Here is a 144,179-nt window from a genome sequence, read left to right on the forward strand (position 1 = left end):
GCTGTATTTACCCTCCCTTTACACATAACTAATCCATTCAATTATATGCTTTGAAAACAGTAAACTGCCTAAAACTATTTATGTCAAAACCAATTTGGATGAAACAACATAAAAACAGAGGCAAATTTTTTCTTTAAAGGTCAGAAGATTTCTGTATTCCTATTCATAAGTATCCTTGATTTCTTGCTTCATTAAAAAAAAAACCTGAAAAGTATAGTGATGCAAGATGCAAGATATAGTTTATGCAAGAAAGATGGCAGCAAAGAGGTAAACAAATCAAAGCCTTTGGCTCTAAATCAACAGAAGGAAGTTACAATACATATATACACTTCAAGTTTATATAAAATTAAAAAAAAATTTTGTGCTTCCTACTTCAATTGGCTTTTTAAATTAACCAATGATTTTCTAGCCTGATGTTGTCAAATAATTTGGTCGATAGAACTCATTGCTGGCCCAAACTGAAGTGAGGCAGTCTCATACACTAGTGGGAGAGTATAAATTGCGGAAGACTTACAGAAAACAAATTAATCTTACAAATGCTACTATTTTAAACACTTCTAGGAATCTCTCCTATGGAAATAATTCATTAAAATTTAGGGAAAAGACTTTATGTAAAAATGCTTGAAACTAATCTTTTATATATATAAAAATTACTGGAATAAATGATGGTAGTGGAGTTCACACACACACATACACAAACACACACACAATGGTATATCCACATGATAAAATTTTATGCATCTGTTGAACATTTAAAGCCATAGAAACATTTAAACATATAGAAAAAACTTTCCTAAAATAATGTTAAAATGATGGAGTAAATTACAACTCTGTATATAGAAAATGATTTCAATAGTGCTTCCTTCTGAGATGGCTGGGGGACTCAGTCAGTTAAGTGTCAGACTCTTGGTTTCAGCTCAGGTCATGATCTCAGGGTTCTGTGTTCGAGTCCCACATCAGGCTATGCGCTCAGCGTGGAGTCTGCTTGAGAGATTCTCTCTCCCAATCCCTCCTCATCTGCCCCTCCCCCCACTCATGCTCTCCCTCTTTCTTTCTCTGTGTCAAATAAAGAAAGAAAGAAAGAAAGAAAGAAAGAAAGAAAGTCTTTAATAGTGCTCCAATAACAGCACATATACTAAAACTGGAACAATACAGAGAAGATTAGCATGACCCCTGTGCAAAGATGTCACCTAAATTCATGAAGCATTCCATATTAAAAAAAAAGAAAAATTATTTCAATAAACATAAGAATAAATGGGAGAAACTGTATCAAAATGTACTATTGGATATCTGATTATTTTCTTGTACTTCTCTTCATAGCCTTTTGTCTTTTGAAAATTATATATGTATATATATATGATACCTTTGAATTAGAAAAAAACTAAAATTTTAAAATTGTTTCATAATAAAATAGTCTGGAAAACCAGATTTATAGCTTTATCGAAATGAATAATTGGATTTCTTTTTCTTTTGAGAGAGAGAGAGCACATGTGCACAAGGAGGGAAGAGACCCTCCTCTCTCTGAGGGAGAGAGAGAATCTTGAGCATGCTCCATGTCCAGTGTGGAGCCCAGTGCAGGGCTTAATCTCAGGGCCCTGAGATCATAATCTGGGCTGAAATCAAGAGTCGGATGCTTAACCAACTAGCCACCTAGCCACCCCCAATTAGATATATCTCTAAATTAATTTTTTTTCTCAATTTGGGAAATTTTACATTGAGAAGTTTGGGAGGGAGGCAGAGTTTCTGAAGTCATTCTTATTCTCTGTAGGACCTTGTCTTTGTAAGCATAGTTTACATGTTCTAGAACAAAAAAAAAATGTATATCAAAATATTGTGCCAAATAGTAAAGGTTAAAAACAGAAAAAGTAGAAATAAGAGATATTCTATGAGAGTTATTCTTTCAATAATGAATATCTCATCGTTCTCTTTTGTAAGATTAAAGTATTTGACTGGCCTTTGTTCTTTCAGTACCAATAGGTTATGCTTTTACAATTTTCTCTCCAAAAATCGTAATTTGTATCCAAATCTACCTTTGCACAAATAATCTCTCTTGATTTATTGCTGGGAAGGAGGTAAAAATGTTGGTGCCTTATATATGCTCTGAGTACCACAACATTTTCCCCTGCCGTCCACAGTTTGCTTCCAAATTTCTTGGTGTCAGCTTTCAGAGGTTTTCACTTTTAAGGGAAGTGGAATTATCCTTTACACATCACTTGTTTAAGCTTTGAAAAATTATCCTTTGGCTTCAAACCACATAATCTTAACTTGCTGCTTTATTTTGTTTTGTTTTCCTTTAGACACTGGAGCATATTTCCCTCCTTGTTTAAATTGCTTTGCATCCCAGTCATTAATTGGTGAATTTTGGGGGCTCAACATGTGTTTCACATAAAGTTGCTAGCTTCCTCTGGGGTTATATGACAGCCTTCTTGAAAGTTGAAGAACAAGGTGCTTGCACTTCTTCTAAAAAAAAAAAGACATAATTTGAACTAATGTAAACTTACAGTAGCCAAGATTACGTCATAATAGAGAAGTCTGCAATAGTGGATGTAGGAAGAGTCACAAAGGACAACTTGCAAGGGTGAAATATATTAATGTTGGTATCAAGATGTGAGCACACGCCATGTACACATCTGGGAAGCTTCAGGAGCAACAGAGGGAAAGGATCAGGAAGCAGAGGCTGGTTAAATATTGCACTGCTCTCAATAGGCAAATCAGATTTAAAATAATCTTGAAGTTTTGAGTAAAGTAAATGGAATCACACTCTATAAAGCAAGAAGTGATTCCGTAGCTGAGAGAAGCTTCCTGTAGCTGTGCAAGTTTTATGTGACGTCCCTCAATACTCTTTAAACAAACAGGTTTTGTTTTGTTTTTGTTTTTGTTTCTCTTTTTCCTGGACTGTTTTCAAGGTCTTTTTTTTTTTTCTTAATAAGCACATGAACCCCAAAGGATAGGATTCACAAGGAGGATTACAAACCGAAAAGAGGTTTAAAATAAAATTACATATACCTAAAAATGAAGTGCTTTTACTTCCTTTCCTTTCTATTAAAAAAAAATTCTTCAATGAAAGAGTGAAAGTGTGGAGGAGAAAGATAATACAACTGTATATGGGCATGAAGAGATAAATCAAAGATGAAAAGCTAGAGAAGAAATCAAGATAGAGAGATGAATATTCCAAAGTAAAAGAAGAAATCTAAGGACCATCTGGGAAATAATAAATGGTCCCTGATTACACATAATAATTTTACTGATGTTTTTCTACTAAATCCAAGAGAATAGTAGCATAAATCTTTATAAAAATAACTCCTATTGCCTGGTTTGTTAAAAAACTTTCATTTCCAAATAAAAAGAAACAATTTCAAGAGCTTGAATATAAGACATAATGAACTTTTGCAACACTTTTATGTTTTTGTGTTGATGATCAAGATAAAGCCCCACAACCCTGAATTAACATACAGTATGCATTGGGTTGTTGAATCACGGGTGATTGCGCTTTAGGGTAGGGAAAGGACAATGATAGTCTTATGTGTATGTTTTGATAGCTCCTTGAACATTCAGGGAAATTTTTTATCTTTACATGAATTTGGAAGTTTTGACTATGTGGGACTAGACATTTTATTTATTTATTTTTATTTTATTTTATTATGTTATGTTAATCACCATACATCACATCATTAGTTTTTGATGTAGTGATCCACAATTCATTGTTTTCGTGTAACACCCAGTGCTCCATGCAGTACGTGCCCTCCTTAATACCCATCACCGGGCTAACCCATCCCCCCAAACCCCTCCCCTATAAAACCCTCAGTTTGTTTCTCAGAGTCCATAGTCTCTCATGGCTCATCTCTCCCTCCGATTTCCGCCCTTCATTTGTCCCTTCCTTCTCCTAATGTCCTCCACGCTATTCCTTATGTTCCACAAATAAATGAAACCCTATGATAATTGACTTTCTCTGCTTGACTTATTTCACTTAGCATAATCTCCTCCAGTCCCATCCATGTTGATGTAAAAGTTGGGTATTCATCCTTTCTGATGGCTGAGTAATATTCCATTGTATATATGGACCACATCTTCTTTATCCATTCATCTGTCGAAGGGCAGCATCTCAGCTCTTTCCACAGTTTGGATATTGTGGACATCGCCGCTATGAACGTTGGGGTGCATGTGGCCCTTCTTTTCACTACATCTGTGTCTTTGGGGTAAATACCCAGGAGTGCAATTGCTGGGTCATAGGGTAGCTCTATTTTTTATTTTTTTGAGGCACCTCCACACTGTTTTCCAAAGTGGCTGTACCAACTTGCTAAGAGGGTTCCCCTTTCTCCACAACCTCTCCAACACTTGTTTCTTGCCTTGTCAATTTTTGCCATTCTAACTGGTGTAAGGTGGTATCTCAATGTGGTTTTGATTCGAATTTCCCTGATGGTTAATGATAATGAACATTTTTTCATGTGTCTGTTAGCTATTTGTATGTCTTCTTTGGAGAAGTATCTGTTCACATCTTCTGCCCATTTTTTGACTTGATTATTTGTTTTTTTGGGTGTTGAATTTGAGAAGTTCTTTATAGATCTTGGATACCAGCCCTTTATCTGTAGTGTCATTTGCAAATATCTTCTCCCATTCTGTGGGTTGCCTCTTTGTTTTGTTGACTGTTTCCTTTGCTGTTTAGAAGCTTTTTATCTTGATGAAGACCCAAAAGTTCATTTTTGCTTTTGTTTCACTAGCCTTTGGAGATGTATCTTGAAAGAAGTTGCTGTGGCCTATGTCAAAGAGGTTACTGCCTATGTTCTCCTCTAGGATTTTGATGGATTCCTGTCTCACACTGAGGTCTTTCATCCATTTTGAGTTTATCTTTGTGTATGGTGTTAGAGAATGGTCGAGTTTCATTCTTCTGCATGTGGCTGTCCAATTTTCCCAGCATCATTTATTGAAGAGACTGTCTTTTTTCCGTTGCATATTTTTTCCTGCTTTGTCGAAGATTATTTGACCATAGAGTTGAGGATCTATATCTGGGCTCTCTATTCTGTTCCATTGGTCTATATGTCTGTTTTTGTGCCAGTACCATGCTGTCTTGGTGATCACTCCTTTGTAATATAGCTTGAAATCGGGCAACGTGATGCCCCCAGCTTTGTTTTTCTTTTTCAACATTTCCTTGGCAATTTGGGATTTTCCTGATTCCATACAAATTAAGGATTGTTTGTTCCAACACTTTGAAAATGTCATTGGAATTTTGATCGGGATAGCATTGAAGGTATAGATTGCTCTGGGTAGCATAGACATTTTAACAATGTTTATTCTTCTGATCCATGAGCATGGAATGTTTTTCCATCTTTTTTTGTCTTCTTCAATTTCTTTCATGAGTGTTCTGCAGTTCCTCGAGTATGGATCCTTTACCTCTTTGGTTAGGTTTATTCCAAGGTATCTTATGGCTTTTGGTTCTGTTGTAAATGGAATCATTTCTCTAATTTCTCTTTCTACAGTTGCATTGGTAGTGTATAAGAAAGCAATTGATTTCTGTGTACTGACTAGACATTTTAATTCCCAAGCTGAGATTTGGGTAAGGACCAAAGACAACGGAAAATTTTAGAAAAGTTATGGTAACCCTATATTTTACCTAAGGAGAAAGAAAAACTAGAAGAGGTTCGAACAGGTAGAAAGACAGAAGAACTACATTTGCTGATGACATCATACAGGATATTTATTTGTTCAATGTAACAATTACACCTGAGTAAATTTCAAAGCAAATTAATGATATCACATTTTTTTAACATAATGCAGTAACAATGGTCATGAATAATAATCAAATGCAAACAGTGAAATTAACAAATATTCTCCAATTGAGGTCAAACGAATCCACTATTGCATTTGGAAATTAAAATATAATGAGCTTGACAGGATAAAGTTCTAGGTTTGGTGAAGAGATAAAAGTTCTCTTACTAATGAGCTATATGATTTCACAATGGAATATTAGGCAGTAACTTGGAAATATGGTTAGATATAAATAAGTAAAATTTCCACGTGTTTCTTGGGCAATTTTTAAAGCTTTCAAAATGTTGATATAAGCTTTTAGGTGAAAGGCCATTTTATTGATAGATGGTTTGCTAATACTAGTAATTAAAATACTTGGGAACTACATAAAAATCTTTTACAAATATCTTTTGGCAACACAAACTACCTCACATACAGCTCTCAAAAATGAAAATGTTTTGGCAGAGGTTGCTGGGAAGATGGCAGAGTAGGAGGACCCTGGACTCACCTCTTGCCTCGTGGCCTCCTAGGGAGTACCCACAGCAGCATGAATAACCCAGAAAGCAGCCCAAAAACTGGCAGAACAGACTCTCTGCAGCCCAGCATAGACAAGAGGCCACAGCGAAGCAGATCTACCCCCTCCGATTGTTCTTGGCAAGATCCCATCAAAGTGGTGCCACAATCCTCGTAGTGTGTGCACAGCCCAGACAAGGGCCAACACCACTCCAAAGTGAGTCCTTCTCCAGGGAGAGAGGAAGATAACCACACATCAGTCTGACTGTGACCCCAGCAGTGGGCTGGGGGTAGGTAGTTTGTCTGACTGCAGTCCCCAGCCACCAACAAAAGCTTCTCAGGGGACAACACAGGGAAAGAGCCTACAGTTTGGTGCTACTTCATCTCTGGCAAACACCTGGTCTGACTCAACTCAAGCCCAAGGCAGCCCTGGACCAGCCCACTAACACCACAGGCACCAGACTCTGCCCACAACAGGCAGAAAGCCATTGCAGACAACAGGACTGAAGGCAAACACATCCCAGTCACAATAGTAGGACACCCCTGTAGCAACACACATGAGAAACACCCTGTGAAGCACCATTTCCTGGTGAAAAGGAGACATTGCACTGCAGGACCTCTTCTTCATAAAGCCACTACTTTCAAGTGTGGGAGACGTAGCTAACTTTCCTAACACAGAGAAACAGAAACAGCAATAGACAGAATGAGGAGACAGAGGAATATGTCACAAATGAAAGAGTGGAACAAAATCAGAGCAGGAGACCTAAGCAAAACACAGATAAGTAATATGTTTGATGGAGAATTTAAAGTAATGCTCATAAAGATACTCATTGGACTTGAAAAAAAGAGTGCAGAACCTCCATGAGACCCTCCACCAAGAGATAAGAAACATAAAAAAGAATCAAATAGAGCTATTGGATTCACTAAATGGAAATAAAAATAGATCACCTGGAATAAGTAGCAAACAAGAGGAAGTAGAAGAACGGATCAGCCACCTGGAGGACAGAGTCATGGAAAGTAATCAAACTGAGCAGATGAGAGGGGAATAATATGCAAAATGAGAATAGACTCAGGGAACTCAGCAACACTGTCAAGCATAACAGTCACATGATAGGGATCCCAGAAGGAGAAGAGCGAGAAAAGAGAGTAGAAGATTTGTCTGAAGAAATAATAGCTAAAAACTTCCCAAATCTGGAGAAGTAAAGAGAAATCCAGAGCCAGGAGGCACAGAGAGCCCCCCGGAAAACCAACCCAAAGATGTCTGCACTAAGACACAAAGTAAATAAGATAGCCAAAAGTAGTGATAGAGAGAGAATTTTAAAAGCAGCAAGAGAAAAGAAAGCAATGACATACAATGGAAACCCCATATGGCTATCAGTGGGTTTTTCAGCAGAAACTCTACAGAACAGAAGAGTGCAGCATAATCAATTCTAATTAAGAGGAAAAAATCTACAGCCAAGAATACTCTATCCAGCAAGGCTTTCATTTAGAATAGAAGGAGAGATAGAGTTTCCCAGAAAAACAAAAGTTAAAAGCAAAACCAGCCACGTCTCCATCACACAAAATGCCATCAGCCTGTGGGTCCCAAATTCACAGTCCAGATACCTTCCTGCCCAAGTCAGCATGCACGGCCTGCCACCTCCTCAATGCCAAGTCAACACCCCTTCACCTCAGATTCCCAAGGGTTCAAACTGGCACTCTTCCCCTCAAATTCCAACCCCTGTGCTCAAGTTTGTGCACAAAAGTGGGCATAATTATAACAGCAGAATGAAGCAACCCAAACAGTGACACTAATTCTGTGGAATATAGAATGGATAAAAGGAGTGTGCTAGGCTGAGAATATCTCCAACAAGCACAACAAAGAACAATACATACAGCATGATTCTGGTTAGTAAAGCAAACAAACAAACAAACCTGGGAAGAATAAAACAAGATGAAATCAGAAAGGGAGACAAACCATAAGAGACTCTTAAGCATAGGAAATAAACTGAAGGTTGCTGGAGGGGAGGTGGGTGGGGGATGGGTAACCAGGTGATGGGCATGGAGGAGGGCACGTGATGAAATGAGCACTGGATGTTCTGTGCAACTGATGAATCACTACCTCTGAAACTAATAATACACTATATTAATTAATTGAATTTAAACATAAAAAGGAACCCCTCTGCAAAAAGAAAATGTTTCAGTCCAAGGAGAAGACAATTTAAAGTCTGAAATACTGAGAAAACATGTTACTGTAATTTTCAATCTCAAGTTCCTACTAAGAGATTTATGTAATATAAAGACTTTTTGTTCTTTCTTCAATTATAATAATTATATATCAATCACATCATTTTATTTGTAGTTGGGCAATATATGTTACTTTTATTTGCTGTGTTATGTTGTTACAAAGTCCATGCAAGATTTTATCTCATTTACTAGAGAAAATGACTCATGGTGTGGAGTAAAGATACCCAATTCATTTGTTAATGAATGAATGAATGGTGAATAAATTCATTAAAAAGAAATCAAGGAAGAAAGGAAAAGAAGAAGAAAAAACAGAGGGAAGAAGGAAGGAAGACATGGAGGAGGAAAGGAAGAAAGGAAGCGGGGAAGAGAAAAGAATAAAAGAGTTGAAGGTAGAGAAAGAGAAAGGATAATAAACAGCAAAGACTGAAGTTTCCTGAAGAAGGAATTCTCCTCAAGCCTGCAACATTACCTAAATTTCCAGCATGTTGGCCTGCCCAGATTTTGGTCACCAGAGCCCACATCACATGAGTCAATTCCTTAAAACAAATCTTTCTCTCTGCATATATAAATGATGATGAAAGAGGATAGATGATAGATAGATGATAGATAGATAGATAATAGAGATATATAGATAGAAAAAAAGAAGAGATGATAGAAGATGATAGATCACTCGCTCAATCTCCCATTGGTTTTATTACTCTAGAGATCTTGACAATAAATATTTTTATATTTAAACTAATAATTTAATAATTACCATGGAACTGCACATTATAAACTCAAAACTCTTATAGGACAAGGCAATCCTTACAGAGTCTTAAACCAGTCAAAGTTTTCCAATAGTCAACATTGCTCTTTTAATCTTGTTTTAGTGCATTACACAAACCAACTCCCACCACCAAAATGTTTATTTCTAGGGATCCTCAGGTATCATAAAACAATAAGAAATGGATTGTGTAGGCAGAAAAATGACCAAATCAATCTGTTGTAAGTAGGAAAAAAATCAGAAAAACATAGGAAAATAAAGGAGAATTTCCTTTTAGTATAAGTAATCAGATTAGTTTCCTCATTTGTAATTAATAATCTCTGAGACCTTTGTAAAGAAGGATTTGTTTTGAAATAAGAACAATGAACAAAGATAGCATCCTTCTGAAGTAGTCTTGTTTAAGAAAGAAATCTCTTTTATTAGTGTAATTATACCTACTGGAAAAAGTCTTCTTTGTTTCTTGATATCATATCATCCTAATCCTATAAGAGTATTAGAAGTCTTAAAATCTTGCATGAATTTTCCACAGCAAGATTTTTTTTAGTATTGGTAATGACATGTTCCTCATCATAAATTCCCTGTAGATTAGCTAACATATTAGAAATTATTCTTGTCATAATACAATGTTAAAAGATGTTTATATCAGAAACACAATATAATGGTAATTTGCACAATAAGTAAAAAGACTGCATATAGATATTTAGGGTTCCTGGAAGGCTTACCCTGAAGATCATTGAACTCTTCAATAACCCCTAAGCAAGCAATGTTTAAACATTCATAGCTATAATCCTAATTTCAGTACCCCAGAAAACAGAAAACTAAACTGATCTAAACTCAGAGGACTGCCATAGTCTAGTGTGGGAAGGATTTTGAATTGAGAGAATGAAGGCTTTTAAATTAACTCTATGTTTTGAGTTACCTTCCCAATCTAGCTTTCTTAGCAATGAAAATGAAGAGGGCATCTGTGGTTTGAACATTTCCTCCAGGTAATCTGTGATCCAATAAATCTGTGAACCACCAGAATAGAAGCAGAAACAGTACTCAGAAATATTGCAGTAGTCTAAATGAAAAGTGTAAGTCTGAAATAAGTCACATGGCAATAGGAATATACAAAAAATAGATATGATAGAGAGTAAAGCTAAGTGAGTTAGGAATATGAGATAGTAAACAATTGGATTTGGAGGCTGAGAAATGGGAGGCTGGATGTCTATGGTGAGACTAACAAAAATAGGGAAAACAGAAGGTGGAGAAGGTAAGTATGGAAGGTAATACATTCAGCTTCCATTGTTCATCTAGGAACTCTGTGAAAGATTAGAGGAAAATGTCTATTAAGCAGCTAGAAATGTGGGTTAGGAATAAAGAAGGAGAGATCTAAACCTGAAATACAGATGAAGGTTACCACTCTGGTAGTAGTTGAAGGAGGAAGAAGAGAAGGAAGAAGTAGCAATAAAGGAACTTATAGAAAATATGTAGTATAGGGGCACCTGGGTGGCTCAGTCATTAACAGTCTGTCTTCGGCTCGGGTCATGATCCCGGGATCCTGGGATTGGGCCCCGCATCCCCCCGGGCTCTCTGCTTAGCTGGGAGCTTGCTTCTTCCTCTCCCGCTCCCCCTGCTTGTGTTCCCTCTCTCGCTGCCTCTCTCTCTGTCAAATAAATAAATAAAATCTTAAAAAAAAAGAAAATATGTAGTATTGTTTTCAACGTGTATGTTTATTTTTATATAAATGTTTTATAATGCATGTATTAGTATGCAATCTGGTCTTTTTTCAGTCAATAAAAGATTTTGAAGATTGTTGCATGTTAGTACATATAGATTGACCTCAACATGAGTAAATATGTAAATGACAAAGAAATTTCCAGAAGCATATACAACAAACTGAAAAAGATGATTACCTCTAGATAAAGGGAGGTGAATAAGCTTTGTGGTCAAAGAGACACTTAAATATTCTTATAAAGTTTATTTATTTATTATGGAGACTGAATTTATGTATTGCCTATAAAATCAAGAATTCAGGGTTTTTTTGAGTGAGGTTAGACTACTTCATTCAGATTTATCATTCTCTGCTTGCACAATTCACTGAATTCTCATGATGCCTTGGGAAATTAAATTATGTGCTGAACTCTCTTAGAAATCCTAGAAAATGCCAATGTTTTGTCATAAAACAGTAATTTAATAAGGCATATTTCTCCTGAATTGGTACTGAAACTGCTAGTGCATATGTATTAAAACCTTAGAGTAGTTAATAATGCAGCTGCAAATTTCTACACTTATAAATCATCTATCATTTTTATCAGGATATTTCTATCAGTCATTTTGACAAAAAAAAGCATAAATTTTTAAAATAGCAAATCATTTAAAATATGTGAAAGTGCTTTCTCAAAATTCACCATCAGAGTACTTATAAATCCCTCAACAAAGTGAAAAAAATGAAACAATTATGATCCATTTTCCTCCTTTTTCTTTCTGGAAGATTGACTCATTTATTCTCTACATCTTCCTTTCAGTAGTATCTAGCCAAACTCCCCCCGACATTTAACTATGGCTCAGTCAGAAACCCTTTTTCTTCTTTGTCCATTATAACACTTGCAGAGAATTAACTCACTCCCATGACATTCTTTCCGCTAAATGAATGCCTCTCAGGTGTGATATCTCAAGGCCAAGTGTAGCTGTCCTCTCACTCTCTCTCATACTTGACACATTGTAACCTCACATAAACTCCCCAAACCCATTTCATTATCTTTCCTTCCTCCTCCCACCTTGCAAAGCAGGGTCACTTCCAAAAGGACTTTCTCTTTTGGCATCCTTATTTATTGCTAGTTACCCAAGGTCACTAAAGGTGAGAATGTCAAAGCACAAGCTCCAAATTCAAATATTTGCTATAACTAGGCAGGAAACAGGAAGCAGATTGGATTCAGACAACACAAAGTGATACTGGTAGTATTTGAAGTTACACAGCCTAGTAGACGCAGGAGCCTCTTTTAACCTAGCATCAGCCTATTGCCAATTTATGTTTACAAATGCTTAATGCTGCCAGTTAAAAAAAATATACGGGGTGCCCTGCTTCTGTCTCCTCACTGGGTGTGAATCCTGCTTAAGATTCTCTCTACCTCTCCGTCTGCCCCTCCCCCATTCTCTCATGCATGCACGCACATGTGCTCTCTCTAAAACTAAATAAATACATTTTTAAAAATCTTATATTAAATGCTGGTAACAAATTTTATGTTAAAACAACAGCAAAATAACAATAACAATAATAATAAATCCAGCACAGTTTACAGCCCTTTATTATAGACAATTTTGTTTGATATCTAAGGAAGCAAAGCTGTCCTCCCATTTTTGGTAATTGGTTTATTATAGCCAGTAATTAGAACACACACACATATGTGAACAAACAAAAGAACAAAAAAAAAACAGGTTCTACCTGGCTTTAAAACAAGTGAAATCTTGAATATTTCCTGTAAGTCCCTGCCTCCCTAAAAACAAATAACTCTATCACTGATTTTTTACAGTACTGATGTCTGAAAGTATGTCAAAGCCTTTGGGATCTGGAAATATCATCTGAGAAAATTGCTATTTTTTTCCTACCTAGAATAGAATAACTGCAAGGTCAATAATTCTGGTATTTGTGTTTGTGAGTGTGTGTGTGTGTGTGTGTGTGTGTGTGTGTGTGTGTTGTATTTTTTATCTGGTAACCCCCTGCTGCTAACACTTGGACTCTCTTACAAATGTTCTGTCTGAGTAAACTACACTCTTTTCTAAGTATCATTATTTCTAACCTAACCTTAATTATTAAACCACTATTCCTGCATCAAAATTTTGATGTTTCTTCTCTCAAATCGTTTCTTAAACAAGTTTCAATCTTTAATTGTGGTAGGTACTATTACAACTCAGGTTTTAAGCCCCTTGCAGCGCATGCACAATTTCCGGCATCGGGTGAATCCTTCCAACACATCATACGTGCTGCGAAGTATAATTAAATTTATTTCCCTAACAAATCCCTTTCAACAAATCCCTATGCTAAAGGAGTGTTTCAAATTCCTCAGACGGTTAGTCAGAGAATTTTAAAAATGGGTATATCTTTTACTATCTCAGGTGGAATATTTTAGAACACAGACTACCGATTCAAGCCAGACCAGCTCTTCTCTCTCCTACACAGAATAAAAGTCCGCTCTCAGTTCTTTCGCTCACACTCCTGTTTCTTGAATAAGCTTTGCTCTACATTCCCTTCCTCTGTGCCTATGCATTTTAAATAAATTATGATTCTTGTTTTCAAATATTTATTGGCATGGGAAAAAGCACATGTATATTGTCGAGTAAAAAAGTTATTAAGTAGTATAAATAATTGGATATTATTTTTTAATTATGGAAATTGCAAAAGAACAAGAACACAGGGATAGTGTTTTTCAGATCATCAGACATTTAGGCAAATTACATTTTATTTTCATTGCTCTTTTTGCATTTATCACAATTTTTACTTTGTACATGAGTTATTTTATACTAGAAAAAGTAATATGAGTTTATAAATATGCTACACAAACTTCAGTACTCAGCTCTAATAAATACTTTGCTTAGTCATCTCAGAATTCATCCATTCACAGTGATCTCTCTTAGAAATTCTTCATTGCATTTTCTATAAGAAATATCGATTCATCTTGTAGATGATGCATCAAAAACTCACTTTTTTTTCAGTTCTTTGACCACTAACTTCCAATCATCCTTCTCCATCCCATCTTATTTGGAGCCAAGTTTAAATGTTCCTTACCCAGAAAAGACTAGGGTGCCTAACCCTTATGTAATTAAAAATGAAAGAAATTAATCATAAAACCAACAAAAATTCCAATAAAATTAGGATTTTTATTAGTCTTTTGAAATAAATATTTAAAAATAAAATTATTTAAAATGTATTTGTTAGCTTACATGTTTTTGCCCATGAGTGAATGAGCGTTTGTGTGTGGTATACATATATGCACACTAAGCATGTTTTTAAACTACTAGATATTCCAATACCAGCTTCCACCACATATTCTCTTGGTCAGATCCATGACATTGTCACAGCCATGATACCTCAGTAGTCTCAATTTCAAGCGTATTTCTCACTGACCATCACTTTAGTTTTTCAACTTAATTATTCTATCATCCCCAAATCAACAATTCTTCAGCCAAATTGGAAACTCCAAGCTATTATCTTTACAGGGTTTTCACTAGCCATCACCCACTTCACTACTTTTATTCCTTAACCAGTGAAAATTCCATGGTCAATCACCATAATCTCTGAAAGCCAACACTATTTATCCCTTACCTTTTTCACTCTCCAATATAATTACCTGGAAAATCCATAATCTTGGTTTACCCGCATATCCTCCTTATGCCCATCTGTACTTGACCAGCTAAATATTGTTACAGAAATATAACAAAGCAGGTTAACTAACTAGTCTTGTTACTGATTTATGACCACAGTTCTCTAGGGGGTTTGACTGGGCCAGTAACATATATACCATATATACCCAGTAACATCTCATGTTAGTTCTCTATGAAAAACATTTCAGACAGTCCACTCAGTCTTCAAATTGAACATTTCTATTTCTGATAACTTTAATTTACAAACCTGCTTTGTATTTCTTTGAAAAAAAAATAGATGCATGATACAGAAATTCCTTCATCCCTCTGCTGTCAAATTTCCTCACTTATTTCACACATTTTTAATAAAGTCCTGCTAAAGTTAAAAAAAATATATATATATATATATTCCATCTGGGCTCTGAATCCTATATCTTCTCACCTGGCCATTGACTCATACATGTAATGTATCATACCATAAATTTCTCCTTCCCTAATGGATAATTTTTACCAGCATAGGAAAATAGTAGCTCTTTTAAAAAGGCCCTCTTTTGATCTTATACACTCTGTGGTGGATTGACTGGCATTCTCCAAAAAGATATGTTCATTTCCAAATCTTTGGAAACCGTGATTGTGACTTTATTTGAAAAAAGTGTCTTTGCAGTTGTAATTAACTTAATGATCAAGAGGAGATCATTCCGATTATCCAGGCAGGCCTTAAATCCAATGACAAGCATACTTATAGAGACAAACAGAGGAGAGAAACTGAGAAATCCATGTAGAGTCAGAGGCAGAAATTGGAATTATACAACCACAAACCAAGAAATGCCTGAAGTCCCCAAAAGTTGGAAGAAGCAAGGAAAGATTCCAGTATAGAACCTTTGGAAAGAGCACAGCAGTCTCCCTCATTTCAGACTTCTGCCTTCCAGAAGTGTGAAGAAATTTTTTTTTCTTTTTCTTAAGCCATAAAGTTTGTGATAATTTGATATGGCAGCACTAGAAAATTAATACGGACCCAGTTGCCCAACCCCAAGCAACACCATGGCTCTACTTCCCTCCCAAGGAACACAATTCCTCAAGTTTTCTGCCATCACTGTCTGAGCTCCTTATACCCCATATTTTTCTTCATCGCATTTCAATTGAGCTCTTGTTCCCAAAACTAAAACTTTCCTGGCAAAGGTTTCCGATAACTTCTATTTTGCCAAACCCAATAGTCACTGTCTCTTACCACCTGTCTCAGCATCTCACAGCATTCAATAAAGCTGACTCCTTGAACTTCTGGAATCACAGAGTCTCAGGTTTTCCCCCATCTCACTGGTTCTCCAGCTGTATCTCCCTTACTTGTTCCTCCTTCTGTAACTAACTAACTTATATGTATTTGGTGTTCTGGATTCAGTCATGGAACATCTTCTCTTTTCTATTTACTTAGTCTGTATTTTTAACAACTCTAAATTTATTTCCTATCTCTTCTCTGAGTTCCATGCTTGCAACAAATTTGCCAAATTTTACTTTTTACCCCCCCCCTTTTTTTAAACAGAAAGGGATAACTTAGTGGTACAGAAGTAAGGCCTTTAGAGCTAGACTGACTGAGTAATCATCCTGTCTCTAACGTATGCTGTGTGAATCTAGCCAAGTTATTGAACTCTGTGCCTTTTCCCTCATCTGTATGATAGAGGTATGAGCAATATCCACTTCACTGGATTATACTGAAAATGAATTCATCTATGGAAAATATCTAAAACAGTGTCTGGCATATAATAAGCGCTTAATGATGATAATCATTGTTAGATTATGACTTCCGATCAAACATTGTCTTTCCCATAGAAAGAATTCTATCATTTTTCTATCAATTCTATCTGGCTTATTTTCTTCACTGCATTCCTCAGTGTCCAATATCATCTTTCTTTCATTGTTTTGTTGTTTGTTTCTCATTGCTTGACTCTACCAATAAAATGTAGCATTGGGAAGTCAAGTATCTTATTTGTTTTGTTCATTGTTACAGGCATACCTCAGAGATATTGCGGGTTCATTCCCAGACCACCACAAGAAAGTGAATGTCACAATAAAGGGGGTCACATGAAATTTTTGATTTCCTCGTGCATGTAAAAGTTATGTTTACACTATCCTGGAGTCTATTAAGTGTACAGTAGCAATATGTCCAAAAAAACCCACTTTATGTCTAATAATAACTTTAATTTTTAAAAAATGCTAACCATCATCTCAGCTTTCAGTGAGCTGTAATCTTTTTGATGGTGGAAGATCTTGCCTCAGTGGTGATAGGTGGTGGTTACTGGAGGCTGGGGTTGGTTCTCTTAAAATAAGATAACAATGAAGTTTGCCACTTCCGTTGACTCTTCCTTTCACAAATGATTTCTTTACAGCATGTGATGCTGTTTGATGGCATTTTACTCACAGTAGAATTTCTTTCAATCTTGGAATCTATCCTCTCAAACCCTGCTGCTGCTTCATCGACTAAGTTTATGTAATATTCTAAATTTTTTGTTGTCATTTCAATAATCTTCACATCTTCACCAGATTTAGCAGATTCCACCTTAAGAAACAACTTTCTTTGTTTATCCATAAGAAACAACTCCTCATCTGTTAGTGTGATCATGTGGTTGCAGAAATTCAGGCACATCTCCAGGCTTCACTTCTAATTCTAGTTTTCTCGCTAGTCCCACAAATTCTGCAGTTACTTCCTCCCCCGAAGTCTTGAGCCCCATAAAGCCCTTTCCAGAAGCTTTTCAATTTATTTTGCACAGGTTCATCAGAAGAATCACTATGTATGGCAGCTATAGCCTTACAATATGTATTTCTTAACAATAACTCTTGAAATGGCTCCTTGATTCATGGGCTACAGAATGGATGTTGTGTTATCAGGCATGAAAACAACATTTATTTCATTGTCCATTTCCATCAGAGCTCTCGGGTGACCAGGTGCATTGTCAATGAGCAGCCACATTTTGAGGGAAATCTCTCTCTCTCTCTCTCTCTCTCTGAGAAATAGGTCTCAACAGTAGGCTTAAAATATTCAGTTTACCATAAACAAATATGCTGTCATCCAGGCTTTGTTGCTCCATTTGTAGAGCATAGGCAGAGTAGATTCAGAGTAATTCTTAAGGGCCCTAGGATTTTCAGAATGGCATTGGCTTCAACTTAAAGTCATCAGCTGCATTAGTCTCTAACAAGAGAGTCAGTCTGTTCTTTGAAGCTTTGAAACCAGGCACTGACTTCTCTCTAGCTATAAAAGTCATTGATGACATCTTCTTCCAATAGGATGTTCTTTTGTCTACATTGAAAATCTGTTGTTTCCTGTAGCCCCCTTCTTAATAATCTTAGCTGGATCTTCTGGAGAACTTGCTGCAGCTTCTCCATCAGCACTTGCTGCTTCATCCTGCATTTTAATATTATGGAGACAGCTTCTTTCCTTAAACCTCATGAACCAACCTCTGCTAGCTCCTGACTCTTTTTCTGCAACTTGCTCACCTCTCCCAGGCTTCAGAGATTGAAGAGAGTTAGGGCCTTGCTCTGGATTAGGCTTTGGCTTAAGGGAAGGTTGTGGCTGGTTTGATCTTCTATCCAGACCACTCCAACTTTCTCCAACAGCAATAAGACTGTTTCACTGTCTTATCATTCATGTGTTCACTAGAGTAATACCTGTCATGGCCTTCAAGAACTTTTCCTTTGCCTTCACAGCTTGACTATCTGGAGCAAGAGGCCTAGTTTTGGTCTATCTCAGGTTTCAACATGCCTTCCTCACTTAATCTCTTCTAGGTTTTGATTGAAAGTGATAAACACTGGACTTTTCCTTTCCCTTGAACACTTAGAGGCTATGATAGATTTTTAATTGGCCTGATTTCAATATTGTTGTGTCTCAGGGAATAAGGAGGTCTAAGGAGGACAGAGATGAGGGTGGAGTTAGAACACACACAGCATTTGCTGATTCAGTTTGTTGTCTTATATGGGCACGGTTCATAGTGCCCTAACAACAATGATCACTGATCACAGATCACAATAAAAAATACAATAATAGTGAAAAGATTTAAAATATTGCAAGAATTACTGAAATGTGACACAGAGACATGAGGTGAGCAAATACTGTTGAAAAACGGCACCAATAGACCTGCCCAACAGGGGTTGCCACAAACCTTCAATTTGTAAAAATCACAGGGTGAAGCACAATAAAGCAAAGTGCCATAAGATGGGGTACACCTGTGTAGTCCAGAGCCAGCAATGAATGACAGAAAACAAATAGTACCCAAAACAAAATACTAATGTTTTCTATGAATTTGTCTTGTTCTTTCAGTTACACGCATGTATAGCTTGCCACTTTAGGGGATTTCTTCTTCTCATTAATTTATTCACTCTTTCAACAAATATTTATTAAGTACATACTTTTATCTCAGAACATCATTGGATTTTTCTAATTCAAAGACAATTAAAACAAATTCTTTGCTCAATGAATTAATGTAAACTAGTCTAACTTTACTAGTGGACTTAATAAAGCCCTGTATACAGGGCTAAATATCCAATAATATTTAGATTAATTATTCAATTAAAAAGTAAAGAAAATCTGTCATAAGCCTCTAAGTGGATAATTTCAACTTTAAAAATATTAAAATGGAAGCAAATAAGAGATTTAACTTAGCAATTAAGAACTTATTTTTCTTATTTATTTTTGTGTGTGTGTGTGTGTGTGTGTGTGTGCACACATGAGAATAATTTTTGACTACTATCATTAAAGAAGTTCCTGAGTATGGTAATATTTTTATAACATTTTCAGTAATTTACTTAAAAGAAAAATAAAATACTTTGCTACTGAATACAGCCAGGAAATAGAATATTCTGGATAAGTAAATGTCCTTCAGAACTATATGTAATATATTTTTAGTATTATAAAAAAATAAACCTCAGAAATTGTGTCTTTCAACCTTCCATGTTTATTGATGCAGAAGGAAACTACTCAGAGAATCTTTAACAAGTTTATCTGGTGTCCAATAGCAACATTGCTGAGAAAAGAAATTGTCCACTATAAATTCATTGGCTTTAGTTAAAACTTTCGGTGTGAAATACTCCAGATGTTTTTTAAAGTTCTTATTTTATTAAGTGGCCTCATGTTGTCCTGAAAATAGCATGAACTTTGGCAACAGGTAGATGGGGCTTGTGACCCCAGTTTAGTTATTTACTAGCTATGTAACCTCAAACAATTCAGGCAAATATTTATTTTGACTTTTAACTTCCTTATTCTTGAAATGAGAGCAAAACTATCTTATGAGGTTATTGTCAGAGTTGAGTAAAATGCATATAAACACTTAGCACATCAAGCATGAATTTAATATTGCTTTTTAGGAGAACATTTCTAAATTAGTAGTAGCATGCATTTACCTCCTCCTAAATAAACTATGAAGTGTAATAATCTCATAATACCTGTATTGTAAGGTAGACATTAGCTGGTTAAATAAATATAAATATGAGTCTGAGTCTCACTGTGCATGAATTCACCATGTTGTACCGTCCTTGTCATTTCTTCCCCCGGCACAGAATTTCTGTCAGCTCTAGAGATTGGGTTAAATGATTTGTAAGATCTCTTCAAGCTCTAATATGCAAATATTCTAGTCAGCTAATGATGATTTGGTGACACAACACTGTGTTACTCTGAGTTCCTCTTTGGATTGAATCGTGTCCCCCAAAAGGTATGTGAAAGTCCTAACCCCTGGTACCTGTGAATGTGACCTTATTTGGAAATAGGATCTTTGCAGATGTAATCAAATTAAGATGAGGCCATTGGGATGGCCCCTAGTTCCATATGGCTGGTGTCTTTATTAGACAGAAATGCCATGTATGGACAGAAACACACAGTGAAACTGTTATGTGCTGACTAAGGCCGAGATTGAAGTGATGCAGCTACCAGCCAAGGAAGGTCAGAGATCACTGCCACCACCGGCAGCTCGCAACAGGCAAGGGAGAACCGTACCCAGATTCTCAGAGAGAACGTGGTCTTGCTGGCACTTTGATTTTGGACTTCTGGCCTCCAGAACCATGGGAGAATACACTTCTGTTGTTTCAGCCACTTGGTTTATGGTAGTCTTATGGCAGCCTTAGGAAACTAAGCAAGGGTCTTGAAGCTGTGAAAACCTGTTGGTTCCTTCCACCCAATGGTCCCAGTTCATTGATTTAAGGATTAGGGCATCTTACATTTCTTCCCCAAATATTTTGCGAACTACCTGGCATGACATATATATCACATTGCCATGGACACATTTTATAATTTTCTCTGCATAGTTTCTAGAAAAGATAAAAATTAGGTTTTCCAAAAACAACAAAATTGTTTTTAAAGATGAACTTTAAGGATAATACTATTATTATTTTAGTTTCTTCTTGCAAGCTTTGTTTTTATACCCTACGAGTAGATAATAGACCTCTCTCTGGCAATAGCTCCTAACATTTGAATTCCTTTAAGTATTTTCATAGTATTTTTTTCATGATGGAGAGCCCAATCGAGTGTTATGAGACAATGAGTTGCTATCTGCTTCTGTCATCAGTTTGGTGGCAAGTACATTTCTTTTCAAAGGTTTTTTATTCTGCGATTGAAGGGGCATCATGAAGAGCCTTTCTCTTGGAGTGTCTCAATCAGCGATGCTAAGTATTCTCTGTGGAATTGGAAGAAATATATAGTCACTTTCATGAGAAAAAGTATAGAAATAAATCTGCATTTGGAAATGCATTTGGAACTAGAAGCAAGTACCAACAGACTTTGTCCCTGCACTAGGCACATGCATCTACATCTGCAAAATAAATAATATGGATCAGAATTTTTCCAGAGAAAGAAAGCTAAAATCATCAATGGGATGGGATGGCAATGTTTTAAATAACCATGAGTTTAATATAAAAAGTTAGAACAAAATTCTGACCCTTATATCCATTAAAACAAACAAACACATCTCCAACATATAAAAAATACTAACACATTCTTTTTAGTTCAGAGGGACCAAGTCTATTTTTAAAAGCACCTGTACTGGCGGAGCAAGATGGCAGAGGAGTAGGAGACCTGGATTTCATCTGGTCTCAGGAATTCAGCTGAATAGGGATCAAACCCTTCTGAACACCTACAAACTCAACAGGAGATCGAAGAGGAGAGTAGCAACAACTCTCTGAACAGAAAAGCGACCACTTTCTGGAAGATAGGACGTGCAGAGAAGCGAATCCGAGGCGATATTTGGGAGGATAGACGGCGGGGGAGGGGGCCTCCGTTGGCCGCTTCTGGCAAGTGATAGAGCCGCGGAGCACAAAATCGGAACTTTTAGAAGTCGGCTCCGCTGAGGGACGTTGCTCCAGTGGCTAAGCGGGGGGTGGAACCCTCGTGGGACAGTGTGGTCTCAGGACCCTCGGGGTCACACAAAGACCGGGGGTGCCTGAGTGCAGCAGAGCTCCCAGGTGTCCGAGTGGGGAAGCCGGCTGCAGAGACGGAGCCGAGGCATAGGCTCTCAGCTCAGGGTGGCCATAAACTGTGATCTGCGGCCCAGTCGGGCCACTGCTCCTCCAGCAGGGACCCAACAAGCGGCAGATCCGGGGAGACCCCCCTTCCTCCACAGGGAGGGGCGGTGCGGGAGCGCACCGCAGGGATCTGCTGGGTTTGGAGACTCCACACGGGGTCGGGTGCCAGAGATAGCAACGCTCGGTCACAGGCCGGGTGAGCACGGAGTGTGGCCGGAGACGGGGGACATGGGAGTGACTGACTGCTTTTCTCTGGGGGCGCACTGAGGAGCGGAGCCCCGAGTTCTTGCCTCCTCTGGGGCGGAGATTGGGAGGCCGTCATTTTCACTGTCGTCCTCCAAAGCCGTAGGGAAAGCTTGCAGGGAAAAAAAGCTCCTGAGAGCAAACCTGAGCAGCTTGCGAAGCCCGGACCGACAAGGGCGGGGCAATTCCGCCTCTGGCAAAGACATTTGGGAACCATGGTAACAGGCCCCTCCCCCAGAAGATCAGCACGAACAGCCAGCAAGCCAAGACCAAGTTTACCAACCAAGGAGAATGGGAGAACTCCAGCACTAGGGGAATACTGCACATAGAATTCATGGCTTTTTTTACCATGATTCATTAGTTTTTCAAAGTTAATTTTTTTAACTGTTTTTGTAATTTCTCTTTTTCCCTTTTTCAACCAACATCTTATCAATCCCTTTTTTTAAAAAAACATTTTTTATTTTTCATTTTTAGAGTCATATTTTATCCCTTCATAATAGTTACCCTTATTTTTGGCATATATATATAAGTTCTCTCTTTAAAATTTTGAGATACAGTTTCTTCTAACAGATCAAAATATACCCTAAATCACTAGTGTATGGCTTTGTTCTAGTCTCCTGCCTGATCACATTCTCTCCCTTTTTTTTCTTAAATCTTCTTCTTTCTTTTTTCAAACAACTTCTTATCGTATCAATTCCTTTTACAAAATCTTTTATAATTTTCATCTTTACATTCATCTTCAATCCCTTCACTGTATCAACCCTTATTTTGTACATATATAAGTCTTTCTTCCTTTAAAATTTTAGGAGGCGCTTTTTTCTAACAGACCAAAATACGCCCAAAATCTAGTGTATGGCACTGATCTATGCACTAGCCTGATCATATTTGATCATATTCGGTTTTTTTTCTATTGTTCTGTTTTTGTTTTTAATCTTTTTCTTTTTCTTTCTTTCTTTTCTCTTTCTTTTTTCTTTCTTTCCCTTTCTTTTCCCCTGGTTTCAGGTCTTTTCTGATTTGTATAGAGTATATTTGCTGGGGACGTTGTAAACCTGTTAGCATTTTGTTCTCTCATTCATCTATTCTCCTCTGGACAAAATGACAAGACAAAAAAAATCACCTCAGCAAAAAGAACAAGAGATAGTACCGTCAGCCAGGGACCTCCTCAATACGGACATTAGTACGATGTCGGACCTAGAGTTCAGAATCATGACTTTAAAGATACTAGCTGGGCTTGAAAAAAGCGTGGAAGTAATTAGAGAAACGCTTTTTGGAGAAATAAAAGAACTAAAATCTAACCAAGTCGAAATCAAAAAGGTTATTAATGAGGTGCAATAAAAAATGGGATCACTAACTGCTAGGATAAATAAGGCAGAAGAGAGAATCAGCGATATAGAAAACCAAATGATGGAAAATAAAGAGGCTGAGAAAAAGAGACAGAAACAACTACAGGATCACGAGGGCAGAATTCGAGAGATAAGCAATACGATAAGAAGAAACAACATTAGAATAATTGGATCCCAGAAGAAGAAGAAAGAGAGAGTGGGGCAGAAGGTATATTGGAGCAAATTATAGCAGAGAACTTCCGTAATGTGAGGATGGAAACAGGCATCAAAATCCAGGAGGCACAGAGAACCCCTCTCAAAATCAATAAAAATAGGTCAACACCCCGACATCTAATAGTAAAACTTACAAGTCTCAGAGACAAAGAGAAAATCTTGAAAGCAGCTCAGGAGAAGAGATATGTACCCTACAATGGTAGAAACATTAGATTGGCAACAGACCTATCCACAGAGACCTGGCAGGCCAGAAAAGAATGGCATGATATCTTCAGAGCACTAAACGAGAAAACTATGCAGCCAAGAACACTATATCCAGCTAAGCTCTCATTGAAAATTGAAGGAGAGATAAAAAGTTTCCAGGACAAACAAAAACTAAAGGAATTTGCAAACACGAAACCAGCCCTCCAAGAAATAGTGAAAGGGGTCCTCTAAGCAAAGAGAGAGACAAAAAGCAGCACAGATCAGAAAGGAACAGAGACAATATACAGTCACAGTCACCGTACAGGCAATACAATGGCACTAAATTCATACCTTTCAATAGTTACCCTGAATGTAAATGGGCTCAATGCCCCAATCAAAAGACACAGGCTATCAGATTGGATTAAAAAACAAGACCCATCAAAATGCTGTCTGCAACAGACCCATTTTAGACCCAAAGACACCCCCAGATTGAAAGTGAGGGGGTGGAAAACCATTTACCATGCTATGGACACCAAAAGAAAGATGGGGTGGCAATCCTTATATCAGACAAATTAGATTTTAAACCAAAGACTGTAATAAGAGATGAGGAAGGACACTACATTCTACTTAAAGGGTCTATCCAACAAGAAGATCTAACAATTGTAAATATCTATGCCCCAAACATGGGAGCAGCCAATTATATAAGGAAATTAATAACTAAAGCGAAGAAACACATTGACAGCAATACAATAATAGTGGGGGACTTTAACACCTCTCTGACTGAAAGGGACAGATCATCTAAGCAAAAGATCAACAAGGAAATAAAGACTTTAAATGAAACACTGGACCAATTGGACTTCACAGACATATTCAGAACATTCCATCCCAAAGCAATGGAATACACATTCTTCTCTAGTGCCCATGGAACATTCTCCAGAATAGATCACATCCTAGGTCACAAATCAGGTCTCAACTGGTACAAAAAGATTGGGATTATTCCCTGCATATTTTCAGACCACAATGCTTTGAAACTAGAACTCAATCACAAGAGGAAAGTTGGAAAGAACTCAAATACATGGAGGCTAAAGAGCATCCTACTAAGGAATGAATGGGTCAACCAGGAAATTAAAGAAGAATTAAAAAAATTCGTGGAAACCAATGAAAATGAAAACACAACTGTTCAAAATCTTTGGGATACAGCAAAGGCAGTCCTGAGAGGAAAGTATATAGCAATACAAGCCTTTCTCAAGAAACAAGAAAGGTCTCAAATACACAACCTAACCCTACACCTTAAGGAGCTGGAGAAAGAACAGCAAATAAAGCCTAAACCCAGCAAGAGAAGAGAAATAATAAAGATCAGAGCAGAAATCAATGAAACAGAAACCAAAAGAACAGTAGAACAGATCAACGAAACTAGGAGCTGGTTCTTTGAAAGAATTAACAAGATTGATAAACCCCTGGCCAGACTTACCCAGAAGAAACGAGAAATGACCCAAATCCACAAAATCATGAATGAAAGAGGAGAGATCACAACCAACACCAAAGAAATACAAACAATTATAAGAACATATTATGAGCAACTCTATGCCAGCAAATTAGATAACCTGGAAGAAATGGGTGCATTCCTAGAGATGTATCAACTACCAAAACTGAACCAGGAAGAAATAGAAAACCTGAACAGACCTATAACCACTAAGGAAATTCAAGCAGTCATCAAAAATCTCCCAACAAACAAAAGCCCAGGGCCAGATGGCTTCCCAGGGGAATTCTATCAAACATTTAAAGAAGAATTAATACCTATTCTCCTGAAACTGTTCCAAAAAATAGAAATGGAAGGAAAACTTCCAAACTCGTTTTATGAGGCCACCATTACCTTGATTTCCAAACCAGACAAAAACCCCATCAAGAAGGAGAACCACAGACCAATATCCTTGATGAACATGGATGCCAAAATTCTCACCAAAATACTAGCCAATAGGATCCAACAGTACATTAAAAGGATTATTCACCATGACCAAGTGGGATTTATCCCTGGGCTGCAAGGCTGGTTCAACATCTGCAAATCAATCAACATGATACAATACATTAACAACAGAAAGAACAAGAATCATATGATCCTCTCAATAGATGCAGAAAAAGCATTTGACAAAGTACAGCATCCTTTCTTGATCAAAACTCTTCAGAGTAGAGGGATAGAAGGTACATACCTCAATATCATAAAAGCCATCTCTGAAAAACCCACAGCCAATATCATTCTCAATGGGGAAAGGCTGAGAGCTTTTCCCCTAAGGTCAGGAACACGGCAGGGATGTCCACTATCACCACTGCTATTGAACATAGTATTAGAAGTCCTAGCCACAGCAATCAGACAACAAAAAGAAATCAAAGGCATCCCAATCGGCAAAGAGGAAGTCAAACTCTCACTCTTTGCAGATGATATGATACTGTATGTGGAAAACCCAAAATTCCACCCCAAAACTGCTAGAACTCATACAGGAATTCAGTAAAGTAGCAGGATATAAAATCAATGCACAGAAATCAGTGGCATTCCTATACACCAACAACAAGACAGAAGAGAGAGAAATTAAGGAGTCTATCCCATTTCCAATTGCACCCAAAACCATAAGATACCTAGGAATAAATCTAACCAAAGAGGCAAAGAATCTGTACTCAGAAAACTATAAAATACTCATGAAAGAAATTGAAGAAGACACAAAGAAATGGAAAAACATTTCATGCTCGTGGATTGGGAGAACAAACATTGTGAAGATGTCAATGCTACCTAGAGCAATCTACACATTCAATGCAATCCTCATCAAAATACCATCCACTTTTTTCAAGGAAATGGAACAAATAATCCTAAAATTTGTATGGAACCAGAAAAAACCCGGAATAGCCAGAGGAATGTTGAAAAAGAAAAGCAAAGCTGGCGGCATCACAATTCCAGACTTCCAGCTCTATTACAAAGCTGTCATCATCAAGACAGTATGGTACTGGCACAAAAACAGACACATAGATCAATGGAACAGAATAGAGAGCACAGAAATGGACCCTCAACTCTATGGTCAACTCATCTTTGACAAAGCAGGAAAGAATGTCCAATGGAACAAAGACAGTCTCTTCAACAAATGGTTTTGGGAAAATTGGACAGCCACATGCAGAAGAATGAAACTGGACCATTTCCTGACACCACACACAAAAATAGACTCCAAATGGTTGAAAGACCTAAACGTGAGACAGGAGTCCATCAAAATCCTAAAGGAGAACACACGCAGCAACCTCTTCCACCTCAGCCGCAGCAACTTCTTCCTAGAAACATCGCCAAAGGCAAGGGAAGCCAGGGCAAAAATGAACTATTGGAATTTCATCAAGATAAAAAGCTTTTGCACAGCAAAAGAAACAGTCCACAAAACCAAAAGACAACCGACTGAATGGGAGAAAATATTTGCAAATGACACATCAGATAAAGGGCTAGTATCCAAAATCTATAAAGAACTTATCAAACTCAACACCCAAAGAACAAATAATCCAATCAAGAAATGGGCAGAAGACATGAACAGACATTTTTTCCAAAAAAGACATCCAAATGGCCAACAGACACATGAAAAAGTGCTCAGCATCACTCGGCATCAGGGAAATCCAAATCAAAACTTCAATGAGATACCACCTCACACCAGTCAGAATGGCTAAAATGAACAAGTCAGGAAAGGACAGATGTTGGTGGGGATGTGGAGAAAGGGGAACCCTCCTACACTGTTGGTGGGAATGCAAGCTGGTGCAGCCACTCTGGAAAACAGCATGGAGGTTCCTCAAACAGTTGAAAATAGAGCTACCATACGATCCAGCAATTGCTCTACTGGGTATTTACCCCAAAGATACAAATGTAGGGATCCGAAGGGGTACGTGCACCCCAATGTTTATAGCAGCAATGTCCACAATAGCCAAACTGTGGAAAGAGCCAAGATGTTCATCGACAGATGAATGGATAAAGAAGAAGTGGTATATATACACGATGGAATATTATGCAGCCCATCAAAAGGAATGAGATCTTGCCATTTGCAACGACGTGGATGGAACTGGAAGGTGTCATGCTCAGTGAAATAAGTCAATCAGAGAAAGACATGTATCATATGACCTCACTGATATGAGGAATTCTTAATCTCAGGAAACAAACTGAGTGTTGCTGAGTGGTGGGGGGTGGGAGGGATGGGGTGGCTGGGTGATAGACATTGGGTAGGGTATGTGCTATGGTGAGCACTGTGAATTGTGCAAGACTGTTGAATCACAGATCTGTACTTTTGAAACAAATAATGCAAGATATGTTAGGAAAAAAGAAAAAGAAGAAGATAGCAGGAGGGGAAGATTGAAGGGGAGTAAGTCGGAGGGGGAGATGAACCATGAGAGACGATGGACTCTGAAAAACAAACTGAGGGTTCTAGAGAGGAGGGGGTTGGGGGGATGGGTTAGCCTGGTGATGGGTATTAAGGATGGCACGTTCTGCGTGGAGCACTGGGTGTTATGCACAAACAATGAATCATGGAACACTATATCAAGAACTAATGATGTAATGTATGGTGATTAACATAACAATGAAAATTTTAAAAAATAAATAAATAAAAGCACCTGTACTGGGCAGATTCTCAGTTGGAAACAACCGAAGGCTTTCTGACCACCTTAAACATAAAGATTTTTCAGAACATGTTGGGAAACTCACAGTCTTAGGAAAGGATGCAGAGGTGGACATCAGATTCAGCTTTTAGGAAAAACACCGAGACCATGCCAAGGACTGATCTGATGAGAAGACTGACCCTGGTGCCACCGAATGCTTCATGTTGAGATCTGGAGTTCAGTCCAACTGCCAGGACCATTACTATTGCTGGACCCAGAAATTGCCCTGGCATCCCTGGAATCCAAAAGATCTGCAACCCCATGCCAACAAAAAAGGAAGCACCATCAAAATTACTTTTCCTTTCATTGCTTATTTCCGAATCCAAATCTCATATGGAGAAAACTGGTGGAGCATATGCCTGTCTCATAACTGGAATGAGGCAAGAAAAATTGGGTTGTGCCTTCCATATTGAGGAGGCTTTGTTCATACAAAGTGTCATTTTTTTTTCCAAATATAGGAAAGCTTTTCAAAAGAACATGTACTCTCACCGATACAATAATTATCAATGCAGGATGGAATCTAAAAATTGGTAAATATTTTAGAGGATTTTTGTCTGTCACATCTCCTGTGATTTATTCCTTTAACAGTTATTGCATTTTGTTCAATGATTTGGAGAAAGTTACTTAAACTCCCCTGAGCCTCACTTACCTTAAATATAAAATAGGAAAAATGATATTTATAAAATGGCACATCAGTTGTGTGAATTAAATGATATAATATTTATAAAGTGCTTAGGACAAATATGGATTTGGTAAGCACTCACTAAATTCCATTTGCTATTATTAAATATCAGGTCCTGAGTAAAAATATTCCTTTTACGGAATCCCTAACCTGCAGGTATCCAGTCTCTTGAGAACTTTTAAAGCTATGCAGCTTGCATTCCTCTACATCAGCTCATTCCAAACTACAGAATTTATTTTTATTTATACTACATGTATTATTACACTCATGCCATTACAATTTCCTGATTTGGGAGCCATAGACATAAAATAAGCACCACGAGAAAAATTACTTGTGTTAAATTCAACAGTTTCTCAGAACAGCAAGCAGTATTAGAAAAGATGGCTGAATTTCCACACCTCCACAAAAATATTTCAACCCATAATAATTCACCTATATTACTCTAGTACTAAAAATAGCTATTACCACAGGTTATTAGCCTCAAGTCTAATAACACTGAAGGTGTACCCTCAAGTATCAGGATCATGCATCAACACTGATATAATGTAATCTGGGGGTTAAGAGCATAGGCTCTAGATCTAGGTCACCAGCCTTTAAATCCTAGTTCTGCTGCTTACAAGCCATGTGACCTCAGGCAGGGTATGCAAGCTTCCTGGGTCATTTGTAAAGCTGGTGAGTACTAGGACTTACCTCTTGGAGATTTTGTGAGAAATGAACATCAGCATATAAAGTGATTAGAACAGGGGCTGGCCCAGAGTTAGTACCGTGTGTTTGTAAACTATTACTAATATTACATATTAGGGTCTATTCAAAGTATAGTATACCAACATAAGAGTGAGATAATATTCCTATCCCTCAACTTTCACATCAATTGATCATTATAATGCACTTTAGCAAATACACGTCCATGGGTGCAGAAAAGGAGCATCTAACCCAATGTGGGGACTAGGTGGAAATGAAGCTTTTAGAGATTTCTAGAGATGATAGGAGGGCTAAGCACAAATGATAAGCAAAGAGTATCTATGTTGATCTGAAGTAGAAATCCAATTGTCTGACAAGAATGGTAATGAGGAATGAGAATAAGAGGTTTGAATACAGTGGTAATAAAATGGGGATTACTTACCAAGTTTACCAAAATTTATCAAATTCAAGGGATAAAAGACAAAGCTGCCCAAGAACAACAACTAAGCATGAAGGTGTATCTTTTTGCTCAAAGAACATGTCATTATTTGTGGATTATCTCCAATTAGAGCTAAGTGCTATGGTATCAAGATCTAATGAGTGTGTTCATGTAAATGTCCAAATTTCACTTCAAAGGGCACTGCTTCCACTGTTGATGGAATTAAATAATAATACTATTATGATTACTAACTGATTGCCCATAATTTTTAGTTAATTGAAGAAATAAAGACATGAAGCAAACAGAATATGAGAAACATGAGGGAACAGAGTAAAGACAGTGGCAGAAAAGGAAGGAAGAAAAGAAGGAAAAACAATAGAGAAGGAAAATTTTTTGTGATAACTGGAAAAAAATTGATAGAAAGAGGAAAAATAAGATGAAGGTTAAAGGGGAAATGTAAGTAGACGACCAAACATGTTTGGCAGTTCAAGATGACTAACCAAAACTTCAGAACACTACTAGTGATTTCAACCTTAAAGAAGAAGAAACTAGTTAATCACATCAAAACACATTTGAAAATCACCAATACCTCACAGGGGACTGCAAGAAAGGTATTCCTTGATGACACAAGTAACTGATGGTCATTGTGCATATCCCTCCTTCAGACTTACTGGACCACTCCCTGCCATGACAGCTCGCAAGGAGAGATGTGGAGACTCAGGCAGAAGGCGGATGAGGCTAAGTGATGTGGACTGAGACAATAATCATGTGTATCCTAAACTGGACAGGTCTCCTGCCTTCAATCTTGTCTTCAACAGCAAACTCATGTTTGAGCAGGATTATTTGTCTGTGAGAAAGCCATGCTTTTTGTTGGGTTTTCCTCCCCTAATGTTTCTAATATGCCCAGTGAATGCTAACCAGTTCTTCAGACTACTTCTAATCACTCTTTGTCCACACCACCCAGCCAGATAAGTTTGGGGAAAGAAACAAGGGGACGTGGAAATAAATTATGTGGCCTAAAGGTGAAGGAAGAGTCAAATATGGTGTCCAGGTGATCTGGGCTACTAGGTAAACCATTTGGCTGAGACAGCTCATAGATTGAAAGTAGGACTTGAGATGGGGAAGATGACACATTAAGTTCTAGACATGAGGATTTTAAGATGCTTGAAAGACATAGTGAACTTGAAATATTTGCAAGATAACCAAGCAGAGGGGCACCTGGTTGGCTCATTCTGTTAAGTGGCCTACTCTTGATTTCAGCTTTGGTCATGATCTCAGGTTCCTGGGATCGAGCACCGAGGTGGGCTCTGTGCTCAGAGGGGAGTCTGCTTGAGGATTCTCTCTCTCCCTCTCCCTCTGCCCACCCCCATTCACTCACCCACACACTCTCTCTCTCTAAAATAAATAAACAAAAATCTTTAAAGATATCCAAGTAGAAATATCAATAGGCAATGTGTCTGAAGGAGAAGAGTATAAATTTGAGATCTTGAAACATCAGGCTATAAATTACAGGCAAAGCAATAGGGTATTTATACATATTGGATAAATTATTGCTTCACTAATATTACAAAGAACACCTCAAATCATCACAGCCAATATTAGAGTCACTGAAGAAATAATACTTAATACATTCCTATGAGAAAAACCATTACCATGATTTTTAAAATCATTTTTTAATAAATCGTCTGAAATAATAATAGCTAAGTTTAAATAAGAAGAGTAAACATTAAAAATAATTCAAATTGGGGCGCCTGGGTGGCTCAGTAGTTAAGCGTCTGCCTTCGGCTCAGGTCATGTTCCCGGGGTCCTGGGATCGAGCCCCGCATCGGGCTCCCTGCTCCGCGGGAAACCTGCTTCTCCCTCTCCCACTCCCCCTGCTTGTGTTCCCTCTCTCGCTCTGTCTCTCTCTGTCAAATAAATAAATAAAATCTTTAAAAAAAATAATTTAAATTTATCATTATTTACATTACCATTATTTTCAAGAATGAACTGTAATTTTATCAGAAATACAACCAACTTAAAAACATTGCCTTAGTCTGTTTGGTTTGTCATAATAAAATAACATAGCCTGGGTGGCTTAAACAACAGAAATTTATTTTCTCAGAATTCTGGAGGCTAGATATCCAAGATCAAGGTTGCAACTAAATCTGTTTCTGGTAAGAACTCTCTTCCTGACTTCTAGATAACTTGCTTTCTATTTCTTCATATGGTCTTTCCATGTTGCATGCATGCAGGGAGAGAGAAAACAGAGAGAACACTTCCTCTTCTTATAAGGATATCAGTTCTATCAGATAAGGACCCCACATTTATGACCTCATTTAACCTTAATTTTCTCCTTAAAGGTCCTATATCCAAATACTGTCACAATGGGGATTGAGGCTTCAACATGAATTTCGGGTGGAACACAATTCAGTGCATAACAAACACTCTCTTGAACTATTGTAGAATATAAAATGAGACATAAATAAATGGAATCACATATCTTGTTTCTGGCAATAAATCAGTTTTTCAAATATCTCAATTCTCCTCAAACTATGATATACATACAACTCCCATCAAAAGTCCAACTGAATATTATTTTACAGTGTATCTTTTCCTTTGTTAGGTGAGGTTTTTGGTGAGACTAAAAACAAAAACAAAGCAAAATTGATTAATCATTTTCTTTACAAAATTCATGCCTGGTAATTTATGTAACATTATAATCTTTTCATAATACCTTACAATTTGTACAGTTCTTTTCACATTCATATCTCACACATCTGGAAAGTAATCCTGTTAAAACACTGTCCCAAAAGAAAAGTACTCCCCAGTGAAATTATAAGAGAAACCAGTTATTAAATAGAACACTTAAGTAACTCCCATATGATAAACAGGAGCAAAAATTAGGCAGAAGGAAATTAACCTGTTGGATATGTAAAAGCTATAAGTCAATTACCCTTAGCATTAGCATAGCTTTTTTAAATGTGTGTGAAAATTCCAGATACAAATATGTTTCCTGTTCTCATTCTGGCCAATAACAAATATAATAATAATATGTTAAATGAATTATTATATTAAGTTTGTTGATGGGCTCACTAAATACCTCATAAGATATGAATAAATGAAAAGTAACAGCTTAGTCTTGTGAAATAAAAGGAAAAAATACAGAGAATGAAAAGCCTCAAGTCTTATGAGGTCAGTGGCAGCCCCTCCCTTTGGCACTGAAGAACCAAAAATTTCCTGACATTTATTTCAATCTTTTTCCAACTTACTTGTCCTTCCACTCACCCTCCTCCAGAGTACCTCATATCACCCACCCAACAGGCCTACAGGCAACTCATTGCAGCCCAATTCATGATCATGTTCCTGTTCAAAAATCTACCAGGAAAAATTCTGGATTAATGTAGCAAGGATACCAAGTGAAGTAAAGAGTTCTATGGAGCCCACCAGTACTGTAACTACATTGAGCACATCAAAACTCCTTCCACTTTGCAAACATCTCTGAATAAATTCCCACCGACAGCTTTATATAAGAAATAAAGAAAGCTTTATTCTTTATATATAAGAATATATATATTCTCCTGAAACTATATTGGCTGTACTTGGTGGTAGTGGGGGGGGGGGGGAGGGGGTTGTTGAGGAGAGTTTCAGTTTTAGTTCTTGGTGGTAATTCTGAAGAATGCCATGCATATATTAGCTGCTGGAGCACTGTTTAAGCTAAGCCAAAATAGTTTTTCTTTGAAGTAGCAAGTTAAAAATCTATGCCTATGACAGCCCAGTGGGGAGGAACATGGAGAGGAAACCAGCATTCAGGCTCAGTAACTGAGGATGCCAAGAGTTCCACTATGAAATTCTCCTAGTGTCTAACTATTTCTAACTCTGAACCATTTTCTAGGTCATTTTAAATGGCAGCAAATTATTTTGTCAAACCTATTAGAAATTCCCTTTCACTGCGAATCATACAGTGAGTAGAAGAGAAAAGAAAGGAAGCATTTTGAGTCAAATTATCTACTAGATTTTAAAAATACAGTATGTAAATATACCCAAAAAGTACAAAAAAAGATCTTAGAGGGAAGTTGGAGTAAAAGAACATGGTTATTTAAAACAGTTTAGGCAGATTTCTCTAACTCTATAATTCCTAATCTGTGTAACTGATCCAAAAGTTCTTTTTTTCCAGACATACCCTTTTCTTTCTACTTCCTTCTCTAATAGATCTGGCTCAAATGTCATCACTTCCACCAAGCTTTCCTGACTTGTCACCATGTCACCTCCAAAAGAAAAATTAACTCTTTTTGTTTTTGTGTTCCCATACACTCTCAGACTTCTTGTTCCATGGATGCACTTAAGCATCTTTAAGTACCTTCTAGGGTCAGGTTAAGTTGAGGATACACAAAGAAATGTTAAGACCCCCCCATTAAAAAAATTTAGTCCAGTGGTAGGACAAATACACAATAAAACTAATTTGAGTAGTGCTATGTTATGTAACAACAAGATGCTGTAGGAGCACTCTCCTTTTTTACCTTTACTTTCATAAAAGCTGCCTAATGGAAATTTCATCTGAGCAGAATTTCAAAGGATGAGTTAGAGTGAGTATAATGATGAATGATGGCAAAGAACATTTCAAAGAGTTGAAAGAGGATGTGTGAACTGAAAGACAGTGAGAGAAAATGAAGACATCAAGCCTCTCATTATATGTGTTTTGACCATGTATTTTACTCAAGGTTGGTGTTCTGTTTCCAGACTTGGTTATGAGGTCTTTGCACTCACATTTGTTTTTTAATCTCAGTACTCAGTTCAGTGTTCTCCATCCAAGAACTCTTCAATCAGTTTTGTTTGAATGAATAAACCAATAGCAGCAGTAACTGCAAAAAATATTGAAAATGAGTGATTTCAATACATTTATTAGATAAGGGGTTTACTTAAAAAGGATAAGTTAATTTAGCTTGTATGGTATTACGTACACATTAGGCATATTTATTTTTTATTTCTTTATTTTTTTAAGTGAAGAATAATTAACCTACAATGTAACATTAGTTCCAGGTGTGCAACATAATGATTCAATTAATTCTGTATATTACTTAGTGATCATCATGATAAATATAGTCACCATCTGTCCCCAAACAATATCATTACAATCTCATTGACTATCTTCATACCTGTGCTCTATTTTTCATCTCCATGACTTATTGATTTTATAACTGGGAATTGTATCTTTTAATTCCCTTTATCTATTTCATCCACCCCACCCCAACTCATCTCCTTTCTGGCTACATCAATTTGTTCTCTGTATTTAAGATTCTGTTTTTGTTGCTGTTGGTCTCCTTTTTTGTTTGCTTTGTTTTTTTAAATTCCATGTATTAGTGAGATCATATGGTATGTCGTTCTCTGTCTGATTTATTTCACTTAGCATTATACCATCTCACCCCATCCATATGGTTGCAAATGGTCAAATTTCATTCTTTCTTGTGGCTGGGTAATATTCCATTGTGTATATATACCACATCTTCTTTATCTATTCATCTAAATGGTAATGTACACTTGGTTGCTCCCATATCTTGACTATTGTAAATAATGCTGCAGTAAACACAGAGGTGCATTTATCTTTTCAAAATAGTGTTTTCAGAGTTGTCTGGGTGGCTCAGTTGGTTAAGCATCTGCCTTTGGCTCAGATCATGATCTCGGGGTACTGGGATAGAGCTCAGGCTCCCTGCTCAGCCGGGAGTCTGCTTCTCCTTCTCCCTCTGCTCTTCCCCCCATGCTTGTGCTCACTCGCTCTCTTGCTAATAAATAAATAAATAATCTTAAAAAAAAGAAATAGCATTTTCATTTTCTTTGGGTACATACCCAGGATTTATTGAATCATATGGTATTTCTATTTTTATTTTTTTGAGGCACCTCCATACTGTTTTTTACAGTGGTTGCACCAATTTGCATTCCCATCAAATGCAGGAGGGTTCCTTTTTCTTCACATTCTTTCCAACACTTGTTATTTCTTGGCTTTTTGATTCTAGCCATTGTGACAGGTGTAAGGTGATACCTTGCTGTGGTTTTAATTTTCATCTCCCTGGTGATGAATGATGTTGAGTATCTTTTCATGTGTCCATTGGTCATCTGTATGTCTTCTTTGGGAAAATGTCTATTCAAGTCCTCTGCCCATTTTTTAATCAGTTTATTTGTTTAAGGTTTTTTTTTTTTTTTGGTATTGAGTTGTATAAGTTCTTTATATGTGTTGGATATTAACACCTTATTAGACATATCATTTGCAAATATCTTCTTCCAATCACTAGGTTGCCTTTCTTTTGCTGTGCAAAAGCTTTAATTTTGTTTGGTCCCAGTTGTTTACTTTGCTTTTGTTTCCCTTGCCTCAGGAGACATATCCAGAAAAATGTTCCTATGGCTGATGTCAAAGAAATTACTGCAAATCTGGCATTTTAAATCATCTTAAATGGACAGATCTATATGGAGGAGGAAAAAAAACCAACAACAACATCCAAACCTGCAAGAATTTCATTGCATGTCAAGCCAGATCTGATGAACTATGATGAAAAGTAAAAAAAAATGTTTCCAGTAACAAAAACTATATTTCTCTTTGCTGGATTGTCTAACAAGGTCACTCTATCATGGAACGTTATTCTATAATTTTTATGTGATAGATGCATATTGAACATGAGAGCTATGGGATATTCAAGAACTTTGCATTCACAGTTAATCTGAAATATGACTTTAACAAAGATCTTTCCCAAACTGGATTTATAAAAATTTCTCGGGGATAAAGTTACAGTTAATCTCATAGCTTTTTGTTTTTATATTTGCAGAAGATAAGTAAGTTTTCTATTTTACATTTTATTGTCCATTTTTAACAAAAGCAGAAGTCTTGCTAATTGCTTTGGCACAATTATTTTCAGTCAGTTATAGAAACACAAAAAACAGGAATACTCCAGTTTTGAAAAGTCAGGTCACTGAGAAAAGTGAAATTACATAAAAAGTGGTAATGCATGAAATAAAAATAGTAAATTAATAATATTCTTATCTTTAGACACAAAGGGATCTGGTTAGTTTGTCACTGATCGGTGACTATGAATCCCTCAAAGTGGAAAAGTAACTCAAAGTTCATACCCACTAGCAGGTGAGAGTAATATTATCATTCTGTAACAAAAGAATATTAACTGCTCTTCAAAGTTCTAAACTTGTGCTAGAAGTGCTAGCTTAAGTAAATAGACAAGAAAAAGAAATGGAAAACATCCAGTTTGGAAAGGAAGAAGTAAAGTTATCTCCTCACAGATGACATAATTTTATATTTGGAAAACCCTGAAGATTCCACACACACACAAAAAAAACCCTTAGACCTAATAAACAAATTAAGCAGAATTGTAGGATACAAAAATCAACACACAAAGATCAATTATATTTTTATTCATTAACAGTGAACAACATGAAAAGGAAATTAAGAAAATATTCCCATTTACAATAGCATCAAAAAGGGTAGAATACTTAAGAATAAACTTAAACAGGAAGGTGAAACACTTGTACACTGAAAACTACAAAACACTGCTGAAAGTTATTAAAGACACGAATAAAGAAAAAAGCATCTTGTGTTCATATTTAATATTGTTAAAAGTGCCCATATTACTCAAAGCAATCTACAGATACAATGCAAGCCCTCCCAAAATCCCAATAGCATTTTTTGAACAAACAAAAAACCCCCTAAAATTCATATAGAATTGGAAAGTACCTCAAATAGCCAAAATAATCTTGAGAAAGAAAAACAAAGTGGGAGGCCCTACATCCCCTGATTTTAAAACATCTTACAAAGCTACAGTAATAAAAACAGTATTGTAATGGCATAAAGCCAAGCATATAGAACAATGAAACATGATAGAAAGCCCAGACATAAACCCTCATATATGTGGTCAACTGAACTTCACAAGTGTGTCAACGCTATGCAAAGGAGGAAAGGATAGTCTTCAATAAATGGTGTTGGGAAAACTGGATATCCACATGCAAAAGCATGAAGTTGGACCTTACATTACACTATATATAAAAAATAAGTCAAAATGGATTAAAGACCTAAACATGAAGACCTCAAATTACAAAACTCCTAGAAGAAAACTTAGGTGAAAATTTCACACATTAGATTTGACAATGCTTTCTTGGATATGACTCCAAATACACAAGCAATAAAAGCAAAAATAGGTAAATTGGACTCCATCAAACTAAAAAGCTTCTGCACAGTAAAAGAAACTTTCAACAGAGTGAAAAGGTAGCCTACAGAATGGGAAGAAATATTTGCAAATGATATATCTGATAAGGGGTTAGTATCCAAAATGTACACAGAACTCCTACAATTCAATAGCAATAAAACAAATAACTTAATTAAAACATAGGCAAAAGATCTGAGTAAATATTTTTCCAAAGATGATATACAAATGGCTAACAAGCATCTGAGAACATGTTCAACATCATTCATGATCAAAGATATGCAAATCAAAAGAACAATGAGATATCACCTCACACCCATTAGGATGGTCACTATAAAAATTAAAAATAAAAATAAATTAAAAAAATAACAAGTATTGATGTGTATGTGGAGAAATTGGAAACGTTGGTGAGAATGTAAAATGGTGCAGCCTATTACGTAAAACAGTAAATGCTTCCTCAAAAAAATTAAAAATAGAACTAACATGTTTCAGCAATACCACTTCCAGATATTTAACAAAATAATTGAAATAGCATCTTGAAGAAATATTTGTATTCCCATGTTCATTGCAGCATTTTTTATAGCTAAGAGGTGGAACTATCCTAAATATCCTTGATAGATGAATAGATTTTTTAAAAATGATATATATTACATATTTCACATTAATTATATGCTATATATAATGTGTGCATATGTATATGTATCTGCTATATGTGTATATGTATATATGTTATAATTATGTAATTTTTATATGTGTATATATATTATATATTACATACATATATAGTGGAATATTATATTGTTCATCTTTAAAAAAAAGAAATTCTGTCATTTACTGCAACATTCATGAATCAAGGATATGATGCCAAGCAAATACTGCATGATTCCATTTATGTAAGGTATCTAAGGTAGTCAAACTCTTAGAAAGAGAAAGTATAATGGTGGTTGCGAGGGGCAGGGAAGAAGGAAAAAGGGGAATTTTTGTTTAGTGGGTGTAGGGTTTTTGTTTTGAAAGATTTCAAAATAAACTACTGGGACTACATCTGATAGATAGGCTACATATCAATGTGCATATAGTTAACACTATTGTACTGTAATCTTAAAAAAGGCTAAGATGGTCAGTTTTGTTATTTTTTTACCACAATAAAAAATGTTTTAAACGTGCATTTTGGAAGAAAAACTGAAATTCTATATAAAATACTTTAGCTATAGTAAAAAACACAAAATGACTCATGTGAATTTTTTACTTCAGCCTGTCTTTCAAGTACATAACATTTCCTGAAATATTAATGAAAGCCAGTGGGGAAGAATTATACAGAGAAAAACAAATGTTCGCCTTTCTCTTCAAAACTGTGGGGAAAAGTTGGTTAGGAAAAAAAACCCAAGGCCCATGGAGGAAAAAGATATATATTAGCATAGAGGAATACCTCAGAGATATTGTGGGTTCATTTCCAGACCACAACAATAAAGTGAATGTCACAATGAGGGGTCACATGAGATTTTTAGTTTCCCAGGGCATATAAAAGGTATGTTTACACTATGCTGTAGTCTACTAAGTGTGCCATAGCATTATGCCTAAAAAAAAAAAAAAAAAAAAAAAAAAGACTTTATGTCTAAAAATTACTTTATTGCTAAAAAATGCTAACCATCATCTCAACATTCAGTGAGTTGTAATCTTTTTGTTTGTGGAAAGTCTTGCCTCAATGCTGATAAGTGGTGGTTACTGAAGGTTGGGGTGGCTGTAGCAATTTCTTAAAATGAAACAATGAGTTTTGCCACATCCATTGACTCTTCCTTCCACAAATGACTTCTCAGTGGCATGTGATGCTGTTTGGTGGCCATTTACTCACAGGAGAAGTTCCTTCAGAATTGAAGTCAATCTTCTCAAACCCTGCCCCTCCTTCATCAACTAAGTTTATGTAAAATTCTAAACCTTTTGTTATCATTTCAACAATTTTCACCAGCAGTAGATTCCATCCAAAGAAACTACTTTCTTTGCTCATCCATGAGAAGCAACTCCTCATCTGTTAATGTTTGATCGTGAGATTACAGCCATTCAGTCCCCTTTTCGGGCTCCACTTCTAATTCTGGTTCTTTTGCTATTCCACCACATGTGCAGTTATTTCCTCCACTGAAGTCTTGAACCCCTCAAGGTCATCCATGGGGGTTAAGTTCAACTTCTTCCAAACTTCTGCTAATGTTGATATTTCACCTCTTCCCATGAGTCACAAATGTTTTTCATGGCATCTAATGGTGAATCCTTTACAGAAGCTTTTCAATTTACTTTGCCCAGCTTCATCAGAGGGATCACTACCTATGGCAGCTACAGCATTACAAAATGTATTTCTTGAATAATAAGACTTGAAACTCAAAATTACTCCTTGATCCATAGACTATATAATGGAAGTTGTGTTAGCAGGCATGAAAACAACATTCATATCATTGCCCATCTCCATCAGAGCTCTTGGTGACCAGTGCATTGTCAATGAACAGTCATAGTTTGAATGGAATCTTTTCTTCTGAGCAGTAGTTTGCAGCAGTGGGCTTAAAATTCAGCAAACCCTATTGTAAACAGAGGTACTGTCATCCAGGCCTTGTTGTTCCATTGATAGAGCACAAGTAGAGTAGATTCATAAAGGCCCTAGGATTTTCAGAATAGCCAATGAACATTGACTTCAACTTAAATAAATGGTGTTGGAAAAACAAGACGGTATTTTTCAAGATATGTCTCACCAGGCAAAGGAAACTAAAACAAAATAAACTACTGGGACTACATCAAACTGAAAACCTTTTGCACATGAAGAAAACCATTAATAAAATGAAAAGGCAACCTACTGATTGGGAGAAGGCAGTTGCAAATGATATATCCAATAAAAGGCTAATAACCAAAATATAAAAAGAACTTATATAACTTTGCACCAGAAAAATGAATAATACAATTAAAAATGTGCAGAAGACATGAATAGACATTTCTCAAAGACATGCAGATGGCCAACAGACACATTTAAAGATACTCAACATCATTAATCATCAGGGAAATGCAAATCAAAGCCAAAATTAAATATCACCTTATACCTGTCAGAATGGCTAGAATCAAAAAGACAAGAAATAACAAGTGTTGGCAAGGGTGTGGAGGAAAGGAAACTCTTGTGCACCATTGGTAGGGATGTAAATTGGTGAAGCCACTATGGAAAATAGTATGAAAATTCCTCAAATAATTAAAAATAGAAATACCATATGACCCAAAATTCCATTTCTGGGTATTTATTTCTGAAGAAAATGAAAACACTAGTTCAAAAAAATATTTGTGCTCCTATTTTTATTGCAGCATTTTTTATAATATCCAAGATGTAGAAACAACCTAAGTATTCGTTGATAGATGAATGGATAAAGAAGATGTGGCATGTGTATACACACACATACATATACATATATAGCATATTCATATATATATATATTAGAATATTAATCAGCCCTAAAAAATGAAATCTTGCCATTCACAACAAATGGATACACCTAGAGGGTATCATGTTAAGTGAAATAAGTCAGACATAGAAAGACAAATATCATACGATTGCACTTATATGTAGAATCTGAAAAACAAAAGAAATGAACAAATAAACAACAAAAGCAAAAACAAACTCACAGAGTACAAAATGATGGTTGCCAGAGGGGAGGTGGGTGGGGGAACAGGCGAAATAAGTAAAAAGGATTAAGAGGTATAAAGTTTCTATTGTAAAATAAGTAAGATACAGGGGATGAAGAGTACAGCATAGAGAACTTTATATGGTGACAAATGGTGACTGCACTGACAGTGTATATAACCATCAAGTCACTGTTGTACACTTGAGATGAAAATAATATTAGATGTCAACTATAATTAAAAACAAAAAGATAAAAAATAAAAAGAAGGAAAGGGAGAGGGCAAGAGACTCGTGGGGAAGAGGTAGATCAGAAAGGGGGCTTACATATCTAGATGATGCCCTCAACAGCAAGATGTGACATCTGTGGGTCAGAGAGCTCCGAATGCAATGAGGATTCGGGGTTTTTATAGCTCAGGTTTACCTTTTCTATGGCTAGCGGATAGTTAGCACATAGTTTTGTGAAGTAGAGCAGACAGGCTATATTGTATTGGGGCTATATTTAAACCAATTGGTTGTGTAAAATTTTGAGTTTGATTACCAGGGAGCTTTGAGCTAATGGCTCCCAGCTTGCTGTGAAGAAGTAAACAACACAGAACAATACATAAGGGGTCATCTTCAGCCCATCTATATAACAAATATGTCACAAGGCATGCTCGCTTAACAATAGAGAACAGGAATATAAATCAGTTAAAGGAATTCATTCTCTTAGGAAAATAATTGTTTCCCTCAAGTGTTTTTAAATGAAGCCATGTTATTTTCAAAGGAAGAAAATATGTTAGTCAACTTTGGGGAACAAAAATATTTTTTGTGACATAAAAAAAACTTCATGTTTATGGTAATGTGAGTGGTCTATCTTTATGGGCTTGGGTTTGTTTTATATGCTTGATTTTATTGAAGCCAAACATTTTTTTATTATCATTTTTGAGACTTTTGAAAAAATTTTGGAAGACAAATCTGCAGACTGTGGAAACAGATAAATATATGATTTGTTTTGCAGTTTTGGTTTTAACTGAAAAGGTGTAGCTGAATTAATTCATTCCTTAAGATTTCTTCAATAAGACCATACCTAAGGTTAGTCTGTCATAAAATCAAAACACCTGTGATTTTATACATGTGATTTAATACATATATAAGTTTATACTCAAAGAGCAACTAAGCACACTTTAAAAATTTGCTGTCTTTTCTATGTAATGAGGAAATTCTCAGTAAGTAGCTTTTTACTTTTACCTTTATTTGCTTGTTTGCTAGTCTCTGAACTCAGAGAGTATGACGTGTTGTGGTGGTGAAAAGAAGAATTGTAGTGATCTGTACCGAATTTATGACTATTTCAGAAATTTGTTACATCTATTATATTTAAGACATGTAAGAGCTATATTAAAACTTTGTGATAGGGTGTTTTTTAAATAATAATAATGTCATCTTATCTGGGCTACCCATCAAAATGCAGGGGAAGCCATTACATTACATTCTGTAACTGATAATATAGTTTAAAAATACAGGAAATCTATTGCCTTTACGTAAGCACAGATATATATATTGGGAACAAATGAGAAGAAGGACTTCAAATATAAATTTAAGGGAATCCCATATGTTGATATACTGGAAAGGATGATTCTATCTAATAAAACACCTTGAGTTTTTCTAGAGTCATATTTAGCACATCGCATCATTTCTATTAAGTATTTAGAGCCCTGAATCATGGAGACAGCTGAAATGAGAGAATTCTGAAACCTTCAGCAAAAGCAGTTAACCTCAATCAAGTCCGAATAATTAATATCAGTAGCTGGCAGCTGAGCCACGATGTCATCATATATTACAGATGACGAGGCTACAGTGAATTAAATCTTGTAGTTGACAAGATTATTTTCCCCATGGTTAGGAAACATATTTCATACCTTACTTTACCTTATTTTGTGTGGCTTTCACCTCTACAGCAATTGGGCCACAATTGGGATTCATATAATTAGTATAAGCATGAGTCAGGGTAGTTGACAATTTAAACGTTAGTCATTCCAAACCAAAATGAACTCCAACGGTTGTCAGCAGCTGCCATGGTCAAGTTTAAAATCCTCTCTTCTGCCTAACAGTGCTATCTTTGGTCTGGCTCCTCTACTTGGTGAGAATGAATCATGTGCCTACACCTAGTCTCATAGTTTGGCTCATCTCTTGGCAGCCTTCGCTTTTCAACATAAGACTTTTCAAAAGGTCATGCTTTCTGTTGCTAGGCTCTTTATTTGGAATTGATTGTGAGACTACCTTGACTGTTAGGTTATTTTGTGTAAAATTTAGCTGTCACCGAAGACCTCGATGCGCAGGTTGAAACCCTGAAGACTGAATCATGTAATGTGGCTGAATGTATTTTTCCAGTTTCCATATGGACCGCCTGCTCCATTTTTCACTTTGTAAACTATAATGAGAGAGCAAAATGTTCAATGACAATATGAGGGCTAATTGGGCAGCTACATAACTTACATATCTTATTACCTTCTTTCTTTACAATGATTTTTTTGTTGGTGATGGTTGTTTTATCATTTTTTCAAAAGCCTTATCAGTACTGTGGACAAGGCGTGTCACTTGTAAAAATTAAACATTTAACCAACTATGAAGGTACACAGGTTATGGAAGCCCTTTAGACTGGCACTCAGTCAGCATTCGAAGTGTGATTTGAGAGAATTGTGTTAAACTTTAAAGCAAATACATGAATAACTTTTCAAGGTCTCTAACATCTGGATAATATAACCCAGTGATTGGATTAAAATGTTTGCTTTAGAGGAGAAAGGGTGAAGTTCTAGCTTTGAATGCACAAGGAACTCAAGATAATTAAGAAGACAGCTTGCTTACAGTTTGAAGTTTGAGAGGCACACCACTCCCTCACCCCTTTGATCTCCTCTGTTCCTCCCACGGTCTCACGTCCATGCCCCCTCATCCTCCACACCACTCCCGGGCAGTAGCAGATTCTAGCACAGCAGGGCAGTGGAAGTCATAGAGATTTCCTTCTTTAAGAGGCTCCTTCAACTGACGCGAGCTAAGCACTCAGGATCCATGAGGAATGAAAGAAGTGTGGGTTTTCTTATATCCAAACTTAAAAGAATGCAGTGATGGAAAGCATGGGACAGTAAAGAATGATTTCTAACAGAGCGTATTTTCCTCTTTCTAGCTTAATACATTAAAATGCATTAAAGTCCATGTATATTCTTTCTGTAACATGCATAAAATGTGCGTAAAATACATAAAATACATTCATATTAGGCTAGAAAACAAACAAAAATTTTACCCTGCTTTGTTATCATATTGAAATGTACATTTAAATTATAAGGAGATTATATATTCAGAATCAAAAAACAAGTTGTATCTTAAACATATGGATGTTAAATATGAGAGCATAGGTAAACAGCTAGGTGATAATTATTTCAGTTCTCCTTTCTGAATATTTTAGGATCAAATTAACAGAGCACATCTACGCACAGAGTATTGTTTTGAGTCCTGTGACTAGCCAGCAAACAAAGTGGTGTCCTTCTTAAGGTATTCACTTAGAAGATGAACAGGTGGAAATTTAAATGACAGGAAATATTTAAGTGTGTTCAAGAAAAACATGATATTGTTTGACATCACAATGACTCAGTGACAAATAAGCTTCATGGAGAGTAATTCAGTAAATGTTCAAAAGGTCAGAGGTTCACAAGAGTTTACAATGGATGAAGGCACAGGGCAGGTAGGTGTTGACCGGCCTTAAAGGCCAGGAAGATTTATACAGACAGATAGGAAAGGGAGAAAATACTAGAAAACGCTAGTAATCCAATATCCCATCTCTGGCAGCAGAACGTTTTGTTCTGTTTTAAACAGAAGAGATACTGCAAATGATAAATCTTCAAAGCTGGAATGTGTAAATACTAGTTGATTTCATTACAGCAGGGTTCCCTGAGAAAAGTAATACATTTTAAATCCAAAAGACCTCAACACGGAGCTTATTACTGCCATTTTACTAGCCAGAAGACTTGAAAAATTCTTTTAACCCTTAGAAACAGAAGGTTTCTATAATTGTAAAATAGAGATACTAACACAGCTACTGGACATGACCCACCGCTGTTCTGAGTCTCCAGTGAGATGTCAGAGATAAGCGTGCACTTGAGTTGTAAACACAATGAAATGTTATGCCCTATTTTTAAGAGAAATATTTCTACTTTCTTGACCGGCGAATTGCGGCTATATGTCGTGATCTACAAAAATTAAGATCTAAATTCTGAAATATTTTCTTTATCCTTACTAACACCACTCAATCTCTTTTAAGCTGCGAAGTGATTTTGTCTGTTGGTTGTACATAAACTGCATTTTATAATGACTAATTTTTCAAAAAGAAAGAGAGAATGACAAGTGAGCATTCTGCTATTGATATGTCTAGCCACAGGGTGTCATTCTAGTAGTACAGATTAGCCTGTCTAGAAGCAATACTCTGGCAGTAGGTACCAAACACCCAAGCATATTCATTATATTGAATAAATGGTAAGAACTCCCAACTCTTACCCAAATTTAATGCTTAATTGTTATACTCAGCAAAGTACAACATTAGATATTTTCGCAGCTCTTCTTTTTAATTTCAAATTATTTTATCTATAGAATAAAATATGAGAAACTCAAACTGAAATTTCTGGAGTTGACTCAACCACAGTGAATTAGTCATTCCTTGCCTTAGGAATATAGTGAGAGAGATACACAACAGCTTATATTCAGAGAGTTATAAGGAAAAGCAAGAAAGCTGACTAAGAACTACATTTACAACAGCATTTTTCCTTTAAAATTTTTTCCATTTATTTTATCAAACCATTAGATTTTGTCGCACCAGTTCCTGATTCAAGTAAAATCCTTGTATAGTTAACGTAGCTAATTTATGCTGAATCTGTAAACCCTTTCAGACCACATTTAACACAGATTCTGAAATGACTGTCTTTCCCGAATCAGTTTAAACCTGGCACCGAGGGGCCCATGTTGTCTTCTCCCTTATTTGACGCAATTCATTAGTCTGAAAAAGGGTAGCTTTAACCATCATAGGGAAGCATGGTAAAAAATGGCTTAGAAAGACCCCTGGGATCATTAAAACAGTGACAGATTAGGGTTAATAGGAGGTAATATTAGCCTGATACTTTGATCTCCCTTCTCTGGTCACTGGTACTTTGGGGAGACTTAAGTCTTTATCAGAAACTTGAGATGGAAACTCCGTCATGCTCACTTGTATTGCTTACCCAGCCGTTCACTTTGTGTAGAAAACAGATAAATGTTTTCTTCATCCATTCAGAAAGCTTTTTTGAGATCCCTTGCCATCACGGAGAGAAAACTAGACATGATTCTTGTAGGTATTCTGCTGTCCTTTAGTGAGTGAGAGAGACATGAATCAAATAACCACACAAGACATAACGTTACAGCGTGGTTAGAACTCAGAAGGAGAAGTACACCACAGTGTCACAAATACTCATGTAACTGGGGATTTTACCTAGTCACAGAGCTCAGAAAAGGATATCCTGAGTAAGCCAGGCAGAGTGAGAGTGTGATCAGTGAGTAAGAGTTACCAGTCAAAGAAAGGTCAGATCTGAAACCCTGCCAAGAACACAGCCCGGTGAGCTCCAGAAACTGAGGGAGGTTTGGGTCGTTGAACCTGGGTTGTGCAGCAAATGTGGTACAGGAGGCCTGAGCCAGTGCTCAGTAAGTCATGTCAAGGATTTGCTCTTTCATATCTGGTCTTCATCTTCAAAGCAAGAGGAAACCAATGAAACGCTCTAAGCAAGAGCAAGTGGAGGGAAGGGGAAAGAGGTGACTATTTTAGGATCAGAGTTGCACTTTGGAAAAGATGAGGCAAAAGTGATTCTAGGGAAACTAGTCTGGAGCCAGATGATGGAAGCTTAGATTAGAAAGTAAAAGTTAAAAATTGAAAGAAAAGGTTGGACTTGAGACATGAAGAAAGAAATCGCTTTTCTGTGTAGAGATTCCACGTGGAGACACATCTTTGATTTCATCTCCTTAATGGTTGGTGAGACATCGTCCTACAAAGGAACTTGACTCAAGGGCCTAAACCCTCTAAACCCTTCAATCACCACCCTAAGGAAAGTGAAAGAAAATTTCCTGACATTACCATCCCATATTTTAATGATTCATGCATATGTTTAGGTATGTATCACCACACACTTCTCTGCAAATTATTATACCAATGGAGACTTTCACAAAAAGTGTGTGGAAGTCTCAATTTCTCCACATTCCTGATAACTTTGAGTACTGCCAATCTTTTTTCTCTGTGCTTATAAAACTTGCTTAAAAAACTCATTGTGCTGCTATTTCTTCAATTACCAAGGCAACTGAATGTATTTTTCATGTGGTTATGGGTTATTTCTATGAATTGTCTGTGATGTCAGTTGTCCAGTGCTACTGTAGTGGTGTCTCTTCTGAAGGATTTGTAAGAGCTCTTGTCTTTCTGTGTTTTGCAATTCACCTTCCTGTTTGTTTAATATGGAGAAATTAAGGACTTCTGCTTACCTTCACACTGTATTCTATCTCACAGCTTTTGCTTCCTCAAAATTGTCAATTTCCTCATAACTTCAGCTAGTTCATGGCCACTTAGGACCCATTATACTCTCTCTGTAAGATTGCCAGTTTAGCAAATAAAATTATAAGGCACCTAATTAAATTTAAATTTCAGGCAAGCAATACACAATTTTTAGTAAAAGAATGTTTCATGCAATAGTCAGGACATACAATACTAGGAAATGAAATTATTTATCTGAAATTCAAATTTAATCGACTATACTGCCCTTTTTTTTTCCTGTCAACCTTATCTCCATTTTAATTTCACTTGTCATTACAAGCTACCTAATTTGCTTTCTATTTGTCTATGCAAATTCTAAAGAGCAAGAATAATATTATTCTAGACTATCTAACTTTGGACAGAGAACTTTTGTAAGGTTAGCGTATAAGCTGCAGGCCTTCTAATGGATTGATTATTTTTGAGTGAGTTGTCTATGACAGCTCTGAGACTGAGGGGAATAGGGAGGAATAGGGATTTGTGTATCCCACAAATCAAATGAGGAGTTTCTCTCAGAAAGAAATGGAAAACTTACAGGACCCGTGATTATTAAGTTAAAAAAAATCACCCTCTCATTTGGAGTTTTTGATAAATTTATGAGAATACTTTTATTTCTTTTAAGATTTTATTTATTTATTTGAGAGAGAGAGAGAATGAGAGACAAAGAGCATGAGAGGGAGGAGCATCAGAGGGAGAAGCAGACTCCCCGCTGAGCAGGGAGCCTGATGTAGGACTCAATCCCGGGACTCTGGGATCATGACCTGAGCCGAAGGCCGTCCCTCAATCAACTGAGCTGCCCAGGTGCCCCAATGAGAATAGTTTTAAAATTTCAATCACATTTATTTTGAATTTTTGAGTTTTAAAATATAATCATATTTAACTGATAAAAGCCCACTTCTTCACATATCTAGATTTTTCAGAAAAGTCAAGCATAGCTGTGGTAGACTGAATAATGCTCCCAAAAGACTTCCATCCCCTAATCTTTAAAACCCGTGAAAGTGTTGCTGTAGATGGCAAAGGGACTTTGCAGATGTGGTTAAATAAAAGATCTTGAGATGGGAAGATTATTCTGGACTATCCAGATGGGTCCAATGTACTCACAAGGATACCTATAAGAGGGAGGCTGTAGAATTAGAATCAGAGAAGGTAATGTGATAATGGAAGCAAAGTTAGAGATAAAGGTTGGATGATTCTGTGCTTCTGGCTTTGAGGATGGAGGGGTAAAGTCAAAAGCCAAGGAAAGCAGGCAGCCAATAAAACCTAAACAGCAAGGAAATAATTCTGCTCTAGAGCCTCCAGAAGAATGAACCTCTTTTAACACCCTGGTTTTAGCTCGTGAGACTTTTTTTTTGCGGGAGGTGGGAGAGAGGGATTGCACATGTATGCTCTCACAACCCTGAGATCATGACCTGAGCTGAAATCAAGTCAGATACTTAACAGACTGAGCCACTCAGGTGCCCCTTATGAGACATATTTTTGGTTTCTGATTTCTGGAATTGTGAGATTATACATGTGTGTTGTTTTAAGGCACCAGATTTATGGTCCTTTGTTACAGCAGCAACAGAAACCTAATACAATGATTGCACTCAGAATATTTTTCAGGTTTTTTGAATATCAATACATTTCTTTAAATATAAACAAAAAAAGACAAAATGAAATCTTTATATTATTCATTTCATTGCTTATATTATTTTAACTACTACATTTTTGCCTATTTAAAGATAACATGTATAAAAATATAACTGTCCCCCCAAAAAGTCTCTAATGTTGTGTGTTTTCCCATTATATATCAACTGAAAATTGGCAAACCAATACATTTTGTTTTGGAGATGGACTTTTAATTTTTGATTTTCACTACTAAATATTATCCAAGGGTAAACGATTTTGAAATTTTATGAAATTTGGATTGTATTTCCAGAATAGGTACCCATAAATTTATATAAATAAATTTACATATATATATATCACATTACTCTTCTAAAGATGAATGCATATAGAATACAATTTAGTTAGTTTGAACATATACAAGATTTTTTTGAAAATTAAGAAGGGAAAATAATAAAATATGTTAAAAAGAACAGGTCTTGTTTCTGACATACAAAGACACTTACACTTGAATATTCTATTTTTGGAAATGGTTGGATCTTTTTTTCTGTTTTGTATTCATTTACGGTAACATGCTTTAAAAACAGTTTCAGAGAAAAAAATTATATGTGACTTAACTATACTGTTGTGTTCCTAATAAAACAGAAAAATGACATGTTACAAAGAGCCATAATTATAGGGAGTTTCAAAAGATATATCTGAAAAGTTCTAGTGGATTAGTCTTTAAAATGGTCCAGCTGCTGTTGAGTTTTCTTCTAATGTTAGGTTGGATATATTTTCAAGCATAACACATTTGGTTACCAAGCATATTGTACATTCCTTGTTTACAATATTATATACCTTGGAACTCTGAAATTAAAAGGAAAAAAAAAACCTATTTTTTCTTAACAGCACTCTCTCTCTTTAGATTGAACTTTATTTTATTAGATTTCAAGAACTGCATATATGGTGAGAATGTTTTTTTTTTCCACTCAAGTATGTGTTTCTATTACAAAAAAACTGAAGGATTTCTAAGATATTTATTTGGTTTGTGAGTTGGTACATTTTTTGAAGAATATCAACTGATTTCTTATGTAATAAATGCTATGATAACCCATATTAATTCTTGCAGTAATAAATGCTATGATAACCCATATTAATTCTTGCAGTGAGTTTATAAAATACATCTTCATTATACATATAAGGAAAATGAGGCTGACAGAACTTAACTTGCTCCAAAGGCTGTGATTTTAGCAAATATATCTTTTTATCTCAGCTGTCAATAATATTCTGAATTGCACTTTGTATGAATAATTTACCCATGGTCCTTAAACTGATATAGGTGATTATTATGTATAGGTTAAGCTATTATTTTTTTCATTTAGCATATTATTATGTACCTTCAACAGGAGTATGTTTGTATCAGATATTAGATCATGCTGGGTAACAAATAATTCCAAAAATCTCAGGGGGATTGTTCATTGCTTATTTGTGTGCAGTCTACCTTGGATTTGTATATTTCTACAGGGCAACTCTCCTCTGTTTAGCATTCCAGTCTGCTCTATGTATGATTTTATGGGGTTTTTTCCTATTATGAATACACACACACACACAAACACACACACGCACACACACACAGACACCTAAACTAAACTACAAGGAAGGAAATGAAACACAAAGGGACAGGAGAGATTGATATAAAAAGAAATTTTTTAAAAATATTTTATTTATTTTTGCTAGAGAGAGAGAGAGATTGAGCTGAGGGAGAGGCAGAGGCAGACTCACCACTGAGCAGGGAGCCTGATGTGAGGCTTGATCCCAGGACCCTGAGATCATGACCTGAGCTGAAGGCAGACACTTAACTGAATGAGGCACCCAGGTGTCCCTATAAAAGAGATTTAATGATAGGGTTTTGTTTTTTGTTTTTTGTTTTTTGTTTTTTGTTTTACAGCTTTAAAAGTAAAGGTCAGGATATTACGACAAAAATCTATAGAAGTAAAAATAGTGAACATAAATAGAGATGTGCTGCATAAATAATGAAATGCCCCTTAAGTTAAACAAGATATTAAAATAAGCAATATAGAGGCTTCTGGGTGGCTTGGTCAGTTAAGCATCTGCCTTCAGCTCAGGTCATGATCTCGGGTCCTGGGATCAAGCCCCAAGTAGGGCTCCCTGCTCAGTAGGGCGTCTCCTTCTTCCTCTCCCTCTGCCGCTCCCCCTGCTTGTGTTCTCTCACTCTCTCACTCTCTCTCTCTCTGTCAAATAAATAAATAAAATCTTTAAAAAATAAAATAAGCAATATAAAAGGTGGTTTTGAAAAGAATCCTACTCTCCTAAAAGGTTGCTACTGATCAAAAATATGAAGGAGTGAAATCAGTTTGAATAGACTTTTGAATAACAAAGTCTTGAATAACTTCTGAAATATACTAGAATATATTAAGCTTGAAAACTGATTTCAGTCAGAATAATCAGGCCATCAGGAGCATGTCCCATGAAGTTTCTTTTGGCTAAGAAATGTAGGCTTGATAGTGTCTGTGTCTGACCCAATGTAATTCTTCATTCCTATATAATTAGCTTTGAGAATGCTGATCTCACTCTTTTTTGCATTAAAACTTCTTTTTTTCCCTTAGATGTAAGTTTAATAGAAAAATCTGTAGACTGTACAATATGTTGTTCATATTTACAAGTCTGTCTTACTCCCACGTACATACACATATTAGCTAAATAGTCTCAGAAAGAAATTAGGAATTTAAAGTTTTAACTCTAGCACTTCCATAGATTTTGGATATCATTCACTCTCTTTTCCTTGTTGTTTTCATCCTTTCTCTTGTATTTGAAAGACTTCATTTGAAATTTTAAAAAAATAGTGTATAATATCTTGTCATGATTTCTTATCTCCATTAATTTCATTCACCTAAATGAACTTACAGAAGATATTTACATCAGAACAAAATGTCTAAGTAGAGAAAAATAATATTTTACCTCTTATTGAGGTATCTATATTTCATTAAATAATATATAAATAACATTTATATAATACTATATATATATATATATATATATATATATTATTTAAAACCCCACATTCTTCCCTGCTTGGGTTAGGGTCTCAATATATAGGACCACAATTTTTGCCAATTTGTAGTATCTGGTAAAGCAGACAGAAAAAAGATACAGTGTACATATGCTTTTAATACTATATTTTATCTTAAAACATCAAAGTCAATTCATTCAAAATCTTTTATTGATATGCCAAGGTTTTATTCAGGTACAAGTTTCTGACTGGATAACCAGCAATTTCTAGCTTTTTTTTCCTTATATTGGAATAAGAACATAAGATATTTTTAAAGCAATGTGAGTATACGCTTTTATATTTCCCCCCAATCTTTTTGGTTGTCTTGTCCACACTTAATTCAGGAGCCTATGAGTTTTGTTGATACTGTTGTTGTTTACCAATTAACCTATATATAGTTAAGCAAAATTCTTTAGGTAACCCAACTCCTAAAATCCTATGTTTTCCATTATGTAACAAAATTTAATTCAGTATTATCCTTATTAAGAAAGTTTCTTTAAAACTGTATGTAGGCAAAGGGCACCTGGGTGGCTCAGTCGTTAAGCATCTGCCTTCGGCTCAGGTCATGGTCCCAAGGTCCTGGGATCAAGCCCCACATCAGGCTCCCTGCTCCACGGGGAGCCTGCTTCTCCCTCTCCCACTCCCCCTGCTTGTGTTCCTTCTCTCGCTGTGTCTCTCTCTGTCAAATAAATAAATAAAATCTTTTAAAAAAAACCCGTATGTAGGCTCTATTATTGTTAAGTCAGGAACAAATATGCAACTCTTTATTCAAGCCTATTCACTTATTGTTCCTTTACCTGGAATGTTTTTCCCTCACTTCCTTATCTCTGCTGAAAGACTGCACAGAAAGCCTTCTTTGCCTAGCTTGTCTAAAAGAACCCCCACATAACGATTTCTCCCTTATTCTGATTCATTCCTCATAGCACTTACTACCTGACTTGTTCTATCTTTATTTGTGTATTTTCTTTGTTTCTCTTCCCACTCTAGAGTCAAAGCTCCACGAGCACTGGTTTTGACTTTATTTCTTGTCCACTACTACATCCCAATGCCTAGACAAATCACTGGTTCACAGGTGACCAAATATCTCTGTTGAATTACTGCATGAAATAATCTTGAGCCCCCGTTTCTCCTTAATAACAGAATAAGTCATCTAGATACTTCCAAGTAAATGCAGACGAATTCAGTATTTTATCATTCTGATTTAAACTTAGTCTCATTCATGGTTCCTCCCTCCTGTCACTTGTCGCCAGGATGCCATCTCAATTTTGGTAATGTGTAAGAGGACGCGGGCTTACATGCTATCGCAGCATGGGCAAAGGTACCTCATCCTTCACAATTCTGCCCTGGCACCTACTGAGATGGAAATTTCCACCTGATACTCAATCTTGGTCCTCTTTTTTTTTTTTTCCCCCAAAGATTCTATTGATGTCTGAGATCTGCCATCATTTTTGATTAACCAGTATTGACTGCCAAGCTCCTTGATCTGCAGACTGTTTCCATGTGTGGGAATAGGGCATAGAGTAGTGGGCATAGAAAACCAAAGGAAACTCAGTCACAAGAAGGATACTTTCTTAGGCCCTCTCATGAACAGACAAACCATGTTTCCATTTATAATTTGATGTTCCCACATCTTTGTACAGTAGGTCTATGTGGCTCTTCATCCCAGGTTCCAGGAAACAAGTGGGGCACAAACCTTCTCAGTTCTTGGATCTGAGGATTGCTAGTATTTCCCACTTTGGCACTTCGCTGCTGATCCCTTCTCAGGAATCCTTAATAACAATGATCCAGTCATATCTTCTCTTTCCCCATCAGCCCTTTATCTCCCACACCATGAACATACATTTCTTGCATTCTCTTATATCAAAAGAAATTTTAAGAACTAAGGCTTTCAAGTTTCTAGTGTTTAGAATGTAATGACCTTTTGTTTTCTTTCTTTCAACATATTCATCTTTTGCTTTTAAACCTTGACAAGACTATTTTCAATAGCGTTCATTTTAAAAGTCCTTAGAAATTCTTGTGTTATCTTTTCAACAACTGGATCAATGAATGTCACTTTCAAAGGATTGGCAGGTCTCTGAGGCAACTTCCTGGGAGAAGGGTAAGGAGACTTCACAGGTCTCAGAATTTCATCCAAATACATGAAATACACTCAATTGCTCAATTGACACGCACAACATTTGTATATACAGTTAAAAAAACGATTAAGAAGGAAAGAAAAATGGCATGATCAAAATTGGTTTTGCCTGACAAAGTTTTAAAGTAAGAACACACCTAAGATAATAATGTATTTATCATTTGAGATATAACACCGTAAATTTAGCAGACTTTATCATCAAGACAACTGAGAAGAACACTCTTGAAGTGAGGGTTTTTAATGTGGGAGAAAAAAAAATGTTTATTTTGAGGCATAAAGCACAACCACCAAGGACAGACAGATGTGAAGGAAGAAATGTGGTTGTGGATTCAGAGATCACTGAAGAATGTCAACAATTTGCTCCAAAAGATTCTTAGCTATTAGATATTGCTTTGGCCATCAGGAACATCAGGAAGAAAAGAAAAAAAGGTTCTGATATGTTTGCTTCCCAAACCAGACATTTCTAATTTCAGTACATGAAGTTACTTGATCATTATTAAAATTTAAATTTATAGAAAATTTGGAAGATATAGAAAAGTGAAAATCAAACCAAGAGTATTTTCATGTCCCAAAGATAAAGTCTCATTGCCATAGTTGTGTTTCTGTTTTTTTAGTTCAAGTAAAGTTCTCTTTTGTCTGTCTGCTCACACACTTGTGGTAATAATACACATGGAATAGTCTATCTTGGAGGTTTTGTTCACTTAATATTATAACATAAGATTTCCATATAATTATAAGCTCTTCATTGACATTTATTGGCTATATAATACTCAAGATTGAAAATCATGGTGTAGCTAAGTAACTGGGTTTTGAAATATATCAATTTCAGTGATACATGCATGAGATTTTTTTCCCCAAAACTTGAATACCATTCTTTAGAAACCTTAGAAACCTGTCTTTCTGGAATACTGTCACACCACTTAAAGTCTAAAGTTATAAAAGATTCAAAAGCATTAACATCTGCCACCCAAACTGTTGAAATCCCATCTGGGGTAGTATAAGACCCCAATCATCGCATAGTTATGTATGACTTTCAATTCCTCAGTATAGTTCCTTCTGTGTGTGTCCATCCAGTTCCCCAAAATGACAGACCAGCCATTTCTTTCAAATCCCCATACCAACTTTCTTTTTAATAAATTGAATAATAATACTATTCTACTACCATCTTTGAGGAACAAAACAACTTTAGAAAGAACTATTCTATGTTTAATCATTGCTACAATGCTTCATTCAACTGAGAAAATGCTTGTGATTTAAGATTTGCCAAACATTTTCAATCCATCTTCAGTGATTTACATGTAGGCAATGTCGGTCCTCCGGGATCAGCAGTATAATCTTGATGAAAGCATCAATTCTAATGCATATTCAGAAATCTTATCGCAGCACTATTTTAGGGTCAGAATGCTGGGAATCAGGCTTTTGGCAAAGCAAATTCCAGTGCAGAATGGTGTAATACAGGACTATGTCATAGCTTTTCTCTTTCCTCTTCTCTATTAAAATAATCAGATAAAGAATTTTAAATAATGAGGATGCATGTCCTCTTGACATGGCACATGGGATTTAGAACATCTGTAGTTAGTATTGAAATTATGTTCTAAAAACATACATTTTTATTTTCTGAATCAAGCCAATGTAGTAACGATTAATATTAGCTTATTCTTTCTCTTTACATTCCTGTTCTAACAATGAAAACTCCCACTGAGGTGGATGGATATCTCAATATTTTTTTGAAAAAAAAAACAAAAAAACTGCACCTAAATGCATATGAGAAACATACACAAACACAGAATGTTTTAAAACATTACTCTACAGTTATATGCTATCTTTGGTAAATCAATGCAGTCCTATAATGAGCATGGACTCTGATCCTGGAGTTTTTCTCCTTCTAAAAAGTTGAGAGCTAGGTCTTTATTCAAAATGTTTTTCCCCTATTTACCAATTGATCTAATGGGCAATCCTGCAGGCCAAGTGGAAGTTTCACAACTCAAATAAGTGACTACTAGGTCCTTCTGGAGACCCAGGTCCCCTTGCATTGGCTGAATCCCCATTTAGAGTTCAAATGTGATCACAGGCAGACATTGAGTGTATTTAAGCCTCAGGGAGAGCATTTGGCTCTATGAAAGGCAACCAGAAGTGTATGCTAGTACCCCAAGAAAGAGATTTCACCCTACTCTCTCCTTCATCCTTGATCCAGTCCCTAACTCACTGCCAGAATCTGGCTTCAGACACTTGGCTTGAGAGGGAAATGTGTATCAGTCCTCATAAGAACAGCATGGTGACACTGGAGCTTCCCTGGACCCCCAAACCTGTCCCTGACTTCTGCATTCCCAGCTCTAAGTTCTTATTTAGGCTTGATTCTGGAGTCTAGCCATCTCCAGGGCACATGCTTTCCAAATACATCCCCAACCACTGTGTATAAGGCTTGAATTGCCATTGCTGATGCTAGGATCCCCTATGTAAAATGTCAGAAGGAAACTTAATAAAAATTTTTCAAGACTCTACCTTTATTTCCTTTCTTTGTTAACTGTCTTGTATCTCACTCTGTCATGTTTTTTCTGTCTTAGGATTTCACTTGTGAACTCAAAGTATCTTGCCTCTCTGATTTAGACTACAGATTTGTTGTCAGCTTTGGGTACAGTGATAAGCTCACAGAGATCCTTAAATATGCCAAATAGTTCCTAGATGTGACAGGGTAAACTTACTACTCATACTACATTCAAAAGAACAGAAAATTCTTATAAACCCATCTGACCTTCCTTCAGATTTGCAGAGGAAATAAATAAACCTGTATTTTGTCCAATAGATAATTTAAGCTCAATCCAAACATTGAAACTGTCTCCTTGAGTATCTCTGTTTGGAGAATTCAGATAAAAACCCTCAGTCTTTAGGCTCCTGGTTGACTCATTCAGTTGAGGGTCCAACTCTTGACTTCGACTCAGGTCATGATCTCAGGGTCCTGAGATTGAGCTCCAAGTCAGGCTCCATGCTCAGCCTCTCCCTTTGCCCTTCTCTCCCTCTCCCTTTGCCCCTCTCCCCACTCACATTCATTCATTCTCTCTCTCTCTCCCTCTAAAATAATAAATAAATCTTTAAACAAAACAAAACAAAACCCTCAGTCTCTCGTGCTAGCATGAGGTGGTCTCTTAGTGTATAAGGTTGCAGTTGTTTTATGGGACCTTATGGTTGCAAAAAAGAGATGTGTTCCTTGGATCCATGTGGCACCATTTGGATCCTGCTGGTATTTGCCATGCAATAGCAGCTGAGTAACTGGTAACCATTGAGCTGAGGAATGACTGGCCTTGTCCCAAAAGATTCTGCAGGAATCTGCTGGCAACAACTCCAGTATGATTTATTGTCCCTTGTTCTTTATGGTTGCTGGTCTGTCAATAGAGACAACATTGCTTGGTTCTTTCCAGTGGCTTATCCCACCTTGGCAATTACTGTTCCTAAAAATACCCCTTAGGCCTGTGACCTCAGTGCCAGATGACTTCCCTGCCAGTGGCCTACATGGGGTTCCCCAACTTTGAGGATACAATTTTGAGAAAATGTTGTCCTGCTTCAACAATACCCTCTGATAACAACCATAATTTGAACTCAACTTTCCCATGCCCTGTAGAAGGAAGAGAATTCTTGTTCCATCCTTATTATATGGGAAGCAAAACTCCTGTCAGCTTAACAATAAAATTCCACTGAGTTTATTTTGTTGTGGCTTCCCTTAGTTAGTAGAAGGCAGTTTGGAAGGTGGTCTGCTCCCAGAATAACAGATGTGATGGCAGGTTTCTGAAATTCCCTCCTTTATCGTTTATCACCATTCAATACACTCCTCTTTCCTAAGGCTTGAAGCTGCAGAAAATACGTTACCCCTGTGTTCTCTTCTCTCAAAAGTTCATTGGGGCTGAGGACAAGTGGGACCAGATTTCCTTCTTTCCTTTCCTAGACTATCACTGTTTCTATTGTATCTACATTTTCACTGAGTGTTGTAGCAGAAGATGATGGAGGGAGAGAGTAGGATGATTAGTTTTTTCTGCATTGATGTCAGAATTTCAAAATCATATCCTAGTGATGGTCTTAAGAAAAGTACAGGAACCATTGTTCACTTACTGTCAGAAAAAATAAAAGTAACTCACCACCAACCATACCAAAACAAAAAAAACTATAAATTCTGGAACATTGTACTTATTTTTTAAAAGATTTTATTTATTTATTTGACACAGAGAGAGAGAGCACAAGCAGGGGGAGCAGCAGAGGGAGAGGGAGAAGCAGGCTTCCCGCTGAGCAGGGAGTCGGATGCAGGACTCGATCCCAGGACCCTGAAATTATGACCTGAGCCAAAGGCAAACGCTTAATGGACTGAGCCACCCAGGCGCCCTTGGAAGATTGTCTTTAACATTCAGATGGAATATACCAAAAATATACGCACAACCTATTAAGCAATTTACTTACCTGAGGGGATAATTTTGAGCTATTTTTTTCTTGGCAGAGCAAATCTGTTCAAAATAAAAACTTTTATACAAGCTTTAGTAAGGTACTTTTACAATACATAAAGAAAATTGCATATCCCTACTCTCAAAATCCTCCAGGCTATTCCAATATATTAACATAAAAACATTGGGTTTAAATGAAGCACTTATTTGATAACTTGAAGAGATGCCAAAAACTTTGACCAAAATATCTGACACTATCAACATAAAGTCCACATCCCCCTTTCATGAAAGGTATATAGTATTCAAATGATGCAGTAATATATTTCAGCATCTTCAATTTTTCAACAAAATATCAACTTGGCTTCCTCAATTACAGAAGTCCCTCTCTTTAAGTGATGACCAGAGATTTCAATATTAAGTTTTACTGTCAAGTTTCTTCCAAAAGTCCGGCTAGAGTATAGATATGAGAAATTCTTTTTTTATGTTAGTTTAATCACCATACGTTACATCATTAGTTTTTGATGTAGTGTTCCATGGTTCATTGTTCGCGTATAACACCCAGTGCTCCATGCAGTACGTGCCCTCTTTAATACCCATCGCCAGGCTAACCCATCCCCCCAACCCACTCCCCTCTAGAACCCTCAGTTTGTTTCTCAGAGTCCATGGTCTTCATGGTTCATCTCCCCCTCCGATTTCTCCTCCTTCATTTTTCCCTATCTTCTTTTTTTTTCACATATAATGTATTATTGTTTCATAGGTACAGATCTGTGATTCAACAGTCTTACACAATTCACAGCGCTCACCATAGCACATACCCTCCCCAATGTCTATCACCCAGCCACCCCATGCCTTCCACCACCCACCACTCCAGCAACCCTCAGTTTGTTACCTGAGATTAAAAATTCCTCATGTCAGTGAGATCATCTGATACATGTCTTTCTCTGATTGACTTATTTCACTCAGCATAATACCCTCCAGGTCCATCCACGTCGTTGCAAATGGCAAGATCTCATTCCTTTCGATGGCTGCATAATATTCCATTGTATGTATACCACATCTTCTTTATCCATTCAGCTGTCGATGGACATCTTGGCTCTTACCATAGTTTAGCTATTGTGAACATTGCTGCTATAAACATCAGGGGGCACGTACCCCTTTGGATCCTTACATTTGTATCTTTGGGGTAAATACCCAGTAGTGCAATTGCTGGTTGTATGGTAGCTCTATTTTCAACTGTTTGAGGAACCTCCATACTATTTTCCAGAGGGGCTGCACCAGCTTGCATTCCCACCAACAGTGTAGGAGGCTTCCCCTTTCTCCACATACTCGCCAACATCTGTCGTTTCCTGACTTGTTAATTTTAGCCATTCTGACGGGTGCGAGGTGGTATCTCATTGAGGTTTTTTTTTTTTAATTATTTTAATTTTTATTGTTATGTTAATCACCATATATTACATCATTAGTTTTTGGTGCAGTGTTCCATGATTCATTGTTTGTTCACAACACCCAGTGCTCCATGCAAAACGTGCCCTCCTCAATACCCATCACCAGGCTAACCCATCCCCCTACCCCCCTCCCCTCTAGAACCCTCAGTTTGTTTTTCAGAGTCCATCATCTCTCATGGTTCATCTCCCCCTCTGACATACTCCCCTTTTCTTCCTCTCCTGTTATCTTCTTCTTTTTCTTTTTTCTTAAAATATGTTGCGTTATTTGTTTCAGAAGTACAGGTCTGTGATTCAACAGTCTTGCACAATTCACAGCGCTCACCATAGCACATACCCTCCCCAATGTCTATCACCCAGCCACCCCATCCCTCCCACCCCCACCACTCCAGTAACACTCAGTTTGTTTCCTGAGATTAAGAATTCCTCATATCAGTGAGGTCATGTGATACATGTCTTTCTCTGATTGACTTATTTCATTCAGCATAACACCCTCCAGTTCCATCCACGTCGTTGCAAATGGCAAGATCTCATTCCTTTTGATGGCTGCATAATATTCCATTGTGTATATATACCACTTCTTCTTTATCCATTCATCTGTCGATGGGCATCTTGGCTCTTTCCACAGTTTGGCTATTGTGGACATTGTTGCTATAAATATTGGGGTACACGTACCCCTTCGGGTCCCTACATTTGTATCTTTGTGGTAAATACCCAGTAGTGCAATTGCTGGATCGAACGGTAGCTCTAATTTCAACTGTTTGAGGAACCTCCATACTGTTTTCCAGAGTGGTTGCACCAGCTTGCATTCCCACCAACAGTGTACGAGGGTTCCCCTTTCTCCACATCCCTGCCAACATCTGTCGTTCCCTGACTTGTTAATTTTAGCCATTCTGACGGGTGTGAGGTGGTATGTCATTGAGGTTTTGATTTGGATTTCCCTGATGCCAAGCGATGTTGAGCACTTTTTCGTGTGTCTGTTGGCCATTTGGAAGTCTTCTTTGGAAAAATGTCTGTTCATGTCTTCTGTCCATTTCTTGTTTGGATCATTTGTTCTTTGGGTGTTCAGTTTAAGAAGTTCTTTATAGATTTTGGATACCAGCCCTTTATCTGATATGTCATTTGCAAATATCTTCTCCCATTCTGTCTGTTGTCTTTTGGTTTGGTTGACTGTTTCTTTTGCTGTACAAGAGCTTTTTATCTTGATGAAATCCCAATAGTTCATTTTTGCCCTTACTTCCTTTGTGATGTTTCTAGGAAGAAGTTGCTGTGGCTGAGGTCGAAGAGGTTGCTGCCTGTGTTGTTCTTTAGGATTTTGATGGACTCCTATCTCACATTTAGGTCTTTCAACCATTTTGGGTCTATTTTTGTGTGTGGTGTAAGGAAATGGTCCAGTTTCATTCTTCTGCATGTGGCTGTCCAATTTTCCCAACACCATTTGTGGAAGAGACTGTCTTTTTTCCATTGGATATTCTTTCCTGCTTTGTCAAAGATGAGTTGACCATAGAGTTGAGGGTCCATTTCTGGGCTCTCTATTCTGTTCCAATGAGCTATGTGTCTATTTTTGTGCCAGTACCATACTGTCTTAATGATGACAGCTTTGTAATAGAGCTTGAAATCTGGAATTGTGATGCCACCAGCTTTGCTTTTCTTTTTTAACATTCCTCTGGCTATTCGGGGACATTTCTGGTTCCATACAAATTTTAGGATTATTTGTTCCATTTCTTTGAAAAAAGTCGATAGTATTTTGATAGGGATTGCATTGAATGTGTAGATTGCTCTAGGTAGCATTGATATCTTCACAATACTTGTTCTTCCAATCTTTGAGCATAGAACATTTTTCCATTTCTTTGTGTCTTCCTCAATTCCTTTCATTGGTATTTTATAGTTTTCTGAGTACAGATCCTTTGCCTCTTTGGTTAGATTTATTCCTAGGTATCTTATGGTTTTGGGTGCAATTGTAAATGGGATCAACTCCTTAATTTCTCTTTCTTCTGTCTTGTTGTTGGTGTATAGGAATGCCACTGATTTCTGTGCATTGATTTTATATCCTCCACTTTACTGAAGTCCTCTATGAGTTCTAGCAGTTTTGGGGTGGAGTCTTTTGGGTTTTCCACATAAAGTATCATATCATCTGTAAAGAGGGAGAGTATGACTTCTTCTTTGCTGATTCGGATACCTTTTAATTATTTTTGTTGTCTGATTGCTGGGGCTAAGACTTCTACTACTATGTTGAATAGCAGTGGTGATAGTGGACATCCCTGCCATGTTCCTTACCTTAGGGGGAAAGCTCTCAGTTTTTCCCCATTGAGAATGATATTGGCTGTGGGTTTTTCATAGATGGCTTTTATGATATTGAGGTATGTACCCTCTATCCCTATACTCTGAAGAGTTTTGATCAAGAAAACATGCTGTACTTTGTCAAATGCTTTTTCTGCATCTATGGAGAGGATCATATGGTTCTTGTTCTTTCTTTTGTTAATGTATTGTATCTCACCGATTGATTTGCAGATGTTGAACCAACCTTGCAGCCCAGGGATAAATCCCACTTGGTCGTGATAAATAATCCTTTTAATGTACTGTTGGATCCTATCGGCTAGTATTTTGGTGAGAATTTTTGCACCCATGTACATCAAGGATATTGGTCTGTAATTCTCCTTTTTGATGGGGTCTTTTTCTGGTTTTGGGATCAAGGTAATGGTGGCCTCATAAAACAAGTTCGGAAGTTTTCCTTCCATTTCTATTTTTTGGAACAGTTTCAGAGGAATAGGTATTAATTCTTCTTTAAATGGTTGGTAGAATTCCCCTGGGAAGCCATCTGGCCCTGGGCTTTTGTTTGTTGGGAGATTTTTGATGACTGCTTCAATTTCCTTAGTGGTTATAGGTCTGTTCAGGTTTTCTATTTCTTCCTGGTTCAGTTTTGGTAGTTGATGCATCTCTAAGAAAGCATCCATTTCTTCCAGATTATCTAATTTGCTGGCTTATAGTTGCTCATAGTATGTTCTTATAATTGTTTGTATTTCTTTGGTGTTGGCTGTGATCTCTCCTCTTTCATTCATGATTTTATTTATTTGGGCCCTTTCTCTTTTCTTTTTGATAAGTCTGGCCAAGGATTTATCAATCTTGTTAAGTCTTTCAAAGAACCAACTCCTAGTTTCGTTGATCTCTTCTACTGTTCATTTGGTTTCTGTTTCATTGATTTCTGCTCTGATCTTTATTATTTCTCTTCTCCCGTTGGGTTAGGCTTTATTTGCTGTTTTTTTTCTCTAGCTCCTTTAGGTGTAGGGTTAGGTTGTGTATTTGAGACCTTTCTTGTTTCTTGAGAAAAGCTTGTATTGCTACGTACTTTCCTCTTAGGACTGCCTTTGCTGCATCCCAAAGATTTTGAACAGTTGTGTTTTCATTTTCATTGGTTTCCATGAATTTTTAAAATTCTTCTTTAATTTCCCGGCTGACCTATTCATTCTTTAATAGGATGCTCTTTAGCCTCCATGTATTTGAGTTCTTTCTGTCTTTCCTCTTGTGATTGAGTTCTAGTTTCAAAGCATTGTGGTCTGAAAATATGGAGGGAGTAATCCCAATCTTTTGGTACAGGTTGAGACCTGATTTGTGACCTAGGATGTGATCTATTCTGGAGAATGTTCCATGGGCACTAGAGAAGAATGTGTATTCCGTTGCTTTGGGATGGAATGTTCTGAATATATCTGTGAAGGCTATTTGGTCCAGTGTGTCATTAAAAGTCTTTATTTCCTTGTTGATCTTTTGCTTAGATGTTCTCTCCATTTCAGTGAAGGGGGTGTTAAAGTCCCCCACTATTATTGTATTGTTTTTGATGTGTTTCTTTGCTTTTGTTATTAATTGGCTTATATAATTGGCTGCTTCCATGTTAGGAGCATAGATATTTATAACTGTTAGATCTTCTTGTTGGATAGACCCTTTAAGTAGGATATAGTGTCCTTCCTCATCTCTTATTATAGTCTTTGGTTTAAAATCTAATTTGTCTGATATAAGAATTGCCACCCCAGCTTTCTTTTGGTGCCCATTAGCATGGTAAGTGGTTTTCCACCCCCTCACTTTCAATCTGGGGGTGTCTTTGGGTCTAAAATGAGTCTCTTGCAGACAGCATATTGATGGTCTCTCTGTGACCCCGAGGGTCCCGAGACCACACTGTCCCACGAGGGTTCCACTCCCCACTTAGCCACTGGAGCGACATCCCTAGGGGAGCCGACTTCTAAAAGTTCCGATTTTGTGCTCTGCTGCTCTATCACTTGCCGGTAATGGCTGACGGAGGCCCTCTCCCCCGTTGTCTATCCTCCCGAATATCACCTCGGATTCACCTCTCCACACGTCCTACCTTCCAGAAAGTAGTCACTTTTCTGTTCAGAGAGTTGTTGCTATTCTTTTCTTCGATCTCCTGTTGAGTTCTTAGGTATTCAGAATGGTTTGATCCCTAACTACCCGAATTCCTGGGACCAGACAAAATTTAGGTCTCCTACCCCTCTGCCATCTTCTAGATATGAGAAATTTTAACCTTTAATTCTTTTAAATTCTCTGTGAGCCACCTGAGTAAAATATACTTGTTTTTTTTTAATTCACCACAGTCATGCTAAGAATTAACAATATGACCTTATGTTGTATTGAGGACCACCATAGAAAACAACATATGGAAATTGTGTCTGCATCTTTTATAAATTGCTATTGAAGACTCTGTCCTTACATTTGTTGATCAATTCTTGATATATAAATGCCTGCCTGAAAAATTCTTCTGAACGGAATTGTTGAAATCTTTAAGACTGTTTTTAGAGAAGGTTTAAGTTCAGAGCAAAATTGAGAGGCAATTACAGAGATTTCCTGTACACCCTCTGCCCTCACACATGCACGGCCTCCCCCATTACTGACATCCCCCACTAGAGTGGAGCCAATGGGCCCCCATTTGGGGCCAATGAGAAACCTACAGTGACCCATCTTAATGACTGAAAGTCCACAGTTCACTCTTTCTGTTGCACATGCAGTGAGTTTGAACAAATGTATAATGGCATGTGTTCATGGTGTGAGTATCATAGTATTTGATGGCCCTAAAAATCCTCTATGCTCTGCCTATTCATCCCTCCCCACACCTAATTTCTGGCAACCACACATCTTTTTAGTGTCTCCAGAGTTTTGCCTTTTCCATATGATATGGAAAAGTGCAGTATGTAGTCTTTTAAGATTTGCTTCTCCAACTCAGTAATATGCATTTGGGGTTCCTCCATGTCTTTTCATGGCTTGATAGCTCCTTTTTTTTTAATGATGGATAATATTCCATTGTCTGGATGTACTAGTTTATCCAGTCACCTACTGAAGGACAGCTTGGTTGCTTCCAAGTTTTGATAATTAGGAAGAAAGTTGCTATAACATCTGTTTGCAGATTTTTGTGTGGACCTAAATTTTCAACTCTTTTGGGTAAATATCAGGGAGCATAATTACAGGACCGTACAGTGAGAGTAAGTTTAGTTTTCTAGGCAAGTGCTAAACTCTTCCAAAGTGGCTGTGTTTTACTCTTCTCCAAAGAAATTATTGCCTGGAAGAATCTCATGCCTTCACAAGCATTCTCTCACTCTCACTTCTCCTTCCTGTTTTGACGAATGAACAATCACAGAATACATGATAGGTAAATGTGTCATGGGGTTTTCATGACCTTACAGTTAATAAGGACTTTTTAGAATTAATATTCAATTCAATAAAAATCTAAATTCAAGACTATAGTTTTTCTAAATCATTAAGTCCAACTATAAAGATTTTTTATACTTTATAAATCTATTTTTTACACTTTATAAATCTAATGAATTAAAAATAACATTCAACAAGGCCTTTAATGATTAATCACTTCTTTTCATTATTTCTATTTACTTCTTATACTCCACTACAAAACAAACAAAACCTTTTCAAATATATAAGCCATTTCTATTACTCTAACATATATATGTATTTTACAAATTTTAATGTTTTTTATAAAATTAATAAATATTTATTTAAATTTTTTAAAGATTTATTTATTTGTTTGTTTGTTTGTTTATTTATTTGACAGAGAGAGACAGCGAATGCGCACAAGCAGGGGGAGAGGCAGAAGCAGCCTCCCAGCTAAGCAGGGAGCCAGATATGGGGCTCAATCCTAGGACTCTGAGATCATGACTTGAGCTGAAGGCAGATGCTTAACTGACTGAGCCACCCAGGTGCCTCGATATATTTAATTTTTTAACATAATTTCTCAGGTCTATATTCAAATTTCCAATAACATACTTTAAATTTAGTGTTAGCAAGTCTAATAGTCTAAATCCTTTTGAACAATTCATCATACCAAATAGCAGATATGCACAAGTCATTCCCAAAATTCACACAAAAGGGTTTTTAAAGCTTAATTTACTTCACCCTTTAAAAATATATAATTCTAACTCTTCATAGCATTGAAAGTCCCATCAAGGAAATAAGTATGCTTATGTTGCCTATCTACTAGAGATGTTTGCTTCATACATGAGATTTGACACTGTTGAGAACCCCACCAGCCAACCCCCACCAAAGAGAGAGCCCCTTTTTATAAATTATTACAAGGACTCTGATCTTCAGAGGGTTCAAAATAGCCACTGCCTTACTCTTCTTCTTACCTTATTTACCTCATCCTTTCTTCTGCTAACAAATTCTGTAGCCACACAGAGATGGTTACTAAGGGCTTTATGCTTGGCTGAATATTGTAAATCTTTGGCTCCCCTAACACATTTGAGTGCTTTCTTGTCTGGATCTAAAAACACTTTTAATGCCATTCCACTGGATCCTTCATACACTTATGTCATCCTTTAATAGCCTCTTTTATATTTATTGCCTGATTCGGGTAAGCAGAATTCTGTATTTTGTATTCTTTTCATATTTTTCCTGTCTGGCAGGCCACAAGTTTTATAGACACTACATGCCATCAGGTTGGATTCTGCACATCTCTCATGGCCATGGTCATAACACCAAACTCACGTTAATGATAGCAGCACAAAAAGATGAATGGGAGCCAGCACTTAGCTCATGAAGGATAGCACAGCGAGGAGTAGTGGGTTTCCCTTGTTTACATGCCCAGTGGTTTTCTTCCTTGTATTTTGCTTCCCAGGGAATCTTGAGATTTTCATGTACAATAGGTTACCTTATCTTGAGTTATACACATCCAAATTCCTTACTTTTCTCTACCATTGTTATGGTGGATCCATTATTTTTATCTCTTTTTACTATAAACCTACTCTAATCCTTTTGGAAATAAGGGAGTTCTTAAGCAGTGAATAAAACATTTTAAAAGTCCATATTAGATCTGGTGCTGTTTGATAGGATCTGAAATCAAATTGAGTAGCTTAGCTATTAAAGATATCTCACTAACCAATGTTACTGTTTAATTTTCTTTCTTTAAAACAGCATAACCTTTGAAAGGCAAGTTTTTAATATTATTCTTTAAAAATATTGTACTTTAGGCAAAAATTTTCCTAAGAAGTATATTGCAATATTCTTTTGCAATGAAAGAAAAAGAAAGCGTAGATTCTTAAATCAGACTTTCTGGTTTTGAACTATAATCTAACCACTTTCTCACTCTGTGTCCTTTGGCAAGTCACTTAAAGATTCTGAGCTTTAGTTTCCTCATTTATAAAATGAGAATAATTGAAAAGCACTAACCTCATTCAGTTATTATAGGGATTAATTGAATTAATATACGTGCAGAAAGTAGTAAGCACTTGATTAGTTAGTGGTTACATTTATTTATTTATTTTTTAACCCCCACAAAACACATCCAGAGAAAGTGGTTTTAGTATATGGGAAGAAAATAATGGCAAATAATGGCAAAGTACATTTTATTTCTATTTTTGCTTTTTTTTTTTAAGATTTTTTATTTATTTATTTGACAGAGAGAGAGTGAGAGAGAGCACGAGAGGGAAGAGGGTCAGAGGGAGAAGCAGACTCCCTGCTGAGCAGGGAGCCCGATGTGGGACTCGATCTGGGGACTCCAGGATCATGACCTGAGCCGAAGGCAGTTGCTTAACCAACTGAGCCACCCAGGCGCCCTCTATTTTTGCTTTTAATAAATGCATGGGTTTTTATATTTAATAGAGTGTTGAAGAGCAACAGGTATCTTGAGAAGGCTATAGAGACTGCATCTTGGGAGAATGACCACAAAGGAAAAGGAAGATTTTAATGTGATATCCCAAGCAGTTTGGGACTTTGAACTCTAAGAAGAGAAATCCACTGACAGATTTAAGAAAAATAATGAGGGGTGCCTGGGTGGTTCAGGTGGTCAAGCGTACAACTCTTGATTTCGGCTCAGGGTCACAATCTCAGAGTCCTGAGATTAAGCCCCATGACGGTCTCTGTGCTCAGTGGGGAGTCTGCTTGAGATTCTCTCTCTCCCTCTACCTCTGCCTCCTGCCCTGCTTTCTCCCTTTCTCTTTAAAATAAATAAGTAAATCTTTCTTAAAAGAAAAATAATATGATTGAATTTGTATTTTGTAAATACCAGACTATTGACAGTGCAGGTCCTTCCATACAAAATGATAATATTCAGTGTATCAACAGGACAAGCAGAAATTCTTTAGAATGGTATTCTCAATGTTAGGATTAAAGTAAATTATACAGGGAAAGTCTCCTCTCAGTAACAATTAGTTACCTATAGTCATCAGGATGTTCTCCCATCTTCCATTAGGAAAATGTCCAAAATCCTGGGCACCTGGGTGGCTCATTCAGTTAAGAGTCTTGACTCTAGACTTCTGCTCAGGTCATGATCTCAGGGTCCTGAGATCAAGACCCACATCAGTTTCCCTGCACGCTTGGTGGGGAGTGTGCTTCTCTCCCTCTCTCCCTCTCCTTCTGCCCCTCCCCTCTCTCGTTCTCTCTCTCTCTCTCTCTCTCTCTCTCTCTCTCTCTCCTAAATAAATAAATCTTTTTTAAAAATGTCCAAATTCCCTTTGAAAATCTACAGAATTAGGGCAGTAAATCTCTAAAATTACTCTCAGAACTAATTGATAGAGATTAAAAACAAATGTCTTACTAAAATATTAAATTGAAATTGTATATATGACTAGGAAGGATATACAAAAATGTTTATTCACATTGAACTTTTAAAATAGATTAAATGAGTTTTCAGTGGCAATCCTGCTAGCCCCTAATTCCAGGGAGACTTTATTTCATCTTTTTTGAGCACGTAAACTCAAATACCCTATGTAGCAGACACTCGAGTGTTGAACAAAAGCAATCTTCACTGAATGAATTTTTAAATGACCTGTGAAAACAGTTATTTTTTTTCCATCCTAGCCAAAGTTATGCAATGTTATAAGACTCAGTCTCACCTCTGATCTCTCAAGGCTACAAAGATACGTTATGTCCCACATTGAATGTTATTCTTTAGATGAATGTTTGACTTTTGGATTGTTGGAAGCAAATTTGTACAAGGCTTCCATGGCTCAACTACTGAAGAGACAAACATTCTTCAGCCAAATGTTTTCTCAACTCATTTCAGGGGAATTCTGACTCAGTGTAGAAACTGTGAATTGTCTAACTCTCACCTGGCAAGAAGTAATGGCTTCCCAAATGCCAGATAATTCCAAGCTCAGATAAAAATAGACACCAATACTCATGAAATTGTCTCCTTGTTAAATTTCACTGTAAGTTTACTTAAAGTACTCAGAATTTAATGCAATAAAACTTGTGAAATCAATTTTTCCATTTATTGATCACTCATAAAACAGTCCTACATCTTTCAAACCATTCTAAGCTTAAGAAGAGCAAATGGTATTCACTTATATTATTTGTTGTTTTGAAGTTTCAAAGTATGTAGTAAGTCATTATATCTCTACAAAATTGTCTCATTTTATTGAAGCTGAGGCTTCAAAAAGTTAATTTTCTTTTGTACAAGTAAATAAAATTAGTGTAACAAAGGTCTTCTAATTCCTGATAATAGTAAAATCAAAATGAAAGAAAATATTGTGTGATTTGTCACTATACTTGACTTTTATAGCCACATCTTATGGTAAATAACTGATTTATTCATTACACAAATGTTTATTAAGAACCTAGGCCTGTGATAGATGGTGGGAGGAATGTAGTGATATACAAAACTGTCCCTATTTTCAAGTCCTTTTACAATGGTGGGAATGCAAACTGGTGCAGCCTCTCTGGAAAACAGTATGGAGGTTCCTCAAAAAGTTAAAAATAGAGCTACCTTATGATCTAGCAATTGCACTAGTAGGTATTTATCCAAAGGATACAAAAATAGTGATGTGAAGGGGCACCTGCACCCCACTGTTCATAGCAGCAATGTCCACCATAACCAAACTATGGAAAGAGCCCAGATGTCCATTGACAGATGAATGGATAAAGATGTGGTATACATACACAATGAAATATTACTCAGCCATTTTATAGAATGAAACCTCGCCATTTGCAACAATGTAGATGGAGCTAGAGAGTGTTATGCTAAGCAAAATAAGTCAGTCTGAGAAAGACAAATATCTTATGATTTCACTCATATGTGGAATTTAAGAAACAAAACAGATGAGCATATGGGGAAAAGGAGAGAGAGAGAGAGGAAAACCAGAAAACAGATTCCCCCCACACCCCCCACCACCCCACCCGAACCCCCGGAAAACAGACTCTTTACTATAAAGAACAAACTGAGGGTTGCTGGAGTGGAGGTGGGCAGGGGGATGGGCTAAATAGGTGATGGGTATTCAGGAGGACACTGGTTGTGATGAGCACCGGCTGTTGTATGTAAGCGAAGAATCACTGAATTCTATACCTGAAACTAATATTAAACACTATGTCAACTAAATGGAATTTAAATAAAAATTTGAAAAAAAACCTGTATTTTCAAAGAAGTTGTTAAACCATAGTGTGCTATCAAGAAAAAGGGATGTGTGTTTGTGCAAACACATGCCCACGTGTTTCATTTTACTGAAATCTATTATCAGACAATGAACTAGATTAAATATCTTTATCCTTCAAACTCCCTAATGAATACAGTGTTTCAGAATATTTGGCCCTCCCCAAGTTTGTAGTTGCACTCTTCTTAAATACAGTCTCACCAATCTTTGCTTTTTCTTCTGGAAATTCTAAATTTAACAAGGTAAAAAGAAAAAAAAAGCATCTAAATAGAGTCACATGTCTAAAAGGTGCTATAATATAATCAATAAAAAATTGAAAAAGTATCATCACCTGGAAATAAAATGCATTTTCTTCTGTTAGCTAGCTAATGTGTATACTCAATGCAAAATTTGGAAATGAATTAACCTAGTTTTTCCTTTATAAATAAATCATTACGTTTCCCAGGAGTGTTTAAGTATTTTGTGCTTTTGGCAGGCAGATAATTTTTTAGTACAATTTTATAACTTCAACACTATTGAATTACTCTTTTAAAATTATGTTTTCTTTTGTAGTCACCGTGTGCCCTGGGACAGTCATTAAACAGTATCTTTGAGCCACATTTTCCACTTCCATACAGTTTGATACACAGTATTCTTTTTTTTTTAAGACTTTATTTATTTATTTGACAGAGAGAGAGACAGGGAGAGAGGGAACACAAGCAGGGGAAGTGGGAGAGGGAGAAGCAGGCTTCCCGCTGAGCAGGGAGCCTGACACGGGGCTCGATTACAGGGTCCTGGGATCATGACCTGAGCCGAAGGCAGACGCTTAACCATGAACCACCCCAGCGCCCCCCGATACACAGTATTCTTAATTGGTTTTTCTCTGCAAAGGCAACTTTGAAATGCTTTTCAACTCTGTATCACTTTCCCTATGAGGTTCATTTGTGAGGCACTTCCTTTGATGACATAACCGATATGTAGGATTTCACTTCTTAAATGCCACCTCTGACTTGCTACCCATCTACTATTTACCTGCACAGTATGAAAATAAGACATGTATTAAAGAAATGATAAATACCTTTACGTCTAAGAATGCAGTATCATTAATTTTATTGTTTAAAGCAACCATTTCCAAATCTCCACCTGACAACTGTCCCTTAAAATTTGCATAGTAGCAAGAATTTGAAAGGCAATCAGGGAATTTGGATAGCTATACGTAGTTCTGAATAGAGATTTTGGAATTTAATAAATTTGGCAATGATGGGGAATCTTCTTTCTGCCCTATCCTTGCTAAATGTGGGGGTTCAGCAGCAGTAATTTTGGCAACACTCATCTTCTGATGAGTGTTTTTGAACATGACAGCTAAGAAATTAGCAGGAGTACTTCTTTTGAATAGAAAGCATTTTATTATGTATGAAATGACATAAGAAACGTGTTTCCTGCTCATATCCAACCAGGATATGTACTGGTAGATCTAGACTTGTATTATTTCTCCAGTGGCACAACTCTGCCTCTAAAACAAAAGGCATTTATTGGGAATGGTGCTTACCATTTTCTGATCAACTGGCCACTGAGAAAAGGAGAAAGACTGAGGTTTTTATAGCCAAGTCATGCCTAGCTTTGTTCACTGTCTGTTGCAATTCTATGGGATCCCACCTTGTGACAATAGGAAACAAGTTTAAAAAAAAAAAAAAAAAGACATGTAAGTTGCCCAGAAGGCTCTTCCTGTGAAAATTCTATAGACATTCTTCTTTCATCAAGAAAACCAAAACATAGGGGCGCCTGGGTGGCTTAGCCATTAAGCGTCTGTGTTCAGCTCAGGTCATGATCCAGGTGTCCTGGGATTGAGCCCCACATCAGGCTCCCTGCCTGGTGAGCCTGCTTCTCCCCCTCCCCCTCCCTCTCTGCCCCTCCCCCCTGCTTGTGCGCGCTCTCTCTCTCTCTTTCTGTCAATAAAGAAATAAAATCTTAAAAAAAGAAGAAAACCAAAACTTTGACATTAATCCCAAGCCTGTCATTTGCACAAACAGCATGAAATCCATATAACTTTGGGAATTTCTAACATTATTTTAACAATTTTAATGTATTAATATTGCTATCCCTAGTAAAATATAGCTTTCTTGAAATTGAGTGGCACCTTCACACTTCTACTTTATAAAAATTAGGCAATGAAATAGCAATTAGAAATCACTAGCATTGATGATTATGAAAAGATATTACCTCATATATTTTTACCTAGATATCTTGAATAATTCTACCACGTTGTTTACACCCCCATTCTTCTATTGCAAGAAATAGAGAGCAAGAAGTGAATAAACAAGCATAAAGAAATGGTACCACTCTTCTTTTCTACCATTTTAAGATTAACAAGTTGTCACCTACACTCTGGTTTGTCAATATACATATGGGACCAAGGGAAAAGAAGCAAAGAATAAAAATAGGCATGATAGAAGGTGATGCTAATAACAGCTGTGATAAAGGAAGAAAGAAGATAGTTGGAACAGGGAAAGATACAGCTGTCTTTCTTGCTGGAGTTAGTGGAAAGCAGTTGTGCTCTGGTGTCTGAGCCCAGTGGAATGTTCTGGTCATCCCCAGGTAAGTATATTCTTTATGAGATAGTGTCCTGAACAAACTTTCCCCATCATTGCCACACTTGTTGAGTTTTATTTCTTGAATACTCCTGAAATTTAGAAATCCATAAATATGTATGTTTTTTAAAGATTTAAGAAAAGCAATTTATTGTGCCAAATTTGCTGCCATGAATTGGACGAAAACGCTGCTGGAACCCACAATGAATGATCCAAAAATGATTCTACTATGTTTTGATTCCAAAACCATAGATCTGGCTGACCTAGACTGACCCAGTAATGTTTTTCCTGGCCATCTCTTCAAATACTACTAGTTGTCTTCTGTTGGGGCTATTTCAAAAAATACTGTCTTTCTCGTCACCCACACATTTCAGCCCTACTTCATTCCCAAGTGCTGCTGGGAGGTTGCATATTGTCAGTTATAAAACTAAGAGGATTCTGGCACCATAAATTGATTATCTTCGATTCTCTTTAAAGCTACTAATACAAGACTTTAAGTCAGCCAGAATTTCAAATTCAGAAACATCTCCTGTTCCCCTTGTGTTTGCATTCTCAATGGGTTCTTCTTTTCCTCTCTTCTGTAATTTCCTTTTGCAGTTCATCATCTAATAAAAGAGCTTTTGAAATGCAAGAGATGTTGTAAACATATTCACATGGAAAATATTTCCCTCTGGCCATCATATCAAACCTTTGGCCAAATATTGGAGATAGAATATATAGAATAGATATTATAGTCAAACTTTATGAGAGGCATTGTGAACAAAATTGCTGCTGGCTTCCCTTATACTTGCAGGAACATAAGGCAGTTTGGCACTGACTTATCTTCAAATTGCTTCTTGTGAATCGTTAATCTTGAGGGAAATGTTTTCTGTGGTCCTTAAAGGCGAGGAGACTTAGGACCTCTGAGGGTTCAACCACAGTATTAGGAAGCTAATGGTTTTTCACTAAATGCCTTCTGAGTGACAGTTAATGGCTAGAATACACTTATTTTTGAACAAGTGCAACTATTTCCTGGTGCAAGCCAAATGTCCGCTGGTTCACACTTCTCATTAAAGAACAAGATACCATTGAAACAATGGACTGAAACTGCAGGGCATGCTTTGCCGGAAGTCCAGCCCCCAGACTCACAGCCTGATGATGACATTCCAGAACTTGGGTTTCAGAGAGAGGATAATTTGAACACTTAGATCTCCTGAAAACTGTCCCTTTTAGGTACCAAGGAAACTTCCATATAGAAGTCAAGTCATATATTTGATCCACATAAACATAAACACACAAAGACTGTAGATGAAGAAAAGACTTTATTGAAATTAAAAGGGGCAGGGGCAAGGTAGACGGCAACAATACAAACCACTTGAAATCTCAGCTCAGTTGCCCTTCTTCCAAAAACCAGCTGGTACTGTTTTCACCAACCTCATTGCCATAGGCAGCACCCAAGCCCTCCAGTCATCATTTTTGCTCCTTCCTCTTCCCTCTATCCCTCCTTCTCTGTTTTCTTTTATCTCTAAAAATGAAAACCAACATTTCTTGAGCGTTCACTATGCCAGACACTCTTACCACTGAGAGTAATTAGTAACCACGATGTCTCTAGAAGATCAAACATGTGAATCTGAGTAGACCTGGGATTCAGACAAACTCAGGTCTCACTAAAAAGTAGAGACAATGAGATGTATGACTTTCTTAATTAACAATCACTCAGTAAATATTTATGGAGTTACCAGTTTCATGCTAGTACATGTTCCCCTCCAACTACTTAACTGTGTCCCACTGTTATCTATAAAAGGTTTGAGGTGGGTTATGATAAAACAGAAAATATCAGAACCATGAAAATTTAGCTAGATGAAAGCAAATATTACCAGAAGTAAGCATATAGAAATATAGGCCAAGGGATGCTATACAATTATGAAATAGTAATACTAAGTTGCACTTAGCTTCTTGATCAGAAAACTGATGAAAATTCAATTAGGCATAAAATTCGCATCTTGCATTATAAAAAACGAAACAAATGCGTAAAATAAAGACATATTTTCTTCCACTTGTTTTTTATAATGTTTTTATGGTTAATTTCGTGAATGGCTCCTCTTCACAAACCTCTTGACAAGTAAAGCAACAGTAGATGTTGTACAGAAGGAACTCGCATACTTCATCAAGAATAAAAGCATTAGTCACAGAAGAAATTCAGGGGGACACCTATAAAATCTGGCTCAAATATGCACTTAAGTGTTGCCAAAATAATCAAGAACAAAATTAATTGATTAATAGACTACATGTCCTTTAAAATATTTCTCTTTATAACCAATCTTTTGGTAAAAGATGTATATTGAATGATTTGAAGATATAGTCTCTAGCAAGAACTCAGAATGTAGGTATGGTCTCTAGCTTGTAAGTGTAAAGGCATATGCTTTTTATACTAATGACTACATTTGGAAAAATATAATATAAAGCATTAACAGTAGTTGTCCAGGGAAGTATAAAAATGAGTATATTTTATTTTGTACACTTTTTCATCTATTTTCTTTAACATTTGATGTGAAGGGGATTATTTAGAATCATGCCAGAGCCTGTCCTCAAACCCCACTGTCTTCTGCCTGTTTGAGGTTTTTATCACGCTTTAAAAAATGTGTCACTCTGTGTGGTGATAGATGTTAACTAGATTTATTGTGGCGATCATTTCAAAATGTATAAAAATGTAGAATCCTTATGTTGCATACTTAAAATTAATATAATGTTATATATCCATTGTATCTCAGGAAAATAGAAAGTATCATCATAGATATCAATTATGTGGCTGACATGTCCCCACAGGCTGAATGTGCTCTGGCTGCATGCTATACATATTACTGAGGCATCAGAGATCCATGGTTAAGCTGAATGTGGGCCATAGTTACCAAACAAACATATTAAGAATAAGTATACACTGAAAGAGGTGCACATAAATAAGAACAAAAGACTACTGGACAAATTAAATATTAGGATGATTCAGTGTCAGAATAATATTTACCTTAAAAAAAGGAAAGGAAAAAAGAAAAGATAGAGGGAAAGAAAAGAACATCTATACAATTCAGTTGACTTTAAGTTAAAAATGAGTCAGTAGTATAGAACTGTAGTCAAAAATGTTAATGCAAAGATCCACTACCTCTAGGACACCCAGAACAAAAGAGATGACCATCCCTCTCTGTTTTATACCTTGCAGAATATCAGTGAAGTACTGACTCCTGTCTGGGAATCTACAGTTAAGGCGGGGGTGTGCGTAGGTGCTGGGAGGGCAATGACCAACTGGAGAGAGCCCAAAGGTGAATAAGCATAAGGTAGCAGACCTCAGGAATGACAACAGGTGTTGCTGCAAGAGGAAACTTCCACCTCATGATCACAACCCCGTTTCATGACATAAATTCTCTCTTCATTTCTTCTTTTTCCACACTTCATAATCTGATTTCTATCCTCATCACTATAGCAAACTGGCTCTTCATAAGACCTCCATGTTAATAAATCTGAGATATACATTTCAGAAGTTATTACATTCAATTGCAACAGCATTCGGTGTCACCCATTCCCATCTTTTTGATAGACCCGCCTTCCTTGTCTTCTGTGAAACCATACTATTCTTATTTTACTTCAAACTTTCCAATTGCTCTGTATGTGCCCATGGTACACTAACAGTTTTCCCTAAAAATATCTATTCTTCAATTTTCTGGCTGAATTTTTAGTCTTCGCTCGTATAACTTGAAGATACATGTTAGGCAAATTTCACAAAACTGGTTTGGCATCTCTATTTCAGACACGCTTGGTGGTCCAGCACCTCCTCTATAATGCTGCAATGGTTGGCTCTTACTTCCCTGGCTTCTTAGTTGAAAAACAGGAAAAAAATTCCTTTTTAATATTAAAAGGCAAAAACTGAGAAACTAAGACTGACAACAATCTAGATCTACAATCGGGAAGATATAGTCTAACATTTACAGGGTTAATGACATCTTACTCTGGTATCTGTAATATGGTATTAGAATATATCTTTAATACGATACCATTGTAACATGATATTGTAATATGTTATTAATATTGAAAAATCAGTTATAAGAAATTTATGAATTCAATTTAATCATTCCATGTTTTAGCGTTTTACTTATGACTGTTCACACATTCACTGAATGAACATCTGTTGAGCACCTATCAGAGGGGAGTCACTTTGTCAGTCACCAGCAACACAGAGGGGAACACACTCCCTCCATTATGGTGCTGTTGCCTAAGTGGAGAGAGATTTTAGTTAAAAAGTCACAGACTAATGCAGATGCATAATTTTGACAGATTATAAAGAGCTGCTGCACAGGGCTACCAATGGGACTTTGATCTAAACAAGAAGTCTGTCTTGAGGTCAAAGCAGAAGGAAAACTAGAAATTACCTGAGGGGAAAAAAATGGAAGGAAAATTACCTAAGCCGAAAAATCAGTATGCATAATGTCCTCATCGAAGGTGGAAGCATAAAAAGTCTGAGGGCCTTAAAGAAGGCTGGTTTTATCAGTTGAGGTTATAGTGAATATCTGCATAGAATCAGGTAAGGAATAGAATTATCAAGGTGTGAGTCAAAATGATGATATGCAAACTTTAAAGGATATGTAAAAATTTTTTTTTAAATTAATTATTCAATTGTACTATTAATTCAGCCTGTATAAATAAATTTAAATTTACCTGTGAAATATTTTGAAAGGACACTGGGTAGCTTACAAACTTAAGTTATCACGTAGAAGCTTAAGAGTACAAGAAAAAAGTAATTCACATTCCCATCTGCCATACCAAAATTATTTCCATTTTTTTATATTATTAGGTCTTTGTCCATAGCTACACATAAGTTGCTGTTATTTTGCTTCTTTTATTTATATCACTAAAGATCATGATTCATTTAACATATTGATTCACTCTGAATAGACTAGATTATGCTACGGTAACCTTCAACACCCGAATGTTAACAGTTTGTAATCACAAAGGATTATTTCTCATTCACCCCACCAGCCCCTTGCAGATTCCATGAAGTTCATCTCCAGGACTTGTCACTTAGAGAGGCAGGCTGGGAAAGGATCCAGAGGGAAGAAGACTTGCACCCAAGTTTAGAGCTTCTGCCTGGAAGTGCAGTATGTCACTGCCATCCACATGTACTTGTCCCTTCCTAACTTCAAGGGCACAAGGAAATACAATTTCACCATGTGAAAGAAGGAAAAAAAAAACATGTTTTCTGAACAGTGCTAATAACTATCCCACCTATTTTCAGACATTGAATTTGTTTTCAATCTTTTTACAATGGTAGGGAGTGCTACAATGCATATTTTCAGAGGCATTTTTTTCTGTTATTTCTTTAGTACGAATTCCCAGTAGTGGAATTACTGGATCAAGAACATGAATATTATAATGATCCAGTACATATCACCATATTGCCTTCCAATATTATAGTAAATAAATGTCTCCATTTTATTCACGTAGGAGCCACTTGTTATTCATCTTGGCATCCCTATTGCTAGCAGTGTCTTAAAGTATAGGCAATTCATTGAGTAAATAAAACATTCTAGCCTATGATTTTGCAAACATCTCTTTGTTTTGAAATATCATGATTTTATATTGAGAAGCTGAAATTATTTTAACTGAGAAAAGCTATTAAGATCAAAATAGTGTAGAAAGCTATCATTCTTTTATTTCCATATCAATTTGCAGTGCCAGCCACAGATTTTTGATATAGGAGGTTTAATGCAATCTTATAAGCAATTTATATACATATATGGATACAGATATATATAAAATAGATAGCACTATACATATGCTAGTATTTTAGGAACAATAAAATAATACCTAAATTTACCTAGAATTTCTTTGATAATGACTGAATTGTGGTCCTTACTTGTAGCCAATAGAAACAGACTCTGTTAACTGAAACATTTTGAAAAGAAGTTGGGATACCTTACCGAATCACTGGGAAGACTTAAAAAACATGCAAACAAACAAACAAAAACAAAAGGTTAAAAAAAATAGACAGCAACCCTTAGGTCCAAACTCTGCTGACATAAAGAACCTAATGGAGGTCACGTTGCTGTGAGCGCTGCTCTCTCGGTACAACTGTTGGTAACCGCCTCTGTGGGCATGTGACATGGCCTCAGTTGCTACCCCAATTCTGTTACTACCTTTGGAAACCAAACATCAGTTTGCTCTGCCCTTGCTCCAGGCTCACTTCCTCTAGATTCAAATGTGTACGTGGGAACGCATGATAGGCTAGAAATAAGTCAAGTGTCTAAACAGGTGGTAAAATAGGCGGCAACTTGTCTGGGACTTTCAGCTTCTGTAGCAGACATGAAACCTGTCCCAGCAGGGCTAACACAGAAAAATAGTCCTCAAATATAGTGAGGGAATTCAGAAGCAGGAAAACACACAAACAAACAACAACAAAAAAATTAAATATTTACTACAATGAGCAAAATTAGACATTTTCTATAATTCTCTTTAATTTGTTCATTCACCTCCATCCAAAACTCATTGAGATTGGTCTGTTCACTTCCTCTCCCCTTGAACCTTTGGGATTTAAAAGGCTTTGCTTTGCATTTTTTTCTTTTTGTAAAGGGAGTGTTCATTTAAAATTTTCTTAAATGAGTCACATCCTACTGCTTTTAGAGTCTCTGGTGCATTTTTTAAAAAATATTTTGGTTGTATCATTTCCTATAAAATCTATATACTATTTAGAAATGTATTGTAAGTCATTAAAAAATATCTTCTTTCTCTGGTTTGGGGGAAGAGGGGCGTATGGGTGGCAATTGCCGACGTGACGGGAATAAAGATAAAAAAGAAAGGGTTTCTTTTGTCAGCCACAGATTGTTGATACAGGAGGTTTAATGCAATCTCACAAGCAATTTATATACATATATAGATACAGATATATATAAAATAGATAGCAATATATACATGCTAGTAGGGTTTTTTGTTCCTCCAAGCTGTCTAGTAGAAATGACAAATAATCCCAATGCAAGCATATATGTCACATAAAAGAAATAGGAACAGAATGCTGTAGACACAAAAAAAAGGCAGTGACCAGTCCTACTTACAACAAGTTTCAGAGGAGATGATATTTGAGTTGAGGGTTTCCTTTATCATGAAGCCTGTCATGCAAGGCAAGGAATGAGCACTTGCAGGAAACTCTGCCACACTGATTTCCTTAAGAGGAAATGCATCTCATGTTCCTCTGAGATGCAAATTTTATAAAAGAAAACAGCAATTTAAAAATGAACAGTCACTATCTTCGGGGGCATTTCTTTAGCATGAGTTATCTAATGTTGAATAATTTTCTAAGCTTTTGGGACAAACTCATCATCGCCCCCAAATAACTATTTTTGAAGTAATAGAAGTTTCTAAAAGGAAAGAGAAAATTCAAAATAAAGATGTGTATTTTAACATTTGCTGCCTCTAAAGACAAATGAATCTTTAACTTTACCTGTCTTTTGTATCATTGAAATACTGAGAAGTTTATTTTCCCTTCAAATATCTCAATACCATATAAAGCACCAAAACAATTTCAAAAGAGCTCAAGGTGGAGTTCACAAAATCACCAACTTTTAGAACTAGACGTGGTCCTCCCTCTGGTATAAAGGCAGCCAAGTTCAAATATTGCCTCCTCTAGCCAGATCTTCCTTCACTTCCTTCTCGGCTGTCTCTCCTTACTCCCTCTGACTTAGTATCATTGATAACACTGAAGTGCAATTTGGGTTGGAAAACATTGGTCTCGACTAAGTGCCCCATTTTTCAAAGGATTCATTTTCAGAAATTCAAGTTGAGGGGAATTAAGTGATTCAAATCTACTTGGTTTCAAGCTCAAGTCAAAGACAATGATGGTGAAAATTATAAAAAATTTCTCATACTGAGATTAGTTCAAAGTGCAGTGGAGTAGTTAAGTTGGGAGCTTAATGTAGTTAAATGTTTCTTCAGCAAGCAAATTGAACTCACATGTATGAATGTTTCAGGAAGGTATTTTCAGCTCAACTTTGCAAATAACTGAAAGCTAGTGCTTTCTAACAATGGAATAAATTGTTTTACATGTGATGAATTCCTATATATTTGCTGTATTCCTGATGATAATAAATTATGGAGACTCAGGAGGCTTGGAAACCATCATTTCATTGAACTAGAGATTCTCCTAGAAGACTCTAAAGTCTAGACATGACATTCCCAACTCCTGGTCAGATGACCCAGGGCAGAGTTTCATCTTGCCACTGGGGAATTCTTTGATGTGGGGAAAACCACTTATTTGTCTTCACCAGACTACTGTGATGATCATCTTCGGCTATATATATAAAATCACAGGATATTTGTTTTATACTTCACAGCTTACAATTTTTACTATTATCACCCAAAATTCTATCAAATATATTATTATTTTAAAATAATTGGCACTGAAATTAGAACATTTTGACTATTGAGGTCACTATAAAAAATTATAAGAAATTTTTAAGCAATAACAAGAATAACGACAGAAGCATTCCTCATGTTTTTCTTGGAAATTAATTCTCAGGACACATATTGAAAGATTCTACTTCAACCCCTTGGAGTCTAATTCCCATCACCTGTATCTAAATCCATGGGTTATCCTGCAACTAATGATAAATAATGAGATGACAGAATGTTTATCAAATATGTTTTACCATACTGACTTATTCTGAGTTAGCATAAGTACAGCCACAAGCACAAATTGGTATCACTCTGCACAGCACTCTATTTTGTTGAAGGGACAGGAACTTCTAATTGTATATGAATATCACCCTGTCCGTTAGAAATTATAGGAAGAACAGAACAAGAAGCAGGGTTTCTGACTCTTTCAAATGCAGAAATAAGGAAGAAAGACAGAGGGAAAGAGACAGGGAAAGAGGGAGATTGGGAGGGAGGAAGGAAGGAAAGGAGGGAGAAGAGATGGAGAAGAGGATGGAGTGGGGAAGGAAGAGAGGAGGGAGGGGCGGGGGGAAGGGGGAGAGAGAAAGTGAAACATTTGACAACAGAGAGAACATGGGTTCATTTTCATAATATGAAACTCAGTGTTTATTTTTCTCTGGTGTGCAATAATGGAACACAGCATGTAAGGATTAGCTCAAATTGATTTGAAGGTACAGATCTTTTTATGAAAGATCTTTCAAAAGAAAAACATGATGTGTTCTGGCAGTAGGAAGACAGTGCCAGGAAACACATCAGCAATTTATTTTCCAAGTAGGAAATATTCATTAGATCTAAATACCAAGTTGTTTGCAGAACATGTTCATGCAACGACTTGTTCCTAACACTGCTGAACATAGTTTCTGTCTGGTTTTACATCAGAGATTGCTTAAAATTTTGTCTTTCAGCTTTATCCTTGATAGATATTAACTCAATATATGGATATGCACCGTGCAGTAAAGCTTGGTAACTTGCCTTTTAAGAATAGGTCACTGGAAAACTATTGGCAAAAAAAGGCTCAACAATTTATTTAATTGCAAACTCTTAGTTAATTGTGGGAAGATAAAAGTCTTGTTGATGAAACTAAAAAAAAAAAACACTTAAAAATATAAAATTAAAATTGCATTTTATGAAAGAGGAGAAAAGGATGACATATTTTTTAGAAAATGCCTAGAATCAGATTTCTTGCTTGAAGAGTGAGAAAAAGAACTGAAAAAAATGAATTGAGTCAGTCTTACAGAGGAAATATTTATAAATCTCATTATTAAAAAACATGATAAAATATCATTTATACTCTAGCTCAATGATTCACAAGTAATTAGTTACCTATTACAGTAAAAATAAATTTCGAAGGGTCAACAATATGTGTCATCCTCATGACCACACACCTACATCTTTCCAGTGTGTTATCCATGGAAAACCGCACACCCCCAAAATCAAGATCTCAGAATTACGCTTCCTGCTTTGTAATACCCCAAAGGCATGATTATCTAATACAGAAGAAACCACACCCTGTTTATGTGTTGCTTCACTTGAGACATATTTCTGTCTGGTTTCTCCTATAGCTATCAGAGCAAAAATTAGTACCAGACTATATGATTTCCAAGGAAAGGAAAGTGACAGATTTGCATATTGTGGGAAATTAAATAAAATTAAATAAAATAATAAATTATTATTTAAATACTAAAATAAACTTGAATGAATGGACTATATATGTAACTGTAGGATAAGAACGCTGCTAATATTATAATATTAGATTCAAAACGTACTTCGTATGCTTAAAAATCATTCCTTCCTCCTACTCTGGAAAGAGATAGCCACATACAATATGGACAGTTCATGTAGATTCACATACACCACCATCAGAGGGCCTCAGAGGGGGAGTTGGTGGGTCAATACCGAGTGTCTATAGACTCACATTGTCCAGAATATGCCTTAAATTCAGTCTCTCCAATGTATTCTTACCATTATTCTCATTCCATCCCTGAGTGTCCCCTCTTCTAATCGGTAACAACTTAAATAGTAATAACAATTGCTTAAGTGTGCCTAAGTTATTCATTAACTGATTCACAGAAAAATATATATATATTGACAAACTGCCCTGCACCAGACATTGCTCTATGTGCATTGATATCATCAGTGGAAAAACAGACAAATATCTCTGCTCTCGTGGAGCTTACATTCTGGAAAAAGTCTACAGCAAACAACAAACAAAGAAAAAGAGCAAATTATATAAAGCATGTTAGAGAGTTATAACCGTTACTGAAAAAAAAAGCAAAAGTCATCAAGAGTAAAATTAAGAATGTTTGGAGTGTGGGCACAGTTTGTAATTCCAGTAGTGATTTTCCAGTAGGAAAATCATTTTTAAGCAGGTACTCATTAAGTAGGTGATACTTAAAGTTAGTGGTTATTCACATGAATTAGCTGGTGGAAGAGCATTTTAGGCAGGGAAAATAATCTGTACAATAGCCCTAAGGAGGTCATTATACAGAATTTGGCTTTTACTATGAGGATAAGAGGAAACTGTGGCAGGGTTTTAAGTAGGGGAGGGACAGGATTTATATTTTAAAATTATCACTCTGGCTGCCGTAATGTGACTCTAGAGGGTAAATGTAGAAGGATGACACACTGGAGGCTATTAAGTAAAGTAGATGAGAAGTAGTGTCTTAAACTCAGGTGGTAGAAATGAAGAGGGTGAGAAACAGCCAGATTCTAGGAAATAAGTGGTCATGGAAAAAATTGTATGAATTCTATTGTTTGGGGGAGAACAAAGAGGGCCCTTATACACACAAAGTGAAGTCTTGAGTTGCTAAATAATTCTATTTCCATTCTATAGCATGAATGTAGTTAGAAAAATCAAAACCAGCTTTATTTGTGCTCTGTCCTGATCTTAATCATTAAATTTTCTGAATAAAATAGAAATTATGTTTTATCAGAATATGGAACAGTTCCCCATTTCAACAAATTTTCCAGTAGATACCATGTGGCAGAACAATGCTACCCAGAGGATAAAAGGAGAAATCAGAAGTAGTCCTTATAGGTTTTTAGCAGAAAAAAATAAAAGTCATTTAAACAAACAAGGACAACAGAGTAATGTCATCATTGTGCTAGAAGTTTGAGGATGATAAATTAGGGCTCAAGGAGGGATGGTTAATGATTAGGGATAGGTAAAAAGGGTATTGAAAAGTGATGTTTGGATATGACACCCCTAAAAAGAATCTTGAAAGAGGAATAATATTTGTCACAATGATCAGTGTATTTCAGGTAGAATGGAAATATGAACAAAACACAGATCTAAGAAAATACTTTAGGACAAGTGTAGGTAGTTTGGTGTGACTGAAGCATGGAATTTTTGGAAAACGGTTCACCATAAGTCTCAAATATTTCCATACATCATGCGAAAAAGGACATCAGCTGCCCTTTTGTTCCAAACTACCTTTTTAAGGATCCTTCAATAGCAAATAACCTTGGAAGATAGGGATAGTGACTCCTTCTAGAGCAAAGGGTGGGTTTATGCACAGCTTTGGAAGATAAAGATAATGTCTTCTGGGTAGGCATGTTAATATCCAGTATAAAAGCTTCAAATTCCCCAAGTTCAGGGCTCCTGGGCTATGCTTCAAACCTGCTCTGTATGTAGCATCCACTTGGACCACTCCAAATCTCTCCAAGGAAATTGGGAGGGCAAGGGAAACCTATACAGCCTGGATGGGCTAGAAGTGTAATATCTAGTAATAAGAACCTCAAAGAAGGAAGGGTGGAAAAATAATTGTCAGAATTCTCAATGGAAAGCGAGAAGAATACCCATATTTTCCCTGTGTTGTTTGAAGTTTCAACACCCTTGATTTGAGTGAGCGTCAAGGGCAAGTTCTGAAAACCAGATGATCTCTAGACTTTCAAATAGAAAAACAGTAGATGGAGGAGGGGGGTATTGCATGTTCTCTGAAGAAACTAAGTCATAGAACTGTTTGTTAACAGCAAACCTAGCATAAAGAGATAATAACCACTGATGGTGTGAAGGTTAATTTTATGTATCAACTTGGCTGGGTCCTGTGATGGGGTGTTTGGATATGTGGGTAAACATTCTAGATGTATTTATGAGGGTGGTTTTAAATGAGATTAACATTTGAATTGAATTTGAGTAAAACAGATTACCCTTCCTAATGTGGGCAGCCTTCATCTAAACTTTTGAAGACCTGAATAGAACAGAAGGCTCAGGAAAAGAGAATTCACTCTCTCTATTTTCAGCTGGGACATCAGTCACCTCCTGTCTTTGGATTCAGATTTGGATTGGAACTATACCATCAGCTGTCCTAGATCTCCAGTTTGCCAAGTACATATCGTGGGACTTCTCAGCCTCCATAATCATGTGAACCAATAACCTATAATAAATCATATGTAATATGATATTATGATTAATTAATTTATTATATATAATAGGATTTGTTATAATCATATATAATATGACTTATTGTGATTTACATATAATTATTTATTACATAAAATAATCATATAATATTATTTATTATGACTTCTATAATATGATTAATTATAAGGGATTAGCTCACGAAGTTTATATATACATATATATTTTCTTTTCTAATAGTTCTGTTTCTCTGGAGATCCCAGATCTAATACAAATGGACAGATGTCATCAGTGGAATGAACAGTGAAATAGACATTGAAGAAAGCAGTACAGCAATGAAAATGAGTACCCCAAAATGAGGGGCATCATGGGATTGACTTTCGGCAAGTTTCTAAACTCATGAAGCCCAAGTTCTCCATTGCAGAGTAAGGTCTCCAAAATTATCAGAGTTTAATCTTTGCCAGAACTTTCAACAGGAAAGTATGAAAACTTCTACTTAGGAGTTGCTGAAAGGATGAGCTAGTTTCCTCCATGCTATTTCCTAGCAAAGTTAGCCGACCCAATCTTGGTTGTCTTTTTTTTTTTTTAACATATAATGTATTATTTGTTTCAGGGGTACAGGTCTGTGATTCATGAGTCTTACACAAATCACAGCGCTCACCATGGCACATACCCTCCCCAACGTCCATCACCCAGCCACCCCAACCCTCCCACCCCCACCACTCCAGCAACCCTAGTTTGTTTCCTGAGATTAAGAGTCTCTTATGGTTTGTCTCCCTCTCTGGTTTCGTCTTGTTTCATTTTTCCCAATCTTGGTTGTCTTAAGCATCAATAATGGAAATCGCTGTGCCCTGGGGTGAGAAGGCCAAATATCTCCTGTGGTGAATGGGAGAGAAATATATTCTTTAAAACGGAATTGCCACTTCTAATGAGTAATAGAGATCTAATGAACAACAGAATGAATATAGACAATAATATTGTGCTATAAGTATGTATAATGTGAGAAAATGTCACCATAATGGCAGAGGTATAACAGTATATAAATGTGCCAAAGTAACATGCTATACAACTTAAGATTATACAATGTCACATGAAAAATTTATTCAATAAAAAATAAATTTAAAAAAATAAAATGGAAGGGCACCTGGGTGGCTCAGTCGGTTAAGCGTCTGACTTTGGCTCAGGTCATGATCCCAGGGTCCTGGGATCGAGCCCCGCATCAGGCTCTCTGCTCCGCGGGAAGCCTGCTTCTTCCTCTCCCTCTGCGTGCCTCTCTCCCTCACACTCTCTCCCTCTCTCTCCCTGTCAAATAAATAAAATCTAAAAAAAAGGAAAAAAATAAAATGGAATCACTGTGCAGTTTAATTTAAATGCCTAAACCGTAGAAGAACTCAGGAACATAATATCTACCCAAAGTAATCAGAAATAAAGAGAGATTAAAGACCTTAAGTGGGAAATAGAGATGAAGATGAGAGCCCAGTTTCTGAAGGGGGCTGTTACCAAGGAAACTGAACAATACATCTTTCTAAATCCTTTTGAGCTTTCCTTCTATTTCTACTTCTAGGTGAGAGCCGTAGTGTGATTCTTTGAATTCCGTGGCAGTGCTCTTCACACATGAACAAGTGTGATCCCCAAGGAGATCCAGGCTTCACCAAAAACAGATAGTTGAACATCAGGCTAACAGCTAAGTGGCATTGCTTCGTTTTCAATTAACAAATTGTCTCTCAGGACTTGACATTTCTCAGTACATTAAGAGGTTCCAGTAAGGCCTGTCAGGGAGTGAAAAGAGCAAAGGAAAGGCTTAAGAACTAACATTTAATGGAGTTCTTAACCTTTGTTGTGCCATGAACCTCCTGTGTATCCTGTAATCTCCTTATCAAGATAATGCCTAAAAATGCAGAGGATTATAAAAGAATTCAAGTATATTGAAATATAGTCATAGAAAAATATTTTTAAATGCTGATGTTCTAATATGGATGCTTCTTTAGTAAGACATTAAATAAGAAGATACTGGGATGGATCTAATAACTACTGTAATTTTAAAGTAGTGGTAGATATAAGATATTTAGACCCATCTGCAATAGCTACAATGTGATATGAAAATATCTTTGCCTTCTGTTGGTGAAAAAAATCACAGGTCCTGCTAATATTACTTTTTTTAGCATATATTTATGATTGAAATAAACGATCAACTTTATTTAGAGGTTAAGAAAAGTACAAATACCATTTTTTTCTATGAAACACATTTGCCCCCCTGAATTCTATTCACCAACCCCAGTGAGTTAAAAAGAAAACTGAATGAAATTTTTCTGTGCCAGACATTGTACTACAGAGAATACAAAAATGATTAAGAGCCAATTTTGGTCTCAGGCATGTAGGAAATATAGGAAAGTAATGTAAACCGAAAGGGGTGTAACCAATAAGGAATAAGACAGCCATCTTGAAAATTTTTTGAAAAGTGTAAGATATGGCCCAGAGATTCTACTCAGATGTGCAGTTTGGGCCTAGAGAAACCCTCATATGTGTGTACCAGGGACAATTATTGTATTACAATATTCTTAGTAAAAGTATAAAACTGTAAACGATCTAATAGTCCATAAATAAATAAAAGGTTTTATATAAAGTGAGATCTATTAATAAGATGAAATATTACAAAGCAGTTCAGTGGTATAATATTGGTTATGATAGTGATATGGGCATCAAAATCAAGGGTCACAGTTTCACTGTCCATATAGATATAAACGTGAGGAGTACTAGCAATGGACCCATGGGGGAATCTCTGGGACATACACAAGAGAGGGAAACAGCAAGCGCAAGGAAGATGTCTACAGTTTTGATTTCATTCATCTAACTTAAAAAACATCGCAGTCAAAACAATGCGAATTATTTCTTATGGAATACACACAGAAATCAAAACAGAAGAAGAATATACACTGGCTTAAGACAGACTGTGGAGAGGTGACGTTAAGAACGGAGCAGTAAAATAGTCTGACAATGTCTGCGAAACAGCAAAATATTGATTTGTGTATTCTGGGAAGTGAGAGTATGGATGCCTGTTTAAGATCCAAGGAGCAGACGAAAAGGAACAATATCAAAAATCTGACGAATAAAATAATAAAGATAAAGAAAAGAAAAAGAAACTCTTCCTGGGGAAGCTTCTCAATGGCAGGTTTGGGACTTTCACAGGCAGAATCCGTAATGTGAAAGGCTGTTTTCACTGACACTGAGGAATCATGCTACTTACCAAAAATATGATCAATAATGGTGTTTAAATGTTCAATCTTTATAGAATGTGAATCTGATTAAAAATTAGAAGTTTGGATGATAAAGTATAAAAGTAGCTTCTTAGAGCACCTGTGTGGCTTAGTCGGTTAAGCATCTGCCTTAGGCTCAGGCCATGATCTCAGGCTCCTGGGATTGAACCTCGCTTTGGGCTCTCTGCTCAGCGGGGAGTCTGCTTCTTCCTCTGCCCCTCCCCCAGCTCATGCGGTCGTGCTCTCTCTCTCTTTCTCAAATAAATAAACATATAAAATCTTTAAAGAATAGTAGCTTCTTAAAGAATTGAGTTATTATCACATGCCTTAGGCTTTTTGATCATTTAATTCACACAAAATCCTGCGAAGGTTATTTTATAGATCATGATATTTAGGTCAGATTGGTTCAACAACTTGCCAAAGCTCCCACAGCAAATAGGAGGAGGCAGTAAGATGTGAACCACAGCGGCGTTCCAGGGCCCATGCTTCTAAGCTCAGCTCAGGGGAGGTACATGGACATAGTGCTGATCTTTTGAAGACAAATCTTGACATTCTTCGGCCATGACTAACAAGCACTCAGGACTTCAGACAAAGCAATCAGTGACTCGTCGAAAAACTCTGACAGTACTCTTTTTCCAGTGAAATATTTATTGAGTGTCTACTGCATGCTACATTCTACTACAAGAGGTTTTATGTGTATGCATCATTCCTGAATCATTAAAACATATTTTTGAAAAACTACTATTTGCCAGATGCTATGGGAAATACTGAGATAAATAAAGCATGGTGTCTGAGCTGAAGGAGATTAGAATCTAGTGGAGAAGCCAACATAGACTTAACAATATAATGTGTTTTAACCAATTGATTGGAAACTTGTCAATCTGACAAAATGAGCTTAAAGTAATTTTTTATTGAGATGTAATTGGCATAAAATTTAAGAAGAAGAGAAAAAAAACCTTTCTGTAGAAAATGACAAAACCCAATACTGTGTGCTGGGGGGCGATATTATGATATATAATTATAAAAAGTAAAATAAGAGTTACCTAATAATTCTTCCCCCAAAATGGGGATACCTGGAAGTCAACATTTTTTTTAAATAAGTGGTCATAGCAGCATTATGTGATATAAGCCACATGTATTTTGATTTAACCAAGCAAGTTAGTCAAATTAATCCTAATGATCAGTGGAGTGTCAGATGTCACAGCAAGTCAGAGGGTGACCTTCTTTTAGCAGTCTCTAGGACAGCCAGTTTCTAAAATAAAAACAAACAAGACCCCCTAACAATATATATTTCCCCCCACTAAATAATTCAGATTCAAGTAAATAAGTAGATATATTACCTTAAAATTTGACTCTGACACTCAAAATGTATAGAGATGGTTTGAAAAGTTAGTGTCATAAAGAACTAAAATATCGGAATTTTCTTTCAGAAAAATTCCCAGTGGGTTTTTCTAAGACCGTGGTTTCCTAAATGATATCACAGTGATTGAAAAATATTTTAAAACATTATGTTTAAATATGCATTTAAAAATAGTGCACTCAAATGTTTAAAAAAGAAGTACGAAAATTATATATCCCAAAGTATTTTTAGGGAGGAGTCTGCAGGTCCTTATCTGCGACATTTGCACATTTATGTTACTGAATTTTATGGTCTGCATTTATGTGTATGTTAAATTTCAAACTAAGAAATCAGACAACTTGATCGTTATTGATTTTTAAGCTCTGCCTCCGTGACTTTGAATACAAAAATACTGAGCATGACTGTTCTGAATGAATCAAAGGTAAAGTTTTGTTTTGTTTTGTTTTGTAGAATGGCTAAACTCATATTTCTTTCATTTTTTTATTTGGGGATACCTGGTTTTCATGTATATACTTTGCTAGAAAAACCAATTAAAAATAGTGAAATTTTTCTGCCTTACCAGAAATATCTCTATTACATGGCATTTTGTAGACCATAATATTACACAATTTGTGCTTTTACTTATTGGCAAACTTATTCAACAACAATTAAATAAGAACCTACTACTTGCAAGGTAATGAGCTGTGGGTTTACTAGTAAGGAAGAAATAACTCCAGCCTTCATGAAAGGTTTTCACATTTCTGATATGATTTACTCTTTTCGTTCATACCTATTGCTCTTTCTATGATAATTAATAATTAGCTGCTCTTATAAAATTGAGGGTATTCCTTACTCTTACATCAGCTCAACTAATATCACTTCAGCCTAGTAAATTCAGGTAAAGCAGCAAAATCAACATTCATTCTTAAATAGAATTATATTATTATTTTTAAAGTTCTGAGATATTTTCATACTCCAAACTATTCCTGCTTATTTTTCCTCCCACTTCTAATGCCCTCAGGAAATAGCTTTTCAACATCTGAAGCTCACTGAGTTTACATTCTTCCTCAAGGGACTTTATAAATTTTTCTAAAGTTTCTTCCACCAAAGTTTCTGGATAAATACATAAGAAGAAAAAAACATGCTGTAGCTAAAATAATGTGGGGAAGCAAAGTATTGACTCCCCTTAACCAGATACATTTCTTGAAGAAGTCCCTATACTCTTTAACATGCTAATGCGTATTGAGACTCCAGAGAAAGTGTATAAAATACATTATTTCATCAAATTACTTGGCTTTGGAAGCCTTTATTCAAGGTCCTACAAGGACTAGTTTTCTGAGAAATACATTTGAGGGGAAGAAATGGATTAGTGCTGGCACTTAGAAAATTGATGAGTCCTAATAGCAAACATGGGCTCTTAAGAAGTCATTTCAGTTAATCCATTTCCAGTTTTAGAGTGTTACTGAAATGGTATGCTCAGGAGTGTAACAGAGAGAGAATATCTGAATTTCAGCAAGGCATTCCTTCATGAGAGCAAGAAACATGGGCTGAGTGACAGTTTAATTACTTGGGAACACATCAGGTTAAATTAGCTAATACAAAAATAATGATTAATGTATCTGTGTCCAGTTGGATTTTTGCCTCTAATATTCCTACTCAGTCCAACTTTTTAATCCACAGTCTTCATGAGGACATAGATGCATTCGCACTGAACCTGCAGGAAAGTAGAAAGGACAACTGATGTACTAGCTCAGGGATGGGAAAGTTTTCCTATAAATGACAAGATAGTGAATATTTTACATTCCGTGAACCATAGTCTTTGTCAAAATATTCAACTCTGCTGTCACTTACAGCATGAAAACAGCCATAGACCATGCATTTTTAAAAAAGAAGAACAACATGGGTCATTCACAATGAAACATTATTTATAGAAAAGGCACTGAGCTGGATTTAGCTCACAGGCTAAAGTTTGATGACCCTTTTATTACTAGTCAGAGCAAAAAATATTCAACAGTCTGATACAATTGGCTAAATCTGTGCAATTGAAATGTAGTAGATATAATATTTTGCATTCCAAGTCAACAATTCAATCCGTAAGTATTCAAAGGTAAAGATATGGCTTAACAGTACATGTGGATCAGATTTCCCCTCAATTGTTCCTGAAGTCAGAATTGAAATTATTACATGGTGTAAAATTAAGGCAAATTTAGATTCAACAAAAGGAAAAAAAATTAACAAATGTAGCAGCCCCCCAGGGAAATAAGCTACTTTGGCAGGCAGTTCTTCTCCTTATGGAGCAAATCTTCAGGTATCAAAAGAGTTCTTCTGACCACCTGTTGAAACAGAGATTCAATTACTAACTAGGAGACTGAGCACTCAAGTCTCTATCCCACTCAATATTCTCTGACTTTATTACCTGGTGAGATTTAAGTTATCAATTTTCTTAATCATGAAAGTCCTTAGTTTTTTAAGGAAATTTTAATTTCTAGACTGAATGCTACTAAAATCCTCTATTAATAACTTTTAGGATATTTCTATTGACTTGTACTTGTTACCTTTCCAGTGCAATGTTTAATCAGTTTTCAAAAAAAGTGTTTCTGACACAGCCTAAAAAGCAAAGTATTTGGATGTTAACCTTGGTGTTTACAACAATTTAAGGTACCCTTGTAACCGATTGAGACCCGTGTGTCCTTGGTTTCAGTATTTAAAATGGTTTCAGTATTAAAATGCAATGTGACTTTTTAAAAGCAAACTATGAAGAAGATGTGTAAATCTTTGATGTGTGATAAGAAATTGCCATCACATCATCAACTTCCCAATCAAGCTAAGCTACAAATAACAGCATTGATTATGACTTTGTACTGACCTTGTCCTTCTAGTAGATCCTGTAGCAGCATTCTTTGCAATATCTACCCATGCACCTCATTGTAATTTGAAAGGCTGTACATTTTTTATTAATATTGAAGATATTATTGTGTGATACAATAATTGTGTATATACAAGTTAGCTACCTGTGGTTAATATTCTTGGAGTTTCTCTCTCCCTCACTCCGGCCATATCTTCCTCCTCTTCCCTCACAGCAAAGTACTGCAAAGTTTAAAAGGTATTTACTTTCAGGAATTTCAGTTTAAATTATGAATTAGTTTTAACTAATGGATTCAAAGATATTAGAGTTAAAAAATTTTCACAAAAAAGAAAGGCCCAGGAAAAGCTATAAAATAGAAGAAACATGTTATCTTAAAAGGAAAAGTCAAGAAGGTTATTTTTAAGCTAAAAATTTTAACCTAAAAATTTATATACATATATATTTTCTCCTAAATGTTAACTGAAGAATCATCCCATTGGAAGAAGTCTGCAAGATACGTATTTATGCTATTGTTGTTCTCTAAATGAGAGTCAGTGGACATGAAGATGTCAAATGAATTTGCCTATTTCTCAACTATTCCCATTAAAATTCCACCTAGCTTGTAAATGGAATGGAAAAAAAATCATACCATTGAATTATACCTTTTAGTGGTCTGAGCAATTTTTTTTCTTTCTCTTACTAACATGTTAGAATGTGACAGTGGGCTACATTCAGAGGTGCAGAATTAAATATAAAATGGTATTACTCTTGCTGTCCAAAAGAAAATTCAAGAAATTCACAGAATTACAAATAGAAAATGTGGTCTGTATAGTCACTGAGAAATAAAATTATTTAAAACAACACTGGAAATGTTTTGAATAATGCAAGGCATGCGTAACAAAATGAATGGTCATTTCATGGAGGTTGTCAGCTCTGACTGCTTATTCCATTTTTGGATTATAGCTTGCTTCTTCATGTACTATTATTATTGATTTATGTTTAGGCTGTATCTTTGATCTGCATGGTATACTGTTTATTTAAAGGAAATTTTTCATATTTGAGTATTATGTATCATTTATAGGCATAATAAAAATGCTTTCAATAGAATTTTTATTATTTCTAAAATAATGTCAAAACGGTGTATTTCAGTATAATTAAAAATTAGGCCTCATTGTAAACAGTTAATCTTTCGATAATCTTGTGTAGTAAAGTTCATTTATTGCCATTTTTTAAGTGCAGACTGTTTTGGGGGGAATATTGTCTGGGTGATGTTAACAAAGGTAACTTTAATCAAAGTGCTCTGTTGGATAAATATGATTAGGAACGTTGATATATTTCCTTCTTAAATATTTGCAATGACATTGGATTCCAAGAAGCCATACAGTAAAGAAAGATGTTTAACTTTGCTCTCCCCTAATTTTCAGGTTCATTTAGGGGATTATTAAGCATTATTAAAAGTGTTCAGTTTAGAAAAACAACTGATGTACAAGAACACTGAAGTTCTTCTGTTGTAAGAAGCTGGATTAATTTACTGAGATATTCTGTATTAGGATAAGTAATGCTAGCTGCTTTAATAAGCAACCTAAAATTACAGTGGCTTAGCTTGGCAAATGTATATTTTTTTTGTTAGCATAAAATCCAAAGTCAATGACCTTCATCCAGGGTCTCTTTTAGGTAGCTCTCCCCCAAGGAATGTATGAGATATTTGGTGTCCTTCCATCTCCAACATCTTAAGAGACCTTTGCTTCCAAGCCCAGCTGACTAAGGAGAGAACATATCATAACATGCTACAGAACGTATCGTTAAAAAGACAAAGTTTTAGCTATACGCTGGATTCTGTGTAAAATGTAGGAGTTCGTTCATTCAAAAGTATATTTTTTGAGCACCTACTGTGCACCAGACCCTTATGGAGCAATGAATAGAGAGACAAAAGTCCTTGACCTCATCAACCTTACCTTCTACTGGGCAGAGACAGACAAGAAGTAAATACGGAAAACCTTTCGTACATCAGATGGTGATAAGTATGGTGAATAATAATCTCTATGTGTAGAGAAGCAGATAGGAATTCCAAGCATAGGAGTGATGAGTTAACATTTTAAGCAGAGAGGGGCCAGGGAAGTATTTGAAGGAGCTAAGTCAGAAGGACATAGTCCCAGGCAGAGGAACTATCAAGGGACAGGCCCTAGAGGTTCAAATGTGCCTGCTGGGTTTGAAGACCTACAAGAAAGCCAAAGCGCTTGTCAGGGGTAGGGGTGGAGGAAATGAAGGGATAGGAGGAAGGATTGGTCAGAGTGGGGTGACAAAATGGTATTGTAGAGAGGCTCAGAGAAGGGGCAGGTCAGAGAGGTTGGAAGTGGAGGAAGGACTTGAATCAGGTCTGGGGGGCTGGGTAGAATATGGATGCTCAGAAGAAATCAGGGTGTTCTACATATGGGAAACGATCATGAAGGAAGATGGCAAGTTGAGAGCACAGCACACAACCATGTGCTCCAGACATGAAGTCACAGGATGCAGAGGCGAGTTCCACACCTCGCCCTTCGTTTCCACAATGACAAAGCAGAAGAGTGGCCCAGCCCTCCCCTTGATGTTGTGCAGCTGTATGTATGCCAATGTAGCAAGTGCTAAAGAAAGATAGGATTCCCACAGGAACAGATATTCAGGGACCCTGCAACTTCTTCTTCACCAGAAGCGAGTGTGTGAATTGCTATTTCCCATCATGGTTTAGGCAGAGACAGGAGTCTGGTCTCCATGACACATTGGACACAGGATGTTTTATGGCTGAGCCTGGGAACGTAGGAGTCTGTCAGTTTTCCTTTTGTAACATGGGCCAAAACTGTATCACAACGTGCCATCTTCAAGGGAAGACCAAGGAATATAGAATATTGCTAGTTAAGAAGTTGAAGAGAACTGGATATTTGTAAATATTAACAAAAATTATTTGTTTTGATCCTTTATAGTATGGTTCCATCGGTCATTACTTTCAAGTTTAAACATTGTCTTTGAAAAGTGCAAGAGTGACAAAGCATTTGCAGCTCAAAGGTCAAGAAATAAAACTATTTTTAGGTCTGGTTTAATATATTTTCTCTTCAAATTTTAATACACTGTGGGTGTCTCTGTGTGTGCGTGTGTATAGCAATTCCAGATGTTCAAATTAGAAAACTTTCTTGGTAGAATCTCTCTACTCTAACATATCTAATAGCATTTCCTCACAAATACCTGATAAATCATGATATTTTCAGTCATAGCAATTAACTGATTTTCAAGGAAAAAATAGTTATACTGTGTATATACAATTTAAATTGATAATTATGATATATGGTTTTATATGTACAAAGCTATATAGCACATGGATATGCACATACATGTACTGCATATTTAAATGGATAATCATAAATACAGCTAATTGCTTTAATATTGCTAATATGTGACTTCATCCATTCTAAGAATTAAACAAGCACAAAAGAGCATATCTACAGAATAAACAAAAGTGAAAATCATTTTTGAAGTCTAGCTACAGTTACCAAAAAGAAAAAAAAAACAGAAGTTTTATCAGTAAATTTACATAATCTTTTCACTATTAGGATTCGCTAAAAAAAATACTTTATTATTTCTATTTTGAGCATAATCAGAAGTCTCTAACAACAATTAAGTGGAAAAATAATAATGATCAAAGTCAAGAAGTAACATATATCTTGAGTCTAGTCATAGATTGATGCTTCTTATAACACTTTTTAAAAACCTTTCACACAAATCCTTAACCTCATCCAGACCTTATCAATCTCAGCAGGACCTTATGCCCTACTTTGATGAGATTGAGATCTCCTGTATTGGGCCAGCAACTTGAGAAGAAAAAAATACCCATTATCACACACACACACACACACACACACACACACACACACACCTCTTTACAGTCCTTTTTTTTTTTTTTTTCTGAAAAAGAAATGGTGCTCTGATACACAGTTCAGCTGGCTGTACTCTGGATTGCTCCCTCTTTAAATACTTGGTTATTCAATTGTACTCTTTCTCCCATCTTCTAGTTCTGTGGCTTTCTTCTCTACTGCCTTCCCACATGCAGAGGTAGCCTCTTCCAGTAAATGGATTTGGATGATCCTTCAGCTCTGCTGTTCCTTCAAGCTGCCACTGAGGGTCTTCTGTTCTCCTGAGTCCAATCACCTACAATGTCTCTACATGGAAGATGGCTTGGCACCACACCCCGCACTCTTCCCATTCCCTTCCTGTGGTCTGTCTTCCCTTCTGCCTGTCTACTGAAATTCCTCTTACTAAGGTACCCATGGCCTCCTCACCTCCAAAGCCAGAGAGCTTTTCTCAGTTCTTTTCATCCGTATCCCCTCTACAGTTTCATTCCACGCCTCCGGGACAGACTCATTTGATTCTTTTTTCCCCAGAAAATTTTCCTACTTCTTTTTTAATTGCTCTGCAACTCCACTTACTTTCTCTCTACCCCCATTTAAATATATTTCTCAGGGTTTTTTCTGTGAGTACACATGCCCTTCCCCTCAGTACTCAGTCTCTCAGAGTACACATCTCTGTTCTCATCTCATGGTCGTTAGCAATCTTGCCTATGGAAATGACTCTCTCATGTGTATCTCCAATCCCAGTGACCTCTTTGCCGAGCTCAAGGCCTGTGGTTACAACAGAATGTTAGACGTTGTCTGTTGGATGCTTCCACTGTGACCGCAAAGTCGGTATGACCAAAGAAAACTATACTGCCTCCCTCAGAGCTAACTCCTTCTTCTGACCTATTTCTTCCTAAGATGCTTCTATTCACTAAGGCACAGATCTTTGATCATTTATGACATTTGGGGCCATATTCACACAATTGAAAAGCCTGTAAAGTCCGTGTCCATAACTCCTTTCAATCCCACTTAAAGCACAATGTTTATTGCAAATCCTCATAAATTGCTTTCTCTCCTACAGGCCTTTCTGTTCTAATCCACTGAAAATGCCAACATCCAATTATTATTTTTTTTTAAGTTACCAGGTCTCCTTTTTAAGCACCCTCAATTACCTCTTTGGGTCCACGCAATCAAATATTAGAGACCTCTACAAGGTGGCCTCTACCTCGTTTCCCTGCTTAATATCCCACTGGCCCCCCATGAATATTCAATAATCCAGCTACGCGAAGTTGTAAATGTGTCCCTACGATTTTCTTCTTTTGAAACATTACTCACGCTTCATCCATTCTCAGGAATCCTGCTACCTCTTTCTCCCTCCCAGACGTCACGTCAATTCTGCTTATACCTAAAGACCACCAGTTCAAATTTCACGTCCTTCAGATTTGTCTTTTCTAATCCTCTCAACTATTTAAAACCCTTACATGATGACAGTTAGTTTAGTCCAACTGTTTTTCAGATACAGTATCCCAACTACATATATCAAAAGTTCTTATGTAACTATTTTTCTATTAGTACCTGTAGCATTAAACTAAAAACCTTGAACATAGTAGTGATCCAGTAAATGCTTGTTGAACTTACAAATCTTCCACTTTATCCACTCAAGCTTTGATATCCAAATCTGGAATTTAGGTAATACAGACAATTTAAATAGTTTCAGAAAGTAACAAAATGGGTACATATTTAATTAAGTAAGCACTGAAAACTCTCAATGAACTTAAATCATATGAAAATTGGTTAAGAATCAAAGAAGAAATCTAGTGAACAAAATTAATTGAAAGATTCTATGAAAAAGAAAATATCTAAAAGGCAAAACATGCTGTAACATAAAAAAATGAAAGTTTAGAAGTGAGAAAAAAACACTTTTTCTTTTTAAATGTTACTGGAAATGGGCTGGCTCAAGTTTTCCAATATTACCAAGAGAGACACTAAACATTAAAAATATGCAAATGTCCTCTTTCTGCTTTATTTCCTTTTATAGGTCTTTTGCTACCAAGAAAACCTGTGCTGTTTAGGGGTCAGGAATTTATTTAGAATCTTAAAACTTTATAACTAATCTTAGATGAATTCCCCAAATAATATTCATGACTAAGCTTCTAGTGACTAGAATAAAAATAACATGTCTCAGTTCAAAAGCTCTGGAAGTTCCAGTGGTTTGAGAATTTTAGATACTAATAACGATGAGAAGCTGATGAGGAGAAAGAAGGGAAAGTAGTGATAAAGTCTGTAGATGATTCCTTTAATAAGTTTTGATGTATTTGAAAAAAAAAACGTTTTTGGCTTTCCATAAAAATATTTGGGTTTAAATAACTCATTGTTGTATTGGCAAGACCCTGCCTCACAACACGTGTTTATGTAATGGAAAATGACACAACCGAATATTGTAAAGTTACTGCTCAAAAGTGACAGGAGCAACTCAACTGGAACAATGACACTGCTTAAAAAAATTTTTTTTCTAAGGATTTTATTTATTTGAGAGAGAGAGAGAGAGAGAACGAGAGGGAGCACGATGTGGGGCCTGATCCCAGGACTCCAGGATCACGACCTGAGCGAAGGCAGGTACTTAACCAACTGAGCTGCCCAGGTGCCCCAGACACTATTTAAAAACTTAAAGCAAAAAATGCATTTTCTGAATATTATATGGAATCTATTATAAAAATTATTCTTGAAGCTCCATACTAGGTTGGAGATCTTGTCCCTCTATAAACGTAAAACAGATTTTCACAGTTATAGGTAATATTACAGTAAAATGTACTTGAAAAAAAAATTAAGAACACATTGGTTTCTTGAAGCAGACAAATCTCTTGTTCCCACAATATTTGTATTAGCCAAAGCAACCAGAATTTTAAAGCTATCCTAGAATTCTAAAATTCAAGACAGCTAAACTCCGTAGGATTTAGCATTTGATGCACCTACTTCTCACCATAAATGGTCCAATTCCACCTCATTTTGTTCCTTTTAAAGACAAAAAAAAGTAAATAGTTTTTGTCTGTTTTCTATTTTAAAGATACTCCAAACAAAATATTAGAATTCCTTTCAAGGTTCATTTTATTTTCCTTGATTTTTTAAATTTATGAACATTTTTAACCTTTAAACATATTCCTGGAAACTGCTTTTTCTTATATTGAGAAGAAAAAAAACATAGAATATTTTCTACCGTGGCCTTTTTTCCTCTCAAGTCACACACCATGGAAGACTGTCAGAATTTATACGATACATAATTACAGCATGGATTTTCAAATTTACACTTTTTAAAGCCTTTTCTCCAAAATAGATTTTTAAAGGTCTCCAATATTTGCTTTAACAGACTGAAAAAAAAATCAAAACAAAAATTTTTAACTACTGGCTCATTCTCTTTCCTCCTCTATAAAATCCACTTGATAATTCAGGATTCATACAAAATACGTTATGCAGAGAATTAAAGATCAGAACATTCCATAAGTAATGATCCAACAAATACTTCTTTCTCAGGGCTAAAATAGCTCATTTATAAATTGCCTGTTTTTTAAAGACTGGCTGAACCAAGAATTTGATCTATCAGTTTTGAAACATGCCCTGAAGCACAAACACAATGAGAGAGGATCTCAGCGCGAGGAATGAGGTCTGTGTCGCACCTGGCAGGGTGCCTGATGGAAGCTTCAAAGAGTGAAGGAAGCTGCTTTCAGGTTGCAGAGAGGACGAGCTGACTTAATAAAGCCATTTTCTAAGCTTTTAAAAAAAATCTTTCACCAAAGTTCTAAAGATTTCCATGATTTTCTCAGGTGCTGGAGGCCTGGGAGAAAATTTTTAATTGATTTTCATTAAAACCTTATATATTCTATGAGCAAAATGAGGGAGATGTGACAGAATGTTCTGCTGGCTTTTTCTGCCCTTCCTTATCTTTCGTGAATGTGATTTTTGTGCCCAGATTGCATAGATGTCTTAACACAGATAATCTCTTTATGGGTGGAATAAAAATATTTTTTGGATTCTCATTGAAAAAAAAAAATCTGGAATTCTTACAATGAAAAGCTGCGCATCAAACAAATAAAGGGTAAAAAAATAAATTCTATGAATTCATTAATAAAATACTTCAAAATAAATAAATAATATTAAAGTACAGAGGGGATGCTGTCAACTCTTGGCCAGTTAAGGTCATTGCAATTTATGTTACATAAACATGGAGACCTTGCCTCCCTTTACAGTCTACTAGCTGGTACATTGGCCAGGCTTTAAGATCTGTTGTGGTCATCCTGAAAATAGGCCATTTTATGAGATAATGTAAACTGTACCCTCACACACACACACAAAATAATAATAATAAGCATGGCAGAATGGCACAAATCATACAAAAGTCAAGCACCACCATATTGATACATTACAGCCAGGAAAGAAATCAGAGTTTTAAAAATGTAAGAATATAATTCTGCATTGTCAATTGATCATTACAAAACTCTGTGGTCTTCCAATTTGTGCTGCTCACTACATTTTTCTCTCTTCATTGAAACTTTTTCAAATGGTAGTGTATACTTGTTCCTTCATTTATCCTGTAGCCCCATACAATCTTCTTTCCCCCGTGGTTCAGCAAATCTCATATCTAAAATATAACCAAGTGTCACTTCTTCATTATTATCCTCCAACTGAGGAGATGACAAACCCTTTCCTTCCTGTGTGTTTTCCGCAACTTTTGTTGATTCCCATCATACTATATTCTCATGCTTTTCTTTTTTAAAAAAAGATTTATTTATTTTTAAGAAAGAGAGAATGAGGGAGGGGGCGTACCCTTGTGCATGAGCAGAGGGAGGGGCAAAGGGAGAGCGAGAGAGAATCCTAAAGCAGACTCCCCACTGAGCTCAAGTCTGAAGCTGGGCTTGATCCCAGAATCCTGAGATCATGACCTGAGCAGAAACCAAGAGTTAGACACTTAACCAACTGTGCCTCCCAGCTGCCCCTATTCTCATGCTTTTCATCCTGATTTTTTCTTATTCTCTTTAAACATTTCCAAGGTTTGGCCAAGGGTTTTTTTTTTTTTTTTTTTTAACAGACCTGAATGTTTTATTGTAAGAAATACTTTTACTTTGACCCAATTAACAAAGGAGCTTTCAATATGATAAGATTTCTTCACTTTCCATTAAGGGAATAAATATGGTCATGCTTAAAGGAGGAGGAAAAGGGACATTTAAACAAACATTGGGGAAAATGTGGAGGTGACAAAACACAGGCTTAGTTTGCTTTTATACAGTGGTGGTTTTGTTATTTACATAAGCAACATATACAGGACAGGAGCTTTTTAAAATCTAGTAAAAAGTAAAAATTTTTGCCAATTTTTTTAAATGTTTCCATGTAAGAAAAAATAAGTTCCTCTTATCGCTCTTGAATTAATCACAATTTATTTAATAATCATTTCATATTAGAAGATTTAAGTGTGGCATTTCACCCAAGCAGACTGTAATCCACAAGCAGTATAAAAGGGGATTGATTATTTTTTTGTTTGTTTGGTTGGTTTTTTTGTTTTGGTTTGGTTTGTGTTGTTTTTGTCTGTTTGCTTTTTGTTCTCTATTTCCTTAGCAATCTCCATACTATCTTCTTATGAACCTTAATACTGTCATCTTTCATAAGTCAGTGGTCTCTAAAACTTCAACCAATCATTAGTGCAGTTGACCATCATATTTATATATCGTCATCTAATCTCCTTCTTGAACTTCAGCTTTGCTTTTATAACTGCATGTTAGAGATATCTCCCTGGATGTTTCACAGCAAATCAAACTTAACGTGTCTGAAAGGATATCCTCCTCACCAGAAATTCCTCCTTGCTTGTCATGTCTGTAATTGGCACCGATATTCTCTCAAGCCTCAAGGCTTATGCATCATCTTACCTCCCCATCCTTGCTCATATATTCCACGATCCTCCCAGTCAGAAGTGAGCCACTAAATTCCTAAGAATGTTTTTGAATATTTTTGTGATGCCTATTAAGTTTTGATTTACTATGCTATTTGGTTCCGTTTACATACCCTACTTACTATACTAAAAACTCCTTAAATTCAATATCATGGCTTCCTAACATAGATCTATTCCCAGAAGGTATTCAGATTATGTCTGCTATCTGAGTAAATGAACAATTAAGTTAATTCAGTCTACTCAAAAAGCCACTCATAGAAGGAATAATTAATTTTGAGATAATTTACATACATAGTCTTTTCAAAAATATTTATGACCATAGCGACCCTGCAGTAGGAATTAGCCATGGGGAAAGGTGCAGTCCTCACATTCCTGACATTCACTCCAGGGCACAAACCAGGTAAGAGGTAAGATTCTGAATGATAACAGATTTGCTGACCCAGGTGGAGGATATGAATCTGCGCCGTTGGTCACATAATTGATTTTAAAGAAAAAGCCTTGCAGATATTAATCCTTGCTGATTTCTCTGAATGCTGAAAACTTGTATTTCAACACAACGGCTACCAGTCAGAAGTCTTCACATCTAATCTTTGGCTCTTTCTTCTGTGCATTTTACCTGGTGATGGTGACATATTCTTTGTCTAAAAGGAAAATAAACAGTCAAATCAATGTCTTCATGAAAGGGATTAAGAGCATACTTATATGCAGTACACAGGGGAAAGGATAGATTCTGCCATTACATTGTGTGGGTGAGAAAGGTACAAAGGCTAAACAAGGAATTCAGGGAGCGAGGAGTGAAGGCCCTTAATAGAACTGACATGATTTGAAGGGACAATTACTTACAGGAGTAAATCTAAAAGGCAAGGGCAAGATCACACAGCACTTCAAAATAACAGAACTATATGATGATGTGCTGAATACTTGAAAATAATATTTTAGTAAAGCAAAAATCATTTTGTTTTTCATTTTGTAAATTACCTCTATTAAGTATTTTTAAATCAAGAGTGTCCTACTGTTCCCCAGTTATTTTCCAAATGTTAGCCGCTAGTATAAAGGGTTATGTAGTCACATTATAAAACATTAACCTTGATCTTCACAAGCAGCAAAGATGTCTGTTTCTTTTGTGTGTGTGTGTGTGTGTGTGTGTGTGTGTGTGGTATATATATAGAATGATAGCAGATGTGAAATTTGAGGGAAGACAAAACATCTGAATCACTGTTTCCATGACAACAGTTTATAAAAAAGATATAGAAACATAGTAAGTTGAGGCAATTTTAAATTGGAAGGAAGGGTGTTTGACTTTGAGTTGTAAAAAAATTAAAAAAAAACTTTCTGTATAAATTATTTTTTGACATAAATACGGGAAAGCTTGTTGTCAAGGTTACACTTAATGACCGATAGAAGAAATGCCCTAATTCATAGCTAGAAAAATAAATTTAAAATGCTTTTAAATCTGCCTACCTCTCACCAGATGGTCTGGAGCATAATAATTCCCATGTTCAACAGGCATAGACATTTTCACTATTCATTTGGATTTCAAAAATCATGCCACATTCTTAAATTTTATCTTAAAACACAAATTAATATTTAATTCATTGAATACACAAGGCATTGAATTACATAATGATGAAGATACAGAGTTGAGTGCTTCCAATCTAGTAAGGAAGAAAAACAAAGACTACAAATAATATAGCACAACTCAAAAAGTATCAAGGAATGTAAAAAAGACCTAAGCAAGGTACAGTCAAAATTACAGAAATTACTTGGGACTGCTAATCGAATCAGTTTTCATGGAGGCAATTGCAGCTAATCTGAACCTCAGCAAATAAAATGAATTTGGAAAGGTAAAGATACAGGTAAGTATATTTGAGGATGGTCTTACAATAAAAGGTAAAAAAAAAAAACAGAAAGAAAGAAACATGGCACATTTGAAAAAAAGATTCAGTTGGGAGTAAATAATAGAAAGTAATACAGAAGAGAATTAAGCCTTGAAAATTATAGACACTCACTAAATCTTGTATAAAATGAATAATTACATCGAGTCTAATAGAAAGAATTGAAATGAATTAATCGTTAAAATAGGACTTATCATCGAGGTCTTGAAAATCAAATTGTAGGTTTTAGAATTTATTCTGTTGGAAGGTAATTTATTCATTTAAGGCATATTTATTAGTTGCTCTTTAAAATTGAGCATTTCAAAAGTTTCTAGGAATTTAAAGAGAAACATGACAGTCTTTGAGTTTTGGGAAGTCATTGCCTGGTTCCCCTGGCCCAGGGTTAATGGGGGGCTTACTATAGTGCTGCCTGGCATAATTTTCAAGGATCAGTGAGGCTTAGACAAAGAGGGGAAGAAATCGAATTCCAGGGAGAGTTGACTTATGGCCTAAAGGTACAGAGGCTAGAAACTGTCTCGAGTGTTTTGGGGTGGTCCTGGTTTTCCCCGGACTTTCCCAATTTTATCGCTGAAAATTCTGTGTCCTGGGAACCCCCTCAGTCTTGGACAAATTGAGCGGTTGGGAGGAGTGGACAGAGAAAGGCTACAAGTTTCATAAGGCAGAACATGAAGATAAGGCAGGGATTGGGAAAATATAATCCTGCAGAACTAGCACATGTTGGATCATAGAGTTTTGATTCAAGGCTAAAAATCTAGGATCTGATCCAAGGGGACCACTGATGAGTTCTAAACAGAAAAATGACATGGTTTTTTTCTACTCATTAGATAAAACAGTCATCAGTAAGAAGACTACTGGCATATACTCCCAGCAAGAAATAAGGACAGCTGAGCAGATTGATGGTGGAAAGCATGGAAAAGAAAAGTAGAAACATTTGGAGAATATAAAATATATAAAGCTTGATTGATTAGAGATGGAAGATGATGTCAAAATTCATTCAAAATTCTCATTTAGTGCCTGTTAGATGACAAATACTATTCTAGGAGGTGAGGATAAAGAGTAAAACAAGTATGTATTTATATACGTTCTGTTGGGGATGCCATCTCATGAAATGTGGAATGCAAGAGAAAGAACAAGTTTTTGAACTACGTTATGAGTCCAGTTTGGTGCATTGGTTCTCTTACCTGCAGAATGGCATGAAAAAATTTCTGGACCAATCAGTCATACTTTACAAAGACTGCTCTAGCTACAGTGAATAAAATAGATTTTGTGGGACAAATTCAGGAAATAAATAGAGAACAGTAAGAGCTCCATTCATGAATACTGAGACCATGGCATACAGAGATTTGGTAGAGAAGTAAAAGAGGGAATAAATATGAAAGACATCACAGAGGCTATTTGGACTTAGTACCTTATTGGGAACCACACAATGGAGGGGGTAATGGAAAAGAAAACTCAAAAGAAGGGGAGCTTCGGAAGATAATGAGAGAGAATTTTGACACATTGTTTGCACAGATTCTCAGGGTCATTCATGGATGCTCTGATGATGTCCAACAGAGTCAAAAATACAAAGTAGGACATCAAGGAAACATTAACTTGTTGACTACAAGGTAACCTGAGACAGACACTCAAATCCATCAGAGTGAACGCTAGCCATTGCGGAAAAGAGAATAGAGAAAAATAACAGGAAAAATAAGGATTGAAACTTAGGGACTGTCCAAGAAGCAACAGGAGGGAATAAGACAGAAAAAGGAAGATGAGTTAGGAAAGAATGAAAAAGTCATGGAAGTCATAAAGAACATCCCAATCTAAATTTTCATGATAATATTACTGTGTATTATTTATGACACTAAGAATTGCATTTTAATTGAAGTGGTTATTTTACTTAGAATCCTAAGTTAACTTCTTTCTGTCCTGCCCATTCTATATCTGCTTAATCATGAGGTATTTTTAGATATACGTTTGAAATAAAGTAAGTTTTATCAAATGTAATTGGATACATGCATTCTAATACAAATACCTTGGGGAAATAAATTTTAATTAGAAATGGTTTAAAACTTTAGTTTTTCTAAACAAAGAAAATTCTAAAATTTTTATCAGAAAATTCAGAAAACATGAGTTTTCATAAATACAGCTTATAAATATGAATTTTCAATTAAACTAGCTTAACCACTGTCGTACTCTGAAAACAAGACTGGGTAACTGAATTTTTAATCAAAACCAATTGTAAACATGAGTTTACATCAAATACAATCTGGCAGAAATGCAGTCTCTTAATTACAAAATTAGATAGGTTTCTTTTCAAAAACTTATAAAAATGCTTTTCCACTAAACTAGCCTAGTTTATTTTAAAAAGCAATAGTTCTCTAGGGGAAAACAAGTTGAAGAATATGAGTTTGCATAAAAACAAGCTTTTAAATATGACTTTCTGCCCATACTAGCTTAAAAATGGCATTTTTCTTATAATCTCATTGAACATAAAGTTGACATCAAAATGATTTTTCCTTAAAAATAACTTAAAAACACAACTTAAAAACATAACAACTGAAATCAGATTTGTAACATTATTCTAATTTACCTCTCCTATTCTAATTTATAGTCCACATATCACTTCAATTTCTAAAAATAAGGCCTGAGAGGAGGAGCAACTGTTTTATGGGTACAGAGTTTCTGTTTAGGATGATAAAATGTTCTGGAAATAACTAATGGTGATGGTTACACAACATTGTAAATATATTGAATGACATTAAATTGTACAATCAAAAATGGTTAAAATGATAAGAGAGAGAGAGGAAAGAAAGAAAGAAAGAAAGAAAGAAAGAAAGAAAGAAAGAAAGAAAGAGAAGGAAAGAAAGAAAGAAAAAAGAAAAAAAGAACAAAAGAAAGAAAGAAAGAACAAAAGAAAGAAAAAGAAAGAAAGAAAGAAAGAGAGACAGAAAGAAAGAAAGAAAGAAAGAAAGAAAGAAAGAAAGAAAGAAAGAAAGAAAGAAAGAAAGAAAGAAAGAAAGAAAGAAAGAAAAACTAAAAAGGAATATCCTCAAGCTCTCCAGCAATATTAACAAAGCCTTTCCTAATCTGGCCTGTGACTCTTCTTCATTCTGATCTCTGTAGAGATGCTTCAGCAGCATCCAGCTGTCCCTAACTTCCCCCACATGATACTTCCTTCTTGCCTCCTCACCTAAGTACTTGCTGTCTCCCTTCCTGGAATGCACGTGTACACACATACATACATACACACTCACACTCACATGTGTTATTTTCTTGCCAGCTTCTATTCATCCTATAAGTCTCAGCAGCAGTGACATTTTGGCCTGGACTTGCTCCTTCCCAGGTAAGGGCAATTTCCCTTCTGTTGTGCTCCCATAGTACTTTGGTCAAATGCCAACCACTGAATACTTCCCATTGCTGTGAAATCACTGATTGAGGTGGATTTCACTATAGACTGGGGACAGAGGCTGTATTTTGGTTTTATTACCCAGTGCCTAGCATATGATTGGTATCAGTGAATGCTCCGTAAACATTGAATCAATGCATCCACTGTTTTCCCTCCCTATTCTGTATTCGCTCTCACATACTACTCTGTTATGTGTACCGTGGTTTGGGGGACTCAAAATGCACCCAAGATAATCTGATAACTTCTTTCTTTGACAACTCCTTAGAATTTATTGGTTTAATTTTTCATGATGCTATTTTCATTGTGTTATTCAGATGGGCTGTTTCTGGATTACTTCACATGTTTTATGTTTTGTCACCTCAACAAGCTGAAATCTTTTGAAGGCAAGGGTTTGCTTTGCCTCCTCAAACTGCACCTTACGTGCATTTGATTCCCACTTGGTAAACATCTATTGGTTACTAAAATATTCAAATAAAAGCATCATGGCTATAAATCCTTCATAAATTAAATTTTTATTTGCCTTGTACAATTAAGCAAATGGTTAATCCCTAAGGTTGCATTTTCAGCTATTTTCTTCTTAGACTAATAGGAACTGGGCTCATAGATTCATAGGTGTTTTCTAACACATACCACCGTAATCGTTACAATATTCTCATGTTAGCCTTGCCTTTTAGTCTTCTTTACACCTTTAGATGTCTCTGTTGCACTAAAATAGAGAGGGAAATAGTCCATTTTAGCATATGTATGAAATTCCCTTTTATATATTTATTTATTTAACCAATAAGTCACTTACCTATTTTTTCGAGAAACCTGAGTTTCTACTCTGTGCCAGCCACTATTGTAGTTACTAAAGAATGAGATACAGAGAGGAACAAAATCAAGTTCCTGCTGAAATAGAGCTTACATTCTAGTGAGTAGAAAGGAAATGAATGGACAAAAAACCACATATATAAAAAATGTTACGGTGAAAACAAATGCTAAGAAGAAACATAAAACAGGGTAAGGGAAAATAAAACACAGAAGAGAAGGGAAGGAAGTGCCCTTCCTTTGCGGGTGTGCAGTGAAGGCCTTAGATGAGACATATGCACAGAGATCTAAGTAAGGAGGTGAGGGAGACAGGCATGTGACAATGAGACCCAAACAGTGAAACTACTAAAGAGCTGAGGGCAGTACATGCTTTGGAATACCCAAAGCAGAGCAGGAAAACAAGGAGGAGAGGTGACTGGGGCAGAGCGGGTCAGGGGGGTGGGGGCTGAGGATGACCGGGAGCAGAGGCATACCGGTGAAAGGGACAACAGTGGAATTCCACTGGACCCCAGAGGCCACAAGAAGAATTTAGAAGGTACTTTGAGTGAGACAAAACGTCAGGGGACGATTCTGAGTGTAGGAGCGACACGATCTGACCTAGGTTATGAAAGGACTCTGGCTTCTGGTGCCGGAAAGACTGCCACGGCCATGTGTGGAAGCAGAGAAAACCACCAGAAGGTTGCAAGAGTTTAGGTGAGGAAAAAGGTGGCTTAGACTAGGGCTGTTAGTGCTGGGTTCTGCTTCCACTCCAAAGCCAAAAAGAAACAAAACTGGAGAGCTGAAAGGAGTTGATGGATTATACACGAGTTTAATGGAAAGAGGCGTATACGATGCCTCCAAGATTTATGGCCGGAGAAAATGGAAGAATGAGTTTGCAAAATTACAGAAGGAGCCCGTCTGTAGGAAATGTGCCCGTGTTAGAAATGTGAAGTTCAAGAAGGCTAGTCCCCATCCAAGTAAGAATGTCACACAGGTGGCTGGATATGAGAGGCTTCCTCCTCGCCCTCTCTTGTCTTTACAGAATGACGCTCACGCATCCTGCTCTAAAATTATCAATATGTTAGTGATGAGACTGAAGATTGTTCAGTAACATCCTGTAGTTGGATGGCCATTATAAGAATAGTATATAGAAAACTATGCTTAGAAATAAAATGTCATTATCTCTTCCACTTTGGGGAAGCGTTTTCTAACAGAAGTCGGTTGCTTGAGTTTTTGAGGCATATTCTTTTCTGAGAGCCAAAATATCTACTAAAAACATCTTTATGAACTAGAAATGCAGATTAATCCCCTTCAGAGATAGGAGAATTTATGTTCTGTTACTGAGTGCCAGATGCAAGACTGGCACACTTTGCATGTCAACGAGGATTACTGTCATCTAATTTGGTATTTATGCTACGACTTGCTCTGTGAGCAGCCCTCACAGGGAAAACCCTTAATGCCACAGAGCTACTGCTCAGATGGCGTGCACTTCCTGGAAATTCAGATGGGACCAGGCCCTGGACATCCCTCCTAATCCCCTTATGCTAGCTTAAGAGCATACTTTGTAGAAACTGCTCATAAGGTCCACGACTTCTGTGACTGTGCTTCTCAAACTTATGTTTCTTGGAGTGCCTCTGTTTTCATTGGAGACCATTTCTGGACTGGAGCTACCTCTCTTTGTATAGCTGCACACTGCTGTGGTTTGCCTTCCATTTGCAGCCTCGCTGTCAGCAGTGACATCAGAGGGTTGGAAGCTCCAAGGCGATATGCTTCGGAAGCATTCCTCTACATTCTATGTTTACAACTGTTCTCCTTCCACTTGACACAGTGCTTGTGTTGTTCTCATGGTTTCATTCATGCCTCTCATATGAATGACCTGGCTGGCATAGCCGTTTGCAATAAAATAGGGGAGTCTATATAAGGCACATGCTCAGGCTGGCTTGCTACTCTAATTCTTATTGCAGCCATCAAAATAAAAACACGTCTAAAGGCCAAAGGAAATCAACAAGTATTCAATAGCAACACATACGTACATACATACAGTCCCTTCCCTTTTCCTTTCCCTTAAAAACAAAGAAGGTTACAACTTGGTCGTCTCCGTGAATCCTTTGCAACAACCGAATCACTCCCTGGAGAGTCATAGAGTCTCACTGAAGAAGCATTGCTTGTCGTAGATTGATTTGTGTCCCCCGGAAAGATTTGTTGAAGTCCCACCACCCGTCACTTGTGAATGTAACCTTTTTTGGAAATAGGGTCTTTGCATACGTAATCAAGTTAAGATGCGGTCATCCTGGATTAGAGTGGGCCATAAATCTCCTGACGGGTGTCCTTGTTAGAAGATCATGTGAAGATGGACGCAGAGATTGGAGTGATTCAGCTGCAGTCCAAGGAATTTCAAGCACTGCAGGCAGCCACCAGAAGCTAGGAGAGAAGCCTGAAACAGTTTCTACCTTATAGTCTTCAGCAGGAACCAACTTTGCCAACACCTCGGCTTTTTTCTTTTTTTCTTTTTTTAGAGAGAGAGAAAGGGGAAGGGAGAGTGCAGGGAGGGGAGGGGCATAGGGCGAGAGAGGATCTTAAGCAGGTTCCATGCCCAGCGCAGAGCCCCAGAAGGGGCTTGATCTCAGGACCCTGGGATCATGACCCGAACTGAAGTCGAGAGTCGCCTCCTTAACTGACTGAGCCAACACCTTGACTTTTAACCTTGAGAACTGTGAAAATAGATTTCTGTTGTTTTAAGCCACCCAGTTTGTGGTACTTAGTTACGGCAGCCCCAGGACGCTAAATACAAAAGAGAAAATGCTGTGTCTTTTTTTATTTTCTCTTTACTTGAAAATGAAGGAAAGGAGGTGAAAACGTGCTAGTGTCTTTGCCTCCACTGCGACCACTGAACCCCTCCCCTGAGACTCACAGAGTCCTGTTTGAAAAGCACAGCTACAGCCAAGTGTTTCCTTAGCTGGCTGAAAGCCGGAACAATCAGCCATGTTAACTTCCCTATTTCTTGAAGGTGCCTGGCTTCTTACTCCTTCATGCCTTCACAATGGAAATGACCACAAACAAGGGTGTTTCCTTTCTTCACCCCTCTCCATCCTTCTTTTTGTTCAAGAATCAACCGAAATATCATCTACCCCGAGACGGTTTTCCTTCTGTCAGCCTCCTTGTCTCCACATACTCCCTGCCCCACATGCACTTATGTTGGATGCCCGCTGCTCTGCTGCAATTCTGTATGTTACATATTGACTGAGTTGACCCTGAAGAAGCCTGCTACACACACATCCCCATCTCCTGCAAATAACCCAAATCCGATGCGGCCAAAGTCTGGACCATGTGGCCATCTTGGGCTTTTATTTAACCCAGTCTTGTAATTACACCAGAAGTGGGCAGAGGGTCCGAGGGCAGCAAAAGCACAGATCTTTTGATGTTCCCAATGTAAAGACATTTAGATGGGACTATCAGACCCTTGTTTATAATTTTAAATGTAGGAAATTTGGAGAGGAAGGCTTTAATGGGCCACAGCAAGCCAACATTTTGAAGAAGCAGAAATAAGAAATGTATTTTAGGATAGAGGGAATAGTCTTCCAGATGCACAGAAAGTAGCAAAGCCAAGAATGTGCAGAGTGACAGTGGAGAGATGAGGTTGGAGGAGGCATCCGACTCCAGTTCAAGTTCTGGGAGATGTGCTTGACGGTACACGGCAGGTGCATGAGATAGCCGAGGCCAGGCTCTCTTCCTTACGTGCTAAGGGTCTGTCAGAAAGCCCACGGATGCTCCATTTGTACTTCTTATCCTGCTCTACTGCTGACTTACTTGCCAGGATCTCCCAGAAAACGATTAGCTTTGTGAGAAAGGGATCCCAATCATTCTGACACTATCCCTCGACCTAGTAAGCTCTCAATAAATGGTGGATGCAAGAATGGCAGGACCAGCTAGAACTTTCAAGTATATCTGTCTGTGTTGACAGATTTTCAGAGTAAGGAGAGCATTGGTTGAATGCTAAGGACATGCCTATCCATAAAGCTATCTGCTGTGTCTAGCTCATCCTAGAATTTACAGTCTCCTCTTCCCAGGCCAGACCCAATAATTACTGATTCCGACTCATCCTCTGGTTGCCTCTCGCACCTGCTGTGCTCTTCCTGCACCACGGCCTCTGCCCCGGCTCAGGGCACAAGTTTAACCCAGGTGAATCACCCTAACTCCTCCTCGAAGGGCTTCCTGCCTTAGCTGTGACGCACTACAGTGAATTTTTTTCATTGTGCTACTTGAAGATTCTAAAATACAAGTCTGATTATTTTACCCCAGTACACAGAATCTTACAAAGCCCATCCCCCTTGCTTGTATGATAAAATCCAAATTTTACATTACACACAAGATCCTTTATGATCTGACACTTGTTCTCTTCAGCCTTCTGTCTTCTTCCCCTCTGCCTTCTCTGCTCCACCTAAACTAGTTCTTTCGGTTCCTTGAATACACCATGTCCTCTCCTCTCTGGGACTCCAAGCGTGCTATTTCCTTAACCTAGAACTCTCTCCACCACAAAGTCCAGTGGCCCTAAAACCCATCCACACTAGCTCTTATCTGAGTCATGCTGACTCATTCTTCAAACATCAGTTCGGGAATGACTTCCTTGAGTATTTCAACGATCACCGTCTTTAGTCGTAAATTTAGGATGGGCTTTGCTTCTGTATAATTCTGTACCCCCGTATTTACATTATTGTATTGGGCTGTATCACTCATCCATTATAATGCAAACTTTTTGTAGTCAGGATCTTCACATAGCATCCAACTATGTTATCTGAACGTTGAATGCAAAGTATAGGCCCATAGCAAGCACTCATTAAATATTTTTTTCCAAAGACTTTATTTATTTGAGAGAGAGAGAGAGAGGGAGAGAGCAAGTACTAGTAGGGGGAGCAGCAGAGGGGGAGGGAGAAAGCAGACTCCCCACTGAGCAGGGAGCCGGATGCGGGCCTTGATCCCAGGACCCTGAGATCATGACTTGAGCCAAAGGCAGACAATCAAACCACTGAGCCACCCAGGTGCCCCTCATTAAATGTTTTTTAATTAAATAAAGTATATCACAGGGATTTATTTCTGTAGAAAGCAAGATGGGTATTCTTCCTGGTATAAGACATGATAAACCCACAAAGGATTTGGGGTTTTTTGTTTGTGAAACAGAAAGCCAAGTAACATTTCATGTGTGAGTTTGCCTCCAAGATTAGAAGTGGCACAGAGAGGAAGAATGAGGCAAGAGGATCTTTATTTTAAATGTCTAATCCAGCCTCAGGCCTATTTGCCTTAGTCTGTTGGCCAGTAGACAGACTGTATCTAAGGAGGACCCTGCAGCATTTCAAAGTTTAGACATAAATCTAAATGAAGAAAAGACAATGGTTTCTATTAGTAGTATTCCAAAGGTCCATTTTTTATAACTTTTTTTGTCCAAGAACTACAGTGTAGTAATGAATTGAATAAGCTTTGGCCTTGCCATGTTCTGGAAATAAGTGGGTAAGCATTCATGCGAGCATTTTGTATGAAGATTTAAATTATCTTACTATATTCCCACAGTCTTTGCCATTATGTTTGTAAAACCCATCCAACTTGTGTAAGATTGCAGTATTAGCACCTTAACCTTATAAAGAGAGAGAATATATACATAAATAATCTCATTGATATTACTAACTGGGCTGTGGCTAGGAAGGACCAGTATTCACATTAATCTTCATCTTTGAGTTTGAGACCTAAGCTAATAGAGATATTATCCTATCATAAAAGCTGAGATTTTTGAGTTTCTATTCTGTGCTCTGCATGCACTATCTCATTTAATGATCACAACAACCCAGTCAGTACTATTATTATCCCATGTTGTGGATGAAAAAAAACCCTCCAATTAAGAACAGTTAAGTACTGTGTCCCGGGTCACACAGTTAGTAGAGGGATATGTTGAAATTCATACCTAGTGTCATATTCTTATCTGTCTTATTTTCAACAACTGCTGAGAATTTCCTAGTAGTATGTGATTTTGCTGTTTTTATGTTTTTAATCACCACATCAATGCCTTGTCATGCAACTCAAAAGGAATCTTTTGCATTGTAACTGTTCACTGAAGTAACTCCTCTCTTTTTCAGTTTTCTGTACGAAAAAAAATTGCATCCCCCTTCTATCTTCCCTTTCTTCTTCTCCCTCCTCCTCTTTTAAGATGACAAGAAGAAAAGGCCTGTTCCTGTGTTGCCAGGTCAGGTCTAAGAATAACTGTAGATAAATCCAAGGTCTATTTTTGTCACTAAGTTGTAATAACAATGTCTATACTCCTTTCTTCAAAAGTATCCTGTGTTTGCCATACAGATAACAGTCTTGTCATCCAAGAAGCAGTTCCTGGAGACAAAGACTATCCCTGTCCTCACTCCAACTAAGAGACTATTCTCCTTATATTCTTTGGAACGTGAGGAAGTATTGGTTGTCTATACGCTTAGGAAACAGCAATGAACTGCTGATTTATTAGAATTTTTATTTTCAACGTAAAGTCTGAAACAACTTGGTATGCATTTTTATGCTGTCTTATTTTCTAAACAAGATTAATTGTTCTTAAATGTTCTATTAGGATAATTAGATTAAATAGTGTCTATTTGTGCTCATTTTCACCAACAAATTTTTAAGACTGTTTAAAGTTCAACTCAAAGTAAAACATCCATTATTATCATATTATGTGACTGGAATATGACACCCATAAACATCAAACTGATACTTTGACTCATCGTGAATTACTCCAGTCTTCTGATAACAAGAAGATTTTTAACTTTGTCATTCTTTATAGCTATGTTAATTCAATACTATCGGTAGTTGCAACCACAGAGTGTGACTAATGTGTTTATATTAGCAACCAAATCACTTTATACTGTCGTAAGTACTGCAGTTATACATATTTGATTATCCAAAAGTAAACAGTCACTGTATAGCATTTAGATTCCACCAGCATCACATGGCAGACACACTCGAGTCCTGCTGGAGGAAAATTGTACTTCCCTAAAAAAGAGGAACCGAATACGAGAAGGAAGCTAACCTTTTCCACTTGCTCTTAAGTCTTTTTTTCTGATGAAGAAACAAAACATGGAATCAACCCTCTCAACAAATTTTTAAATGTACGGTATTGTTAACTAGAGTGACAATGTTGTACAGAAGGCCTCAAGCCTATTTCTTCTTGCATAACTGAAATTTTATATCCATTGGACAACACCTCCCTCCTCCAGCCTTGGCAACTACCATTCTGCTCCCTGCTTCTGAGTTTGACTACAACTGCCATATAAGTGGAATCAGGAATATTTGTCCTTCTGTGAATGCATGACTTCACTTACTGTCCTCAAGTAGCATATGACAAGATTTCCTTCTTTTTTTTAGCAATGAATAATATTCCTTTGTATGAATATTCCACGTTTCTCTTTCCATTCATCTGACATTTAGCTTGTTTCAACCTCATGACTAAGTGAATAATGCTGCAATAAACTTAGGAGTGAAAAATATTTCTTTGAGATCCTGTTTTCTGTTCTTTTGGATAAATACCCGGAAGTGGGATTGCTGGATTATACAATCAGTACATTTTTAGGTTTGTTTTTTTTTTAAGGACAGCTAATATTGTTCTCTATAGATGGCAATAATACACAAGGATTCCAATTGCTCCAACTCCTTCCCAACACTTGTTTTGTTTTGTTTTGTTTTGTCTTATAACGGCCGTTCAAACTGTTGTGAGGCAATAGCTCATTGTGGTTCTGAATTGCATTTCCCTTGTGATTAGTGATGTTGAGCATCTTTCTATATGCTTACTGGCCATTTCTATGTCTTTTTTGCAAGAATGTCTATTCAAATCCTTTGTCCATTTTTAAATCTTTTTTTTTGTTGTTTTTGTTTTGTTTTGTTAATATTGAGTTGTAGGGATTTCTCATACAGTTTAATATTAATCCCTTATCAGATATATGATTTGTAAATGTTTTATCCCATTCCATAGGTTTTTTTCATTCTGTGGATTGTCTTCTTTGCTGTGTAGAAATTTTTTAAATTGATATGTTGCCATTTGTCAATTTTTGCTTCAGTTGGCTATGCTTCTGATATCATATCCAAGAAATCATTATGAAGACCGATGTCATGAAAATATTCCCTTATGGGAATATTTTCTTTTAGGAGGTTTATAATTTCAGGTGTTAATGTTTAAGACTTTAATCCATTTTAAGTTGATTTTTGTGTATAATGTAAAGTAAGAGTTGAATTTCATTCTTTTGCATGTGGATATTCAGTTTTTCCAACACCAGTTGTTGAAGAGACTATTTTCCCTGTTGTGTTTCTTGGCACTCTTGGTAAACATCCTTTAACCATATATGCATAGGGATTTTTTTTCTGGGCTTTTTAGTCTATTTCATTGCTCTATATATCTGTCTTTATACCAGTAGCATATTGCTTTGATTACCTTAGCTTTGTAATGTGTTTTGAAGTCAAGAAGTATAAGGCCTTCAGTTTTGTTCATCTTTCAAAAGATTGTTTGGGCTTTTGGAGTCATTTGTGGCTTCACGTGAATTTTAGGATTTTTTTTTATTTCTATAAAAACTGCCATTAGAATTCTAATATAAATTGCATTGTATCTGTATATTGTTTAGGGTAGTATAAACATTTTAACAATATCAAGCCTTCCAATCCATGACTACTAGATGTCTTTCCATTGAGTTGTGTCTTCTTTCATTGTTTTTAGCAATGTTTTGCAGTTTCCATTGTACAAGCCTTTCACCTCCTTGGTTAACTTTATTCCTAAATATTTTATTATGTTTGATGGGATTATAAATGGAATTGTTTTCTTAGTAGCTTCTTCAGACTGTTTGGTTTTAACATTTAGAAATGAAATTAATTTTTGTAAGTTGATTTTGTATCCTGAAACTTCACTGAATTAATTTATTAATTCTAACAGTTTTTAATGGAATCTTTAGGGTTTTCTATATAAAACATCATGATACCTGCAAACAAGAGATAATTTTAATGCTTCCTTTCCAACATGGAAGCCTTCTGTTTCTTTTTCTTATCTAATTGCTCTAGCTTAGACTTCCAGTACTGTGTTGAATAGAAGTTATAAGAGTGGGCATCCTTCCCTTATTCCTGAACTTGTTGGAATAGCTTTTAATTTTTCAGCACTAAGTATAATGTCAGTTATGGGTTTTTCATATATGACCTCTATTATGTTGAGGTAACTTTCATCTATTCCTGGTTTGTTGAGTGTTTTTAATCACAAAATGGTGTTAAATTTTGTCAAGTGTTTTTTTCTACATCTATTATCATGTGATTTTTTTTTTTATCCTTTATTCTGCTGATGTGATATGTCACACTGATTGATTTTCTTATGTTGAACCATCTTTGCATCATAAGAATAAATCACAATCAATCATATTGTATGATTCTCTTAATGTGCTCTGGAATTCAGTATGCTAAAATATTGATGAAGATTTTGCATCTATATTCATCAGGGATATTGACCTGAAGTTTTCTTGTCTTGTAGTGTCGTTGTCTGGTTTTGGTATAAGGGTAATTTTGGCCTTATAAAATGAGTTTAGAAGCATTCCATTCTCTTCAAATTTTTGGAAAAGTTCAAAAATGCCTGGTGTTAATTTTTCTTTAAATGTTTGGTAGAATTCACCAACAAAGCCATCTAGTCATGTATTTTTCTTTGTCGGGACATTTTGGTTACTGTTTCAATCTCCTTATTCATTATATGTCTGTTCAGATTTTCTGTTTCCTTATGATTCAGTCTCAGTAGGTATTTCTCTAAGAATTTACCCATTTCTTCTAGGTTATCCAGTTTGTTAACATATAATTATTCATAGTAGTTTCTTATATTCATTTCTTTGACATGAGTTGTTATGTACCCTTTCATTTTTTATTTTATTTTAGTCTTCTCTCTTTTTTTCCCAGTTCATATACCTAAAGATTTCTCAATTTTGTTGATCTTCTCAAAAAACAACTCTAATTTCATTGATTTTGTTCTGTTTTTTTCTATTTTGTTTTGTTTATTGCTTCCCTACTCTTTATTGTTTCCTTCCTTCTATTAACTTTGGGATTAGTTTTTTTCTTCTTTTTCTGGTTACCAGACATGAAAGTTATTGTTTATTTTAGATCTTTTCATCATTTTTTAATGTATGCTGTTACCAGGATGAACTTCCCTCTTAGTATTGCTTGGCTGCATCCCATAAGTCTTAGTATTTTGCATTTTCATTTTTATTTGCCCCAAGATATTTTCTAATTTCCCCTTTGATTTCTTCTTTGACCCACTGGCTGTTCAAGAGAGTGTGATGTTTAATATTTACATATTTATAGATTTTCCACTTCTGCTATTGATTTCTAATTTCATTCCTCTGTGATTAGAAAAGTTACTTGGCATGATTTCAAGCTCTTAGATTTGTTAAGATTTGTTTTGTGATCTAACATGTGATATGTCCTGCAGAATGTTCCATGTGCACTTGGTACAAATGTTAATCATGCTACTATTGAGTGGAATGTCCTGCGTATGTCTTTTATTGTTAAGTCTTGGTGTTTCCATACTGATCTTCTGTCTGGATGTTCTAACCGTTACTGAAAGTGAGGTATTGAGGTCTCCTACTATTATTATGTTGCTGTCTATTTCTCCTTTCAGTTGTGTCAATGTTTGTTTCATATAATGTGCTATAATGTTGGGCACATATATATTTATAGTCATTATATCTTCTAGTGAGTTGACACTTTTATTATTATATAATGTCTTTCTTTGTCTTCTGTGACCATTTTGACTTAAAGTCTTTTTGTCCTTTATCTAAAAGGAGTCTTTTGTAAAAACATGTAATTGGATCTTGTTTTTTTAATCCATTCAGTCACTCTGCCTTTTTACTGGGGAGCTTAATTCATTTACACTTAAAGTGGTTTTTTATAATAAAGGACTTACTATTGCTGATCTGCTGATTTCTGCCCATCTTGTAGTTCTTTTGTCCCTCTTTTCTTTTGCTGTCTTCCTTCATGTTTTGTTTATTTTACTAGCATGCTTTGAATCCTTTCTCATTTTCATTTGCGTAGGTTCTATAATTCCTTTGTGGTTACCATGGGACTTATATTAAAACAATAGCAACTTGTGGTTATAACAATCTATTTTGAACTGATAACCTCTTAACTTCAATTGCATACAAAAAGTAACCCTTTTTCTTTTCCCCACACACACTTATATATTGATGTCACAAACTATGTATTTTTATTGTATATCTATTAACATATTTATAGGTATTTTTATACTTTTATCTTTAACTTCTGTATCTCATTAAAAATGTTTTATTTACCACTGTTACAGTATTACAGCATTCTCTATTTGTCTATATATTTACCTTTACCAGTGAGCTTTATACTTTCGTATGTTTTCATGTTGCTGTTTATCCTTTTTCCATTTCAACTTGAAGGATTCTTTAGCATTTCTTAAAGGCAGGTGTAGAGTTGATGAACGCTTTCAGGTTTTGTTCAGCTAAAGAAAGCCTTTATCTCTCCTTAATTTTAAAAGGAGATCTTGAAATCGCAAGTATACATAAAGATAATTAGATTTTCTATAATAATTTAAAAGAATACATTTAGTCTTCGGCCATGAGCATATTGTTAAAATAACCTTTATATCTTTTCTATTTTTCTAATTTTCCTTAATAATAGTATAAATTGTTGTTCTATTTCATAATATATTGACTATTTCAAATCAATTTATCATTGTGGTGATTATATCCTATTGAATACATAAAAATCACTTATCTTTACATCAGATAGCACTATATCAGATTAAATAAATGACTAAACTCTGCTCTTCCAATTTTAGTTCTCTTATTCTGATCCATCATTTGTCCAAGTCTTGATAGAGACCCACAACTAAAGAATCCTATGGCATGTTTGGAGTAGCCTTTAGGATAGGGTATTTAGACAAAAGTACAGAACATACTTACACCAAAAAAAAAAAAAATTGTTGTTTGTATGAAATTCAAATTTAACTTGGTGTCCTTTATTTTATTGCTAAATATGGCAAATTTACTTCTGGAAATCTCTTGACACTTAGCTCACCCCTTGAGTATTAAGAGGAACAAGCACCAAAAACAACTCAGCTATGTCTTAGTGAGGCTGTGAGATACTCCCACAGAAACCAAATCTGAGGATAAAGTAAGATTTATAATAAGACAGGCACCATTGTAAATTTGCAATGTGCCAGACACAATGCTTAGCTTTCAGCGTGAATTTCAGTACATAATCCTTCCAACCACTCTGTTTTAAAGGTAGGAAAATCATGATTTAGAGAGGCTAATTTGCCAAAAGCTACACTTCTAGGAAGTGAAACAACCAAGATTCTAAACCAGTTGACAGTACCCAAAGCCTGAGGGCTTACTCAAAGTGTGACACTGGAAGGGTAAAAGTTCAATGTCCCTGAGAATGCCTGTGTGTTTGTGTGTGTGTGTGTGTGTGTGTGTGTGTGTATAACATCATGTATATATAATACATATATTATAATATGTATATAATATACTCAAGGCTAAAGGGAATATAATATTTATGATACTTTCTATCAATCTTCATGTAAATGGCATTTAATGAGCACCTCTATGCCAGACAGCATTCTATGTAAGCAAGACCTATCCAATCTCTACTCTCTCAAGTATACAACAAAATACACGGTATTCTGGGAGACAAATCAGTAGCAGTTGTGAATGGAAGATATAAATAATAAAAATTCCCTTTTAAGATATAAACATGTTTACCATTTCTGAGCTTGGATCTGTTTAGATGGCAAGGAAATGTAAATCTGCACATTCTTGAAAAGCTATCAAAGAAATATAACAAAATGAGTTTCTTGGGTATGACTGTTCATGAATATAAAGGAAGGGAAATTTTCTACTCTACACATAACAGTAGTTTCATAATCTGTGGTGTCTTGTTTTATGATCTGAAATAAACAACTATTTAGGGTTTATATACATATGTAAATAAATCACAACTTAGTTGAATTAGGTTGAGAGGACATGCTAGTAAATTAGAGAATAGTTAGTACTTATTTTTATTGCTCAAGTAATTCTCATGTACTATAATCTATGAAAAAATGATTTCTAAACATTTTGAATTTAATCGGGCCAGGTAATGTCTGTTCTTCTTTGCACCTATAAGTAGGGAGATTATATCATTTATTGCCCAAATGAAGATGCCCCTGAGAGTGAAAGGATATTATGCCTGGACAGCAGGCTATACCAGGATTGGCACAAACTTGCTCTAGGTGCAACCCATTCATCTCTATCTCTGAAACTTCAAAGATTGCCTCGATGTTTTGCTGTGATCAGCTCCCGTGACGTTTCCCTGGGTGGGAAGACAAGAGGGCATGATATCTAAAGTATTATATCAGGATTTGTCACGGCAGGTTTATGGTGCCATTGGCAGTGTTCAGAGCTAAAAATACAGCAAAAGTGAAAATCCTTCCTTGCAGTAATAAACATTTATCTTTCTCAGTGGAGACAGAAACAAAATGCATCTGCTGGTTAAAATAATGAGATAAAGAAGGTGAAAATAGTTGTTGAATAGTTAATAATAAAATATGTAAAAGTTGTCAGCTGTTATTACTGCTGATCTCATTCCTTTTATCTGCATATTTATTTGTGCAGTAGCTTTAATGCCTGGAAATCCCTCAGTAGAAATGTTTCCGTACTGCCCTGGTAACTGCTTCTTAAGAAGCTATTTCTCTCTCTGTCTTGCTTGAGTTTAATGTTGTCAACTTGATTACATTTTCCTCATATTTATATGGAAATAGGTTGTGAGAGAGGAGTGACTATTAATTTGCAGTAGGACCTTATATCCTGACTGCCTCTTTTTTTTTTTTTTAAGATTTTATTTATTTATTTGACAGAGAGAGAGGGAACACAAGCAGGGGCGTGGGGGAGGGGAGAAACAGGCTTCCCGCCCAGCAGGGAGCCTGATGCAGGCCCATCCCAAGACCCTGGGACCATGACCTGAGCCAAAGGCAGACGCTTAAGACTGGGTCACCCAGGCGCCCCCGAATGCCTCTTATATGACACATTGGTGCTCTGTCCTGAAAATAATGCCACACATTGGGTTTGACTTCTACCTTTGTAGTTCTTTTCTTCTCCTCCACTAGGAATTCTATAGCACGTTATCATTTTTCCTATATATTAACCTGCAGTCATATACACATATTTAAGAATTAACGTTAAATTCCAAGAAACTACCATATGCAAGAATGCCCTCATGCTTATTTGCAAATACAATTTCTCTTTTTAAAAAATAGTATTCTACTGTTTTTGATAAAACTATGCCATTCTACCCAGCAACATAATAAAGCCAAGAGAAGTAAAAATGATCGCCAGATAAGTAAGGAAGCAGTTATGTCCAGCAGTTATTTCCTGCTTATTAACAGAGTTTTGTTTTTTTTTAAAGATTTTATTTATTTATTCATGAGAGACAGAGAGAGAGAGAGAGAGAGAAGCAGAGGGAGAAACAGGCTCCCAAGGAGCAGGAAGCCCGATGCGGGACTCGATCCCAGGACCCTGGGATCATGACCTGAGCCGAAGGCAGACGCTTAACCATCTGAGCCACCCAGGCGCCCTATTAACAGAGTTTTGTATTAAGGTACTGGGGGAAAGGGATAAAGCAAAAGCCATATAAAAAGAACATTTTAAATTTAAATTCACAGTTCGCTAAATTAGTTGGAATTTAAGTCTGTAGTTTATCTTCCAAACACTCATTTCATAACCATTAGCTGTTTCTATACTAGTAAACCTGGAAAAGCCAGTGGGTTTTCTAGAAATTTCCCCCTCTGAGTAATAGCTAATGAGCAAAAAAAAAAAATTTTAACATTTCAACAAACATATTGGAGATCTGCACAGATTCAAGAAACATGTTGATCAGATTGAAATTTGGAAAAGGACACACATAGGAAAAACAAGCCATTTTAAGATATAATCTCTTTCCAAGACACTGAAAGTATTTAGGAACTCAGAAAAATCAATGACACTTCACTGTATGTCTGCAATGTGCGTAGACATTCTTACTGTTTTTATATCAACGGGAAAATAGAAATGGGGGATTAAGGGGAGATGTGGGACACTAAAATAAGGTGAAGAATAAAAATATTATGCAGAGAATCAAGAACCATAGCCACAGCTACACAGCTTTATGTGATACAAACAGTTCTAGCATTAAATATAAAAACTAACAGAATAATTCTGCATGCAAAATTATAGGAAGCTTAATAATGTTCATGTGTTTCACTAAAACAAAATGTGTTTCTGCTCCCATATATGAGAAAAATATTAATCTACTTTAAATCGCAAAAAGTGAACCAGAAGTAGTAAATTAAAATTACTGCATTTTAAAATAGTTATACATTTTCTCTGTGACATCGCAAGAATTACAGTTTTGAAAATCATTTCCGTGTGACCAACAACCACAGTGAAAAGAGAGAATGTGAAAATTACATGGTTAATTTAGTCAACAGCTGGAGAATAGTGTTCTGTAGACAGGAGACTTCCCAAGAGAAAGACTGGGTTTAAGGAGTGAATTTTAGAGCACCTACCTTTTCTTGGTGCATTTTCCTAAAACTGATGCACTTGAGATCTGATTTGCCATGGATCTACTTTCCCAACTCACTGTCAATAATGGCCCATTTCTCTTTTACTCCAGAAAGGATGTTTATAACACTCACCCACCTAACTGTGTTGCATTCCCCAAAGGTCTACACATCTCTAGGTCATCAAACAAACAGAGAAACTGAAATATTGGTGTCAGCAAAGTCTCCTTTAATCAAAGCACTATAAAATATTTTATTTTTTTAAGATTTTATTATTTATTTATTTGACAGAGAGAGACACAGAGAGAGAGAGTACAAAAGCAGGGGGAGTGGGAGAGGGAGAAGCAGGCTTCCCACCGAGCAGGGAGCCCGATGCGGAGCTCGATCCCAGGACCCTGGGATCATGACCTGAGCCGAAGGCAGATGCCTAACGACTGAGCCACCCAGGCGCCCCGCTGCTTTTCATTTTAAATAAACATCAAAATAGTGTGTACTTATTAATAATTCTAATTATAATCCAACCATTTAAAAGTTTCACAGTCTTTTTACCATAAGAAGTAAATTCTTTAAAATTTCAGAATAAATACATTATTTTTACTGCAGAGAAATTATGATAAGGTGACTGATAAAATACTCTCAGCCATAAAGATCTGTATTACATTAAAACAAAAGTCCATTAAGGAAGTAGAATGTAAACATGACTCCAAGGAAGCAACCAATGTAAATTTCCCAGCTGTTAAGGAAGAGCTTTCTATGTATTTTTATTTATTTATTTTTTTTTCTATGTCTTTTTTTTAAGATTTTATTTATTTATTTGACAGAGAGAGACACAGCGAGAGAGGGAACACAAGCAGGGGGAGTGGGAGAGGTGGAAGCAGGCTTCCTGCGGAACAAGGAGCCTGATGCTGGGCTTGATCCCAGGAGCCCAGGATCATGACCTGAGTCAAAGGCAGATGCTTAATGACCCAGTCATCCAGGCGCCCCTTCTATGTCTTTTTAAAATGCATGTTGGTGAGTACCAATCATTATGATTCTTAGATTTCATTAGATACATTTATAAAAAAAAGCTTTATCGGATTTATATTAAAGTCTCAATATTTAAAATACAGTGTAAATCGTATCTTGGCATTTTTTAAATATAATATGAAATTTTAGGGGTCAGCTTAAAAGGGTGCAAAAGAATACATGTATTTTCAAAATTCTATTAGGCAATGCCCAAGCAAAAATAAAGAGTGAGGACCACTACTAGGGGCACTGTCTTGCTTAATCTGATCATATAAACCCTCCAAATAATACAAATCTTCAAAGTAGATTTGGGACTGCACAATGAGTTTCACTTTATCAATTAGCATAATAAGGTAATTGCCTGCTTTTCCAGGTGTTCTGTTTTCCAAAGGTGGAGAAAATACAGGAGGCACATACAAAAGCCCAAGCCCACAATTCAGAGATAAGTCCTGAACTTTCACCTCTACTTCTTATATGTGAAATTTGCCAAATATTATAATTACTGTGTTTTCCACCTGAGTAAATTCTCTCCAAGACATTTAATTTACACACCAAAGATCAATGTATTCAGCAATCCAATATTTTAACCTTTAGCTATGAACACGAGAAACGTGGAGAGGGTATTTACTTTGATGGTGGTAAGGAATGACGATACTAAAAAATTTTAGGTTTCTCAAAAGATTTCTCAGAACTTAAGGTAATCTTTAACAACTCTTGAAATTATCAAAATTGGACCGATAGCTTTGCTCTATATGTTTTAAGGAACATAAAAATAAATTATTTGAAAATGTGATATCTTAGGCATAATTCAATTCATAACATAATTTTTGTTTGTAAATAGTGTGTGACAATTTTATTAAAATTCTCTATTAAATATTCCATAAGCTAGTATTGTAATAGCCGACTCAATTGTCTTTGCACATTTTATGTTTTCATCTACCAATCTGTTCTTTTCTTAGTAAAGGAAATCACAAATTAGATTATATCACTTCCTTACTGAAAACACTTAATAGCTTCTAATAAATCCCCGACCTTTATTGTCACCTAAAGAACCTGTGTGATCTGGTGACCCATCTCTTCAATTTCTCTTGTGATCCCTCTCACTTACCATGTTCCAGGCAGTCTGGCTTTCTTTCAGCTCAAATAACTAACAGCCTAAAGTCGTGAACACCTTCTGGTACATTCGGTGCCCTTCCCCATCACTACCACCCACCCTTACTCCTCACTTGCTCGTTCCTACCAAAACTTTCAATTGTAGCTCAATCATCACTTCTTGAGAAAGTCTCTCTGGTCATTCTCTTTCATAACACCCTATGATTTTCTTTATTATACACATATTCAATTGCATATTTGTATTTATCCGTGTCTCATGAATGGCCCAGGATCAGTCTGCTTGGTATTTCATATACCCAGCATCTCAGCACCATATCTGCTATGAAAACTACTGAGTGCATAGAAGCACGATGTGAATTATACAGCTCCATGGGAACAGCAATTATCAACTACCTAGATTAAATATATTTACATATATATCATCCTTTTACATATTTATAATTATTACCAGACAACTAACTAAAAGACTTAATTACAAAAATGCAGTGACCAAAATATACATCAAGTAACCTTTGACCTGAGAGTTTTTGTCTATTTAATCTTACAATCATTTAACAACAGTTAGAGATCAGGGGTTTGTTGGACATATTTATACACTTACCAAAGGAATTTTCAGCAGCCCTCAATATCACCCAAACCAACTAAGCTGTTTGAAGGACATTTATATCTAGAACATATATACGTATCATAGATTGCCACCCATATTCACTGTCAGATTTGTTTTCTGATTGGTCTTCCTTTCTTCTCTCCAATTCACCTAACGTGCTATAGCAGGATTAGTTGTCTTCAAAACGGTATTATTATTTCCCTAATCACATTTTTTTCAATTACATTTTATTTCCTATGGCTCCAAATTCTAAATCTCAACAAGGCTACTAGTAATTACATTGATCATTTGGGGTACTCCCATTTACCATGTTATATTTAATTATAGCAAAACTTGGTATCTAAAAATAAAAGAACCACTTTAATCTCGAGACATACTCCAGTGTTAGCTGTCTTAAAATGTGGAATTTAGCAAAAGTGAACTTACTTAGAAAGTATATTTCTACAACTAAAATTTAAAAAGAAGATGACTGTCAATAAAGCAAAGTGCTTCTTATAACAATTCTTACTTTTTCAAAGATTTTCCAAATAAGAAAGATACAAATAGGATGGTTTTGAAATCAATATACCTATTGTGCATGAGGATCTGCTTTCATATATGATTAAAGAAGAAGAAAACTAGTAATGCTTTTCTTAGAACAAAATCTGTTTGCTGTTTAAGAGAAACATAGCACAGGAGATGGTTATTCACAAAATATCTCCTCAAATTTATCAAAAAACAGAGATAAAATTATTTGAAGCATAAAAAGTCAAAGTCAACTATTTAGACTTGCCTTATAACTATCTTCTCTCTATTCCTCTGCCCACCGTAAGGTCAAAAAGCAGATCTTAAAGTACTTTTCTAAGCTAGAGAATTTCCATAAAACTCACCAGGATGGCACAGATATACTTTGCTTTTTGAAGATATATTCCAATAAAATTAAATAGTTCACGTTTATTAAAATTATCCCCATTTTATATAACGTTAACTTTTACTTTTTGAACAAGACAAATTAATATTCTTTTCTAATTTGCATTAAAATAATAATGTAAGGGGGCGCCTAGGTGGCTCAGTCCTTAAGGGTCTGCCTTCGGCTCAGGTCATGACTCCAGGGTCCTGGGGAGTGAGCCCCACAATGGGCTCCCTACTTGGCAGGGAGCTTGCTTCTCCCTCTCCCACTCCCCTTGCTTGAGTTCCCTCTCTCGCTGTCTCTCTCTGTCAAATAAATAAATAAAATCTTTTAAAAAAATAAAGTGATAATGTAAGCTTTATGTAACATTTCTTATAAATGTATTTTTTCTTTAATGATGGAATATGCCAATTTTATATTTAAATATATTAATATTTAATATTAATACATTCAGTTAATATTAATATAGTCTAAGCAGTTTTCTAAAAACCAGTATTGATTCTAGTATTCTCTAATTGTGTGAAATTAATGCCAAAATGGCACAAGGGTTTATTTTGCATCAGAGCTATAGGCACTTGCAAGATTGCATTTCACAATCGGCCTCCCTTGGCTGCATGGCTCTGTGGTTCACTCATTCCCCACTGCATTAGCTTTTCACCATCTCTTGCTCTTTCTGGAGTTCCTTGTCTAATAACGCCTTCTCCTTTCTCTTCCCAAACCCTACCTAACTCCTCTAGTTCTGCTTGATCTCCTTCTTCTCAGGAGTTCAGAATTAAGTTGAAACCCATTATTCCACATGTAGAAAGGGAGCTTCCTGAGGGCAGAGGGTCTTGTCACTTCTGTCACTGCTCTGTCTCCGGAGTCTTGACCACTTTCTGACACAGACGCACTCAGTAAATATTTGTTGAACAAATAAATGGAACTGACAATGCATTAGCTTGCTCATGTCATGGGTAGTTGAAGCTTGTTTTGTTAACCTCTCCACATACATCACAACTTCCTCCTAAGGCATGCCAACATTTAACAAGTTTGAATCTGCAAGTCTGGCCCTTTCTCCTCAAAGCTCTCATCCTACAAATGAACAACCTCCAGATGAATGGAATACTCTGTGTCAAGGTGCCCGGTGCACCAGTTAGGCTTAATGTAAGTATGAATAAATTCAGAGAGCAGCCCTGAGTTTATGCTTTAGAGTCTCTAAAGTAATATGATAAATATTAGTGATCCTTGCATTCAAATAGGAGTAAAGACATAAACTAGAAATAAATCTTAAGGAAAGTACTTTGCCTACATAACTTTATGATTAATGTCAAAAGTTGTCACACAATATTTAACTGAAATATGATTGTGACAAAGCATTTGACTTTGGCATGTATAACTTCTGAAGGGCCAGGTTCCAAACACTGTTTACAAAAATGTTTTCTTAGGACCAGGAACTGACTTTCAGCTCTGATGTCAGCCTTTCCTTTCTGCCCTGCACAGGGCAGCTACGGGGGTTAATGCAGATTACCAGCCTGTTCCTCTCTCCCCTTTCAAACCTCAGCGGCCTCTAATTACCAGCTTACTCTAATTATTCCATCTCATCATATTGTCCTGCTAATTCCTTGCTCTTAAGTCCCTGCATCTTTGTACCGATGGCTTTTACTTCTCAGGGCACAGTTTTATATTTTCAAAATACAGAATTCGACATTTTTTTAAATTGTATCTCCTTGTAGAAAAAGGAGAAAAAATAACAAAGTTCAAAGTGATTTCCTACATGTAAAAATTATAAAGTGATTTTCCCGCAAATTTAAACAACAACAACAAAAAAGATTTCTACCCCCCAAAACTATGTTCTAGCATTTCCTTCCTGGTCTCTGAAGCTCAAGCTATTAAAAAAAAAAAAATTACTTTGAAGAGAATTGAATTAAATAGTGACGGTTAGTCTTTAACTAGCCCAATCTCTTCAATGGCTTTTATTTTTTAACTTTTTCCCCCAGCTTTGTTATAGAAGCCAAAAAAAAAGAGTTTGAAGCCAGGGACCCATACACTATTCTGCTGTATAACTTTACCATTACATTGTATTCTTAATTTGAATGGTTAGGGAATATTCTATCAAAAAGAACTGATTTGACTCAATCAGCTTTCTAAGGTTCATAAAGATAATATGCATCTGCATAGAGCATGAGCATATAATACCCTATTTCCATCTGGGGAAGACAATTCTTCTAAAGTTTCGAAATATTTTCATTCTGCATCTACAAAATACAAAAACTAATTTTGCCAATTCTTGCTTCGAAATTCTCATTGTTTATTTAAAAGGCAGCTCCAAATATAGAGAATTTTGAGGAACCACAATTAATGAGGGTAATACTTCACACAAATATTTACTATCTCTCTTTCTGTCTCATCAAAGCCACAGTGCATTGGGTTTGAAATGGCGGTTGTCCAGGGGGATTTGCTCCCAATTATTCAGATCTCATGTTCTTTGTCTATGTGATGACAAAGCAATAGCATGTTTTTCATCAAAGGCAGGAGATACATTATTCTTTCTTTGATCTATAAAAGGAAATTCTTGAGTAGAAAGGTGAGAGGATAGACCCTAAGAGTTTTTAATGTTCCGATCTGAAAATAAATAAACTGCTTGTAGGTGAAAAGTTAGAAATTCTTAAAAGCACAATTCCAAAATGAATAGGCCCTGATTTTCTATTAATCTTGAAATCTTTAAATCAAAATGACTTCTCCCCTTTTAGACTTCTACGTATCTCTGAGCCCAAACTAGAGATACTTTTTTCCCTTGGAAGCCTTCTACTATATTTTAAGTTTGAAAATAAATAAGATCTTTGAAACTCAGTATGCTATTTTAAAGAGTGATGTTGTCAATGCCTTTTTTCTGCATCTTTTCTGTTTATTTGAACCCCTGCTTAAACTGGCAGAGTCTGTTACATGGTCTCCTTGCATTTTCCATGCCCCCAGAGTTCTCAACAATTATACTCATTTCTTTAGTCAGCTTACTTGAAACCAGACTACATTTTGCCTTGTAGCCAATTAACTTACTTGTCCTTTTTTCAATGCGTGTATATGTGAGTGAGTATCTAGTGTACTTGTGTATGTCTTCCTCTTTGGAGACATGTAAGTATTAACAATAATTAATCTATTGATTGCTTTCTCCAGCTCTCAACTCAATTTTACCCCTTAACATAAAATTAGGTATGATTTTTATTCCATAACTCAAGGAGAAACTCAGAAAACCACAAAATATTTCAATTTTTTCTAACAGATATTGATTTCTACCTTATGTGATGCACAATATATTAAGTTGAAATAGATGTTATGTCTAAACATAATACCTAAAGCCATAAAGCTTCTAGAAAAAAACTTAGAAGAATATCTCCATGACCTTGGGTTGACACGGTTATCTTAACACACAAAAATATTAATTGAAAAGAAAAATTGATAAATTAAATTTTATTAAAATTTAAACATCAACACATTAAAAATTAGAAAATTAACAGGAAAATATACTGGTGAAAATATTCACAATACATATATTTGACAAAGGACTTGTGCCCAGAATACATAAATAATTTCTTCAACTTAAAAATTAAAATTCAAACAATATTATAAAAATGGACAAAATACCTAAACAGAAGATAGAAAAATGGAAAACAGACACATTAAAAAGTGCTGAACATTACTGGTCAGTAGGGAAATACAAATTAAAACCACCGTGAAATATCCCTTCATCCCTCTACAAATAAAATTAAAAAGACTGACAATACAAAATACTAGTAAGGATATGAAGTAACTGGGACTCTTCATACATTTCAACAATTCCTTTCATAAGTATAAATTTTCCCAAAGAACTGAGAACATATGTCCACAAAAATCCCAGCATGTTTATTTGTAATAATACAAATGTCCATCATCAGGAGTATAAAAATCACTAAGATAATGCTGAACAAAATGAAAGAGGCAAAAAACAGATTCTGTGTCAAAAGGTTTACTGGGGCTAATATCTGGAAAAGGAAAAGATGGGAAGCAGAACGAACAGAGGGAGTTGTCAGAGCAAGATGCATATCTGACCATTTCTGCCAGGCCAATGGGGAGTTCTAGAGCAGGTTGGCAAGTAGCGCAATTTATTTTGGGTGGAAGTGGCCAGGCCCTTGTGCCACCAACTTGTTCAGTAATCATCTTAGGGCTACTCCAAGAAGAGCATGTCTTTAAGTTATGGCCACCAGACTTGGTCATTGACTGAGGATCACCAAAAATAGTGTGGCTTTTGCTCAAAAGCTGAGGTAGACCATGCAGAAGCTCACAACCAGAGGCTGTCAGCGAACCACATTCCCGGCAGCTGGCAAGGAGACCTTTGTGAAGGGTATTTAAGCAGTACATCTCCATGATATTCACCCTGTAAGGTTTAAATTATGGAAGTTTCAAAACTAGCCTAAGGTCTGAGATGTCATGATGGTGATTATCTTTAGGGAACAGAAAGACATTAGTGGTTAAGAAGGGTCATAAGAGTGGTTTCTGTGGTGCCAGTAAGGTCCTATTTCATAAACTAAGTGCAGGTTATGTAGGTGTGTTTATTTTATGATATTGCATCAGGCTATACCCTTATTACTTGTTTGCTTTTTTGTATATATGTTTATTTAATTTGAAGAAGAGCAATTTCAGCAATTTCAGTAACTAGGATGTAAACCAGATGATCTTTTAAAGAATGAGGGAATGGTGGGAAAACATAGACTATACACACACACACACACACACACACACACACACACACACACTTTTTTAAAAAGCATAACATCTAGAAAACAGCTTCTATTGTATTGTATTGAAAGACAAGATATTCATGAAAGTATAAGCAATCAGAATATCCAGATACTTATTAAAGTGTCAGATTAAATCTAATGAGCTAAATTTAATCCAATATCTAATAAAATTTATAATTTAATGGACTTTGAAATACAGGAATAACCTTAAATCTAATTTAAATGTTTATAATATGTTCATCTTTCCTGAAGCAAATTTCATTTTTCTTCCTTGAATTTCTATTTTTAAACCTAATATAAATGCCATCTTACTAATTAAATGGTACTACACAGTCAATGTTTGTGGAATTGAATTAAATCCACCCAAAATAAACTGACACCAAAAATGTAATTTATTTCTCCTGTCTCTAAGCATCATACTATGCAAAAGCTAATGCTTGTTTAGTTTCCAACACACATATAAGATACAGGTCAATACATGTTTTGATAAGACCATCATATGTTAGGACACTATTTTAGTTTCTAGGGATAAGAAGATGAATGCAACAAAGCCCTTACAATAAGGAACTAAAACTGTAGCATAGGAAAATACACTTATGTAACTGACCATAATGCAATGTCATGGGTGCTATGTAAGTAGTAAAAGAATGAAGATGTGGAAGCACAGAGAACAAAGATCTTACATCTCTTTCATGTCAAGGAAAGGACCGTCCTACTAAAAACCCAGAGAAGTCTTCTTTAACATGTAAATAAGAGTTTGCCAAGCAGATATGCAAAGGGTGGACTTTTCAGGCAGGAAGAAAACATAATTAAAGGTAGGGACAGGGGAAGATGAAATCTTGTGATATTCTTAGGATTGTTGAAGACAATAAAGTAATTGTAATTATAATTGTAGTCCAGGTGATGATGGAAGAAGAGTATAGAGAGAACTAGTCATCATAGCAAGTAAGTAGACTGGGAATATACAAGGAAACTTCAGGATAGATGAAGAAGTCTAGAACAGTAATTTTAAAATAATGCTGTGAGGACAGAGGATGGGATGCTGGAGAAAGACAACCCACAAAGGCAGAGAAACCAGTGAAAGAAACTGGGGAGAGAAAAAGAAATAGAGAAGTAGAAGGAGAACCACTGGTTAACCCAGGGTGTTAACTCAAAAATCAACAGAAGAGGAAGCTTCAAGAAGAAGGTAACCAGTAGGGTCAAAAGTTTTACCTGAAGTCATGTGAGACAAGATATGAGAAGGGAACCTTAGATTTGGCAGGGAGAAGGTGCTGTCAACAGACTGTGGTGGGAAAGTCAGAATGCAGGAGACTTAGGCATGGAAAGGTGAGGAGTGGAGCAGGAACCCAGGCTGGAGTCTTCAGAATTGTTGCTGTGGTTGTGCATTTTGAAAAAGGGAAAAAGCAGATGAATCTTTAGTTTGAAAAGATGAAGAGAATAGAAGTTTTTGCTTTTAAAAAATAGAAACACAAAAGGCATCCAAATCGGCAAGGAAAAAGTAAAACTTTCACTATTGCAGATGACATGATACTCTATATAGAAAACCTGAAAGACTCCATCAAAAAACTGCTAGAACTGATACACAAATTCAGTAAAGTCATAGAATACAAAATAACCTACAGAAATCTGTAGGTTACATTTCTATATACCAATAATGAAGCAGCAGAAAGAGAAATCAAGGAATCGATTCCATTTACAATTGCACCAAAAACCATTAAGATACGTAGGAACAAATCTAACCAAAGAGGTAAAAAAAAATCCACTCTGAAAACTCTCAAACACGGATGAAAGAAATTGAAGAGGACACAAAGATATGGAAAGACATTCCATGCTCATGGATTAGAAGAACAAATATTGTTAAAATGTCTATACTACCCGAAGCAATCTACATATTTAATGCAATCCCTATCAAAATACCAACAGCATTTTGCACAGAGCTAAAACAAACAATCCTAAAATTTGTATGGAACCACAAAGGACCCTGAATAGCTAAAGCAACCTCGAAAAAGAAAAACAGATGGAGGCATCACAATTCTGATGCTCAAGTTATACTACAAAGTTGTAGTAATCAAACAGTGTGGCACCGGCACAAAAACAGACACATAGATCAATGGAACAAAATAGAGAACCCAGAAATGAACCCTCAACTATATGGTCAATTAATCTTCAACAAAGTTGGAAAGAATATTCAATGGGATAAAAAATGTCTCTTCAACACATGGTGTTGGGAAAACTGGACAGCAACATGCAAAAGAATGAAACTGGACCCCTTTCTTCCACCATACACACAAAAAAATACTCAAAATGGTTGACAGACCTACATGTGAGACCTGAAACCATAAAAATCCTAGAAGAGAATACAGGCAGCAACTTCCTTTATGTCGGCCATAGCAACTTCTTTCCAGAAATGTCTCCTGAGGCAAGGGAAGCAAAAGCAAAAGTAAACTACTGGGACTACATCCAAATAAAAAGCTTCTGCACAGTGAAGGAAACAATCAACAAAACTAAAAAGCAAGCGACAGAATGGGAGAAGATATTTGCAAATGACATATCAGATAAAGGGTTAGTATCCAAAATCTATAAAGAACTTCTAAAACTCAACACCCAAAAAACAAATAATCCAATTAAAAAATGGGCAGAAGACATGAATAGACATTTCTTCAAAGAAGACATCCAGATGGCCAACAGACACATGAAAAATGCTCAACATCACTGATCATCAGGGAAATACAAATCAAAACCACAATGAGATGTCACCTCACACCTGTCAGAATGGCTAAAATCAACAACACAAGAAACAACAGCTTTTGGAGAGGATGTGGAGAATGGGGAACCTGTGGTGCTAAATGGGGTGTCTTTTTTTAAGATTTTATTTATTTGACAGAGAGAGAGAGAGCACAAGCAGGGGGAGCGGCAACCAGAGGGAGAAGCAGGTTTCCCACTGAGCAGGGAGCCCAATTCGGGGCTTGATCCCAGGACCCTGGGATCATGACCTGAGCTGAAAGCAGACACTTAACTGACTAAGCACCCAGGCATCCCCTAAATGGGATGTCTTGATCAGAGGGTGCCCCCCAAATGTGGAGCGACGATCAGGTGGAAGTCGGTGGCATGGGTGGTGAAAGAATTCACCTGAGGCAGAACAAAGGAGATAGGAGTATATTGAATACACCAAAGGGGAGCAGTGAGCAAGACTGCAGAGGAGAAGCTGTCTGCCAGGAGGTAGTGGGTGGGGGCCATTTTTAAGGGGGAAAGATGAGGAGGTATGGTGACATAGGAACTGTGCTTAGTTGTAAGTCACCCACCAGTCAGTTAGAGTGTATGGATATTTTGAGGTGGGTCACCTCATGGGCCTGTCTGTATTCAGCCCGGTGCTTATTTTGGCCCTTTTTGCATTCCATTGGTCAAGCCTGTTTGCCTAAAAGTGGCCTCTATAGAACGCTCTTGTACTGTTAGTGGGAATGCAAACTGGTGCAGCCACTCTGGGAAAGGGTATGGAGGTTCCTTAGAAAGTTAAAAATAGAGCTACCCTACCATCCAGCAATTGCACTACTAGGTATTTACTCAAAGAATACAAAAATACTCATTCAAAGGGATGCACACTCCTGATATTTATAGCAGCATTATCTAATAGCTAAATTATGGAAACAGCCTAAGTGTCCATCAATTGATGAATGGTTAAAGAAGATGTGGTGTGTACAAACACACACACACACACACACACACACACACACACACACACACACACACACACACTGGACTATTACTCGGCTGTAAAAAAGAATGAAATCTCACCATTTGCAATGACATGGATGGAGCTAGAGAGTATTATGCTAAGTGAAATTAGTCAAAGAAAGATTAATACCATATGATTTCAGTCAGATGTGGAATTTAGGAAACAAAACAAATGAACAAAGGGACAAAAAAGAGAGAGAGAAAGAGGCAAACCAAGAAAACAGACTCCTAACTATAGAGAACAAACCAATGGTTACCAGAGGGGAGGTGGGTGGGGGGATGGGTGAAATCAGTGATGGGGAGGAAGGAGTGCACTTATTGTGATGAGCACTGGGTGTTGTATGGAAGTGTTGAATCATTATATTGTATCTGAAACTAATATTACATGGTACGTTAACTAACTGGAATTTAAATAAAAACGTAAAAAAATAAAGAATAAATACAAAGTAGAAACACAAAAGCATAGCAGTAGTCTGAGTGGAATAAGTCTATAAAGAAGAAATAACAGAAGATGTGAGAGGTGATGAGAAGGTGTCAGAAAAAACTACTCTTCTCTCTTGTCTGAACTAGGAAGCAAGTGAGGAAAAATGAGCATGTAAATGGGTTTAGAAGTAGAGGGACTGATTCAACAGCTACACTTGGCTAAGGACTACTGAAACCAGAGAAGGAGACACTACCATTTTGTAGGGATGGGTCAGTAGCTGGATGGAGGGAACAAGGCATCTTACAAGACACCAGTCAGTGCAAGAATTTGACAGATGGTCTTTCCTGGAAAACTTGCCTCAAAATACCCTACACTGACTGAGTTTATCTTGTGTACAGTCCCATTGCTAATCCCTTCCTTTCTCTTCTCTTGCTCCCTCTTATTCTCCAAAGAACACATTTTGTGTCCTTCTCACGCTGCCCCAGGGCAGACTCTGCCCCAGCAGCACAGAGCTCTTTCCTGAAGGGAGCCTTCTGGAAGAGAAATCCACCCTTCCCATTCCCCATCCTCCTTCACTACCCCTTTCTCCTTCCTGAAGCATTTGCACAAGATTTGACAACTCTTACTTGAATCAGACTTCATATAGTAATGGTTATGCTAAAAACGATAAGACTATAATAACCACGACAGCCATCTTTGAGGTTGTGATGCTAAGGCACAGAGGGTATAAATGAACAAAGTTTCACAGGCAGTTAAGTGGTCCTAGAAGTATCAAACCTAGGCAGCAATTACTCTGAAGTCCTCCCTTTTACTGTGACCTCTTTAATCCTATTAAGAATGGGTTGAGAGGCCAACCTGAGAAAATGGTATTCATGTTCTCAGATATTATTCTATGAGTTTAAATTGAGCTAAAGGCTTTGGAGATTTAGCTCTGAATTTTCAAAGGACCTCCAATGGGGTTGCCTTTGAAGCATTTGCAACTAAATAGTTCATGATTAATTCCAAAACAATTCAAACAGCTCTCCAAAAAAAAAAAAAAAAAAAACTCAACTGAAGTTGAGCTGCACTCAACACTTTCAAGCCTGACTAAGCTTTTTTCACCTTCTCCAGAAATCCACACCATTGCACACAGGACTTAGTACTTTAAACTTGGTAAATATGGAGCGAGTGGATAAAAGCAAGTGCAGATGAATTTATTACTGAATTTTGTTTCTGTAAAGTTCAAGTGTGCCAAGGAAAGTAAAAGAAATTAATTTAATTTTTATTTCATTGTATTTTTATTTTTTTATCATTTTAAAGATTTTGTTTATTTGTCAGAGAGAGAAAGAGAGAGCACAAGCAGGGGGAGCAGCAGGCAGAGGGAGAAGCAGCCTCCCCCTTGAGCAAGGAGCCCGATGTGGGACTCGATCCCAGGACCCTGAGATCATGACCTGAGCCAAAGGTAGATGCTAACTGACTGAGCCTCCCAGATCTCCCAATTTCATTGTATTTTTAAATGTTGGGCACATTTGACCATTGGAATAATTTAGAAACCTCAAACCAAAGGAGGGTAGTTATAAATGCAATCACCGCTATCAGGGAAAAAAATGCATGTAAATATATCTGAACAATAATGTTTTTTTAATTGTAATATACAGAGCTGTAGCTGCACTGAACATGCTCTATTAAGCAATCCTGTTAGTATTTCATTTCCATTAGTGACACGTCAATGGGTGGTTAGTAAGTTAATCATGCCTTACGCAAAATTTTACACAGTAACAAGTATTATCAAATAATAATAATAGTAATAATGATAATAATAGCTAACACCTAAGACTATGCCTCTTTTTTGTAAGTTACTTGGTTATTGAAAGGCTTTATATAAGACAAATCTTCTCCAAGTTCTCTAGAGTTTGAAGGAGAAGGACTTCAATTTCAGAGAACTCTCAGGAAAATCAACTAGCTAACTTGATAAAACAACTCTCATTCTAGAAGACATGTGATAGATAGGTAGTTCTCAAATACGGTGTGAATCCACATTGGTTCTACAGTGGAAGTTTACTCCAAGTTCTGTTTAGATCAATGACTCAAACATGCATCAGATTCACCTGAGATGTTGGCTTAAAATTCATCTTGTACAATACCCTTAAAATGTCTATGTCAGTAAAATTAAAGTAGGACACGCAAATTTGCATTTATATCATTTCCAGTAATTTCAGGCACAACCTTTGAAAAGTGTGTCTTTGATGATCTACTTAGAAGTAATAAAATCCTGAAGATAAGGAAACTGAATGTTTCCTAAGGATTAATTCGTTTTCCAAAAGATATCAAACTGTTCCTCCCCATTCTACCTTGTAAAACTCTCCATTTCACTTCATCCCTTCTGCCATTGCTCAAATACTCAATATCCAACTTTTTTGTAGCTAGAGACCACGTTTTATTTGATTCCCTACCTCTGATGTGGCTCCCCACCACTAAGTTCTCTATCCCAATTATTTCCCAGTACCCAAGATGATTTACGGCACCTCCAGAAGAAAATATTTTAACTTTTTATTTATAATTATTTGTATCTGAAAAAAATAAGAAAGAAGTAAGGCTTTACAATTATCAGGAATCTAGGATTGATTTAGTGCTCATAATCAATCTTCAAGTCATTTAATAAGATGCTACATAGGAAAGTAAAGGTATCTTGAGAAAGCCTGGGAATTCTACAAGGATAGTGGCCCCTAAACTCAGAATTCATCTTCAGTGTGCTACAATGTGTGCCTGGTTACGTGGATTTATAATTTTTATCATTAAGTCTTAATCTTCAAGAAATAGAAAATGTGATTTTAAAAAATTCCTAAAAAAAAATTGAATTTAACAGTCATATCACAAACAAAGAATAAGAAAATATCAAAGCACACAATTCTAAATCTAGCTTTTCCCTAGCTGTATTACCAGGTAAAAACAGCAATGATGATCTAATCAAATTTGACAACAAAATAGATAAAATCTGAAATTACCTATTATTGCTATTATCACTACTAGGGAACTTCAGCCTAAATGCACATTAGATCTTGAGATATTGGCCAACAAAGTACAGCTCTACAATTTATAAATAAGTAAATATATTAAAATGAATTTCAGGCAGGTACTTCTAACCTGACAAGGGTGAAGGATCACAATGTTTGGTCTTTTAGCTGTTTGGTCTACACAACAACCAGAATGACCCCACTAAGACACATATTGAACACTTCTTCTTTTCTTTCATGGCTTTCTGCTACCTTTAACGTAATTTACAAAGCGTTTCTCCCATAGCATCTCACATGTCTTCTTTTGGGTTGCTCTCCAGACACACCGGCCCAACTTCTTCAATTAGAGAATGGCCAGGCTCTCTCTACCCTGGGCTTCCCCACACTGTCTCCTCTGCCTACAAATTCTTTCCCTTACTCCTTCTCCTATTCATCTGGTTACTACTAACTTTCAGATTGTCCCTAATAAAATAATTCCTTTTAGTGGACCTTTCCAACAACTTTGGACTAGGTTAGACTCCCCTCTTCATATATCTTCCTAGAATACTCTGCCCTTTCACTATTAAAACACTCACACTTTACTATAATTACTAGTTAAATTCTTTATTTCCCCCAAAAGTCAGTATAAACTGAGGTCAGAGGCCAAGACTCTCTCACTGTTGTATGCCCGCCACTGCCTAATATAATGCCTGTTTATTTAATACCTTGAAAAAAGTTTTGGAGTACCGACTAGGTAAATACAGGCATAAGCAGACTCATATATCTTCAATTATCTCCTTAAAAACTTAGGTCACCAAGAACTATAACAGAAGTGCCTGTGGTTTAAATGGGGCCAATAATCTGGGTTACTCAGTAGAGTGACTCCTCTAAGAGTAAGATAGTAATTTTACTTATACCTGGTAGAAAATACATAAAGATCCAATGCTCTTTGGGGATCTTTGAGAATTTAAAATTCTATTCATTTTGTTTCTCTGAACGGCTCCTATAAAATAAATTAAAAAGACATACGAAATCACACTGAATCCCTTATAGAAAATGAAAGTGCTACAGAAAAGGTAATAGGTTATTGTCATTTTGCCAATAAATAAATTGACATTCTGACTTTCATCCAAACTTTCAAACATGCTATATAAAGAGCTGCAGGTTTGGGGATGAGCCAGTTTGTTTTAAAAGAAGAAAACTATGCCAACAGTAAAGTTCTTGTGACTGAGCACTTGAAATAAGAATTATAGGGAGACATCCATAGGGCAAGTCATTCTCTTAGGCAATGAACCTCAAGGAATTTCTCTGTTCCGACGATCGACTAGAATGCTTAAGTAACTCAACAAAATGCTTTTAGTCATCGTGGCAAAGTTTGTAATGACTTACTATAATTAAGACAGAAGAAATAATGAACTATAGCAAAGCAAAATACCTAGATTTTGTTGAATATTAAATTTCCTATTTAGTGAAATAAGACAGCCTACCCAATAGGATGAGGGATGGAAATGGGTAAAAGCAAATTGTATGAGGAAACTTTCAAAACAATTAGCCTGTCTTGTCTATACATTTTCTTTCACTTACACCTATTAATCACTGTAGATACGATTGCCTTTTTTTAAATTAAATATAATTTATTCACATTCTAGCCTTTTTCTTATTGATGGTGTTAGCATTTGACATTCATTTTTGTGTGATTTAATACCTGGGTATGTGATGTAGTGGAATTATATATATATATATATATGGATTTTTTAATGTACCGGCTATAATAGTAGACATATTAAAAAGAATGATTCATATAGCAATCATGTAAATGCTCAATTATGAATATAATGAAAGAGCCATGCAATTTTTTTTACAATTTCATTTTATAAATACACCTTTATTAACTTTGTTGTGTTGGAGGCACAGCTCCTGAATGGTTACTGTGATAGATTGGTTTATGTTAACGATTTGGTCTCTTTTTGATGA

General features: G+C 36.3%; 1 non-coding gene across 1 annotated transcript; it reads left to right on the forward strand.

The window, feature by feature from the left end:
* Nucleotides 1–1,112: 1,112 nt before the first annotated feature.
* LOC113926047 lies at nt 1,113–1,218 on the forward strand. The gene has a single exon (XR_003521133.1). It is a non-coding gene; the product is annotated as a U6 spliceosomal RNA (small nuclear RNA).
* Nucleotides 1,219–144,179: the final 142,961 nt, after the last annotated feature.

Source organism: Zalophus californianus, chromosome 2 (assembly GCF_009762305.2).
Source record: "Zalophus californianus isolate mZalCal1 chromosome 2, mZalCal1.pri.v2, whole genome shotgun sequence".
NCBI classification, from domain to species: Eukaryota; Metazoa; Chordata; class Mammalia; order Carnivora; family Otariidae; genus Zalophus; species Zalophus californianus.